The 120,746-nt window shown below is 40.1% G+C and overlaps 6 protein-coding genes and 1 long non-coding RNA gene across 11 annotated transcripts in view; 6 read left to right on the top strand and 1 right to left on the bottom strand.

Moving 5' to 3' along the window:
* The first annotated feature begins 6,860 nt into the window (after positions 1–6,860).
* Positions 6,861–21,420, top strand: tcerg1b (transcription elongation regulator 1b (CA150)). Its single transcript, XM_072661804.1, has 20 exons — positions 6,861–6,946; positions 10,151–10,379; positions 10,558–10,710; positions 11,075–11,342; positions 12,188–12,442; positions 12,696–12,896; positions 13,040–13,146; positions 13,238–13,326; positions 13,495–13,655; positions 13,964–14,042; positions 14,879–15,014; positions 17,097–17,186; positions 17,302–17,420; positions 17,780–17,930; positions 18,444–18,608; positions 18,812–18,994; positions 19,195–19,374; positions 19,586–19,669; positions 19,754–19,854; positions 20,710–21,420. The coding sequence occupies exons 1-20, from the start codon at positions 6,900–6,902 to the stop codon at positions 20,909–20,911; spliced, it is 3,000 nt and encodes a 999-aa protein (XP_072517905.1). The 5' UTR covers positions 6,861–6,899; the 3' UTR covers positions 20,912–21,420.
* A 66-nt stretch (positions 21,421–21,486) lies between these two features.
* Positions 21,487–87,531, bottom strand: ppp2r2bb (protein phosphatase 2, regulatory subunit B, beta b). 4 transcript variants are annotated; one of them, XR_011977817.1, is made up of 10 exons: positions 87,149–87,531; positions 36,448–36,545; positions 34,694–34,859; positions 32,737–32,849; positions 27,389–27,566; positions 26,057–26,221; positions 25,511–25,680; positions 23,052–23,143; positions 21,919–22,530; positions 21,487–21,834 (listed from the first exon to the last, which is right to left on the bottom strand). XR_011977817.1 is itself a non-coding variant. In XM_072661805.1 (9 exons), the coding sequence occupies exons 1-9, from the start codon at positions 87,225–87,227 to the stop codon at positions 22,251–22,253; spliced, it is 1,341 nt and encodes a 446-aa protein (XP_072517906.1). In that variant the 5' UTR covers positions 87,228–87,531; the 3' UTR covers positions 21,487–22,250. The 4 variants fall into 4 exon arrangements, 3 of the variants coding, with proteins under 3 accessions (XP_072517906.1, XP_072517907.1, XP_072517908.1); XM_072661805.1 differs by having other exon boundaries at positions 21,487–22,530; XM_072661806.1 differs by lacking the exon at positions 87,149–87,531 and adding an exon at positions 56,315–56,810 and having other exon boundaries at positions 21,487–22,530.
* On the top strand, positions 23,561–25,174 carry LOC140539167 (digestive cysteine proteinase 2-like). Its single transcript, XM_072661808.1, has 7 exons — positions 23,561–23,683; positions 23,773–23,898; positions 23,987–24,124; positions 24,256–24,477; positions 24,601–24,769; positions 24,876–24,981; positions 25,078–25,174. The coding sequence occupies exons 1-7, from the start codon at positions 23,561–23,563 to the stop codon at positions 25,172–25,174; spliced, it is 981 nt and encodes a 326-aa protein (XP_072517909.1).
* A 170-nt stretch (positions 87,532–87,701) lies between the features above and the next one.
* On the top strand, positions 87,702–91,784 carry LOC140539689 (uncharacterized). Its single transcript, XR_011977842.1, has 3 exons — positions 87,702–87,944; positions 88,094–88,232; positions 91,335–91,784. It is a non-coding gene; the product is annotated as an uncharacterized lncRNA (long non-coding RNA).
* Positions 91,785–94,915: 3,131 nt separating this feature from the next.
* Positions 94,916–106,140, top strand: LOC140539921 (prenylcysteine oxidase 1-like). Its single transcript, XM_072662776.1, has 6 exons — positions 94,916–98,990; positions 99,540–99,746; positions 101,439–101,613; positions 102,889–103,100; positions 103,405–103,545; positions 104,801–106,140. The coding sequence occupies exons 1-6, from the start codon at positions 98,885–98,887 to the stop codon at positions 105,460–105,462; spliced, it is 1,503 nt and encodes a 500-aa protein (XP_072518877.1). The 5' UTR covers positions 94,916–98,884; the 3' UTR covers positions 105,463–106,140.
* A 293-nt stretch (positions 106,141–106,433) lies between these two features.
* Positions 106,434–109,784, top strand: LOC140539922 (V-type proton ATPase subunit e 1-like). Its single transcript, XM_072662777.1, has 3 exons — positions 106,434–106,918; positions 107,143–107,190; positions 108,965–109,784. Exons 1-3 carry the CDS (start codon positions 106,815–106,817, stop codon positions 109,056–109,058), a joined length of 246 nt encoding a protein of 81 aa, XP_072518878.1. The 5' UTR covers positions 106,434–106,814; the 3' UTR covers positions 109,059–109,784.
* Positions 109,785–110,195: 411 nt separating this feature from the next.
* The window catches only part of crebrf (creb3 regulatory factor), a 21,161-nt gene continuing 10,610 nt past the window's right edge, over positions 110,196–120,746 (top strand). The window contains exons 1-5 of one of the 2 annotated variants that reach the window (XM_072661507.1): positions 110,196–110,332; positions 115,845–116,045; positions 116,252–116,377; positions 116,484–117,708; positions 118,166–118,360. In XM_072661507.1, the coding sequence (XP_072517608.1) occupies positions 116,037–116,045; positions 116,252–116,377; positions 116,484–117,708; positions 118,166–118,360 (1,555 nt within the window). In that variant the 5' untranslated portion in view covers positions 110,196–110,332; positions 115,845–116,036. Of the gene's footprint in view, positions 110,333–115,532; positions 115,653–115,844; positions 116,046–116,251; positions 116,378–116,483; positions 117,709–118,165; positions 118,361–120,746 lie in introns of those variants that run through there. The other variant, XM_072661508.1, reaches the window with a different exon arrangement.

Raw genomic sequence — 120,746 nt, 5'->3', positions numbered from 1 at the left:
ATTCCCAGAAGTGTAGAGGCTGTCACTGTGGCAAAGTGGGGCAAACTTACTATTAATATTCTACTGTTTAGACAAACAACTTTATATATACACAAACAGATCCCCAAAACAGCTAGGTAGGGAGGTATTCATGACTGGCTTAGATCATCTTTTAAGTCAGCATTGAAATGTTATGGAACAATTCCTGCAGTTTACCAGTCTTATAGCGCTCCCTGGTGGACACACAGAGCATTCTATTTAATTAGTCTGTCATCCTACATTTGAATGAGGGGGTACAGTCCTGGGGCACTTGAAAGCATGATGTTCAGGCCAAGACTTTTGAAGCTTTAAGCAGAAGGACATCTTTAATCACTATTTCCAAGCATTTTGAGATCACTATTAATGGCCAAGCTAACTCAGATCTTTTCAAAGCCAGATTTAACAACAAATTATACCACATAAAAAAATAACATGAAGGTCAAACACCTGACAATAGACTAAAAGTGTAGGCCACAAACCTTCAGTGAATTGAAGTGGCTGAATTAAAACTAAAAAGTTACCCATTAAGTGTTACACTTTTATTGTATTGAATGTATTCAAATATTTGTTGATAGATTAAAAAAGTAACCATGTTCCTAAATATAGTTTGTACTAGAGAAGTAGCAAATGGCATCAAAAAAAAAAAAGAAAAAAAGAAAAAATGTTAAGGTTACAGTGACTGAGACGTGTATCTGCACACAATGCACAATTATGTTTTTGGCAGGTCTCGTATTTCCTGGAGTATCAAAATTCACTAAAAATGTTTAAGCATCCCTGGGCTGGAAATTAAATGCAACCTACTGCCATTGTGTGCTCTTAACTCTGGAGAATGCCAGATGGATATAGTCGGGATTGCTACATCACCTCACAGTACAGTGAGTGATGAGAGAAATTTTAAAATGTGTGACAAACGTTTTCTCAGAATTTTTAATGGAACTAATTGCAAGACTTTGTACATGGGTTGAGCCCCTTCTGATTTGTATTAGAACCTGTGCTCTGGTGTGTCTGCGCAACACAGTCCAAAGGGTCCCAACTGTGTACTTTAACTTACTTAAACTTTCACATGGAAATTGTTACCTTTCAGAACTTTCTAGGCGATTTGCTATTTGCCTGTATTAAAGAGAGCAAGTGAACACTAAACAACTTTGTATTAGTTGTAGTACAAATGGAGACAAGAATAAGTCTAGGAGCCAGTGGAAAGGAATAATGGCTTCTAGCAGTGAAATATGTAGTTACTTCAAATGTAATGTAATACAATACTAAAATATATTTACCTCGTTATTTACTTCAGTAAAGAATTGCTATTTACATACTGAGTAAATAATATGTTAGTAGTGTTACTCTAGCATTTAGATTATTTATTTAGTATACATTACTAAAAAACATTACATGCCATTTTGAAAATAAATTACAGTATGTGTGACAGAGCTCCAGGTTTTCAAACAGAACCAACATTACAACATTAAAAAAAAAAAACAACCAAACAAAAAAACACTGAAAAATGATTTTACTGTGAATAGATATGCGAGTAAGGTGCCCAAACCTGAGCGGGCTTTGACCAGCAGATGTCGAGGGCAAATGTCAATGTAATTCTATTTGCAGTGTTTCCAGTTAATGAGGGGATGAATCAAATAGCTTATATCTATATGGTGCACTATGTAAAATATTAAATTATGCATTGCATGAAATTACGTAGAAACATGTATTTTTCACCCAAATACAGGATTAATTGTTCATCCAGTGATTATGCATATAATTAGGCTTGCTATTATGCATATAATGCCACATTTGGGTGCAGGACTAACGTCAGTGAACTGCTTAGGGAGAAGGGAGCCTGGTGAAATCCAGCTGCGCTCTTCCTCGGGATGCAGAAACCGCTCGCGCATCCTGAGCATTCCGACGGTTAATCGTCAGTAAGAACTGCGTGGTTTGAAATCACTCACGGTTTTGGTCGCAACAATGGACCGACATCCTAAACAGAGGGCTCGGCTCAGTTTAAGAACAGCCGAACGAAGTAAATCCCAGTACCGTGGACCAAAAGGTGGGACGAAAGATAGTTTGGTTATATTGGATCGGCCTGTGAGGTGTCGCGTTGCTAAAGCCCACAGTGAGCAACGGACGTTGGCGAGCAAACTGGACAGCCCCTCAGGAAAGCCTAAGAGAACAAAATTAGCAAAAAACACCGAAACCAGCAAAGATGACAAATTGGTGAACGAGTCTTTACCTGAAAACGATGACCTTCAGACAGTAGACCATATTACCAGAACCGTTTCTTCGCTTCCAGTGCCGTTTTTCAAAGAAGAGGATGGTTCGTCGCTAAAAATCACCCGTGTGTTCACGTTGAAAGAGCCAGAGGAGACTGGTCTTCAGGGTCAGAATACTGCTGGCCTCTCCAAATCAGCCCAAACGCCACATGTCCAGAGGCCGGTTACTGTCAAGGGTGATAACCCTGTTGAACACGGTAAAGTGCCACTTCCACCGCCTACAGCTCAACCACTTAGTGCTAGCGAGGCTTCGGTCAGAGTAACTACCCAAGGACTGGACTTCACTCAGACTCCACTAGGAGGTGGTAAGGAAGGCTGGGGTCATGGTAGGCCTGGTTGTAGACTTCACTTTCTTGCCATTTGATCCATTAGTGCAGCTAGTTTGTGTAGTCCATCTACATGTTGTGTGTGTCATCTTTAGACCTAATCTGTTCAAAATGTCTTGTTTCTATTCAATTTGTTTCCCAAGGTGATTTGTACATAAAGCAGTGTAAGGACAAGAATGGGTACATTAAGAGACCCATGAATGCATTTATGGTATGGGCAAGGATCCACCGCTCTGTCTTGTCCAAAGCCAACCCGAATGCCAGTAACGCAGACATCAGTATCCGGCTTGGACAGGAGTGGAGCAAGCTAACTGAAGAACAGAAGATGCCCTACTATGAGGAGGCCCAGCGACTCAAAGTCAGACATGCACAGGAGTTTCCTGGTAAGCAGGGCTTGGGTTTTTTAAAGAGTTTGGTATGTATATATATATATATATTGCCAAGCACCAGTTCCACCCTTTTTTCTTCTTTTTTTTCCTATTCCTATTTCCTATTCTTTTTTTAAAAATCTTTCTTTCCTTTTAATGTAGACTGGGTCTATCAGCCACGGGCTGGGAATAAGGCATGCAGTACCTCAGCATTGGCAACTCAAGTCATAACCATGCAGGCCTCATCACCTTCATGCCCAGAGCAGCCTCAGAGGTTTGCCCCTAGTCACGCCCCTGCGTCATCCACCAGCAGCTTGAGCTCAGCATTGCAGACCAATCTAATGCTCCCTGGTACAGGCCTCTGTCATTTTCCTACACACTCTATGTACATTTATACATATATTTTAAAATGTGCAGACAGTAGATACATTTAGAGACAGAGCTTCAACTGTAGCACAATCAAAAAACAATCACAAGCCTCACACAACTTTTTGTTTCATCCACAGATTCATACTGGCACTATGTTTTTATCTTTTGACATTTTTAGCTGATACTGCCGTTGTTCTAAGCTTAGTTAAAATGAACAGTGCATTTGGAGACAATATTTGAAAGAAATGGCATAGAAGTAAAAGACAAAACCATAGGGACAACCACAGCTCTTGAGATTGGTTCTGGTGCTGCTATAATATTGGTTATTACATGGAAGTGATCGTTTTGAAGAAAGTTTTCCAAGAGGATTTTAACCACTACATGGATGCATGGATGTATAATGTAAAACTGCTTCTTACTAGCCTAACATTATTTTGAGAGTGTTTCACAAAGGACTTTGAATTGAGATGTGCAGGCTTATGCAAGACAGGAGTAACAACCCAGCAAAGGAAAGTTTCCATTACAAACAGTAGTTGCTACAGGGATATAGAATATATTACGATCGGGCGCACTGTGTCTAAAAAATACATTCCTAGACATAACAGTGTAATTTTAGACACATGGAACTTGAGATTTAATATACACATGTTTACAGAAGAAAGTTTGTGTTACATGGCGAGGTTTCTATTAACCTACAGTTATCTTTATTATTAGGCAGTGACAGATTTCTTAGCACTTATTATATGATTCTTTCTTCTTTTTTTTAGGACAAAATCCACCAGTCTCCATGGGGACTGAAATTACAGCACCTAATATGTCCTGGACAAACAGTGCAGGTCAGATATTCCTCTGTTTTCACACAGTAAGCACTTGGTCGTAACAAGTCCACATCTGACAGCGATATTATGTGAAGTGCTGGGTTTTTGATCACAGGATTGTTCGACAGCCACAATTGGCCTCTTAACAAGATCTAAATCCTTTATTGTCTGAGGGCCATAGCATCTCTGACCTCAGCTTTCCAAGCCAGGGAATGCAAAAAGAACAATTTTGGTGTATTGTACAAGTGTAATGATAATACAGGTATCTCACAGCTCATTTATGTGACAATGTGGTCTCAAATAAATAAGAGTTTGGTACATGACATTCAAATACCATGAATCTCAAACACTGTTGTGTTTCAAAAACCCCAAGACCATCCACTCAAACACACTATACTGAGCTGGAATCTCCATTTTTGCTCTTTTCACTTTTTTTTTTTACATAATTTGAATTTGCCAGTATTGTGCCATAGTGTATCAATATTATGACAAAATAATACTTTCACTATAAAATAGAAGTGTTATCACTATAAAACATAAATATTTCCACTCCAGAATCTTCCAGGACTTCTTCTGAAACCAAGCCTTTGTGGACTTTGAGGTATGCTTGGGATGATTATCCTGTTGGAAGGTCCATTGATGCAGTTCATGATTTTACAGCTGATCACTTTGGTTATTCAGAATTAGATTCTGCATTTTTTTTTATATAAAAAATGAACTGAAATTAACTTTAAAGCAGCATTGTGCAAAAATCTGTATTTCTTTCTCCTGGCTCCCCCTACACTTGGTGGCCACCCCTGAAGGACACATTTCTGGCCAGGATGAGATACACAGAACAATCCTTAAAAGTGAAAGAAGCATGTGGACTGAGGCCCAGAGAAATATTAGAGAATTTTATGCAGCGCTACACAGTTCTAGCAAGTGTTTAGTGGTACATGTGAACATAGTTTATGACAAGTAATTCAATGATCAGCTGCTAATTGTTACTATGCTCATTAACAGAGCAGTCTTCTGATGTCTTCTTTTAATGTTTTAGGTGATTTGTTGACCATAACCACACATGGAATGCGTAGCCTACAGCCAAGCCATAGTGCAGCCATGGACATGCCAAGAGACCTACCAACCAGTGACCTGTCGTTCAGTTCTATGGGCCTCCCTGGCATTGCTCACCTGTACCCACCAGCACTACTGCATCCCAGAAGCACCTACTACACCTTTAGTACATCTTACCCTTCCCCCACACCCATGTTCATGCCGGGGCCACAGTTCCTTCCAGCAGGGTAAATAAAATTCATTCATTTGTTTGTAGGTGTCCTGTGCTGGTGTAACAAGCCCTTTTTATTTTCCTTACAGGGGCTTTCTTTATTCAGGCTGCACTAGCCACATGTCTGACGCTATGGGCCCCTCTGGTAAGATTTTCCAGACGCATGAGGCCTTATTTTCTGCCTTGGACCAGGACTATATGCTCCGTACAGAATCTGCGGGACAAAGTCACAGCCGAGGTCCCTGCACCAGCTTTGAGTTTCTGGATTCTTTTCCAACCTTGCACAAACGTGCTTCGGAAAACATGTACATAACCATGAACAATCCTGCTTTGGAAAATTACCTTGAAGTGCAGAGTAACACAATTTCAGAGGTTGAAGAGGGTGGTGAAATTCAAATGCTGAGAGTGCTTTAGTGTATCTTTTTCCATGCCTATGTTCAGTCCACATGCTTCCAGCCACAGAAGTTCTTGTTGGTGTGTCTGTTTAAATAAAAATGTGAAAGTTGACAAAGACACACAACTAAAATTGTTGCAGATTAAATGAGACACTAAATGGTCATCACATGGCAATTTGCCTAGCTTTCCTTGAAGCTTTAGACTAGACCAATACTATAGCTGCTGTACTATTTTACATATACATGCAGTTGTGACATTCCGGATTCCAGTCTGTTAGATACTCCATTAGAATTCACTAAGGCCTCCATTAAAAACTATGTCAGAGACATTTAAAGGTGCACGTATTTGTCACTGTACACTGTACAGCGAAATGTGTCCTCCGCATTTAACCCATCTGTGTTAGGGGCAGTGAGTACACACACACACACAGAGCGGTGGGCAGCCAACTCCAGCGCCAGGGGAGCAGAGGAGGTAAAGGGCCTTTGTCAAGGGCCCAACAGTGGCAGCTTGCTGAGCCTGGGACTCGAACCCACAACCCTGTTATCGATATCCCGGCCGATATCATTTGCACAGTTACAATTTAAAATGGCATTGGTATGTAGAGTTCTGGATTGTGATCTCAAGATAGCCACAATTGGCTTTTTAGCAAGGTCCAAATCCTTTATTCTCCAAGGGGTGCCATAGCATCTCTGAATTCAACTTTACAAGCCGGGGGAATGCAGAGAGTGCATTAGTGTACTGTATAAGTGTAATGATAATACAGGTATATCACAGTCCGGTAATGTGACAATTTGGTCTGTTTTTCACTGAAAGAACAAGTACCCTTTTTACATGTGGAAGAAGTATCTGAATACTAGCCTTGCCTTTACTTGATATCGAATCGACAACTAGTGGGATCGCCCGTCCCCAGTGCAGTTAATTTTCTAAGGGCTATGAGAAAACATTAGATTGGCGGGTCACTGGTCCAATGAGCTGCCTTAGAGCTCACAGACGTTCGGTTTAGCCAATCACGGGAGAGAAAAGTGTCAACGCGGGTCTGCGGACGGAAACTCGGCTAGATTTTTACTTTTGGAGTAATGGCGGAGCACATAGATGGAGAAAGCACTGCGTCTAGCGACAACAGGTGAGGCCACCTATTAGCCGAATGTTCACTTAAGTTAAATCAGTAAACTGTGCGGCCAGTACTGTTCATAAGGGGCATCCAGTCGTGACTACCCCCCTCCGTCTTCCTATCTGTGTAACGCCGCGACAGAAAGGCTAGCTGTTGTTGCTAGCGACCAAGCTAACGTTAGCCAAACAAAGCATCTATGTATCGTCATTCACCCAGTTTTAATCTGTTGACACGCAGAACCTGTTTTATTTAAGTGCACTTTAGGTAGCTTGAAAATAGTGTGGTTACTAAATAGATATAGCTCGCTCTGTGAATAAAAGTAATATGTTGTGGCGGGCCAACTCGTAGTGTGAATTCGTCATGCATTGTCTTTTGCGTAGGCTAATTGTGGCACAGTTTACATGGCTAATAAAAGTAGCTAGCTAGCTAACACTTGTGACTTTATGTAGAGGACTCTACGTGGTTTCACTGGCCAATAAATGTTATACGGTTGTGGTTTTAACGTAGGTTCGCATAGTTTGGTTAAGTTTGCTGGTTAGCTAGCGCTAGCTAACTATGCATGCATCGGTCTTGGCGTGGTGTTTAGCAAAATGGAGTAACGCTAGCTAGCTGTAAGTAGCTAACTTGTGTGTTTTGCCGGGACGTTCAGTGTCCTAAACTAAAATTGGTACTTGGTACTACCGGTTAGCTGCAAAATGTCTCCTAAAGTTGATCTCAGCAAAGGCCAAACAAGAACTCCGTAGAAATCCAGGCTTAAATACTCAGACGCAGGCGCTGAGTAGAAAAGCCGGCACTACGACCCAGACATGTTAACAAACCCGTTTTTTTTGCGTTATGAAGCCACTGGTACAAAGTAGTACATTGAATGTTATTATTGAGAAGGAGCTCCATTGAACACATTAAGTGACTGTTTCAGTAATTCATTATCCATATTACTGATGCTCTGTACAAAAGTGCTTCATTACCCAGTTAACAGTTTCTGCTAATATGTAAAAAAAAAAAAAAAAAAAAAAAAAAAAGAAAAGCTTTTAGTTGATGGTTGGTTAAAACCATCCAACGAATCATTTAATGAAACAGGAGAATGCATTTCATCCAAGTACTATAATTAAAAATGAGTAGTTGGATAGTGATGCTCGAGTGACTGAGGCTGAAGTGCAAATGTCAAATATTAATGTTATTTCGGTAGTGTTTACAGATGTCGGATGAAGCAGGTTAGAAAGGCTATCTAGAGTTTGGAGGTACAGTTGTGGTTTACATACTCATCATGGACATGAATGGTCATGGCTTTGAGTGATTTATTTGAACTGTTCTGTTTTTGGGTGTACAACATGCGTTTTTATAAGAAAAAAATTAGCATGTGGTTAAACATTAGACATACATACATCACATCTATGATTAAATAAATGTCCCTGAGCAAGTTTTACCTTGACCAGATGCTTTTGCAACAAGCGTCTGGCAGAATCCTGGTTGGATATTTGGTAAGTGGTCTTTGCGGAATTGGTAGAATAATAGTTAAATTAAGAAGTTATTTTTTTGTTTGTTTCCTGGCCTGTACCTGACATTAAGCACAGTTCAATAGGGTTGAGGTCAAGACTTTTGGAAAGGTTCCTACAAAAGCTTAACAGTAACCTGCTTTATTCTTTCCACAACCACATTTGATGTGTGTTGTGGGGGTCATGTATATGTTTCATTTGTAACAAAACTCCAGCCACAGAGCGTGACTCTACTACCACCATGCTTAACAATCGGTACTGTTTTGAGGTTTCTCTCGGTCCATGGTGACGTAAAAACTGCATGACTGTAGACAGTAACAGTGGTGTCCCAGCAGCTTACATTTCATGGCAGACATGTGCCTTGGTGGTTCTTAGGTTAATCCTGCCCACCCAATCCAATTTTCTCTCGGCTGACGATGATTCTGTTGAGTCTTCTGTCCTTCTCCTAATGGCCTGTACTTATATACAGTGGTTTAAAGTTATGATCTCTGAATCTGCAGTGGTTTAGAAATGCCCATGGGATGCTCCTGACTTGTGTAAATGTACAACTATCATTCTCAGAGCTCCTTGGACTTTTCCATTGTACTGTGTGTTGCTCCATCAAATGAGTTATGTCAAATAAACAGTTTTTATGTGGGCACAGAGAAGCTACCAACTTTAGTCAATCATGTCACAGGACGGTAAATGTTAAGATAAGTGGATCCTTATTCCGATATTTTACGATCTTCTTCCCAACACTTTAGTGTTTAATTTTTGTTGTTTAAAACCTCTGAGGTCATTCTGGTGCTAGCTTCTCACCAACAAGCTCCAGTTTTAAAGACAACCTATAGCCCAGGGGTGCCCAAATTCCTGGTCGGGCCTATATATAAATGTGTATATATATATGTGTGTGTGTGTGTATGTATGTATGTGTGTGTGTGCGTGCAAATATACAAATAAAAAAAAGTATGTGGAATATGTTAAATACTATGTCATGATATTTAAAGAGTTTTTCATGATTCACAGTATCACAATACATGCAATCACAGACTAAAAAGATCAGTAGCGACATTATCTTGTGAACTGCTATTTATATGCAGATACTCTCCCGCACTGAATAGTGATTTTTTTTTCAACATCTGCTGCACTTCATCTAATTAAACCAGTCTAATTACACTGTTTGTAATGCTACCTGCAGCTGAACAGTGTTAATTAGGAACTAACAATGTTCTCTATATGCTTAGAAGCATATTGTTATCATGATGATTAAAATTTATCACGATACAATAACATATTGTCATTGTATTTAGTCACAAAACTGTTACCAGAGCTGGGCAATATCTTGTTTACTTTGATACAAAATACATTTGAATAAATTATAAAATTTTCTCATCTTTGGTGACTTTAGAACATCAGACAAGGATCAAACATCCTTATGAACCAGATTTTGGCCTAAACAGGGGCTTGTGCTTGGTATCACTAAGAAAAAGATAAATTAACCATTGCACCATTGCTATTTAGTTGATTCAGTGTATTATCAACTTTTATTCCAGTTCCTGGTTATTTTAATTTTGTATTTGGATGAGTAAATGTACTTTATCATGGTACTGACTTTCCATATTGTTTTAATATAGGTTTGAGAATATTAACTACATTTAAAATAAGTTTAATAATTAATATTATAGTAAATATTAGGCTTGTGCCTCTGAATTAGATGTCATTGACTGTATTATTCTTACTTTAGAATGGCGCTGCAACAAGCCTTACGTTTCCGAAGCCCTGCTCCACCACCCGGCACAGTGATGCGAGGTCCTCCACCACTCCTACGACCCCCGCCACCTCCTTTTGGCATGATGAGGGGGCCTCCTCCACCCCCCAGACCTCCTTTTGGAAGACCTCCTTTTGATCCTAGTATGCCACCTATCCCACCACCTGGTTCCATGCCCCCACCAATTGGACCTCCACATTTGCAGGTATGCTCTGAACAGTTCAGAAAATAAGTTCCTACAAATAAAACTATTTCAAAATTGCAGAAACTGCCTCAACACTCAGTAATGTGTGCAAGGTAGCCCCTAAAATATCCCACCCTATGACCCTGTTGGTAATTTTGAGGATTATTAATCACTCATGTTTTGTCTTTTCAATATTTAGAGGCCCCCCTTCATGCCACCTCCCATGGGCAACATGCCTCCCCCTCCTGGCATGATCTTTCCTCCTGGAATGCCACCAGTGCCAGCAACAGGAGCCCCTGGAAGCCTGGCTACTGAAGAGATATGGGTGGAGAACACCACCCAAGAGGGCAAGGTACTGAACTTCTCTTAGAAACACACTGCCTAGTATGTTAATGTGATGCATGCAGTTCATGTTAAGTTGTGGTATTGTAAAGTATGATTTACTGTGAGATCAAATCCTAAAGATGAGTTATTAGCATGCTTGGTCAAGATAAGGTAGGAAAAAAAAGTCTTATGGAAAATTATTTAGCAGCTTATTGTGTTCTTACAATTAAATGAGAAATTTAACCTTTCATTGAAGAGGAAAAACAGGCCTACTAACATGCTTACTTTACTATGTAACTGGAAGCAAATGCTAGATTTACTACCTACTACAGTCTAACCTAGAAGTAAGCTATTGTGAAGTTACTCACACCTTAGCTTAATCCTTTTACTAGGTCTACTACTACAACGCCAGAACCCGTGAATCAGCCTGGACCAAACCAGAAGGAGTGAAAATCATCCAGCAATCAGAGCTCAACCCTATGATGACTTCCCAGGCAGGCGCAACAGCAGCCTCCACCAGCAGCACGGCCTCTTCTGTCGTCAGTACTTCAGCCACAGTGACACCTGCCCCAGCCCAGCCTGCCTCCCCCACACGCACCCTTAGTGCCAGCCCTGAACCCAGCACTAGTCCAGCCCCTGCTGTTTCCCAGCCTATGGCTTGTGAGTAAAGAGTCTTGATAGAATCATCTGAACAGTGGTATGAGAACTAGTTCAGCTCTCTCAAAGCTTGTTCAACAAAATCGGAGATCCAACTAAAATCAAGCTAAAGTTTTAGCTTCACAAACATTAACAAATGCCTGCTGACTCATCATTACATTGTTTTTTGTACTTGTGAGAATAGTTATGATTAAAAGAACAAGCCGTAGGTTAGTTATAAAAATCCAGTTTACACCCAGTCACTTCATTTGACTAGTATCTGGATTGAATCCTGATAAGATTTTAGCCACAACATTTACATTTGGTTGTCAAATGCATCTCTGGTTAGTCCAATTGCTGTGTGTGATGGAATTTGCAAATTCCGTTGTTGCACTGCAATTATAACCGGTGTGTTGTGGAAGGAGTTTTAGTGGTCAAATGTGTCTTGAGAAGGATGCATTTACACTGCTATAACGTGGCTCAAAATGCATCTCAGACCACCTCCTGAACTGGTTTGAGCGATCTGTTTTGTATCTGTTTTAAATGCGTCTTGGGTGCTTGGCCCTATCCTATTACTCGACAGATTAAGTGACCAGGCATAAACCGGTTCAAAATGCACTCTTCACTGCCTAGTCTATAAGCCCCTAAGACTTGCAATACAGACAGTCAGAAAAATGATCACATGTATACATTGTCTTAAACTCTCAGTAACAAATCAGTTTGTTACAATTCTAAGAGCAAAAGTTTGCACAAATAAATTATTTTTAAATAGGTGGACCTATTTATAAAAAAAGAGGTAAAGATAGAAGGAAATGTCAAAATTGAACTGAACTTTTGTTAACTGATGTACTCTACCCCTTTATCTTTAGCTCCTGCATTAGCTGAAATGCCCCCAGTGGCATCCACTCCTGCAAGTGCTGGTGTGACTCCAGTTGCCGTGGTCAGTGTTCCAACAGTCACAGCCACAGTTACCGCTGTGCAGACAGTGCCATTACTTCCCCAGAGCCTCCCGCCAGGCTTGCCTCATGCTGTGGCCCAGCCACCTACTGCAATCCCAGCCTTCTCCCCAGTCATGGTGCCCCCATTTAGAGTGCCTTTACCTGGCATGCACATCCCTCTACCAGGTACATACAACATAATATATTTTAATGACAATGAAATCATGTGGTGATGATCAAATAATTAAATGCCTCTACACAATTTGTCACACTTCACTGTGTGGTGCTGTATAAAGTTTAATGATCAGTAGATGGCAGCAGTTTCCTGGTGTTGTGCCTATTGTAACTAATATCCTACCAGCTTTTGTTTTATGTCATACCTCCTCACATAGCATAGACAATTTTGGTTTGTGATGTAACACAGAAAATTGGATTTTAGGTATGTTACCAGGCATGGCCCCTCCTTTAGTACCCATGATGCACCCACAGCTGGCCATCACAGCAGCACCTGCCGCTCTTGCAGGAGCGATCCCACTCCCAGAATGGTCTGAGTACAAAACTGTGGATGGCAAGACCTACTACTACAACAGCCGCACTCAGGAATCCACCTGGGACAGACCTGTTGAGCTAAAGGAGAAAGGTACACCAGAGAAATACATTGTACACCATTGTAACAACACAGATTGTTAAAGTGAGACAGAAGTATAGCTGGCAACAGTAACTAGATGAGCTCATGTTATATGTATTTGGAATTTAAAACTCGAATACCTTTTAAACATACAGATAAGGATGGGGACAAGGCAAGAGATGCCCATTCTGCTAATGATTGTGACGCTATGGAAATTGGTGACATGGAACTCAAAGCTGAAACAACCATTCTGGCCAAAGAGGTAAATGCAGACAGTGTTTTTAGAATAGTTGGTCATTTTGCCACATTAAATAATGGTTCAATTGTCCATGGATTCTTATTCCCTTTTTTAGGCACCAAAGGAGGAGGAAATGACAGAAGAAGAAAAAGCAGCCCAAAAGGCTAAACCAGTGGCCACCAATCCTATTCCTGGAACCCCCTGGTGATTTTTTTATTATTATTATTATTATTTTTTATTATTATTATTTTGTATAATAGCGTTCCTCAAAATCCCATTGGATCTATTAAAGTTTTACTGATTATGTGTAGATAAAATAATTTACTTTTTGAAAAATCTGATAAGAAAAATGTTTCAAAATGTATTTTGTAGGTGTGTGGTGTGGACTGGGGATGACCGTGTGTTCTTCTACAATCCCACAACGCGGCAGTCCATGTGGGATCGTCCAGATGAGTTGGTGGGTCGGGCTGATGTGGATAAATACATCCAGGAACCTCCACACAAACGGGGTTTAGATGACCCCAAGAAAATGGGTACACTTTTTTACATACAACGTCTTTTTCATTTATTAGTTGTTAAAGCAAAATTGTGTGTGATTTTTACATTAAAAGGACAACTTGAGTCATGTTGATGGAACACTGACTTGCAAAAAGAAGAATAATGTCCATCATTGACATTAGGGGCCAATTCTCACATAATGCTGCTTCAAAGTGTAACATAATAAAAAATCTGTTATTAAATTATGTAGAGCTCATTTATTGCAGAGATGAATGGTGCACAGTGTGATCTTGCAGAGGTGTTTGGCAAGTAAACTAAAAAAAAAAGTAAACTTTTCTTTCAGCCATGGGCATCAGCAAAGAGGAGCTTGAAGTAGCCACCGAAGAAGCTCAAGATGATGAACCTTCGAGGAAGAAGAGGAAGTAAGTATCTTTCTGTTTGCCAGTGACTACAGCTCACTCCTCATAGCACATAGCTTTTGCCATATGTTAAAAAGACTAAGAGCATGAACAAAAACCATTAAAATGTTATGTTCATGAAAAGAGGAATTCTATAACATGAAAAGAATACCCATAATAATCTGAAGTGTTGATTGGAGGTTTTTTTTTTATATAGAGTTCTTAAATCTGCGGCATATAGATATTTTTTGGAATGCCCAGATTGCTGATCTGTCTTAGCTGTGGTGATCTTTAGTGAGTGGTGACTCCATATTGTTCAGGTTTACCAAGTCAAATCAGTCACTGTTTTCCATCAGTGCCCTTCAAGCCTGCTTCTCCCTGACCCCAAACAGTGGTCGTGTTGCACTGGGGACTATATTTCAGGGAACGCTTCTAAGCTCTGGCGATGCCAACATGGGCCTCCAAGGTAACACACCTTGTTTGACCTCTCTCTAGCCTGCATTAGGAAAACCCCAGTGAAACTGTCAAGGCAACCTCGTTTGAGCCCTCATTTTTACTTTTTGGAATTCCGTAGTAAGGATAAGAAGGACAAAGATTAGGCTTAACTTTTGTGCAGTTCAAGACAATGCTGTCTTTGCAAGTTCTACAATAGGAGTAGCTTGTTGGTGCACATTATCAGCCAATAATAAAGTCTTTCTGTTTTCCTGTAATATAGTATTCTCTAAAACAAAAAGACATAGAATAACTTGCAAGAACCAACTTCCTTCTCCACAATTATCATAAACAATGGCCAGACTTTCCCCCCCTCTGTTAAGAAAACCCCTTGACTACGTCTTACACTGCTATTTCTCCCTTCACAGAAAGGAGGAGGTGAAGGAAGCTGATGCCGAAAAAGAGGCGGCCGTGGAGGCCGAGCTGAAGGCGGCTAGAGATCGGGCAGTGGTACCCCTGGAGGCCCGCCTCAATCAGTTCAAGGACATGCTGCTGGAGAGAGGGGTAAAACACTTCAATCCAACGCAATACTCTAACCAGCTCTGTAATGTTAGACACATAAATCTGAATGGAAGCCCACCAAGGTACAATCTTCAGTTTGTTCTTCTTACTGTCCTCACTCCTTGTGTATCTCTTGTTGGTGCTTTCTGTTCATTCTGTTTCTGTTTTCTCCTGACTGTTTGCTTCTTATTTGATAAGCTTCTTTAGACTTATCTTATTACTTCTAATGCTATAGTTCTGCCATCATTTGTACCTAAAGTAAACACTTAGTAGTAACATTTTAAAATTAAAAGCCAGAGTTTCTCTCTCTCTCTCTCTCTCTCTCTGTATCTCTCTCTCTCTCTCTCTCTCTGTATCTCTCTCTCTCTCTCTCTCTGTATCTCTCTCTCTCTCTCTGTATCTCTCTCTCTGTATCTCTCTCTCTCTATCTCTCTCTCTCTGTATCCCTAACCCTGAATATCATAGCTTATAGAATATTAGTGGTTTGGAAAAAAGTATGTTTTCTTTACAAATTGCTTCATTGAGTTAAGTTGGATATAAATATTCCCTTATTGATCTGATGTTATTGTGCATCCCTAAGACTTAACAGTTTAAAATATTTGTGTTCTGCTTTGATTAGTTTTCTTTTCAACTAGTTCTGTTTTTAAGTATGGTTACTGAAATTCTCTGAAATTGATATTCTGTTGCAGTCTTTCAGTTGTTTTCAAACTCTGAAGCACTGAAATGTTTTTTTTTAGTTTCATCACTGAAATGTTAGTTTGTACCTAAAATTTGTTCACCTTGTTTTAGCCATGCTACAATATGCTTTTGATAGTATGTTAATGTGTATGACATTGAACATTCCACATGATAAAATACATTAAGGGGACATTCCAGCTTAGAACTTATGTTAGTTATTGAATTAGTGTGTTTAGGCTGTTCTCTGCCATAGCCAGTAGGGGGCACTGGTTACTTGAGGGTGTTCTGATGATCAACCTAGGGATCAACCTCCTAGAGTGTAAAATGGGCTGTAAAAGCCAATGCAGTCTTGAACAGAGGATCTGGACAAATTGTGTTGTGGTGTTTGGGGCTGTAATGCCCAGTGTACCCCAGAACATCATGAATTGTCCTGTCTTCCAGCTTTAAAGTAGTTTTGCTGCTGTAAGCAGTATTGAACAGAGTGAGGGGAACGTGAAAGCACAGCACCAATTACCATACAGTAATTAAAGTTATCACAGGAAAAAAAAGTTTTTATCAAACAGTTCAAATGTGTGGCTTTTTATTGCTATTGGCTATTGCTATTAGCAGTAGTAATAGTCTTAATAGAAGTGAATGACCAATATAATATCAAAATGTGAAACGTGATTTAGGTATAAATAATAACACATGCTCATCTTCAGCTTCTCTAGCATACAGATTTGCTAACATCAACAGCAGTGACGCAAGCAGCATCTATTTTAGCTAATGGAATATTGAGAGGTACAAACTAAGTATTTTAATATTTACCCATGAGGCCATTTGGAACATTCTGTTTTTCCCTGTGCCTTAGTTAAATAATGCAAATTTTCCACGTAGCAGGAAGCTTACTGTTGTGATGTAAAGCTGATTTGTGCTGTAGGCTGACAGGCTACAACAGAGCTGGCTTTTGAAATGGCTTGACTGCCTCCATCCTTTCCAGAGCATGTGTAGTATTTCAAATAGTGTTCCCTCAACAAAGCATCAACAGGCAGTGATCAGAACTAAAACAATTTTCCTTTAGAGACTTTACAACATATAAAAGTGGTTAAATTCCCACTTTGGCCGGAGTGTCCCTTTTTATATGACAACTTTTAAAAAAGAAAAAAAAAATATTGCTTCTGAGTTACTGCTTTTGTTTTGTTTTGTTCTTAATTAATATGACTGTTAACTAGCAAGTTAATGTGCTGTTAAGAAAGATTTTTTTTTTTCTTTTGGTCAAAATAATTGAAAAACAATTCATGCAGCTTTGAGTCAGAAAAGAGGCATAATTTACACACTTGGTTACCTGAAGTCTATTTTGCAATTATTAAGCTTTTTTGTAGGTAAAGTGATGCATTGTTAACCTGTGATCACACCCTCTACACACAGGTTTCAGCCTTTTCCACATGGGAAAAAGAGTTGCACAAGATTGTATTTGATCCACGATATTTACTGCTCAACCCCAAAGAGAGGAAGCAGGTAACCGACTGTAATGTTTACTAACTGCATTAATTGCAGACTGGTTGAAATGGGACAGTCTATCAAAGGATCTGCATTTTGATCATCTAAACTTTGTTACTGTCTGTCCCTGCAGGTGTTTGATCAATATGTGAAAACTCGTGCTGAAGAAGAGAGGAAAGAGAAGAAGAACAAACTCATGCAGGCTAAAGATGACTTTAGGAAGATGATGGAGGATGCCAAGCTTAACCTTAGGTTTGTCGCTGGTGTTGGCTTGTGTTTTTATTGACTTATGTTGCTGTGTTGAAACCGAGAATACAAACCCCATTATTGGAAAGGTTGAGACATTTTGTAAAATGTGACAAAAACAAGAATTGTACTTAATTTTTTTCACCTTTTATTACATGGTAAGGGAAAACAAATTACTTAATGTTTCAGCTGAGCAGCTCAACACAACACAGTTGGAACAGGACAGAAGTATATAGGAATATATAAAAAAGGTTTTGTACCACGACTAGCGAGTGGTACAAAACACCCCACATTGTCTTGCCAGTGTTATCATAGACAGATCACTTAAACCTGAAATGATTAAAGGCTGTCATCTTCTTCCCCAGGACCACATTTAGTGAGTTTGCCTCTAAACATGCAAAGGACCCTCGTTTCAAGGCCATTGAGAAGATGAAGGACAGAGAGGCTATGTTCACAGAGTTCATGACTGCACTTAGGAAGAAAGACAAAGAAGATTCCAAAACCAAAGGAGAAAAGGTAAATGCTGACTACGCTTACAAGAAGAGAGGATTGAAATGGAGGTGCTCAGACTAGACATTCAGATCGTGTTCACATTACCAGGCTTTGGCATAAATGTCAACATTGAGAACAATGTCAACATTGAGAATGCTTCTTTTGGCCTGTACGCATGTGCAAGGCCAGAGTCCTTATGGGATGGTTTATTCTCTTTGTGATCTTTGCAACGCCATCGCCCAGTTATTTCCTGTCACAAAAGATCAGTCTCCTCTATCTATGAATGAGGACAGACCAAAATATATTTGAAGTCACTGAGGTCTACTTATGGCTACAATTGTCATTTCTGTTGTCCAATTAAAAGCAGAACACTTGCTGTTATTTTACATGTTCAAGCATCATCAGTGTGCTGATGTGAAATGCAATCTCACTTTGCTTTAGTTGATTTCTATCACTTATGTTACTTTTGTACCCTTCACTGTAAATACTAGAATTATGTATCATATCTGACCATACTCTCCATATGACTGTGTGTAGGTGAAGCAGGATTTCTTTGACTTGCTGTCTGACCACCATGTGGACATACAGCAGCGCTGGAGCAAAGTGAAAGACAAGTTGGAAACAGATCAGCGCTACAAAGCTGTAGAGAGTTCTGCTGCTAGAGAGGAGCTCTACAGACAGTATGTGGAAAAACAGGCCAAAGTAAGAGTCCTGGGTGGATTGAAAAGCTTTCTAAAAAGCCTTTGGATGTAGTTTTGTCTTCACCTACATTGGGTTGATGTTCTTTAGCCATGATGCATGATGTTGATGTTCTTTAACTATCGGAGAATACAATTGTGTTCTTGGGCTCATGTCTCTCAGTACATGTATTGTAAAACAGTTTGTCTCTACCTCCACTTTGGTAGAATATAGATGCTGAGAAGGAGAAGGAGCTGGAGAGGCAGGCACGTATTGAAGCCAGTCTGCGGGAAAGAGAGCGTGAGGTACAGAGAGCTCGATCTGAGCAGACAAAGGAGATTGACCGAGAGAGAGAGCAGCATAAGCGTGAGGAGGCCATCCAGCATTTTAAGGCGCTCATGTCTGATATGGTCAGTGGATTTCTGAGCATGCATACATGGGATTGATTTGAGATTGTTGAAAAGATTGGTGTTCATGAGTTGACAGTGGTGTTTAAAAACCTTTTTCAGCTAATGACTATAGCCTGATGTTTCCGCATCAGTGTGGCCCTGTATTTATGCATTTTGTTAGAATGTGTTTATTGTGACTTTTTGTGTGCATACTAAAATAGGTGAGGTCAACTGATGCCTCCTGGTCAGATGCAAGGCGCAATTTGCGAAAAGATCACCGCTGGGAGTCTGCTTCTTTGTTGGAGCGGCATGAGAAAGAAAAATTGTTTGAGGAACATGTAGAGGCTCTTACTAAAAGGAAAAAAGAGCAGTTCAGGCAGTTGCTGGATGAGACCACCGTGGTGAGACACTGCTATTTTTTTGCCTTCTTTTTTGAAAATATTTAGTAAATATTGGACAATAAATATTCTGTTTTTCAATTGATTTGAATTTAAATTTAATTAAACCTTGATGTTTTAATCTTAAGATGGTGCTCAAGACTGGAAAATGGAAGGCCATGATCTCCTCAATAAATTGTCCTTAATTTAGAAACCTAAATTTGTTCTCTTGCAGATCACACTGACCACCACATGGAAAGAGGTGAAGAAGATTATTAAAGATGACCCTCGCTGCATCAAATTTTCCAGCAGCGATAGAGTAAGTGAGCAAGTTTTGTTTATTAATACGTAGTTTGAGTGATTTGTTCTTATTACAGCGGCATGTAAATCTTTATTTTAATAGAAAAGACAGAGGGAATTCGAGGACTACATAAAGGACAAATACATCACTGCCAAAGCTGACTTTAGAACTCTGCTAAAAGAGACCAAGTTCATCACATACAGGTAAGGGAATTTACTGTTAGGCTGTGCGTAATCCATGTTTATTAGGCTTGGGCGGTATAAGGTATACCAATATTTCAAAATGAGGATGGTCTTGCAACATTACGACGCCTCAGATTTATGTTCTGTGTTTATCATCATCAACAAATCAGCTCACTCCCTGTGTGCATTTAAGAAAACCACAGGGTGGGGGTGTTGTGGGAGCTCAGTGATTAGTGATGTCACACTGTGAAAACAAGCCCACTGTAGTTGCGCATTTAGCAAAGCTAAGTTTGAGTGAAAGACAAGCAAACTTGGATGAACCAGTGAACTAAATGTTCCTGAAAACAAAGTGGAAAACACTCCTAAGACCATTCACTCCACTTGAGATTTATCCTCCAAGTGTGTGTGATTTGAGCCTGAATTTGCTGGAACGGTTTAATATTTAATGAATGATTTAAAACTGTGCAGTGTTCTGTCACCCAGCAAGCAAACTGAATGTTGTATTTGGGTTTTTTTTTTACGGACTGTAAAATGTGAGACCACCCACAAATGTCAAATACTGCTGTATTATTTTGAGATGGTATAACTGTATTTAAAAAAGTGGATACTGCCCACCACAATCAAAGCACCACATTATTGTTTGTCTTAACTAGTGTGCTCAGTGCTTGACCATTTAAGAATATCTTCATGTAATCATTCCTTTAGGAAACCCAGATTTTGTATTTGTTTTGTGGCTTGTCCTTCAAATACATCCATTATAATACTGTGACCAATACCAATGTAATTCCAGGCTCTTATTAAACATCCATATAAAAATCCCTTCCTAATGTCAATATTGCACATTTTAAGATGTCTCCCATGTATTTTCTGACACAGATCCCGAAAGCTGATCCAGGAGTCAGACCAGCACTTTAAGGACATTGAAAAGATATTACAGAACGACAAACGCTATCTGGTTCTTGAATGTGTCCCTGAGGAACGACGAAAACTCACCATGTTTTACATTGAGGATCTGGATCGCAGAGGACCCCCACCACCCCCAACAGCATCAGAGCCTACCCGACGCTCTACAAAGTGAGCTGCTCCCAGACCCACTGTGGACTGTGCATGAGTTTGCCCTGCTCTCAGCAGAGTATAGTGTTAATATTGACATTTGGATACCCGGAACATCTGTGTATTTATTAAATTCTTGTAAGACTACTACTGCCTGCTAATCAAGTTCATTGGCTGGAGTAAGGCAATATGTCTATGTAGTCTATCTCCTTTGGCTGTGAGATGGGGTCAAATGAGTTTAGGTGAATGCATCTGTATATACGTCATGACTGGTACTGCATTGTGTTTATGACCCAAAATATATATTGTTTTTTGTTGTTTTTTTTTTCCCCTTTCCCTCTTCCCCCTGCTACTTTCTGACGGCAGAAACAGTATGATGCAGGCCAGTGCAGCAACCTTTTGAGTACTCTTACCACTCAGCAGCACACAGCGTGGATGTTTAATGTTTCTTGAAGTGGTTTGCCTCTGAAGTGTTGCTGTTTTCTGTATACATTTGACTGGAAATAAATGCAACCTCAGGCTTTGCTGTTTTTAGTTGCCTTGTAAATGTTCTTATTTTTGTTTTCAAGCACAAAAGAATCTGAGACACTAGAAAAGAAAAATTGTTCCTCTTGATTTTTATTACACTTTTTAGAATTTCCTTAGAAAATTAGAACCAAAAAAAAAAGCATTACATTGCTACATTATCCCCCCCCCCACCCCATCCAGCTTAAACCAATTTCACATTGCACCATCCAAACACCAACCTAGTCAGGTTGTAGAGGTTGAAAAGATGCATGCACCTTCATGTAGTAAAATTGAGAATAAATTAAATAAATAAAAAAATTAGAGGTGAAGACAAGGGAACAGCTGATGGATACCTCAAGGCCACAGCAGTCTGGTAACATCAATGCATTCCATCATCAGCATCCTTCGTCCAACCACCATCAACTGGTTAGAGGACTTGGGCTGTAAATAAACAATTTTTGTTCATATATATTTAAAAAAACAAAAAATAAAGAAAAGAAAATACCCCCACCCACCCTTCTCTACCTTGCAGCAAAATGAGTCTCCAAGCTCCACTCTATTGCTGTGCATACTGAACAAACACTACAGCAAGGGAGACCATTGGAAAAGAAAGAGTAAAAACCAAAAGGAGCAGGCGGCAGCCATCTTTGCATCTTCAGGGTTTGTGGCAACCTGAAATTTGCAGTACATGGGGATTTTAGTGCAGTGGTTACAGTCTGCAGTGCGAGGACCAAAAGTTCAACCAGATGTTGCTTGAAGCCACTGACAGCGAGTCCAATCTTTTCAAATCTGCCAATTCCATGGAGGATTTAGCACCTGTCTCTCTCTGTGATGACGAAGGAGTTTAGAGCTACATGCTAGTTGACTTTGTCCTGGAATATGTAGAGGTTGTTTGTGGCGGCCACAGCGATGATGTTCTCGGAAGGGTGCCAGGCCGTGTGAAGAATCTTCTTACTGAAGTCTAAGCTGTCCACGCTGATCTCATCTTTACGCCGCTTGCCGCCCACACACACCTTCCGTGGCTTGAGAATGGCACGAGGTTTGCTGTTTTCTCGTGAGGCTTCCAGCGTAACATCACGTTTAGTGTTGCGATCGAACATGCGGAAGAAGTTATTGTAGGAGCCTGTCATGAGGACACTGGAATAAAAAGATTTGGAGGGATTCAGTACGAAGTCTGCTCTCAATGCTTAGCTCAGTCAGTGAATGATGCACTTGATTATAACGATACAACACTGAAAATGTGCTCTGTAGGCTTTAACTCTAAGATTAAGAATACTCATGACACTAGTTTGCATGTACCTCTGAATACTGCAAAATACAATAATACTGAATTATTGATTCTAACTGGTATGTGATCTTTCTGTTTCCATGCCTACCACTATTGAGACTGAGTAATGTCTGTGAATGTAATTCCTACTTCAAAATCCATCTCTCAATACTTCCCAACCCTTCTTATGGCTCATGTTTCCCATGATATCTTATGTATACTATAAACATATACAGAGGTTCGCTTTGCTTCGTCTCTTTAAACCATGTAAGCCTTATTCATTTATATGTCTCCTGTCTATTTATTTGTTCAATATGGCATCTCTGTACATTTTCTGCCCTGGTGCATTCTGAGAAAAGTGCTGTATAAACGTTAACAAAGATGACAATACCTGTCTGTTCCATTCCAGACACATTCAAACTTGTCAAAGATACAGTCATTCTCGTAGAGGGAGCACAGCTTACTTCTCAGGTAGTCGTGGACCTGTCAGACACAAAGAAGACCTTTTATTGTATTGTTGTACGTTATTTTGCATGACAATATGGACTATAAAAGTGTGCAGTTGCTTTTGTCTTAAAAACACCCAAGATTTGTAAGTTTAATATTACACAATAGCTAAATACTCCTCTACTAAAACCTAACGTGGTGAGATTCTAAGAAGGGTGTCTTCCCCAGGGTGTCTTGCTTCCTTACCCTGATAGAACCATGCAGGTCACCTGACACCTCCCAATCAGACTGAAAACACCAAACACCTGTCATCAGTAACTAACGGCAGTTGAAAAGGCAATGCATTGGAAGTTGTGTTCATGTTAGGGAGGGCCTTTCTCAATTAATTCAGCCCCTTGGCAGTAGTGCTAAGTCTTAGTACCCTGAGGTTGAGCAACCGGTTTTGATCACGTTATGAAGTCCCTCTTGGTTTTGCTTCTTCACTTTCATTGTCTCAGCTTAGTGCTATGTTCTCTTCAGTGGGCTACTCTGAGAAGATGGCAGGAGTGGAAGCAGCAATTCAATCAGGACTTTGGGGTGTGACTTGTAATTATTTGGGTTTTTTTTTGTGATTCTCTGAAGTTTGTGGTGTGTCACAAATGAGGAAACTCTTATTTTCCTTGCAGCCATCTGCAGATAGTAGGAGAAGAGCCATTTGGACACGAAACTTGCAATTAATTGCAGATCATAACAAGAACTACCTTTTAGGATACAATAAGTTTACAATGGCCATAAATAAATTTGGAGCTACGGTTCGTAGTGGCTTATTCCTCCCTTATGTCTTATTTTGCACTTGTATTTTGGGTTTCTTGCAGCTGTGACATTGTTTCTTCCTCATAGGCTGACTATGAATACTTTGGTATGTTGGGTGCAAGGGTGAGCGATAGTCCCATGACTTCTCAAGAACCTGTACACTTTACTCCTCCAAGCAGCCTGGACTATAGAACACAGGGCTTTGTCACTCCTGTCAAGGATCAGGTAAAGTTGAGCGTCCTGTTAATCATATATAACTTTAAGCTTTAGAAAAGTGGTTTATTTCTTTTTCATTTATTTATTTACTTATTTAAATGCATATCTAACTGACCCTAACATTTTATTTCTTTTCTAAGGGAACTTGTGGTTCAAGTTGGGCCTTCAGTGTCACTGGTGCCATCGAAGCACAAGTGGCTAAAACCACAGGTGTGCTGGTGTCCTTAAGTGAACAGGACCTTTTAGACTGCTCAAAGGTCAATGTAACTTATGGTTGTGACGGTGCCTGGATGAGCAATGCGTATGACTATGTGCAGACGCATGGGTTAAATGGAGACGCTAACTATCCATATGAGGCAAGGGTGAGTTAATAGTTTCTACTGATTTAATGGGGAGGTGTAGTCACTTCAGAAACTAATCAACCTGCAGTTTTCTCTGTATAGAGGAAATGTCCTAATAATGCAGCGTTTCTGACTTCTTCCAAGGATGACCAGCCCTGTATGCATGACCCAGACAAGAATGTAATCATGATTCGTGGCCATAAAACTCTACCACCTGGCGATGAGGACATGCTAAAGACTTCTTTGGCATTCTTTGGCCCGATCACTGTGGCTGTGGATGCCAGTAACTGGAGCTTTATGTTCTACAATATGGGTAATTATGTTACATGAACATCCTGGCTGCACTTTACATTCACCAACAATGCTCATAGACCAACACTTTTTTTTTTTTTTAATTTTTTTTTTTTTTTATTGCTTAGGAATATATGACGAACCCCTGTGTGATGCTGCTCAAGCAAACCATGCTGTGCTGCTTGTGGGTTATGGCTCAGAGAATGGTGTTGACTACTGGATTGTAAAAAACAGGTTGGTATCATGTACCAGTGTCAATGAGTTTTTTTTGTTTTGTTTGTTTGTTTGTTTTTGTTTTTTTATTAATAAAATATTCTTTCTTTTTCTTAGCTGGGGCCTTGGATGGGGAGAGGAAGGGTACATGAGAGTGCTGAGAGGAAATAACTTGTGTGGAATTGCGAGTTATGCCTTGTACCCTGTAATGTAAACATGGCTCTTTAGGCAATCGTTGATTTAATAAATGGAGTTCACTGTTACTTGATTTCTGATGCTGTTCTGAAGAAAATGTTCAACAAATGTACTACGTGTGCACTCAGCAGCCCAACTCCATTTTTGGACACTGAGTCAAACCTGATGTTTAGAAATGCCAAGACTAGTCTTTATGGCCTATAAAATTTGAATGGGTTTTGACTATTTAACAGGCTGTCTCCTGTAAACATGCAGACCTTTTTTATTTATGCAATCAGATCTTGGTTTGTTCCTGCTGCCTGTGATGCTTTTAATTTGAGGACCATAAAGAAAGTGTTATTGTAGTAAACAGTACCTGATAAGTCTCCAGAGGTTTGTTCTCCATGTTAAGGTCCCACACCTTGACGGTGAGGTAGTCGCGGGTCATCAAGTAACGGCCACTGTGGCTGAATTTCACATCTGAGATAGAAGAGATGATCTCAGAGAAGAAGGAGCGGTTACTGGGATCTTCTGGTTCCTCAAAGACTGGAAATAAAAACAAAGCACAGTGTTTACTTAACAATACAAGCATGAAGCATTGTCTGACCTGCTAGTTTTGTTTTATGAAATAGAAGTAACAAGGCTATTTTTAAAAGGGGGAGTATAAAATACAGATAGTTGCATGAAAATGGAAGTAAAAAAGCAGAAAAATAATTACTCCAGTAAAGTATAGATAACCAAAATTTCTACTTAAGTAAGGTAAAGTATTTGTACTGTATTACTTGGCACCTCTTTAGCTCAGTCAATATATTCAGAGCAGATGGGAAAGGTTTATCATTTGAGTCCTTGTCTTTTTAAAGTAATTTGCAAAAATAAAAGCTTGTATAGTCTTCAACGTCTGCCAAATGTTGAAAGAACTTACATTTGGAGTGGTTGTCACAGAGCGCAGCTGCTCGCATGTCACATAGCCGAATTGAGCCCTTGCTACTGCTGTAGACAAACGTGTTGCACTGGTTGGGGTGAAACTCCGCTGCAGTGATCACTTCAGTCAGCTCTTCCATGTTAGCTGGTTTAATATCTACAATGTCTGAAAGGTTAGGGTGAAGGAACCAACATATAACGTACATGTGTGCTAAAGACCTTGTAGTTGATTCAATTCAAGGTCAAAAAATCATTCTGCAGCTGCTGAAATTGATTACTAATAAATACTGAAGTCATGATTTAAAGTCATTAATCCTCTTCATTGTCTAGATTCTTGTAGTTGTGGTCAATTGCTTTTTTCAGGGATTATGCCTTTTTTCTTTTCCAGCCTGAATTTAGAAAAATGCTCTTGAGGCACAACTTACAAATTGTGTACAATGAACCGTGTCTTCCATTACAGTAGTGCAAAATGTTGCCAATTTTGCAGTTAAAGAAGCAGCTGAGGGTGTTCTGGCTTTCAAGTAACACTACATGTGACTGAAATTATTGTTATTTACAGGCATACTCTGGTGATAAGAAGTGACTAAACTGCAAATGTACTGTCCATTTGTTCGATATATGGGATTAGCTGTTCTGGCAGCTGTGGTACCTACAGCACTGCTCCTATGTTGGGTTGGGCGAATCAGCTACAAAATTGTGTTAAATCTCCAGTCTCTGCAACCTGTTTAGATCAAACATTGTTTATCTTAGCATAAAGATAGATATCTTAGCATATTTAGCAGTGACAGGTTATTCAACATGCTGTGACATGGCATCAAAAGATTATTGCCTGTTTCCTACATGATATTGTTAAGGACGCCAGAATAAATCTCAGGGTGGTGTTTTTTGCCACTCAGCATCCAACCCCAACAGCCAGCCATTGAACTGTCCAAGGCAGGTCATCTGTTTTATCTTCAACTCTAGGCTGCCGATCAATAGTGATCAATGGTGTCTGACCTCTGCCGAACTCTGGAAAGGATCCAGATTAGTGGTGGATGCTTAATAAAGGGCCACTCTAAACACCAGCATGGGGTAGCTTCCATAGCTAGGCACTGACTCTAATATGACTACATTGACATTTTCAGGTTGAGACTGGTGACTTTAAGTAGTTTCTGATATAATTCCCTAGATCACTTCCCTGACATGAAAAGAATGCTGTCATGATGTCATGCCTCATAAATACTAATAGAAACTCATTTACTGTTGCACTAAAACAAAGAAAATGAAGTGTAATTAAGCCCAACCCTTAATATGCTTTATTTGTAGTTTTTAAAAAACCCAGGCAGAAGGATACTGAAGCTTCTGTTGGTAATCTCAAGGTTCCACAGATTGATCCTCAGGTCGTCTGTGGACATGTATGTCTCATAGTCACTGTTGACTGAGATGGAGTTGATGTGATAGGTGTGTGCATTGGAGAACACTCTACGAGGTGTAGCCTCCACCATCAGGTCCATGGGCCTCAACACCGGTACCTTACAGAGTTAAGAGATGAGGAATAAGAAGGGGGAAGAAAGAACATAAATAGCCATTATTTTTTATTAATTGCAGATAAACAGAGAAGTTCATGTTTATCTGTTCCAGAGAGTCCTACTCAATTTGCAATACTTCTCCACATGGACTAGACAATGTATAAGTGGTGTCCACCAAACATTTGGACATGGTAATTATGCCTGGCATTGATTAATAATAAAACATGGTAATAAAAAAATTCCATTATGCTTTACTAACAGTCAATGCGCTATGGGCATACACTATATGGATAAAAGTATTGGGATACCTGCTCATTCACTGTCAAAATAAACAGCATTAACAAAAGGGGGTTATTTTGCATTTTTTGGACTAAATGGAGTTAGGTAATAACTGAAAGTTTGGGAAAAGGACCATGCCCAAACTCCTCCCCTCCATTTCTACACACTATAAAACCGCTCCTCTCCCTTCTCGTTCTCGTGATGAAAACTTGCACCCCATGCTCCTCCTCATCATCCAATCATACTCAACCTCTACCTGGCAAGGGGGTGGGGGGTGTCTGGCTTCGGGTCCCATCAGCCCGAAGCCCCCAGAACTCCAGCCCAAATTGCTCGAGTTCTCCTCCTTGCCGCAGCTAGCGTGGTCCGCATTCGCAAACTGTCTCTAAAAACACGGAGCACCATCATTCCAGAGACCAGTCCTACTGCTCCACAGCTTAATGCTGGGGGGCTTTATATCACCCCTAGCCTAGGCCTGTCATTTGGCAAGGTGCCAATAAGTTCATGTTTATCTGCTCCAGAGAGTCCTATTCGATTTGCAATACTTCTCTATGGACTAGATGATGTATAAGAGGTGTCCACCAAACATTTGGACATGTAGTGTATCTCGTAGCTTGGCCTGGCATTGATTAATAATAAAACATGATAAAAAGAAAATACAGTGAGAGTTTTTTTCTTGACGCAGTCTTTGTCACAGTTACTCTCTCTACTCCTCCAAAGTGCAAATGACAGACTGTCAAAGACTCCAGACCGGAGTACTATGTGGTCTGACCATGCATCACTGCCTAATGAGAGCTCCTACACTGGAGGACAGTAATAGGAATCATAGTTCTTTTGTGGGAAAGCCAGCCCTTTAATGATGACTAATCTGAGGCTAGCAGCTCGTACATGTGCCACGCTGCAGGAGTGCCGTGCTGCAGCCAGGCATCCCCATAGCAGGGTTGGGCTGTGTCTGTACACCCCTCCACCCATCACTCTATGGGGAAAGTCCCTCTTTAATGATTGCCCTGGCACTGTGAATACGTCGCACCCTTTGAAGTGTCTGGGGGTGGAACGTTGCTGTGAGATGGGAGTCGGGTGGAGGGATGCTGCTGAGACAGGTCATTATCACTGCACACATGGGGACCTTTTTAGGGGGGTTGGGTGGAGAGAACTGAGAATCTCTCCAGTTTATGTGAAATTAATATGCCATGTGTTTATCATGCTTTGTGAAATATGTTCTACTTAAAAGACAGAAAATATGTAATCATGCCCCCCAAGGTTAGGCCTTAATGAGCTGATAATGGAAATAAAATGTAACGTGATCAATCAAAACAGAAGCTGCATCAAGTAAACAAGATATACAACATATCATACATCACAGTAATATGTTATTCTCAACGGGAATTTGTTGATTATTACACATTATAATGTGTTAATAATCTAGTAATGTGTTTCCAAGCCTGGCTTCAGCACACAAATTGAGGTGATGACCAATCTAGCATTTTAGCTTTTGGCGCCCACAGATCCCACCGTAATCTATAGTTTTTCAGCAAACAGCCCACATTTGTCTACAGTTCTACTGATAGTGAATATCCTAGTAAACTTTTGCTTTGTGCAGTGGTGTCCAGCACTCAGGACACAGGACCAGATGTAGCATGTAGTCCCTCACAAAGAATCCCCTGTGATATGTGATAAATGCTCTTGTTCCTAAAACACACACACACTTCACATTTGGGGTTTTCTGCACCTCCAGCTATAATGCATGTACTCTCCAGTAAGCTGCAGCGTTAGTTAAAGGATAGGTGATGGACGAGAGGACCTCTGCCCTAAACACTCTACAGCCGTTGTCTGTAGAAATGATGTTGGCTGTAGAAATGATGTTGGCTGTAATATACTGACATTAAGAGAGAGGAATGAGAGGAAGAGAGAAAAGGGCTGTGGCTGTTAGGGGCAACAATGGCAAAGGTGCAACGTTGTGTTCTACTGTGGTGTACTGGCACTAAACACAAAACACTTTATTTAAACAGCATGTGGCAAATAAATTCACCAGTTAGGTATTGAATCAGAGTTATAAATAGAGAGAGAAGCCTTAAATGTTTTCTTTCCTGTGGTTAACCACATTTCCTGTCATTAACACTCACAGACACTACCAGCATTTCAACATTTGGCAAGATACTCATTTCTGAGAGCTACTAAACACCGTTTTGCCAAATGCAAAATACTTGTGCACTCCCTCTTTTAGGACAATGTTTTCCCTACTTACTCAGCCTCAAATAAAACCTCTTCTGTAATATGTATCAGAATATCCTTGATTTGACAGATTTGGTCAGAAAATCCAGAGTTCATCCTTTAAGCCATAGCAAAAAATGTATAATCCATGCAGCAGCATCCTTCCTTGATTTAGAGTTTACAATGTTCAGTGAGTTCAAAGACTTGTTTATCAGTGTTTAAAATCTTGGCAGTGCTATGTTTTTGTTGGCCCTTAAAATCCTTGCTTTGTGCATAATTGCATAGAATCACAAAAGCTTTAAAAGAGTCATCTGTTTCAAATGTCAAGCAAAATGAAAAAAATCTGTGTTTAGCAGTGGACATCACTAAACGTAAGTTCAGACAACCTTTAATATATGTCTGTAGGAAAGGTGGAGTTATTGGCTGCTATTGCTTTGTGTTAGAAGGCTGAAACAGATGACAATAAGTAGAACTGAAAGAGGACTGAGGAATGGGGAGGAGGATATGGGGTGATAAAATCTCATCACAGGACATAGAAATTCAGATTTGCTCCTTCCAAGCTACGTATACACCTCCCAAACTACTTGCATTTGTCCTTAGGGGTGCATGGTCAATTTGTGCCCCAAATAAAAAATCTATTTGTATTTTGTCAGAACTGTGTTCAAGGTAATGAAATTGAAATGGCCCTTTAAACAGCACATATCTTATATTTATATAATTTCAGCTAATAGAGAGTACTGGGTATGTGTTTAATGTTTTCATTTAGCCCACAAAGTATAGGCTTTGGGTTAAAAGAAAGAATAAAAAATCATTAAAAATCTGTGCATCCCCTAGTAATAAATATATTTTTAAGATATATGTGAACATCATCAGTACTTTACCTAACACTGACCAACATGTTTTTTTAGAATTCAAGTACTGTGGGTTATATTGCCCACACCTTTAACTATGTCAAAAATGACCAAACAAGCCTCACTACTCCGCATAACTCATTCTTCACCCCATTACCCACAAACTAGATTTGTCACTGTCTTTTACTATGGATCTCTTCAAGAGAACAGGCTACGATGTGGTCATGGACCCGTCAGGTTCACAGTGACAGTGAGACAGACGAGAAGCAGAACAGTGGTGTATTGTTTCCCTCACCGTCTGCCAGATTTTCTCAGAGCGGCAGCCGCTGAAGTACAGGCTGCCCACGGCGGCTCGTTCAGTTGTGATTATGTCTCAGAATTGTGACGCTCACCAAAATGAAATTCCAATCGATTCCCAAAGCTGGGCGTTACGTAAAGGTCAATCAGAGCGCAGCGTGCAAAATGAGGCAGAGGAGAGATTGGCACGATTGTTACGAGCCTCCAGAGGTCGAAATATTGATACGTTTTCTGAGCCGTGCTCTTCTAGCGTAGATCAATATGTTATTCACTAAGAGAAATCTAACCAATTTTAGAACTGAGGGATCAGCCACAAAAGTGAAGATTAGAGAAAAGTAGGAGATGGGACAGTTAAAAAAAGGCACAGGGTTAATGGCTGAAATACACTATATGGACAAAAGTATTGGGACACCTGCTCATTCATTGTTTCTTTTGAAATCAAAGGTATTTAAAAAGAGTTTATCCTGCTTTTGTTGGGGTAACTGCCTGTACTGTCCAGGGAAGGCATTCTACTAGATTTTGGAGGAGCACTGCTGTAAGGATTTGATTGCATGCAGCAACAAGAGCATTTGTTCCAACTCATCCCAAAAGCGCTAGAACGAACACCATCTTTCCAGAGAACACAGTTCCACTGCTCCACAGCTCTATGCTGGGGGGGCTTTATATGCCTCTTATACATATTTGACATTAATCATGTTGCCAATATGTTCATGTGTATCTGTGAGTGTCCTACTCAATTGACAATACTTCTCTAGAGGGATTAGACAAGCTTTGTGTGTGCTTTTGCACACCTGTGTCAGTAATAGGTGCAACACAATACAGCTAAATGCATTCATTAGAATGTGTGTCTACAAACTTTTGGACATATAGTATATCTCTTTAACATGTTTTGTATTTTAATCTTTAGTCACATTTACGTATAATCAATAAAATCAATGTTAGGCAGGTATTAATTAGCCTTAACCCAGCATTACCAGTAACTGCCAACCACATTAACATATGACATTTATCAGCTGCCCTCAGAAGAAACATCAGGTCACTTCTGGACATATTCCATATTCCCAGTGTGGATCTATGTATTTAATAGCAAAGGGGGGTTAGGTTTTGGCATTCAAACCCGATCCTGCTTTGACCCACCTCCTCTGGGTCCTCACTGACAGATGGACTGGCTCTGCCCTAGTCTTCAATGAACCCGAAACATCAGTGAGGGTCTTCAGCTTTTTGCCTAAAGCCCCTCTGAAACACGACCAGCTCCTCTCACCCCAACAACCTCAAACCCTCAGCCCTAGCAGCTGCGCTTGGCAAGCTATGAAACCACTCTGTTTTCGTAATCCTCCCTATCACTCTGGGAGGGTCCAAGAACCAGCCTTGCCATTTTGTGAACGTGGACTTTGCTTGCCAAGAAACAACAGAGATCAACCCTAATCTTTCACAAATTACAGCCAAAGAATTAAGCCTTGACGATCAGCCACTCTGTATGCTTGGCAGTGTGCTGCCAGCACATAGGAAAATATCCTATGATGATCATGATAGCTTACCCTCAGAGCCGTGATTGTGGTGGGGTCTCGAATTCTGCCATCCTCATCCTTTAGGTTGTAACCTTCTGGCCGCTTGTCTCTCTCGCTGATTTTCCACAGCTTCACGGTTTTATCTGCAAAATGTAGGATTTTTAAAAATTTTTGCTATTCGAATATTTTCATTTTTACATGAACAGGATATGAATATTCTGTATTTCCTAAAAAAAAAGATGTGTGCATCTAGCGTAGGACAGAACTGTTCAGCTGACCTAGTTGCTTATCTTTATGTAACACACTCCCAGTTAATACACATAATGATAACTTAAAGCTATCATTTGAATTTCACATTATACATGTCATCTCTTTATACTAAATATTTCTATATGGTCTATAGCTTCACTTATGTCGCTGTTTTACTCCATATGAAACGCAATAGGAGTTGCTTGTGGGGTTCTAAATGGATTTAATTACAAACTACACATGCCTTATTCAAGTACCCAAATACACAAACTATAATACTAATCTTTAAAAATGTTCATATTTTGAAAAAGTTCTTGTTCATGACAATTCAAAAAGATAAATGGTCATACATTTTTTTAATTACATGTACAGTGACATATTTCAAGTCACAAATGTTTTTGTGTGTAGTTTTTACAATTCTGACAATTCTAACAATTGTCTCTGAAGATTCAACCCCTTTTCTGAAGAAGTCTGTGCATGGTGGCTCCTGATGCACTGACATCAGCCTTTTCTTGATAATCTTTTCTAGGCTGTTATCCCTTCTGCTTGTGCACCTTTTTCTGCCATATTTTCCCCTTCCAGACAACTTTTTATGAATATGCTTTGTTACAGTTCTCTGCAAACAGCCAGCCTTTTCAGCAATTACCTATTTTTTACTTTATTTTCATGAGGCATACGCCATACTGATCAAAAGTAAAATAAAAAAGACTTGAAATATATCACTTGACATGTAATGGACAAACAAAATATAAATATACTGTTTGTCTTTTTGGATTTAATTATTAAAAAACACTGTCCACAATAGTCTAATTTTTGGAATAATTTGTATACATTCAAAAACCTCACCAATACGTTGCAAATTGTACAGAGAATTATAGGAAGGACAGTGCATGTCCATAGCCTCAAGTGGAAGGGTCAAACGGACACATGTAAGAAACCAACCAATTGGGCTGACAGAACAGTGAACAATCTGCTGATTCATTGAAGGTGGGCTAGCAAAAAGAGTGAACAAAGCTGGCATGACAGGAATAGATAGAAGATACAGCAACTAAGATCAATATCTCTCAATTAACCTGATTAAACCCTCCTGTTGCATGCTTGCCTTACTACAGTGATATGGCAAAATATAGGACACCACTCTCCAGCTGGCCTTCTGGCACCTTTTCCAAGACTAATTAATCGTCAAAGAAAGTGAACGCCGACTGCAGCTTAGCAGAGGTCAGCAAACTGATGAATATTAGAGTTGGTAGCACAAGGATAGCAACATTTAATTCCCTGGTGCCACTTCACTTCTGCACTGAATGACTCAGCATTTTTCTTAGGCTCAGCTCAGCAACAGCTGCTCAAATAGGCTATGTGATGGATGCTGGGTGGTTGCAGCCGCAATAGTGTGCAATTTTTAGGACTTGGCACACCGTTGGGACTTAGGAGTTCAATTGTTATTTCTCACCTCCCCTTTTAACTATAAACTGAACAATCTCTGTTTCTTAATTGAATCCAGAGGTATTATGCGCGGCGCAATGCTGCATTTTTGCTGCTCCAGCACATCTTACTCAAAAAGGGGTTAATTAGCTGCTGAGTCGAATTACACATGTTATAAAAAGCCAAACAAATATGTGCACATCATTAAGGTCATTATCTACATCTAATAGTACAGATTCTGTTGGAATTTTATAATGGGAAGGTTTGATCAAAGGTAAATCCAGAATGAACTGATAATAAAACTGATTTGGCTTGCCATTGGTGGAGAGGAGGAAGTAGGCGGCATTCTGTTGAGGCAGCCAGCGTATCTTGTTGATCTTCTCCTCAATTTCCAGGCTTTTCAGGTAGTCGAATTCAGGCTCATGGCTCTGAAATGTGCTGTAAACATTGTACTCCCCCCGCCGGTGTGGCTGGTTCTTACTCTGTAAACAGAACAAGGATTTTTTAAGCACACTAATAAAATCGAAATATACAGCTGGCATAGAACGTCTGCTGTTAATACAATAATGTCTCATTCAGTTCATAATGTCTAAGCAAAACAATGACAAGCAGTTATAAGATGTCACTTTTTAAATACTAAAATACTATAACTGTACCTGAGTTTCTCTACGCTTTTAGGCTATAGGCAGACTGACTAATGGAAATATGGTTCATCATCTTTTTGTGGACCTCTGGCACTTATACTGCAAATGGCACATCATTGTTTCAGACATGAGAAAAGGGGCATGATCTTAAGCCAAAAAAGTGGTCCACAATGGTGCAATATCTCAAAGCCGATCAAACTGTGGAAACCCTATGGGTCAGCTTTCTTCTAAGGAAGCATCTGGATTAACTGGCAGAACCTAGGTGAGCTGAAACAAGGCAGACAGCTTAATGAGAACAGACTTAACCTTGTTGGAGAATGGGGGTTAGAAAAAGAGTGTGTGTGGTGGGGTAAGCTGGAGATGCCTCTCTGCTGTGAGAGATTAGCAGATATTATGAAAGAGCTTTAAAGACTAAAAAATAAATAGCAGAATAGGAACAAAATATTTTACTGCACTAAACCTTGAGGCAGGGTTTAGCTTTGAGGACAACACCAGACACAAAATTTTAGACTTTACATTTATAAATATTGTATTAAAGTTTATAAAATAAGAGTTTTTTATATTATTTTCTTTTTTATTCAGTAGTTCACAAGCCTTCTGTCAGCCATTCATCATTCTATTTCTGCATCTACCCACTGATTTCGATTTTTGACATTTTTGTAACTCCTTAAATTCCCAAGATAAAATCTTTAGGATTGGTTTAAATATTCAGCTGCTGACCAAAAGCATATAACTGCATTTCATACCCATCAGAAGAGAAAGCCCAAACCCAGAGTATGTCAGTCAGACACAGATGTCATAAAGGCAAGGTTAGTATAGTTTAGTGTGAAGACATAAACATCAAAATGAACATACTTCAACTAAAGAAGCAGACACCAGCTTTTTAATGCTAAATGTCAAAACCTAAGTCAGCCATTTTTTTATTTTATTACAAAATGCTAAGATAGACAAGAGTGGATTGCATTAGTTCATCTGAATGCGTTCCACTAGGTGTAAATCTGAAAATGAATAGAAAACCTCTAAGCTAAGTGCCCTGTTAACATGCTATTATTATTTAGATGGAAGAATTTTGAAATATTTATGTGTAGTAATGGACATTCTGAGAAATGGTAGTAAAGTTTATATGACTGATATTGTTATTAATGCAAAATGTTTTGTTTCAGGCTACATAAAAAAGGAATCAAGCAAATGCATTCTAATATAGCTGAGTATACACATTCTTATACACTTTAACACTTACTGCTTTTTCATAATTCTTGTTATGAAAGAACATGAAGAACAAAGAGCTAAAGAAAATAGTATATAGTATATATTATATATATAATAGTAAATACTATATGTCTAGCAAGAATGAATAGTATCATGGTGACAATGACTTTAAAGGGCGTCAGCTTGGATTGTGTATGGGATGTCTATAAACACTTACCTCCTGCTCTCTCTGGAACACCACCACTCGACCTCCTTTGTCCCCTGTGGCCAGGAGCTCTCCGGTGGAGTTGAACTCGACCGTAGATATGATGTCAGCTGGGGGAAGAGCATAAAAGATGATCCATTAGTGCTGGGAATATAGCTTCAGCCCAGTCTGCAGTCACAAAACTGCAAAAGACAACAAGGGGGAATATCTCTCAGCCTGTCAGGCGTGTAGCCCAGTATAGTCTGAGCTGCCTGCATTTTAAACAGTTGTTAGCTGCATATAGTGACAGCATGTCTGAGGAGGAACTTATGCCACCTGATTATCCAGCCTCAGTCTACGACTTCAACGGGGTCGCCAATGGCAGCCCTCTCATGTTATACATGATGAAAGGTCCCTCCTAGACAATGTTGAGACTGACCTGTTCTATACTCAACCCCCTCCCTAAAACTCTTCTCTGCTGCTTCACTGTTTGCCACCACTTTATTGATATGCAAATCCTTTCTTCAAATATCACCTGCTAACATAATTCCAAGACGATGCTAAGGCAAATGGCATGTGGATAGGCACAAGGCAGACATGTACTACAGAAAGCGCAGGCCAAACCTAGATGGTACTTTTGGGGTATTTTATTTAATAAAAAGTATTTATTGTATATCAAAGTGGTTTTCTATCCCTGTTTATTTTGGTGCACACTAGAAAATGTAGAGAAGTAGAAAGAAAGAACCGACAAACAAAAGTCTCTAATGGCCTTAAGCACAAGTGGTCTGTTATGCAGCTGTGCGTGTAAAGTGCTTTGTATTCAGGACAACTGCATCTACTGTACATTGTACACTTTGATTAGAAACAGTTTAATTGCAAAAGAGAAACTAAAACAGATATCAAGGACAAAGTTGGAGACCACAAGACAAACAGGAGCAGGATATATTAGGATAGATAAATAAGCTTGATATATACAAAATATGCAATATGTGTCAAACATTGATACAGAATTCAGTATAATTCATTTTTGTTTCACAGATGGACACACCAGGCTGTTGCAAACTACAGTTTTCCCTGTTTGCCTCCTCCCGACTGGCCCTTTTATCTTCTGTCGCCTCACCTGTATTTAGTAACAGCTTGCTCTAAATAACGAACAAGAATACCACTGTGAGCGACCCACGTCCTAGCCCACAAATGGCTTTAGCTGTTTCAAAGAATACTGCTGCTGGACGTATTCCACTGTGGGAAGTTGCTGTGTCTAATCCCTTGCCCACCAGAGAGGAAAAGTAGGCCAGAGTGGGATGGTTAATTAAGGAAGCCCCTCAAACGTCTGAGAACCCCAAAACACAATGGCTCGGGAAGCTTTCCTGTAGCCGTCTGTGGTCCTGTATGTTCAAATGTCACCAAACGCCTCTGTCTGCATGTAGGTTGACGTTTTCTCCCAATTACTGAATGCTTTATTATGCAAACAGATAACCGGTACAACAGTCGGTTCCTGCTGGTTGTTTGAACAGACATGCTAGTTCCTTGAAGATAATCGCTAGATCCCATGCTTAATGAAGTTGATTTGAAAAAAAGATTTGCATTGTGAATGTTCCAAACAAAAAAGAAAACATCAACCTCCTCAAGGTACCCGTAAGCAAAGCAGGAGTGTTTCTGGTTCACATTACCATGGCAAAAAGATAGCTGGCAAGCACACAATGCTACACAGTCACACTCACTATTACAAGAGCATCGAAAGGGATCTGTGGAAGGTATATGGACACATAGTTGTTCACCCTGGTTCTTACTCCTTGAAGTGTATGTGATGCAATTGATTCCTACCTTTGACACATCTTCCTTGGTCCTCTTCAAGGAGATGCATCTGTTTCTCTGGCTCTGGAATGCACTGTTGCTATGCAATCCTTTCGAGAAAGAAAGGGCACTGGCTTTACTGCGCTTAACTGCAATTCTCTCTCTCTCCTTCCCTCCCTCTCTCTGTCCTATCTTGCTATCGCAGGTAGCTATATTTGTAATAGTATTGGATCACCTCACATTTGATCATCTCCTCACATTCTCACAGCGTGGCAAGCGCTTCCAAAAGCGGTCCGCCGGCCATCATTTGCATGAATCCGAGGCAAACAAACACGACGAGGCTTCTAAATAATCCCTTTGTTCCTTCAGGAGCTCGTCATAAGCAGAGTGAGTGAGGAGTGAGTGTGGAGGGGGGTGTGAAGAGAAAAAGAGAGAGAGAATTGGAGAGAGAGAAAGCGCTGGATTGTTGTTTTTCACCCTGACATATTTCTATGGGCTTTTATATGCTCTGTGTGGAGAATTTAGGTGCAAGGTTTCCATGACAACCCTTTCCGGACAACAGAAAAAAACAAGCTCTATGATTCTTGCGCAGACTTTGTTTTTGAGGTTTGAACTGGCAGCAAACCAAGACTATTTGGAGCATTCACATCCAACTCAGTTGGCACATAATTCTATTACAGGAGTATTTTCACTACTGGTGCGGACAACTGAGCCAACATCCAGCACTGTCCTCCACAACTAGTGGCAGAAGTGCTTTTGCTTCTGCAGCACATAGGTTTTGACAGAAAGCTAAGACCATGGCTCTGGGTGGCCTTTGTATTTGTCCACAGACCTTTCTTAGGCACTCTCGTTAATTGTGCTAGATCCAACAGGCTTGGTCAAAGGGCTGAGCTGTACTGTACCTCATCTTACCACTAGCATAGTGCAGTGGTTACTGGGTCTTGGCAACAGGGAGATGTAATCAAATATCTGTGATGACAGCAACCCAATGCTGGCCCTGGACAACAATAACTAGCTTTGTTCAGAAAGAGAAATTATACAGAGTTAGGATGGCCTAATTTAATTTCATACATCTTACCATATAATCTTAAATAATTAGGACTGTCACACTCAAATAGATTTAATTGTTTTAGATTTTAAAAAGTTCAGATTTTGATTACAATATTAAGTCTAGTCCCACAATGCTTGATGGTAAACGATAGTATGGCAAAATACTATTACAGATACCAAGGGCTGGTTTGCCAGATTGATTAAGCCTAGTCTTAATCTTACTGCCTAAATCAGTTATTATTACTGTAGATTTAGATGTTATTAAATGAAATAATTCAAATAAAAGCAGCCACTAGCCATAAAAACTGGTTGATTTAATCCAACCTCTAATATGGATTTTTCATTGTCTGCTGTGACTTTATATTAAATCCATATTGCAGCATGAACAAATAAAATAGTATGCTAATTATTTTTACTTCTAGCTGCTATAGTGAATAGTGATAGAAATGATTTTTTAGCTGAAACTTTTGTAGTGGTGCTACGCTAACAGTGGTACAGCTTCGAGAATGCTAGTCCACAGTGACAAAGGGGGAGCTATTGTGTGCTGGGTTAAAGCATGTTCTTTCAGACTGTCAAAGAACATTTGTGTTAAGAGCTCTTGATGCTGCAGTACAGATACTCACTGTCTCCTTATGGACAACCTGATGTGCCTACTTTCAATCTCTCTCTCTATCTTTGTTCCAAACACACAAACACTCATACCCAGCAGTGATGAGCTATTTCACTAATTTTTGCTCACTGCTCACGCTCACTCGTGCTCTCATGAAAGGCATTACACATCACACCCTGTAAAAGAGTCTTCTCCAGTGCTGGAGCAGAACAGAGGACTTTGTTTGACCCACTTTGCCACAGATGTGTTCTCTCAGTGGATCTTCCACAGAATGCCACATACCTCATATACACACACACATGCATCCACATTGACCAGGATTACTTCATTCAATGCACTGGTTTAATGGTGTGTCAAACAACCACATCACGACATATACAGCATCATAGGGTGTAGTACATAGTGGGGGTGGTCCGGGGGCAGAAATAATTACATCTAAATCATATTCCAATTCCTCACGGAAGCTGAATGCCAAATGAGTTCTCAGAGACTCGAAACATGCTGACCTAATTAGGCCCCAGGAGAATCCAATTTTCTCACTTCTTTTCCGAGCATTTTTCATCGTTATCATCAGCAGGGAGCACGATAGGGGGAAATATAAAAAAAACAGGACACAATTAAACATTTAAGGGGATATGGAGACGCTTTAGGGGTTGATGGGAGGCTACCTTGTTATCATGAGGGGAAAAAATAATTTGAAGCCATTTTATGGACTGTGTCTGGGTTCGCGTTGAATGTATCCCACTTTGATAGCGACAGCGCTTCTTTGTAGCCTCTATAAATTGGTGAAGGGGTTAATGGAGTGAGGCTACGGTCTGGCCTGAAAATGAGGCTTATAGACTCAGCAGAGCAAGTGTTATTAGGAAGTGCGGTTTCCATGTCATTATTAACACATTAAACATGTGAGGAACTGGAAGGGAAAAGCTAATTAACAGAGCCAGTCTGATGAGTGAAGTGAGGCTTTGTCCTGTGATCATGCCCAGTCTGGCACACACGTTCACACATATACCCACCAACAACACTTGACTGCGTAGGATCATTGTGCAAACAAAGAGGCTCATCCCTGGTCATGCCCCAGTGACTCCTTTTCTTCCTTTTCTATTTTGATGAAAATACTGCATTGAAGATTTATGCATAAAATGTAAAATGTGGACACTTTTAATTGGGGATGCACTGATATGAAATGTAGAAATTGAAACTATATCTACCTGGACTACCATTACAAATAATATATTTAATTAATTAGAGTATTAAAAATGCAATGAAATGAAATAAGCAGCTCACTGTGCATGTCTGGAGTTAAATAAATACATATTTAAACCTTTTTGTATCATTGCGCTATTTCTACAACACATACTATACATATAAGTCTACAGTCTTAATTGAGAAAGTCTTGTAGGAAGACATTGTATAGAAACACTGAAACCTGAAGGCCACTAATGTTTCATATTATCCTATTTTAATTCATTGGTTCTAAGCAGCATTTTCTCCAGTTTTGCTTGAGTTAGTCTAAATATTTTCTAATCAGGCATTTGAACTAGAGCCAGGTGGATAGTGACAATTACTGATATCATTGCTAGTTTTAAGGAGTATAATATCCGCCAATACAATTGCTTTATTAACTTATGTGTCCAATGCTGTCATACATAACAGTGGTCATTATAATATAATACAAGTTTCAAAGTTTCAAAGCAAAATCTATGCTTTACTGACAGATCTGACGCCCAAACAGATCAATCTAAATGCTAAAAACTGGTATATATATATATATATATATATATATATATATATATATATATATATATATATATATATATTAGATAAATTAAATATTGGTTGGACCATCGGATTGAATGGCTGTACCCAGAATCAGAGTGCATTCATTCATTCATGTCATGCTTTCTGTGGCTTATTACCATGCAGTCATATCTGTCTTTCAGAACATGCTTTTGTTTGTATACATTTCTTATAAGCTCCTCTAAAATCTAATTCTTTTCCTTCTCTCTTATCCTTCTGTCATTTGTTACCATGCAAGATTTCCATTTCGCTTTCTAAAGGCACCACAGACCTGCCAGGCTTTGACCAACCCATTCTTGCTTTTGACAGTTGAATGGACAGCCTGGCAGACCTTGAGTGGGAACGAGACAATAAATCACAAAGCCAGCAGAGCTCACAAATACTGCAAGGTTAGAGGTCACCATGAAGCATGAGAGCAGACTATCCCTGATAACAGAAATCCATCTCAACGGGCTGTGGAAAAAAGAAGCAAGTTCATCATAGGGCCCAAGCACTGCTTGCTCTCGTATTATTACATGTGTGCAAGAGAGATTGTTGATCCAGTGTGCTCCGCTAGCCATCTTCAACTCACTGATTGCAGAGGAGATTGGATCTCTCTGTGTCTTCTGTACACACAGAATCAGCAAAAGATGAAAGGCTAAAATTAGAATGGAACGGATGCAGATACCGCTGGATCCCAGGATGGCTTGAAATTGAGGCTGCAAAGGGCAACAGGGGCAGGGGTAAAAAAAAGGGAGACACTATTTCATTATTAAAATGAAAGGTGATATGATTTCACTTCTGCTCATATAAAAGGAACCAGGAATATGTCAGGAAATTATCAAATAAAACAATCAAAAGAAGCAAGTCAAAATGGATTTTTTTTTCAACATAAATCCCCTACTTTCATTGCATCTTGCAACATCCAAGGAAATTGAAAAAAAGCCAAATCACAACTCGACTGACCACAAGAGAAGACATAGGAGGTGACATTTTTTATAACACAATATTGGGAACAATGCATCAAATATAAATATATCTTCTGTATTAAATCTGTAATACCAAAGTAACAGAACAGCTTTTAGCAACATTTTTTCCTCAATGCTGTTTAAATACTCATTTCTTTACTTTCAATTTTACTGTTGAAATAAAATTAGTGATCTAAATTATTTTTAGAAAAAAAGCTTGATTATAAACAGTGCACACAAAAAGCTCAAATTCCACATGCTGGTCTATTTTACTATGGACACTATGGACAATACCAGTCCTTATAGGCAAGTTTGTTCACTTGTATAGCCATCTTTGAAATGCCACCAGGCAGTTGGCGTTTGGCTCAATGATGCACAAAAAACGTGATTCTTTCACGTTTTGACTACTGAGAACTATCTCACATGGGAGACACATAACCAGCATAACCAGCATAACCAGCAAGCTGATTGGCTTATTTTGCCCAAAATAATGTTTGTTGACTGCTAAAAGAAATCATATTTAGAATATCTCTGACAATACTGACAGCACACATGTTTTATATGTACTGGCAAAAAAAGGGGTACCCTTAGGATAGGGATCTCCCCAACCAAACTTACACACATCATGAAACAACAAGGAACAAGTTAAACTACCTCTTCGGCACCTTTAAACAAGATGCCTACCATGCATGAGTATGTAAAACATGAACATGTGGTTACTAAGCTAACCATGAGCAAAATGCCACCCAAAAACCTAAAAAACATTTTGGACTCACAACTGGTTAAAAATGAAACAACTCCTGAAACACCCTGCGCTAAAACCTACTAAAAAAATTTAAATAAAACAAAAAACAAACACAGAAACTAAAAAATGTCTCTGAATGTGTTGCAGGCACTGTTGTGTACATATTAAGACCAGGTAACACCCCAAATCACAGGGAGAGAGAGTATGAGAGTATGAGTATTCAGGATGACATTAAACTAGTGTTTCCTGCATTTCTAAACACCTGCATGAGTACAAGATTACTGTGCAAGGTTGCTGATTTATGTGCGTCAAACAGATTTACTCTAGGATAATCTCACCAGTCACATCCTGTTCTTGCTTGGCAGATTCACAAATACACAGTGAACCATGTCACTGTCTGTTTCATAACACAAACAAAACTCACTTTTCTGTTAGAATTTAACCTTTCACAGAACTTTGTACCAACAAACATATATTGTAAATATATTGTGGAAATGAGGAAATAGCTCTTTTCTGTGATAGGAATTTAGAATGGCACAGTGTTTTAGATTAAAATGCCACCGTAAGCGCATCTTAAGTTTAAAAACTCTGTTATGCATTTTTTCTAGTAGAACTTCTCATTGCAGATATCAGTCATGGCTTTTTAATGACTAGTTTTTTACTATTGACAGCATTAGATCTACAGATCTAAAAAATACATGTCCTTAATGTAATTTTGATTAGTCATACCACACCAATGATTTAGATGGAATCTCACTTTCTCTTATCTATAATTACATTTTTACTAATAAAAACATAAATTAAAATTCCTAATTATTTTTTACAAGCAGAAATTGTCATTTCTGATATCTACACTGTAATTATGGCTAGTAAAGAACATTATATTTACTAGTCAAAACCAAATATCTACATTTCAGAGATCTGTACACATCATGACTGCATGTTGCAACTACTAAATTAGAGATATCTTAAATTAGCATTTGCACTAGACAGAATGTATGAAAGGTTATGTGGACCTGAAGAAAACATTTCCTAAAATATCTCAAATATGATGCATATATTTTTTGTGTTCTGACATGCAGCTTTATTTAAAGGTTTAGGCATCAATGGTCAATTTACATGTTTTTGATTGTCCTCTACAATTCCAAAGCAGAATTAGGGTACTGTTTATTTGTCTAATATAACAACAACAACAAAAACAAACAACAAAAATAAATGTAAAAATTGTAGTAAGAATCATAAGACATGAATCATAAGAATCATGGATATGATTGAATATATGAAAAATATACTTTGACACTGGAAAGGTAATTAGAATGCTGCAGCACATTAGAGCTAGCTAATGTCATGCACTGTTTTGCCACTGGCAGACACCATATGTGGCTCTGCTTCTAAACCAAACCTGCTCGACAGTCACTGATAGGTTCAAGCTAATACCATCCACTGATGGTCAATGCTAAAGCATGGGGTCTTTAATGCCATGGAGGTTTCCTGTCACTACCTCCTGTTCTGGGCCATGTTGACCTGCAGCACTAAGTGGCTTAGACAGCCTTGCTAATCTCACATTCGGTGACCGACAACCACAACCACCCATAATTCCCTCCCGCGGTTATAAATAACCAATCCCTTTTAGCCCGCAGCCATGTTTCACCCCACCACAGGCACAATTTCAAACAAATCTATTGTCTGGTCTGAAACGGTATTCAATTGGCAAGGCTAGATAGCATATCAGCACAGGACAGTCAATACATGTGCTAATTTTTTTTTCACTCAAGCAGTTGGGGCTAATATGCCAGAATACATTTTTGTCTCTTCTTTGGTCGCATTAAGTCTAGGAATACACATGGTGGAAACATCATGGAAAGTGTGACCAAAATAAACATTACATTGTTAATGGATAATTTAACAGTTTCACTTAAACAAAAAATAAACACATGCCCCTGGTTAAGCAGAATATCACAGAGTTTTGGATATGGATCTCAGCTCCTCGGGCAAAGGTCAATCTTACAATCTGATTTTCCACATCTCTGTAACAGAGCACCATGCAAGACATTAAAAGCTAGAAAGGGTCTATTTCCATCTGTTCTGGGGCTGTGACTGTCGTGAACCTTACACAGACTCTAGAACGGCAGACTGTGTTTTTCTTGGCATAGTTTAATAATGAGAGTACATGGAACATGGACATCCCGTGAACCCAGAGAAAAGAAAACCCAGCATAACCAAAACAGGCTGTAAAACAGATAAATTCCAAAACTTGATTCATTAATTTATGCCCCCAACATGTACAGCCCACCCCAGCCCACTCGTAAAAGCCTAGTCACAGCAGGAGAAATGGTAAAACGTGTCGACAGCTGCTGTTAAAACCGAAACACCAAGAAGCAGCACATAACCTCCAGACTCTGCTAGTTCCCAGGAAAGAGGTTGCTTCACAAACTATACTGTTGCTGTAACGTAAACCAGTCGCAAAATGCAGAGCTCATCATTTTTTGTCTGCCTCAACCAAAGTCACATATTTAGCCTACTAGGTATACATAAAAGAACAAAGTGAAATGCCCAAATGCATTTCAAGGCACCTTTAAAACATTTTCAGCACCAAAACAGTTTCATACTTCAATATTTCTAATATTTGCTAATCTAAACGCTTTACATGGGAAGTATTAAGAAAGTCCAGTATGACCAGAAACATAATACTAAATCTTGTGAAATCTAAATGAAATGTGGATAAGTGCTTTGTTTGAACATAGCCATGAATGCCAATGCAGACAATAAAACACAGCAGGATATTCAAATGAATCAGACTGTGTTTTTCCAAAAACCCTGACACTAACTGCTCCCTCTTTCAGTGTGCTGAGTGCATCATGCAGAGGAGGATTTTCTTTGGGAATAATGAACGTGCCTCCTGGGGCTGAAGCTGAAAATATTTCTTTTCATGAATAAATCTGATGGAGTGGCCGGGGGGTGTTTGGCTTGGCAGCAGCACTTATCGAGGCCTAGTCAATAACAACCAGGCCCGGCTTCCCCATCTAATGATCCAGAGAGATTACATGTCTGCAGTGAGGAAGCTACAGCAGCAGACAGTTTGGTCAGAGTTCTTCGTCCGCCCACTGTCTCTCTGTCAGAGAGGCCGCATGCCTAAAGCAAACATTGCATGCTTTGAGCTCCCAAAAACAGTGAAATGAGTCGAGTTGATATGCTGGGATTGTATTAAATTGTAAGGTTTCATGCATTTGGCTTTTAATGTTCAGGCAGTCTTGAATAAAAATGTAGTGAAATGTACATCTTTGGTGACCTCCACTTCTTCTTTAGAGTAAAAATGAACTGATCAAAGAAAAATGATAATGAGGCGGCATAAAGAAGAGAGTTCACATAATGATAAATCTTTAATTGATCTCCAGATCCTATTTGAATTTTTTGCTGGGATAATGGTTGTCATCTCCCCCCTCAAGTCAGAGCAGAGATTTTAAACTGAAAGATGTAATTGGCTTCACCGCCACAAACAGAAACATAAGACCTCCTGCTGAGTGCTACGTTTTTCTGTTTTGAGAGTCCCCTATTCAAGGGTACACACATTTTCAGGCTCTTTTCCACATTCGTAGCAAATCTGCCGTCTCAGCTGTATCTGCCCGACAAGCTTGATTGCTTGTACGTTTACAAACTTGCACTGCATTGCAGCTTTCCCAACTGCAATCTGACCCACACAAAACTGCCATATCAGAATTGTGCCATCAGGTTAAATACACAGATCCTGACTGCTATTCCCTGGTCTCCCATATTTCAGTCAGGCTTCTTTCCTGCAGGCAGATTCTCTGTGGCACTGGCACTAGCCCTCCATTGTTCCCTGCCAGAGGCTTGTCAGAAGCTGTAGTCTGGTGGGTATGGGGTAGGGGGGGCTGGATGCTGACTGGGGGGATTGCAGTGAATATAAAGGTTTTTTTTTGCTGAGCTCAGGGACTGTAGCCGCACTCCACGTTCCACTGCAGCGGTGGAGATAGCCCCACACAGAGCTGCTCAACATAAATAACCCTCTGCATTGACAGCAAGAGAGGAGCCGGATCGATCCAGGTTTACACCAGTGCAGCACAACCAGACGCACATAAAGTTCGCTTATAGACGGCTTACGCTAAGCAGATAAAAGCGATGGATACTATGTTACTGGAAAAGGGCTTATCTTAATTGTGTTTTTCAGTGATCGACACTGATTGATTGCCTGCTGTTTGTAAACACTGCTAATGGTTTATATTATGTGGACCAAATGGGGTGAGGGTGGCATGACCGCACCTTTTGATTTTTGATTAATAACTGCAATACTGTTTTTCCACAATACAAGGCACAATACACTTTGTTTCTGTGAACAATTAAGCTGACAGAAGCACAAGTGCAAATGTTACAACTTACCCCATTAGAGTTGTTGTAACAGTCTGAGACTCAAAGGATACAAACAATTGATTCTATGCAATTCTATGTTAAGTCACATTCAATGAAAGTGGAAGCTAAGACCAGAAAGATGGAATATATTATGATATTTGTAGTATGTCTTTGTGCTGCACAAAAAAGGACTAATTAGGAATACATATCTGATTCCTGTGAAAAGTCCTAAATGACACTGCTGTCATTGTTTAGGTTCACCTAGGAGAACCTAAACAATATCATGGTAAACTTTTTAAAAATACAATGACAACCACTAAGTTACCACATAGCAACAGCCTAGCAACAGCCTAGAAGAACAAAGCACATAACCTGCACAACCATTCTTTTTCTTTATGTTCTTCAGGAAATGCACTTTTCTTGTGGCTATATGGAAATTTATCCATATCATACAACCCCAATGTAAAGTAATGACTGGTGCTACAAAAACAATTAGTTATGTTATTTTTGTTTTACTATTTCATGCTGTAAAGCATTCTAAGCTGCCTTTTATGTACGACTATGTGCAACTAATTTATTAATATTAGTAACATTAATTTCTAACACATTATCTTCTCATTTAATGAGCAGGTTCTACACAATATACATTCTATAGTCAGATATGGATATGCCTGCATATTAGTGCTTGCACTGTATAATATTCAATACCAGTTATATTTAATAATTTGAAATTAAACATAGAACAGAAAGACAGAAAGAGAGAGAGAGAGGAGAGAGAACAAATACAACATCTGCCCCACATTAATGAGGCTTGATGTAAACTCTCCAGGATTTGCTCATAACCAAGCAAGAGTCCTTTCTACCACCACTCTGTGTACTGGCACTATTCAACTCAATTATCCCAACATCTGTGACTGCTAGTGCCCCTAATGTGTCTTTATTGCATCCATACGCTGGTATGGTAAGGAGGGAGCTGGGCTGGTGTGCATGCATGAGAAAAAAAAAAACACAGGTGCTTCCCAGACTCTGCCGTGACAGATTCCTCTGATTCACACTCCAAGGCTATACCAGCTGATGCCAGCATGCTGCTGCTCACCACCAGGCCCACACTGTGGAACCTGCCTGTTTAAGCACACCAGCTATCATAGTGCCATCTACTGCGCTAGAATGGGTTGAAGCCCGTTGACTATTGCAATCTGGACTCTCATGGCAGCTGCCAAATGCTTTATGGGTTTTGAGTGTGTATGTGTGTAGTGGGGCTGAGACCAGAGGGGATCTATTTAGCCTAGTTCTTGCTTGTTTAAATTTTGCAGTCTCAAGTATGGAGGGTTGCAGAGGGTGCATTAGCAACAGAAATTGAATAAGGTATCACAGTCTGCATGGGGAGAGAGCACTACACTTGGCCAGCAAAGCAAAATTGTTGCATAAACTGACTTTGCAAAACTAAGTAAGTAATTGTTATTGCCTATATCAATGATTATGCCCATTACCCAAATAGCCCAAGTGTACTGGGCTTTGATTTAGTGGATAGTACCAGGTTTTAGGAAGGTAGTAAAATCATAGAAGCTTTTAACTAATCCTTTGGGGAATATATAGATAATAATGGATTGTGTAAAATGTTCATTAAACAAATCTCATTTGCATTAATGGGTCAGAATCTGCTCCTTGAACATCACTCTCATCAAGCCATAAAAAGCTCTTGTATAAATGAGCTCATAATGACAACTTGAAGAGCCAATAGATTTCAAGTTAAGAGCTCCATTTCAAGGCACAAGGCTCCTAGAATGGAGTGCAGTCTTTTAGAGTAGTTCTAGGGATACTAAAATGCCTTGATACTACAACATCGTCAGTGATACATCATATCCAGGCCAGTAAAATTGCCACAACATAAGAAGTTGACTGTACATGCTTGATCTTTGAAGCAAACAAGTAAGCCCAAGGCTGAAGAAGCTTTATCACACAAGCAGGGCAAACCCCAGCTCTGCAGGCAATCCCAGTGGGTTTGGGTTAAGAGTTAGACTGTATGTGCCTTTGCAGCTGATGAGCTGGATCAAGAGGGGGAATTTACTGCCTATATATAACCACAGTAATCGTGGCCCATATCTGCACAGTGGTATGGCTTTCCTTGCAAGGAAACCATCTTGAATAGTCAATTGTGTTACCTTCTGTTCTACAGGCTGTTGCTGTAGAGTGAATTGTTGTTCTCAAATGTACCCATGTACTGTATGGGAAGTTACTGAGAAAGCATACCAGACGTAGAACCACAGTTTCCCCTTACATTAAAATGGTTGCCACTTTGATAACATGCAGTTAGATGAAGAAGTAATTATAAATGTCAGTAACAATAATGCAATGATTCCTACCTGTTTGTCATAGTGTTTTGTCATAGTGTTTTCAGAAGAAAGAGCTCTTGCACAGAAGACAAGAACCATGGTGCTAGTAATGCAGCATGGATTGAGCTAAAGGAAAAATTGTGTGTTATATACAGTGCACATACATACTGTGGACATAAAGAGAAGCATTAGGACGCTAAGAGCCGGTTATACAGTGCCGTAGGGAGTCAGAAAGGGGAGCCAGAAAGAGGCATCAGCAATCCGAATTTAATGAGCCTGCACAAGAAGGCCACAATCTGCTCACAGGACACAGCTTCTCCACGGACATTCCCCTCCCTTCCTCTTTCTAGCCTCCAGCAGAGCAGTGCTACTGTAACACTAACTTAGGGTCAAGAGGTCTGAAGGGTGAGTCTCTCATTTGTGCCAGTGAGGTAATAAATAGTAAGGACTCTGAAAGCTCACGCTTGACGGTGAGTGTTTCTGCATCAGTTCTTCAAGGTAGGATGGCCATTTCAAGAGGGTCCACTGAGAGAGGCTGAGAGATGTGCTTAGCTACAGCTATGTGTTGATGAGTCAGTGTACCACTATTAGAGGATTACCACTGAGGCATTCCATTTAAATCCAATCATGGCTGTATCATCATGACTGTATCATGGAATACTCAGAAGTGTCAGAATAATCATTCTGACACTCAGAATACTCAGAATACTCATACATGGAGTACTCAGAAGTGTCAAACTAAATTGACACAATTGAACAATTGCATAACATCCCATTTAAAGATTTTAGAAATATTATTTAAAATATGCATTGTCAATATCCTGCAATCCTGCTGATCATTTTAGATCACTCAAGAGAGCACATTTTAAATGAGTAATCAAATGTAATCAAGTAATCATGATGTTCCCTTTGGATCGTCTTCTTCTAATGACCATCTTCTGATCCTGAACCTGTTTTTATTCAGATAAAGGTTATTATCTTATTGGGAAAATGAAATGAAATAATAGAAAATAAACAATACATTAAATTAAAACTAGTCAGCCTCATTAGACCCACTTTAGGCATGAAGGTAGCAACAGTAACAGAGCACAACTTGGCATCTATAATCAACTGCTGTGGTAATGAACAATGTAAGTCACTCACTTTTAGCAGTCCTCTCCACAAAGGGCCACTGTTAGTACTGAAACTGCTTTCGGCGCTTCACAACAGTGACACTGTGTGTTTTTGCTAATTTGCCTGGTCATGCTGGGCATTGGTAATTCTCCTAATGTCAATAAGACAATTTCACCTTTTCCTGAGATCAGTGAAACAGCAACCTTATGCTGCACACATGCTAAACAATGAACACTTGCACTTTGCAGTGTCCCACTCCTGTCTTCCAATTGTGCCTTACATTGATTGCTGCTAACTGTACTATGTAACTTAGGTAAAGTGGGCAGGCAAATCCTCGTGAGAGGGTTTTATTTGTGTTATTTCAGTAATATTACTCTACCACCTCAGTCTGCATGACTATCTCACTTTTATTGACTGTAGCACTTAGCTCATTCAGAGATGCAAAAAAGCATATTCTTAAGTGGTTAATTAAAGCACAAATTCCACTTCCTGGCTGTGGGGGATCCCAGGAGCAATAAGTATCAATTCTCATGTAAAACTGCTTAAACTCATGGTGGATTGGAAAAGGACGGTGAGTCATGATTGTTGGGCAGTTATAAAATCAAAATAAAATGAGAATGCATTGTTTGCTCTGTTGTTTTAAATTTTAATAAAAACAAACGGTTCTGAATCTCATCTTAAAATTTGTTCACCGATGTCTGCAAATGAGCTATGATGGCAACAGACTTTGAGATTCCTTAGAAAAGTCTTCCACCTAATGACAAGAGCTTGATGCAGATGCCAGAATGGACAGCAGCTGGAGCCAATGAGATTATGGGATGAGCTCAATTAGACTAACAGTCATCATGCCACTGGACAGACGGAACTTAGAAACAGTGTCACGGATGATGCTACTTGGTGAAAAGGGCACTAGCACAAAGACATACATGCCCAAACATCCACACACCTTGACACACCCGCCAGACCTTGTTAGCGTAATAATTATGCAGATGCATGCTCGCTCCCTTTTTGTAAACACAGACAAACTCTGCTGGGATTTAACCCATGCAGAGACAGACAAAGGGATGCCCACCAAAGCATATGTCTGAGGCTAAAAGTAAACATGTACAGTGTGAACACAGCACGAAGACATAAATATTCACTCCTTAATTATAAAGAGCTGATGCCAATCAAAGTCCAACATAAACACGTCTGCATACGCTAGCTTAATCCTCAGTGATCCAACACATGGCGTACCCCCTCCCTTCCTCAGTCTTTTATTCGTAGTAAGCTGCTTTCGCTGCTTTTAAGAGTGATGCCTCTTTCCAGACGAAAGTGTTTTGGAGTGTTTCTCTTTGAGACATGTTCCTGCTTGAGAAGAAAAGCTGAATGTTTTTAGGTCAGCCAGATCCCTGGCTAATAACATATTTCGGTTTACTTTATTTATCTCTTGGTAGCTTCCTCTGCCTGTTCTTAAAGCTTCTTTCTCTTCCTTTTGAACTTCTGCACTGTCCCAGGAGAGCCAGCCTTATTTTAGGGTTTCTGCAGAAGGCAGGGATGGGGGGAGCATCTCCCAAGATAGCCCAATCTGAATACTGTACTCACTCGACCTCAGCCTTCAATGCAGACGTGCTGGTTGTTGTGTTGTTTCTTCACTTCAGAAAGATGTTGGAAGTTACACTCTAAAGCTCTGGAGGAGGAATTCATATGTATATATGAATATAGTTCCCTTATGCGTAATTCGGGAGGTGATTATAACAGTTCGGTACACTCTTGAGTCTACAAACCAATCTTTGCAGGGTGTAAACAAGGACCTATCAGTCAAAATGTGGTGTCAAATGCATGTGCCATCTTCTAATATTTCAGTTGTGAGATATTTCAGAGTAATAATGTCCTAATAATAGTAAAGGTTTCTCTTGTACATGTATGTTTCTTACTGCACATTTCACAGTATTCCTCTTAAACATTTCTGAAAACAGCAGCTGCCCTTTGTGTAAAAACAAATGGTCCACAAGTACTTTCCTAAAAGGACATTAAAGTTGGTCATTTTTTCCTTCTACTCTCAAGCAACCATTTCATACATATGAGATTCTGTTGTGACAGCAGCTTATATATAAACTAACTTTGGCCTCAGTGCATTTTGAGTTTCTCTTAAATATTTAAGTTTTTTCCTTTTCTTAACAGCACTCCTGTCCTCCTCTGTTTTGCAAGAATCTGTGAACCCGTTCCACTTGCCAACGAATGTCCAGGAAGAGTCTGGAGAGGAACGGATGAGCCTGCTAAGACGCTCAGATCAGCTTAGAGAGGGAGCCTTCAAGTCCGTGACCCTGCCTCTTCCATTTGCACAGGACTAATCTGTACTTTTACACTCTAAACAATAAACTTTGCACACACACACAGCCTTTTTGTGGGCTTGATGTGGAGCTGTGAAGTTTTTCCATTTTGAAAAGGTATAGGACAACACCACTATTTGTTAATGCAATCATGAGAAGAGGCTTTGTATTTTTTATGTCTTTGATCTTCTGCAATACAGAAATCTCAACCTCTAAGTCAAATATTATTTAACAGTTACAAATTGTTTTGGTGCTGAAACTCGTGTTTACTCGTGAAAAAGTGTATTATCGACTAAGCTACTATGCTACTGTTTAAACATCATTTCCCTTGATTTGCATGCAGGCTTTCGCAGCGCTGAGATCACAAAGGTTTTCGATAGCAAGCCTTTGTCAACTTTTCTACAGATGCTTAGATTTCATCTGTGCCTTTGTGTCGCGGTTTTCATTTCATGGTGTAAATTTGGATCGTTGCTCTCTCCCTTTCACAAAGATGCTGACAGTGACTATTGGACCAGAGCGCACCAATGGAAAACACCAGCACATTAAAACTGCTTTAAAAATGCATAAGTCATCATTTATTCATCTCACTGTTAAAACCGCAGTGGCATCAGTGCGTTAATGGTTAAGTATTCGAGATGAAGCTTCTCACAGCTGTGACCACTTGTGAATTTGCTGTTGGGTTTTGTAGCTTATGTAACTCCAACATGAAAAAAAAAAATAGAGAATAAAATGTTCATGTTTATGTCCACTGTGTGGCTATCTAACCCCTAAAAATTTCAAATGAAGAAATCTTCAGCAAAATCAAAGACAACCAAGCAAGTAGTCAACATACCTACTAATGAGCTAATGAGCTAGCACCTTCTCTTCCACATCCCCCCCCCCTCTCTTGTCTATCAAGTATTAATAACACAGTGTCAGTATGAAAGCTTCTGTTCCCAACGAGCAATCACTAAAATTATAACATGAGTCTAATTTATCTCTCTTCTTTGCACAAGAATAAATCTGCCCGCTCTGCAGTGGTGGGTAGCTTCAGTGGTGATGGATGAGGGAGAAAAGCACCTGCATAATTCAGAGTGTGGTCTGCAGGGAGAAGTGAACTGGGCTTTGGGGGAGGATAGGAGCCAGGAAGACAACGTGGCTTATGGTGGGATTTTAATCCCCAGGTGGGATGGGCCTCGCTCTCTAGGTCACTGGGTGAAGCAGGATCGTTCAATCGACAAGGCCCATTTTTAACCTTGGGTAAAGGGTGTGGCTGGATGCAGTGTAATCCTGACATTCCCCTCAACAGTTTAGTCCCCTAGAGAGCTGACTACGTGAGTGTTTAGGATGTTCTGGACCGGGGAATGGGGGTTGGGCATGTGCTTTTGTGAGAACAGCACTTGAGCAGACTAGTAAGGATCTAGCATCATTGTGTACTAGTTCGCTGGTCAGATGTAATAGTTAAGTTGTTCAAGTAATACTTCTGCTCCATTGCTGAGGTGATTCTTAGAGGTTTTCAACAGATCTACAAACCTAATGTATACTGAGGTGACCAGTACACAAGGACAATATCTAGGGTTACAAAAAGACATCAAATTCATTAAATGAATGTAAACAGATTTAGATTGGATCAATGTGCTTTACACTGATGTTTAATAATGTCATTACTGCACTCTAGAAGATCAGACTGTACTGTACTGTATCTGAATGCACTGGGATCAGCAGACATGTACATGCAAATGTCAGATCAGTCTACACCCCCCATATCTGTGCATCCTTAAAAAACACCTCCTATTGCAATAAAAAAAATGCATACACATAACTAAAACTATGCTTCAGCCCATTTTAACTTGTGAGCTCAAACTCATTCTGTAATTTTACATTTACATCCATTTTAGAGCCTCTCAATTAGTTTATGAGAATCACAATGATATTATTCCATGAACATAACAGTATTAAATTGTACAGAAAGTGTGTCAAAAAAAATCTGCAAGTGGCTGGATGTGAGCAAGGCGAATTTTTGGATTTTTGGAGAGGGCTGGCGTGACCCATTAGGAGCTGGAGTGCGCTGGATTTCAGCAGCTGGAATCCCTTCACATCTGTCTGTCTGCCTCCCTGCCTTTAATCTCTCATTTATTGCTCCTCTCTCTCTTTCTCCCTCTCTCTCTCTTTAGGCTAGGCTCCACTCCTCTAGGCCCTTTACATAAGGGGCTTTACGACACTCATCAGTGTCTCTTGGCACTGATATCCAATATTACCTGTTCTGTTTATATAGTCCAGGGCTGACGCATTCTAATCTCTAGGCTGAACAATAAATGATAATATTATAAGTAATTTATGCAGTATTTTTTAAAAGAACTCAACTACTGACGTCTGTGCAAAACTGCCAGACCTGGCACACACACACACACACTGGCACACACATTTCCAGACGCTGCAATATGCTGGTTTCAGACTCTAAAGTTAGATGGATGGCTCATAAACCCAGCCTATGACAAGCACAGGCACAGAGTTACATGTATAACAATCCCAGACTGTACACATAGGCTATATATACTCCTGTAGGCTTTACCAGAGATACTAGTGTGACATGGGTGATGAAATAAGCACAGCAACATCTAAAGCTTCTTACTGTGTTAGGCTGCTTCTATTTTTGGCCAACTGTGCTACAAGGAGGTACAATGGACATGTTTTGGAGAAAAGGCTTACACTCAAACGACGAGTCATTACGACTCTTTCACGCAAATCTACCACACTGTCAAGCATCTTTACATAGCTGAAAACCGGTATATGGGAAAAGCAGCCCACAGCAAGACCCCCAGAGCGCTGAAATGACCATGCTCGCTAAGAAATACCTTCAGTTGCATAGTTGTGGTCGCGGAGGAAGCTGTTGTTAATCTTGCGGGTGTCTATGTCCTCGTCCATTGAGAATGCGTTTTTACGTTGGGGAGCGAAAAGTGGAGGAACCGGGATCCATGATCCGCCGCCGGCCGTTCAGAGGCGCGCGGACATCGTCCTCCAGAAAGCAGCGAAGGCACGCGACACGGAGGAGGGAGAAACGAGCAACCCAGTCCGCGAGAACCAAGTCCGTGCAGTCAGAGCAGTGGCGGCTTCACCGGGTCCGCAGGGTCCACAGCCTGGGTGTGTCAGTAAGACACGGAGCCCAGACAGAACCAGGTTTAATGGCTGGGCGACAGGCGAGGACAGACGCAGAAAGGGCAAAGCATGGCGGGAAGACAGCTGTCACGGAGGGTCTTTCGAGTTTAGAGACTTCAAAACGGTGAGCGGCGAGTTTCGCTTCAGAAGCTGCGGCTCGGTTTTCTGGCCGTCGTCCTGCCTGTGATGGAGTGACGCAGCCTGCAGCGCTCGGGTTCACTGCGATACAAGTCCCGCCCCCTCCCTCAGACTTAGTGGGATACGGCCACGCCCTCATTCTAATTCCATGCGACACCGGCCCCGCCCCTCCCGCGTTCTTTGTGCGATTCGGTCCCGCCCCTCGTACCAATTTACTGAGCGAGAGGAACCTCCCCCTCCCATAAAATTACTGCTTTAGAGACGTCACCCCCTCCCCACAAACTCACGGAGCTAGAATCACGCTACCTTCCAAAGGCACACTGCCATAAAGGCTCCACCCCTTTCTGTCTTACTGATACAAAGGCCCCACCCCTTACTTCCCTACTCACTGTCATAGAAGCTCGGCCCATTCTCTAGAGCAGAGGTCTTCAAACAGTGTCACCACCATAGAGGTTCCACCCCTCCTACAGTGTTATTCAATGGAGGCCACGCCCACCACTAGAGGCTCTGCGATAGAAGCTCAACCCTCGTGCAGACCCCGCCCACACAATTCTGCGTCAGAGTGCGGGGGACTGCAATGGTAGAGTTCTGTAGAGGTCTGTTCAATGCTGAGACAGAAAGAGTGTGTGTGCGGCAACAGAGATTGGTCAATTTAATGTTGTGGGTATATGTGTGTGTGTGTGTGTGACTGTAGGCAACAACACAGCTCAGTCCATTTAATGGCATGGGTGTATCGGTTACACACAAAGACAAACAAGTATATCTGTAGGCAACAAGAGGCCCCTTTGACTGTGTGTAACTCTCTCTCTCTCTCACATACACACACACACAGAAAGAGAGTCTACAAAAGAATGACTCATTCAGTACTTCGTGTTTGATGATGCTCATCTGTATGCTCCTTTCTCAACGGAGCAGTGTTTATATTTGTGTGAGCATCTTTCCTCAGTATACCCACAGGCAAGTCCACACAAACACACACATACACACACACACACACACACACTCCCATTCATGTTCCCAAATATGACACTTGGCTGTAAGCACTGCTAATGCAACCCCCTCTTGTCTCTACATGTTGAAAGGTTCTTGCATTGCACAGGTCATTTAACACAACACTGCTCACACACTGCACACAGAATAAATCAAACCCATTATCTCTGCTCCACCATAATGCAAGCCGCTGGAGCATGGAGCACAGTTCCTGCTTTACCTTTGTCCAGCACCAGCTTCCCCCCATCTCCAAATCCTATTGCCATTGCTCTGTGAAGAATGAAATCCTCTGTAGCTCAAATCCCTTTAATTAGGAGATAGTCCGCCCCGTCAAACCTCCCCAAATAATCTTGATACCAATTCCGATGGAATTACCAAAGCTTCTTTAGGCACACTCAGTGGAGGTCTTAACCTGGTAATACGTGTTTAATAGGATGGGAAGGGTTGAGAAAAAAGGGCTCCAGCTCACTTTTCACGTTAACTGCTTGTCTTTCATTTTTCATTTTTTGGGGATGGAGTAGTGCACTAAAATATATAATGATACATCATTATAATGATACATCAATATACAATGATACATCATTTCATGATACATGCTGCACAACAGAAAAATCATTCATTCATTTTTCAGTTTGATAAGTTGATCTGTGAATTTTGACAATAACTGGACAGATGTCAATTTTTTAGCTTGGAAGTACAGCTGGGCAATTTGACAATATTTTATCGTATCGTGATAAATGATGTTATTGTGATAATATGCTTTTCTGAGTTACTGTTAGTGCTTAATAAGCACTGATCAGCTGCAGGTTTCAATACTAACAGTGTAATTAGACTGGTTTAATTAGATGAAGTGCAGCAGATGTTCTGTACTCAGTACAGGAGAGGAATCTGAATAATAGTTTATAGGGATCTCATCACTACTGATGTTTTTAGTATGTGATTACATGTATCGTGATAAATATCGTGTATCGCAAAACAAGTCTTTAAATATCATGATATTGTATTTTTACCAAATCGTGCAGCCCTACTTGGAAGTAACTCAAAAGTCAGAGAATTGACACCTGTATTAATCACACGCATATAAAATAGTAAACATGTTAAAAACATTTATATAAAAACAGCTGTGATTCACCCAGAACATCATATAAAAGATTTATATGAACAAAATGTAGATATTTCAAGATTTCATTTTTACATATAATGGGACAGGTGCTTCAGGGACCAACAGTGCACTAACACCTCCACACATATACACTCACACTTAAATACCTTTTGCTCTCTATCACATTCACATCTCTCTCTAACACACACACACACAAAGATCTGCAGGCCAGTGCCCCTGAGAGCAAGCATTTTCGGGATAATGGGAGCAAGCAGAGAGAACTCTGAGGAGGTCCGGGCTGAGATCAATAGCGTGCCTGCTTTAATTAACACTCCTCCATACCGGACACACAGCCAGACCAGCAGCAGGACTGCCAGGTTTGGGCAGTGTGTTGGGGGTGGGTGTGCATCTATGTGTGTGTGTCTGCGAGAGAGAGAGCATAAAAGAGAAGAAATAAGGCGAGATGCCTCCATTGACCGCTATAAAACACATGCTCTAATCTTGGGCTGGGATAGCTCGGGTGTACAGTTGCGTTCAGAGATTTGCATATACTAATCATGAACATAAATGTCATGGCAATACTGGGCTTTTTCTGGGGCAGAACGATCATGCAACATACCGTTTAATAGAAAAAATGGGAGTTACTAAAATCAATACAGGGCCATAATTAAACAACCAATTAAATATACACATTAGATTAGTGGTGCTGAAATTCCCAAATATTTTAACTTGCAGTGGTTAAGGCCACTTTTAAGTTCCTGTTAGTGATAATGATGGACTACAACTGGTAGCTTCTCTGTGCCAACATTAAAAGGGTTTGTTGGACAGCACTCATTAACTAGCACACAATACAATGGAAAAAAGTCAGATTTCAAACGACTGCAGATTCCAAGATCATCACTTCAAACAACTGCATTAAGTATAAGCTGTTACCTTCAGCTGAGAGGAAACTTATTCGGATGGTCATAAACAACCCAAGGACCATCAAGGCACATGGCCTGACAATCTGGAAGCTGCTGGAAGACCTGTTTTGCTGTTTACAGGAAACCCCTTCAAGCTGGACTAAAGTTTTCAGTTGGCTACATGGACAAAAATGTTATCTGGAAAAAGGAGTTTATGGTAAGAGACAAAGATTAAGTTGTGTAGCCACAATCACCAGATGCATGTTTGGAGGAGTAAAGTTGAAGCATTTAAGCCCAAGAAAACTACCAACAGTGGTACTAGTGTCATGCTGTGGGGCTGGTTGCTGCCAGTGGAACTGGTACCTTGCGCAAAGTAGATGAAATAATGAAGGAGAACTATCTCAGAATTCTTTAAGTATAACCTCAAACTATCAGCTAGACACTTAAAACATGGACAAAATCGGGTGTTCCAACATGACAGTGACAAGCTTTTGGAATGGCTTTCCCAAAGTCCTGACCATAACCCTATCAAAAGCCTATGCCAAAAAAACAATAAACTTAATCAAATATCCAACCAGAATTCTGCCAGAAGCTTGTTGTTAACAAAAACATCTGGTCAAGGTGAAACTTGCTTAAGGACATTTAACCAACTATTAGGTGTGCTGTGTATATATAACTGTGACCTTCTGTCAATTTCAGATTTTTTGCAATGAAAGATGTATGTTGTACACTTAATCGTCCCTAGAAAAAGAAGAGAAGTCACTGAAAGCCCAATACTGTCATGACATTTATGTTGAAAATGGGTGTATGTAAACTTTCAACCACAACTGTATATAAAGAGTGTTCATGGACATCAGGTGGGCGAAGGACAGAGGAGCACAGCAGGTGCTCAGACAGGGTCAAGCCCTCACGCAGCAGGAGCTTGTGAGCTTTGGCAGGATGTCAACGTGCTGAGGGTCTCCATGCTGCATAGCAAGTCTGCTTTGAGTGTCTAATGTTTTGGTTATACATATATTATACACATAATATACTGCAAAATGGTAAGTTTATTGGTGAAAGGAAAATAAGTACTTTTCGCTCAGTGTGTTAATGCAATATCTGACTATTTCTATTGCTTAATTCATAATATTAATAATACAAATGAAAAAAACATGTTTTGATGACAGGGATAGTAATACATTTGTCTTACATCAAAATAAATCTAAATAATCCTCCAAAGGAATTGGAGAAAAGCTTAACATTGTTGACACTGCAATGAATTTAGACTCATTTAGCCAAAGGTAAACATGGCGCAAAAACTCATGCTCCTAAAGGAACGACACAGATACTGCAAAAAGTACTTTACATTCATAAATGATATACACAGAATAGGCTTTAAGAGATAATGTGCTGTTGCACTTGCATTTTATTAAAGACATAGCCATCAGTGTTAGCCAACAGTACAGTATAACCTGCCAATACATAAATATATATATACACCAAATACACAGGTGTTGTGTTGCATTTTGGGAATGTTAAACTGTATACATACAACACAATATTCATTTATCTATTGCAGTGAGTCACCAAGTCTTGGTGCAGATGCATTTGCTGTAGATTGTAGTTTTAGTGCTACCGTTCTGCTCTGACATTCCAAGTTATGACCATTGTAAACAGTATTTAACAGATTATTTTAACATTTTACACAGTTATTTATTGTACTGTACAATCATTGTACAGTACAATAAATAACTGTGTAAAATGTTAAAATAATCTGTTAAATACTGTTTACAATGGTCATAACTTGGAATGTCAGAGCAGAACGGTAGCACTAAAACTACAATATTTTAGGACCTAAATGGCTTGCAAATATAATTATAATATTTGCAAACAGGAGGTAAAAACTCAAGCCAAACTATTACGGAATTCTTGGAGATGACTTGAGTGTCGTCTTCAGTGCAATTTTTAATCCCATTATTAAATTGCCTAATTCCAAGAACTGTGTACAAGAGAAGTCTCAATGTATGTTAGTCACCTAAAGGGTGTTATGGTCAAGAAGCAATAAGTAGTATCCATTGTTAGTTGGTTCCAGTTTCCACATGCAATGCAACTCTGCTATTACATGATAGCTACTTGCTTCCTCAATGAAATGCTGCCTGCTGCTGCCCACACTACAGTGTATGATTGCTGAGTGTACTTGTAAGAGTGTATATGACCTAAATGATGCGTTAATATTGCCCTGAAATTACAGAAAAAGAAGAGCCAAGCGACTCAACCCAGAGCAATGGCTAAATGTGATATCACCAGGAATCAAACCTGCATTCTCTATGGAAAGCACTACTTAGCAGTGTGCTGTAGATTTCCTGAGCAGGTATTAGGACTAGCTTATATACACAATGACTGTCCTTGGGACACCGTCTCATGACCTCATCACGGAGTGTGAGCATCACACCCTTTGCCTCACAGATCAATGGATTCAAGTGTTGTAAATATCAGGCACAAACAGACTTGATCTGAAAAACAGTAGATAACATGCAGGGTGCACAGGTACATCATAGACCTTTTTTATTAAATTATCAAATAACATTAGTTTAATTGAATGCAATACAATTATTTTAAAATCAACTAGAGTAGGGTCTACTGCTCTATGTAAAAATTAATTACATGATATTCCTAAAAACACCTAAAGACAATTCCTAAAGACAACCACAAAAGAGAAGTATACAGGGAAAAATTCCATCAACCAGTAACATCATCTTTATAACTCCTTTATTAAAATACAGTGAAAAAATTATTTTAATTTGTGCATTCTTGCATCCATAATATTAAATTATGTTCAAGGCATTTACAAGAAAAAGATGGCTCAAAGGGTGCCACTATTCCCCTGACATAGACAAAGACACCAAATATGTATATCTCTATCCATCAATAATACATCTAGCTTACACATACACACACTAATTTGTGCTGTGACGCTGTGCCACACACACACACAAACACACACACACACACACACACACACACACACACACACACACACTTCTCTCCATGCTTCACAAAGTCTTATTAGGAAGTGAGCCAACTCATCTATTTTGGAGAAGGGAGGAAGGAAGGGGGGTTAGAAAAGAAGCGAAGAGCGCCATCCATACAAAAACACAGGATGCAGACTAGAGGCATACACAAAGGTCTAAATGAACATAATGAATGTGCAGTCATACTAGACAAAAATAAATTGGATAAATGAGGAAAGTGAAACACTGCAGAAAGGGTAAAAAGAAAGAGTAAGCACAACACCCAAGGATGTGGATAACTGATGATATGAATGAGGACTGTCATGAATATGTGTGTTCATATAAAAAATTATAATAATAATAATAAAAACTTTTGAGTCACTGCAAGGTAGACTTTGGATCACTGTATTTAGAATAAATAATATCTATACTGTTGTTTAACAAATAGACAAGTAGATATAAATAGCAGAAAATAAAAGCTAGGATTTCTATTTTCTCACATTCATGTTTTAATCTGAAATTCAAATGTCAGTATGAAAGAAAACAAGAATAAATGGCATTGCAGTTCTAATACTTTCACTTTCATTTAACAATGTTGACCATATCTCAAAATGAGGACAACGGTATTTCAAAATTATGATGCATCTTCTGTGTCTATCTAGTTCACAGCCAAATAAGCTTTTGTTCCATGTGCATTTCTAAGAGTGATGTGAGAGCTCACTGACTGGTGATGTCATGCTCTGAAAACAGGTGGGAAAAAACCAAGCCCTCCATAGTTAACAACTGACTGAGTTTGAGAATCATGTAAACCTGGATATCAAATATGCCTCCCAAGAACCTTTCCCTTGACTGCTTTATCCTCTAAACATGTTATTTGCGCCTCAGTTAGCTGGAATATGGCCTGTGCTGTGGTGTTTAGCATGTTGGCTAACTTATCTAAATATGGCTAGACCAATAGATAAATCTAGCTGACTAGCTGAAGTCCAGACACAACAGAACCTGTTGAGGTGGTAGAGAAGCCATGTAAATGTAGAACCACTTGCGCTACCCCCGCCCTAATTTTAACCTTGGTAATACTGTATACTGCAAAATACTTTGAGGTAGTATGACGATATAAAAAACACCCAACCCTATTTCAGAATACTATATGTGTGTGTCTGTGTAAAAAAGAAATAAAGAGAGAGAGAGAGAGAGAGAGAGAGAACACTAACAAGATAAATACATGGCCTTAAGGCAGTGGATTAAAAGCAGCCTGGTCTGGGATAATCTAATAGACCTTTTAAAGTCTTGATGACTACTGCAGTTTTCCTTCACATGCCAGCATAGCACTGAAAATCAGAAGCTCTGAAATATCCAAATAATAATAAGATTCACACAGGAAGGCCACAGGAAGACAGATGCTGATTTACTAGTAACATTTTGAAATACTATCATGAGGAGACTGCAGATTTGAAGGCAGTAAAACTAAACTTAAATTACTGCACATGCATATTTATTAACAACTTACATGTAGTGAATTTGGCTTTATGCTAACATCAAACTGTTGTAATTCTAAAGCTAATTCTGCATTTTATATATGACAACCGTAAGACAACCTGCTTCAGTCTGCTAAGAAACATGACCTTTCATGACCAAGACAAAAAGCAACATGGACGGTTGAACACAAAAAAGTTCAATGTTCTGCAATGGTCAAGCCAAAGTAATCATGTCAGTCCAATCAATCTCTCACACTATCTGAAAATCTGACCAACCTGCATAACATCTGTCCTTAAAATTAGTACCTAACAGTGAGCAAAACTAGCAGAAACCTCCCCAACAGACATAAAGGTACCAAGTATTCACCTGAGAGGGGTGAATATTTCTATTTTTTATAGATCTGCTCACAAATAATGAATGTTAAATTATGTATTTTAACTTTTTTATTTATTTAAATTCATAACATCTATACAAGGCACAGACTTTTTGATTTAAGTTATATAACTAATGTAATAAAAAATAATGGCATTATAATATATAATGTTCCTTTAAGCAATATGCAGTTAGCAGTGCTGAAATGGGAAAATGGTGAGATGGGAGTTAAAAACACAGCATTACCGGTTTCAGCACCACGGACAGTGCAACTTGCTAAATAACAGCTGGATTTAACTCAGATGTGTTCATTTTCATGATTTTGACTGAATATCTATGAATTGCAAAAAAGAAACTGTTACGTAATGTAAGGAGGTAGGATCTCCGGGCTATTGATGACAGTGTTGTGGGTTCGATACCCAGGCTCGGCAAGCTGCCACTGTTGGGCCCCTGAGCAAGGTCCTTCACCTTCTCTGCTCCCCAGGCGCCGCAGCAATGGCTGCCCACCGCTTCGGGCATGTGTGCTCACTGTCACTGTGTGTGTTCACTGCACGGATGGGTTAAAGGAGTGAATATGGTTGTCTCATCAGTCGTAAACATTTTATTAAAGTAAAACATACAGTTCTTTAGTGACTACTGACAATGTCTCCAATATGCTCACAAAGCATATTGCGATGTAATTTAGCACAATAATGAAAAAATATAAAATATTGGGCATGAAGTATGCATATGAGTTACATAGCCTTCAAATTTCTAGCTGAAGGTGATTTGAGGCACACACATAATCTTTACCTCTTCCCAAACCGAACTGCATAACTGCATAATTACTGGCTCTCAGGAGGTTCAGAGAAAGAATCTCTTCGAAACAAAAGTATGTAAATTGCATATGGATAAATCTATCCAAAATACTATTTGGATATGAGCTGCATAAAATTGTAATTATGTTTATATATTCACGCAGGAAGTGGATTTTGAGAACAGGGCTCAGTGTTATGAATGAGTAACTTCATGGCCCACTACTACTAGGCCTATATCCAACCAACATTACCATATGGTCTGTCTCCCTGTAGACCCACTGCTCTAAAATGGTGACCCGTTGTTTCACCTAATATGACTGACCTGGGGAGTGAGGGGGGGGCGGCAAAGTGTTTACTGACAGGACATTGAGGGGGGCTGTCGGGGGATCAGGCATACGGCTCGTAGCAGGAGCTTCCGGATCCTGACTGGTCCTGCTGAGTGTGAGCCACCGTTGCTGTGGTGACGGTGACACATATCTTGCTGTGTTCCAAAAACAGCTGCTGTGTTCAGCATCTTCAAAATGTATCATAGTAAGCAGAATACATTGAAGCCAGTGATTCAGTTGAATGTGTACAAATGTGAATTTGTATAGCTATGGTTAGCTTATGAAAACTAAATGCACTCCTCAATTCCAGAGATTAGTCTATTGAACACTGAACCTACTGAATTAATTTTCTTTGTACTTATTAAACACTTCAAAGCCTTCAGAGTAGGTCTGCACTGCATTGCTTGTTAACCATGTTACTACAACACTGTCTTTCCCAATACTGTTTTTTTGTCATCAGTGTTCAGTTTGATCTGAACCAAACAAGCAAAATTTGGTCCAAACAAAAGGGGTGGTCTTTGTCAGGATCCACTGAACCTTCAACTGGACTTACAGGAAGTTGAAGCAGGCAAGAAAGTGGTAATTTCATGCATTTTATCCGGGAAAGGCTATCTGCCAAATTGACAACATGCCGACGTCAGACACACATCTACACTTCAACACCTTCTACAAACCAATCAGTGTGAAGTATAGGAAGATTCAGCCGGTGTAGGTGATGACACCGGGACATAGGTGTATCATGCAAGTTATTTAGTGTACATGCAAAAAAGCAGTGTGAAACCAAAACTAACTGGATCAAATGTATACAATTTAACAAAAAAGCGACCCTTGGTTCCCACTTTCAGGTGTAAAAACAGCCTTAACATACTGCAATGCATACCAAAACTGCAACTTGATGAAGCAAATTAGTAATATGCCATTTTGTACATACCATGAAGTCCTATTTCAACTGTGATCCAATCCTGATAAACCCACCTATGAGTGGGATACACCCCATAGGCCATTCTCTACACACTGAGGGTCTCTGTTTCAGATGATAGCATTGTTGTAGTGAGATAATGATGTATCTCATTCAGTTTTGTGAATGGGGCTTTCTCTAGTTGTTATCATCCTTTGTGCAGCTTTGCGAACAACAATAGTCACAGACACTTAGAGATACAAAAGAGGGGACCCCTTCATAGTTCACACACAAACAGACAGCCATACACACACATTCACACACACATAGTAGCAGATCTGGCAATCCTCAGCTATGTTCAGGTCCAATAACATGGCAAAGCGGAGCATAGGCAGTGAAGCGGAAATAAGACCACCTTGCTTCACCCACAGCTGTCTGTCAGTTCAATGCGGCGCTGGCTTAAGCTCAGCAGCCAGCTCTAATTTTACAACTCTTACCATGCAGTGCCCCCTGCTGGTTACCTTGAGACATTAAACCATCCACCCATGTCATCAAAACAGTGTGAGCAGCACACAAAGCATAACATGAAACAGGACTCTTGATACACAAAGGGCTCATTAAATTTATCTGGCTAATACAATGGCTACCATTTGCTTTGGAGGTCAGACTGGTGAAGACAAGGTGAGTATATATGTTCAAATGGAGGCTGAGTGTGATGCATGTGTTTACTAAGTTCAGTACATTACTAAAACAATTTTTTACTTAGTAGTAGCTTAGTGGTTACTAAATATTTACTTAGAGGTTACTGTCATGGAAATCGCTCAGATACAACATGACCTGACAAAAAAAACGACGAGCATCACTTCAACTGCTTCAAAGTAGTCATTTGTGTCCTGGCGGCCTCCCTCACTAGTCTTCTTCTTGCATGGTCACTCAGTTTGTTAGGGTGGCCTGCTATAGGCAGGTTTACACATGTGCCATATGTGACATATTTTGGCATATTCTATTTCTTAATAATGGATTTAACTGAAATACATTTTTTGTATCCATCCACTGACTACTCTTTAATAACCTTTCCTCTAAGTTGCGTGGAGTGTTCTTTTGTCTTCATTGTGTATTTGTTGCCAGGAATACTATGGACCTGAATGACTGGACCTTCCAGACACTACAATCACTTATACTACAATCCCTTAAGACATATTCACTGTACTCAGGGTATCTCCATTTCACTAACTGTGAAACTACTAGCACAAACTGTCTGAACCTCTTAAATTAGGTCAGTCACTTCAAAGGGGGAGAATTTTTATGCTTATGTGTCACTTATTTTACATTATATATTTTTATTTATTTGACATTGCTTTAACATTAAAAAGTTTTTTTGTAAATTCTTGTCAAAAAAGCCAAATCATATTAACCATGATTCCATTTATAAAAAAAAACAATAAATGAGGACAATGAAGTGAATCATTTCTATAGGCACTGTAACATAAACAACTGGGACATAACCTGGACTAAAATTGCATTTCAGTGGAGAATTTCCATTAAGAATGATGTGTCCATGACTGGCTTAATCCTTCTCTGGGAAACCAAGCCTAAATGCTGTTTGCTATTTTACTCTCAGCATGAATCACAACACTGTTTTTACACTTTCAGGTCCAAACATTAAGCTTAAGGAAGACAGAAACTAAACTGAAGCTGCTGTTGTGTTGGTTGACCAGAAACTGTTAATAAATTGCTTTTAAAAATGAACAATGCCTATAGTTATTTACCTTTATTCTCTTTGTTCTTTTCTATACTGGATATTTTGTATGTAAAATGTCAATTGGAGAGTGTCAACATATTCTGAGTCATCATAGTAATGCGATTAGAACTTAAATACAATTAGGATTGTTAAATACAAATTCATACTTCTGCATAATTGATGCAACCCAGTCCACTGTGGTATTTCTTTAATGCATAGATGTAAAAGCTGGATGATAGTGGTGTGTATTTTATGTATTATCCATGCAGTGTTTATGGCCTCACTAAATCTGAGAGGCACATTTTATGTTCTGTGGGCATTGGCTACATTTACTGTTTTATGGCAATAATACTGCAAGCACAAAGAATAGACAAGCAGTTTCTATGCCAAACATGGGCCATTTATCCAAAATAGCATAATTTCAGATTCCTAGACATCACAAAGAATTGAAAGATATATATTCAAAACCAAACACTGGCAGGGCATATTTATTTTCCTCTAACATTAAGGAGCTGCTCTTGATCTGCAAGCTCAAATAGCCTAAAAAAGACATTCACATTTAATGTGCTCCACACACTATTAACATATCTGGCAACTGCACACTGGAAGCTATCGTGCTATGCTTCAAACTGCTCAAATGTGCCTTTGAGTGCTACCTACTGCCGTGCAGTTAACTGTATATGTGGCCTGATCTAGGTGCTGCGTTGCTGCTTAATTAAAAGTGATTTAAAAGGAACAACGGTTCTTGAATCAGTAGGTAATAGACTTTTCTACAACAGTGTCATTGGGCATTATCGTAAGGAGCACTGGTGTCCAGTTGTCTGCTAAGTTTCCAGGGGACATAGAGATAAATATTAATCATGAGAAACTGCAGCCATGAGCAGCAAATCAATACTTTGACCCTGGTATTGGTGTTTTCTGCACACATGATACTGCTGAGCTGATACCACAGACAGAATATATGGTTACACCATTAAAGAAGGAGCTCTGTTTTCATTTGGCATCACAATTTTGGTTGTGTCTAGGGAGCACAGCAGTGATAGCCATACAACTCTGTTATTCTCAACTTATTGTAGTAAAATGTGTGATGTCTTGTTAATAAATCGACGTGCAAAAATGGGCAAAATGCCTCACAAATGTTTAATAGCAAGTCTGAGGGGGCACAATGATGCCCAATGTGGTTTGTACAGTGACATAATATTAGGTGGTTCTAAATATCTTAAACTACTATCTAGAGTACTCTGCAATTTCTGAAAGCTTGCTAGAACTTATGAAAAGCCTATTTGTAACAGAACAGCTCACTTTGGCACCAGCATCTTTCATGGGGCTGCGTTAATAGTCCACGAAGTGGCAAGCACCCCATCTTCTTCTACAAAAGACCGGATTCACTGAGAGCCTGCACAAAACTATCTATTCAGTGTCTCCCAGTAGGTTCCCAAACAGGCTGCAGATGTACACGCACCCCAAATCCAAACATCCCTATCCAACTTCTCCTGACCCAAATATTCACTCCTTCTGTAATCTTGCTTTTTCATCCAGAGTTAGCTCTGGCCTGTCGATGTTAAACATGGCCCTTACATAAAGGATTCACGGTGCAGCCAGCGGGTATTGAACATGCAGCTGAGTGTTCTGGAAATGGGCCGGAATTGATGAGATGGCACAGCAGAGACAGGAGAAGCAGGTCAGCCGTGGGTGCTGCGATCACCGCTTGGCTGATGTGCTAATATGACTCAGGCACATCTAAACCCTCTGAGCCACAATGTGTGGGCAGATGGAATTACTTAATTGTTGATTTGATGGAAGATCACAGTGTTCCATCAGTTGTCCATCAGTAATTCTGAGCAATATTAAAACTTGCAAAGCTCAAGGCACACGTGATCACAGTAGACAAGAAAGAAGCATGTAGACTGAGGCGGTACAGTAATATTACAGGATTTAACACAAATATGACCTGAGTTACACAGTGTACACAGTTTCTAAGAACGTTTTCCTGCCCACTTCACCAGAGTTACATACTGCTCTTTCTGTTGTGCTCCCCCAGATCAGTGGAGCATTAAAATGATTTGTGTCTTTTCTCACAGAAAACAAGCATGGCTAAAAAAAACAAGCATTGCTAAATATATTCAGAATTAACTAGCTTGTTTTTAGTTTACTAATAGCTCACAGATTATGGTTATGCTAATTTGTATGCATTCAATCCCATTGCCACGGGTGTATGAAATCAAGCACCGAGCCATGCAGTCAGCCTGTACAAACAACACTAACTAAATTCCAGCGTGGTTCTGTAACAGAAGGCTACCGTTAAAACAAGTCAGTTCATAAAATTTCTTCCCTCCTAGATATCCCATGATCAACTGTGAAGCGGAAGTTTAAGGAACCACAGCAGCTACTCAGCCACTAAGTGGTAGAGCACTTAACATTACAGAGTGGGGTCAGTGCATGGAAGTTGGAGCAGAGTTTCAAATCTGCTCTTACAGCTGCAGCTGAGAGACCAACTCCATATTAATGTCTATTGATTTAGCATGGATTGTCATAAAGGTTTCTGTTGGTGTAATGTGTAGGTGTGTCAATACATTTATAAAGTGTATGATTAGCTTGTTTTTTTTTTTTACTTCCAGAGCATTATCATATGATTATATGGTATAGATAGTCATGGTTTTGAATAAGGATATAGTAAGTAGTAAGCCTGTATTAGTAACATATCTTGTTCTTTTGAATGATTGTATTAGAAACCTTGTTCTGAATTATAACACTTAAACAGGGTAAGCCACTCTAATCATCAGCCTGACATAAGTAGTTGGATCCAGGCCCCAAGAGGCTGTCTAGACTGTCTTAGCTTTTCTTGTCCCAAGAAACCTCACAGTTTAAGTAACAGATCCTTAGCCATACAAACAGAGCCTCATTCTGCCAGCACTGTTGCTCTGGCACACCTGGATGCAATCCAGGTCCACAGGATGTTTTGAAGGATACAGGTAGGAAAGTAAGTCCCCAGTGAGCTTTAAATCAGAGGACAGGCAACTCTGAGATAAACAAGAAGTAGTGATCTCAACACCATCTGTCTATCTAATCAGGTTCTGCAGCTATACCAATAAATCATTCAACAAACTCATAAACAAAATGTACTGTCAAACTTACTGTTAACAACCTGTTAATGTCAATACTTTCCCAGTTTAATCATTTAAATCTGCAGTTCCAAGTTAAACTATGTAGTAAGGCAGTAGGACGGCATTTAAATAAAGACGTTTATTAAAAGAAGTTGTTTCCAGCTAAATTCATGTCATATATTTTTTTCTTATGACTAATGCACACTGAACCTAAGTAAGAGAACACAAAAAATACTGTTGATGTTGCACTGGAACGCACCTTCAGCAGACTACAAAAGCTGTCTTAAAGGAAGAGCAGACCCATTGACTGTATATGTGACATACTAGTGCCTACTCTGCCTAGTTCAGCACACACAGTCACAGTCTTGGGGAAGAGTGATGACTGTATCCAAGCATATTAATGGAAAGTTGTATGGAAGGGGAAAATGTGCTAGGAAAAGGTGCACAATGAAAAGGGACCACAGTCTTGACCACAACAGGGCCACCATATTCATTTGGAAATCAAGGTCTGGCTTGGGGTGCTACGTCATCTGCTGGTGTCCAAAGTCCAAAGTCTACCAGGAGATTTTAGGCTCTGCAGGCTTCCATCTGCTGACAAGCTTTATGGAGATGCCAAATTCCTTTCCCAGCAGGACCTAGCACCTGCCCACAGTGCCAAAACTACTAGCAAGTGGTTTGATGACCATGATATTACTGTGCTTAAATGGCCAGCCAACTCACAGGACATGAACCCCATAGAGAAAGATGAAGAAACACCTGACTAACACAGATGAGCTGAAGGCCACTATCAAAGCAACCTGGGTTGCAATAGCATCTCAGCAATGCCACAAGCTGACAAATAAATTGTGGTAAAGGAGCCCCAACCAAGTATTGAGTGTACAAACGAACATAGTTGTCAGAAGTTGTACTTTTCTGCTTGATCTTATGAAACATTTTAAGACTGATTTTTTATGACGAATAAGCCATACTAAACATAAGTATTACATTGTGAACAAACAGGAACTTCCTCTCAATATTAACTTTTTTGAGATGCACTAGTATTTGATATAGCTATGTTCACTTCAGAATCACACAGTATTTCTTTTTGCATTTTATATGATCCTTGCAGTGCCATAATAAAATAATGAAAATCAAATCCAATCAAGTGCAATTAAAAACACAAAATAATGTGATTTAGTTGTTTTAGTCAACGGTGAGCCTTATCTCCTAATCATTTTATGTTGTATTGTGACTGTACTCCCTTTAAAACTCTTTACAGAAAACACAGTATTATAGTGGGCTGGGCCAGTTTGCCCTACATGCTCACAGACGCCTGACCCATGAGACTCCAGTCCAGCCATGCGAGACTAATCCCCCATCCTTAATCCTAACAGAGAAAGAAAGAATGAAAAGAGGAAAGAAGAAACAACACAGTAGAGACTACCGTGCAAGGTGGAACTTTTCAGTGACCACAGATTAGCTTTTGATCACAGTAATAAAAGTCAACACATATGACAGCAAGAAAGGCTACAGGTATCAATCTCATGATACTGATATTAGACTTACCCTGGTAAGTTAGGTTAGTTAGGTAGTACTCTTGTATTAGAGATTAAAAAAAATATTGACTACTTATCAGCAACATATCGGCAAAATAAATATATATATATATATATATATATATATATATATATATATATATATATATATATATATATATGTCTGTAATTCAGCCGATCTTAAGAGCCAATCCGATCATATTTGCAAGTTACAGATTACAGCTCCTCGGTCACAGGACACTGCAGTTCCCTGTTCAACCTCTAAATGGACTAAATTGAAATTTTACCGCATCTGACTCAAACTCAAATTGTTTTAGTAGAATGTGTAAAATTAACGTGTCTCGTGGGGAAGACATCACTAACCGGATACGCACAGAGAGTACATCACTCATCCCAGTACAGTGAGTATTACAAAACAGTAAACAGTGCAGAGTTTTTAGAGCTAGATTAGCAGAACTTTTTGGTTGTGTTTCCTCTTTGAGCTCCATTCACAGTCTCAGCTCGGGCTCGAAGTGCTGTATGATGATGCTTTCCCAGACCGAGTGGATCATGACAGTCAGATTCCCAGTGTTAGATTCTCTTCTGCCGGTGAATGGATGTAGATTAAAGTGTCAATCAAAGATTGCAACGTTCACATAAATCTAATGATTTAAATGTGCCATGGCTCCATAATATGGCTATTATATTGGTTATATTATAGATTTTTTTTTTTTTTTTTTTTTTTATATAGAGAGATTATACTGTGAATTTGCGATTATCCATATGGCCACAATACATTTTATTTTCGGACACTGCGTGGACACAGAAATCCCATGTTGGTACATATCTAATAATAACCCAGTGTATGACAGTAAGAGTGCTGATTTCTCATTTCTAAATGATTTGTTTCCCTTTGCTTTTTATTTTTTAGTTTGCAAAAGTTACCTGGTCACTGGTTTTCTGAGCTGGGGAGCAATGAAGTTTGAGCAATATACATAATTAATGCTGTTTCAGGTTTGCACACTGTGTATATACAGCACGTATAACAGCATGGGCAGCCTCCTTCATTACGTGTGACCATAACTCACTGTTTAACAGGCTTGTATAACTAGCAATAGAATCAAGACATTGGAAAGGTTTGCAGGGAAAGCTTTAAGAGTGAGAGAAACACACACACACACACACACACACACACGAATAAAGAAGCAATTAAACCAACTTGAAAAGCACCATAGAGTTATTATGTGTCCTTAGAGTTCCTAGTCTCAAGTTTTAATCAAAACTGTGTGCTAATCCATTGACCCCCTGAGTGGGTCAAGGGGACAATGCACAGAATGAGTTTTCAAGAGAAAGTCAATTTGATATCCCTGCAGAAGATGCTGGACTAAAAGCACTTTCCCAGAACCTGTCTCTATCCATATTTTATTTTCATATTCAAACAATCTGTTACAACAAAGAAGGGAGGAAAAAACAAACAAACAAAAAAAATACATGTGCACAATAATACAGTTTTAATATTACAGTACAGATATTTTTAGTAAGATGCTTGTACCCTATACACATTTTCACACCTTTAGTATGTTTTCCCTGGTCCAAATCAGTCATAGAGTGAACTTGGAGCGTTTTGTCTTGGTTTGGTTTGTTTGCAGGGAAAAGCACACAAAAATGCATCACAACAAACTACATGGGAATGTTGTCTCCACTTATTGGTCAGACCTATTTGAGATGGGTGCAAGATTGTAAATAGACTAGTGCAGATTTCTGTGAAATTAACATGGAGCAACAGCAGAGATGGCATATGATCATCTGCAATATACCAGGTTAACACTGGCTATGGGATCTGTTTAGCTTAAAGTTGTTGAGTACACCTGACAGTTGGGTTGGATCGAGGTCAGATCAGATGTTTTCACCATAAACAAGCCGCTTCAGACTTTGTTTGGAACTGGACCGAGACCACCTCTTCTCAAGGGTCAGGTGGTTGTTTTGGTCTGCACCAGAGTTTGATTACTGTATTCACACCTGCCCAAATTTCACAAAGGGTGAAAACACCCAAAGAGACACACACATCTCATTATACACAGGAGATATATATATATATATATATATACACACACACACACACGGACAAAATTGTTGGTACCCCTCGGTTGTATTGTCTGTCTGCACTTGTACTGTGTTGCACTTGTGTTCTGTATGCACTGTGTCTATGTTGCACCATGGTCCTGGAGGAACGTTATTTCGTTTCACTGTGTACTCTGTATATAGTTGAAATTACAATAAAAACCCACTTGACACTTGTCACTTATGAAAGAAAAACCCACAATGGCCACAGAAATAACTTGAATCTGACAAAAGTAATAATAAACAAAATTTCTATGACAATGAACGAATTAAAATCCGATATTGATTTTGAACCATTTTTCAACAGAATTATTTTTAATTAATTATTCATTTAATTATTTTTAATAAGTTAAAGTCATGAAACATGCCTGGACAAAACTGATGGTACTCCTGAAAATAATGTGATCAAAGGTACATGTTAAAACAAGGTGTGTCCACTAATTAGCATCACGTGTGTCTACAATCCTGTAATTAGTCAGTGGGCCTATATATAGGGCTACAGGTAGTCACTGGGCTGTTTGGTGACATTGTTTCAAATTTGAGACAACTGGAGCAGTTTGCTCAGGAGGAGTGGGCCAAAACATCTACTGAGAGGTGCAGAAGTCTCTCTGACAGTTACAGGAATCGTTTGATTGCATTATGATTGCAAAAAATTAAGTTAAGGGTACCATAATTTCTGTCCAGACCTGTTTCATGAGTTTATTTTTTTAAATAATTCTGTTGAAGCATGGTTGAAAAGCAATGTCTGCCTCCCGTCAACAATACCTGTCTGCCTGATCTCATCTGGTATTGATTAAGCATGGAAGTAATCATTTCCAATCAGACAACAATCTTTCTAGCACAACTTTGGGATATCTTACAAAATCAGATCATTATACATTGTAAAGAAACCATGAAGCGTTTGGGATGAAAAGCTAAATACTTCAACATGGTTTCCTCTGACAGACACAAAACCAGTCCTGTGGTTCTTCTACCAATCATACATAGAGAACCCTTAAATTGGTTTATAAAGTAGCTACACTGGATAGCAAGCTTCAGAACAATCTTTCTAACATCAGATGTCAACTACTATGATTTGTAGGCACACAGATAAACCACACACAGCTTCTGTATTTGTGGTCCCTTGTACTATCTACTCCTGTTTTTCTCTTCTGCTGTACTGGCCCTTTGTCCTCTGCTCTCCCACATAGAAATAAATAGGCCCTCCATGCATGGCTGGTGGGTGTGGGGGGGTGCTCTGCTCTCAGCTGCTGCTGGACCCACGGGGCATCTCAGACCAGACTGCTGGGCCAATTACATAATACATCAAGCCCACAGTGGGAGTTGAGACTTAAATAAGGCCTGGGGTGCAGGCCCGAGGTGCAGGATGGCCTTTGGTAAACAGTCATTAGCCTAGCTAAGCGTGAAACTTGGACAGTCAGCCCTGGACTAGCCTTATCGCGTGACAGGCTGGAAAAGCAGTTAACTAGAAGTGAGTGCAAATACAAATTTTCTTTGCCCAATTTTTGATAGTGCTGGGTTTAGAAATGATCAGCATCGATGACAGATATTAAGACTTTCAAAACCAATATTTGATATTGTATTTTTTATCGACTTCAGAACAGCAAAATGTTTAGGTGTCTCTCACTAATGTATCTGTATTTTGTTCATTTTACTGTATTGGACTAATATAAACTAATATTACATCCCCTGTGCATGTAATCTCAAATTATACATGTCATAAATGACTACATATCACCACTGAGAGGGCTGTAAAGAGAAGAAAAACATTTCTGCCCACTTGCTTGCTATTTGCCCTGACTTGGCTACTAAAGCTGTAGACCAAGACCACAAGTTATACTCTCTTAAACTCCTAGATGACTGTGGGATCATCTGAATTCAATGTCAATCCAAGTAGAGCAATGCTTTCAATACAGAGTCTGTGTGTATAAAAATAGGTTCTTAAGCTTATAGGTTGACGTTGTTCCACCCTTTTTCTTTGCAGGCAGGCTGGCTGCAGGCTTTCCTTTAAATTTGGCAAACTCTTGGCTGCACAAAACATACACTCTGTCAACATTCTGTGAGCTGTTTAGCTCTTCCATTTGGTTTCAGGGGTTTGCATTGAGGTATGTCTCTCTTGTCTCTAAACACAGGTAATGAAAAAACAAGCATATAAGTAGTTTGGCTGTACAGTCAACCACTCCCCACTGCCACAACATATCAAGTAACGCTTTAGACTTCATACTTTTCAAGTGACCTATATTTCTATGTCTATACAGTAAATTTTCCATCTGTACAGTAACGTGGGAGGGGGCTGTAAAAGTGACGGAACTGTTGTGCTGTAGTTCAGGTGGCTTCTGCTTTGAGCTGGAAGGCAAGACTCTTAAATAACTCTGAAGTGATTAAGGAACTGTTACGAAGTCAATGGACTGCATTTAGATGTATACAGAGTATGCCTGTTAAAAAGTCTTATGTACAATGAGCTAGAGGCATGTTCCTCCACCTAAAATTCTTCTTACAATTAGCAGTATATTGTCTCAATCACACTTTTCTAAGCAATTTCAAAGACCTGTGCTTTAGAACAGTAATTGCACATTAAACAGTGGCTGGCTTTTATAGTGGTTGTGGTAGTCGTATTTGCTTCTTCACACTTAAAGAATCAACTCGATCAGTCAGCCTTATGAATGTGGAAAAATACACTTTTCTCCTGCAGTAACCGTAACGCTGGCGGAAGACTTCAGAACTGCGTCTGACAAAAACCTTGCCATACAGCATCAGTTACACTTTTTATACACCACAAATATGCATTTGTGCATTAAGCGACATTCACACTTTGAATCAGCTGGTCTTTGATGTCCATATGCTAATGTGTGCTTGTTTCCATATGTCCATGTGCTGATAATGCTGGTTTTCTGAGCCCCCCAGGTCCGGCTGGTGTGAAGTTGATAGACCCCATTGTTTCAAGATAAAGAAGTCACCATTTGTCTGCTCCCATTTGTCTGAAAATAATCTATACATACAATACAGAAATTTCTGAAAAATTCCCCCGCATGGTCATTTTCATTCTCTAGGTGTTTGTCTTGTGTACGGTTGCCTGGGTCGCTTACCCTCTGAAACAGTTCCTGGGGACAGCAACTCCCGCAAGCAAAGAAAATGAGAGCTTCCTGTTAATCACTAGGATGCCTGTTATCTGCAGCTGCCAAATGAAATACTGTTACAGCAGTGAGTCATAATCCAGCAAACTCTCTCTCTCTCTTTCTCTCTCTCTTCCACCTCTCTGTTTGTTGAGACTACATCTTGGAGCAACAGGGAAGACAAAAATAAACATACATATCTTTCACTTATGAATCATATTTTTTAAGTCTTTGCCCCCAGCCCCCATGAATACTTGCATCACATCTCTGGCTGAGTACAAAGCACAAGTGACTGTGCCCCTGTCTTCAATTCCATCAAAGCCGCAACAGACTCAAACAGCTTTATAAAATAATAAAGGGTAGGCTCTCGTAGTGGGATCCTAAATGTGTCTGCTCCATCATCTGAGGGGAATGCCATTCTTTATTAAACAGCTTAGCTAGCCCATTCCTGCTGGAGCCTAAGGCTGTGCTTGTCATAGACATTCATTAATGACTTTTTCCAGGCCTGGTAATTGTAGTTTATATTGTTCTCATCAGGTCACTAAGCATTATGAAGCACACACTGAAGTGCTGGTGACTGACATTAGACATAAGGCCTAGACTTCTAGTTAGATATAACACTATCATTATCACATTACAGAATTAATTTTGTGTGTGTCTTTGCATATTGTCACTGTCACACTATAGCCTAATACTGTTAAACTGATACGGAAGGGATCAGCCCCCCACGGTTTAGCACAGGACCCTGAAGTTCCTTGTTTAAAAGCCAGATGGAGATGCCGTCGCACACGACTGCAAAAACCCTTTAATGGATTTTTCTGCGCATTCCAATAGTAAATAGTAAATGGTAAACAGTACTGCCAATTAATTACTGTAACTCCCCCTAGCACAAGCAATCCTTTCGCCACCAGGTAAGGACCTAACATGCTATTCTGATACATGGAAAGCCAGCCATCCCCTCTTTTCTGCCAGTGTGTTCTGCCAGCCAACACCGTTTAAGAGTGATGAGGACAGAGAGTGCCATCTACCAACCCGGAGAAAACACGGCCAACTGTGCTTTCTCTGACTCCGGCTGCTGGTGGCAAAGCGGCAAGACTTTTAAGACCACTAATCTGACACGCACTTGAGAGTCCATCACTCAGCCAAGTACAGTGAGTATCAGAACAAAGCAAAGCAACACAAAAAGTGATCTGTCTATTTATATGACAATGGCAATACATCAAGCATGGCCACACATTTGAAGTGACATCACTCTGGTGTGTCAGTGCAGAGTGGAAAATTATATTTTTCATTCATAATTTTCTGTTACAGCCCCACCATTTATTATGAAATCATCACAAAATGTAAAGGACAACAGTCAGATTATCGAATTATGCCAAAAAGTGCAAAATGCACATAAAACATAAAATATAAATGGCTTTCTATTAGATCATGGGCGGGCAACGGGGGCCTGACTCCTGCACAGTTTGCTGAATCAGGTGACCACCTGCATGTTTCATTACAGAGAGCATAATTAGTCTGTAATTAAGGACAAAGTTGTTCAAATCTGGCACTATTAGCATATTTTGTATGTGTATCAAAATCTTGTGTTACATGCTGTGTATTGCGAAAATGTATTTAGGTATTTTGACATAATATTCTGTCCATATCACCAACCCCAATGTGTACCCCACAGTTCAATGCCACTGATGACATTTTAAAAAGTTAGGAAGAAAGGAATAACATTAAAACAATTTAATGCCCATGTTGCCCAAGACCAAAACGTCCAAGTGTAGACTTTGTGCCATGCCCCTACCTACTTCAATTAGAACCTATTTTATTGTGTCATTCATGTTGTTTAATGGCATAATATTGTCAATCTGTGATATTTTTGACACCCCTACTTTGTATGTTATAGTTTTAGTGAGCCATTCAGTAAATATTTTACTCTGTTATCTGAGGAACTTGTAGGTCATCTGCTGAGCTGGCTGTTAAAAAAATCTGCACTCTTATGTACGTCATGTTTAGTGTAGTGTTTGTGTTTTTATATACATGCAATTTGTGATTGTATATATACATGCATTTGTGCATGCATATATTGTGCATTGTCCATGTAATATATTCCTATATGCTATCCTAGATTTAGCCTACAAAGATGCAAAAATGACAGAAATGTCTGTGTGTTTGTTCACTTACACACTCTGAATCTCACCAACAGACATATGCAGAACAAGTTATTTCATTAATTTGTTAATTTCCCAGACACAAAGAAGTCTAATGAATCAATAGGGATTTCCAACCATGGTCCATTATGTTCTTGCTGTAGATCAACAATGGCACGGCCCTAGTTGATTTACATAACTCCATATAAGTTTCTTAATATCAGAGCCAATTAGGGTTATGTATTGGTGGGCTCAGCTGAAGGGGGTGAGTTTCCCTGCTTGGGCAGGCAGAACTCCCAGAGGGCCGTGGTCCACAGATGCCAGCCCTGGCTATTTTCTACAACTACTCCCCTGAGACCTTACGTATACAACCAATCTATTTCAGTCTAGGGCAAACATTCTTTAATCTACAACTGCATCCCTCAGACAAGACAAGGACACACAAAGGACATGGTCTGAATCAAACTATGGGAACCATTCTTAAAATATTAAAATGGAATGGTGACAGAGTTAGTAATTCTGTGCTTTCTAGGCAAAAATCAGGCTTTGTCGAGCAATTATGTTTATAACTGTATACTCAATTAGATGTACTTTCATTAAACTCAGCATACAAGCAGTGGTAATTTTAGCAGTGAATATAAAAAAAGGCACTAAGATCCTTCCATGCAAACCAAGCACCTGAGTATGATGCTATAGTGGAGGTGCTGGATATCAGCAGCAGCCCTGAGAACATGAAATCATTGCACCAAATGGTTGTTTACCAGGCCTCCTGCATCTATTCGCAATAATGTATCACGTTTCATTTAAAAAAAAATCAATATCAGTGAACTCCATGGTTTCATCAGTTGTTTGAGAACCAGTGGACAAAATCCAATCAAATCACTACTGACCTTCGTCTAATTAAAGCCCAGAGCCACGTGAATACAATGTAATCTAAGTTCATCCATTGATCAGCTGACAACATGCAACGTGACCAGGCTATTTTTGTATCATCGAACGAGGCAGTGTAGTGTCTTAGCTTGGTTTCATGAACTGTATAGTAAGGGTCTTGTATAAGCAACTCGCAAAGAGAGGTTTCTTAGGAACTGTGACTTAATGACACAAGAGCTAAGGGATTTGACTGACAACAAGTGTGCGTGTCGTAAGCCATTTCCAGGAGCACTGCCATGTCTGCATAAGTTTCCCAGACGAGACTTTTTTGCCTCGGCACAGCGAGCCGTGGAGAGGCTGTCAAACAACAGCTCAGCCGGAGAGGTTCTCTGATCAACGCACATTCACATGACGCAGGCCCAGAATTCCCACACACACAAGAAGAGCATCTGTGTTTTATTGGCTGTAATGCTCCAGAACGCTCTGCGAAAATAACTTGTGCACTCGAGGCAACGGAAGATGCATGAAAAAAAAAGAAATGAAATGAGATTGCAGGGTAGAAGAACAGGAGAAATGGAGCAATTTTTTGCTGTATTTGGATGACTTGGAATTTAGATTTATTTAGAAAAAATAAGAGACTAGTTTTAGGTCTGGTTAAAGGCAGTGTTTTTGTTTGCAAAACTAACTCCATTTATCAGGATACTCCGGACTTTAAGCCACCGCTCATGCAAACAGCCTTAACCAATAAGAGGCAGTATTGACTGTTTGCACCTGTCTCATCAAGCTTTGAGTATTTACGCCTGTCTGTACTGCACTCCTGTGCAAAGTATTGTTGTATTGCCTTGTGTTTTCTTCTGTGCTTTTTGCCCGACTACCTCTTTTTGGATTTGCCCTTTTGTCTGACTGCCTTTTGCCGACCTATTTGATTGTATTCTTTTTTTTTCCCTCTGCCTTGCTCATGATGTTGCGATTCTGACCTCGCATTGTTCTGCTGTTTTGGCTTCATCCTGTATAAAAATCCCTGCTCACCTTTTATGTGTAAGCATCTGATCTGTAACCTCAACGTTACAATAAATATATCAAATAAGAATAAACCATTAAAATAGGAATGTAATTACTTAAATGACAGATCAAATAGGAACAAAATAAATAAATAATACAAAAGTCAGCAAGTCCCAACATATCCACTTTGTGAGACTTTTCATCTCTTTTGTTCCTTTATCTCTTTGCATCGCTCTCTTTTACCTTTGGCTGTTCAATCCATTCTTAGCACCAAGCTCCCTTTGTTGCTGACACAGTTCAAGAGCATCCGGAGGAAAAACACAACCTGCCCTATCCTTTTTCATTAACCCAATCTCCCTCACCTCACCGCACTCCTTTACCATTAAACACTATAAGCTAACGAACACATGACCTTCGGGAGCAGTCACGAAAGAGTTAAGCCACGCACACCAGTCTTCTTTGTTTTGTTTGTTCAGTTCCCGAAATGATGCCAGGACTTCAGTGACCACAAATGCATGCCCACATCATTAGACCAGACAGATATTGTGTATGTTGTAAAGACTTCTAACAGGAAGAATCAGAGAAAACAATTTAAACAGGGTTATAAATGGCTTTATGCATCTCTGATAAGCATCTGCAGCCACAACACCTGTTTAGTACAATCTAATATTAGGACAATACAACCATGTTATAAACTTGTACATTTAGGCTACATTATCTTTTGTCTCTTGAACTCTATGGCACATCCGTATCTTTTTTATTACCTCAACCTTGTCTTCGTTTCTGTGTTTCCCACTGCACCCATGGGGTTCTATGATGGACAGCCTGCTTCTTTTATCATGCTGCCCTATACAAGCTTATCCACCTGAACCCATCAAAAAGCAAGCCCTATCTCCTCCCCTGCCCTTCTCTCTCTCTCTCTCTCTCTCCCTTCCCATACAATCCCTCTGGCATCGAGATCAATGTCTGACACCAGTGTGATTGCATTGCTTTCATATCTCTATTATTCTCTTGCAGCCACTCCCGTTCTCGGGGAAAGCCACGCCACCCTGATCTCCCCAGGCTCGACGGTTCATAAAGGCAAACTCCCAGACTCCAAACTGGCGTCAAAACAAAAGTAAAGCAGGGAGGGCGACCCAAGCATTTTAAGAGTTGATCGATCATTCTTGGGCAGCAGACAGAGGTGGAGAGAGCAACAGCACCACAGGAACCCAGTAAAACAAGTATCCGAAACAGGCAGCTCTGAGAAACAACCACCAAATTGTTTATTGTTCTGGTGGGACCATGAAATAAAAGGGCTTGGCTATTCTGCTGTTTGCGAGAAAAAAGAAAAAAATAAGAAGCACATAAAAAAGCACATAATCAGAGGATGAGGAAGTGTGCAAGATGAAGACACTTGGCTGGGAGTGTTCCATTGTATTACATGTTTAATACATGGGCCATGTGAGGTTTAGAGGTGGGATATTGGAGCCGGCTGGCTGGCAAAAGCCTTTTCTTGGCAAAGACTCAGATATTATTGATGTGAGGATCTAGAGGGGTATCTGTGTCCATTACTATCCTTAGCACTCAACCAGTGCAGACTGGAAAAGAGGAAGGGGTAGCTAGGTTTCCAACCTATTTCATATGATGTAACCCATCTATATTTCAAGTGCTAGTACTTGAATCAGTAACTACTTTGAATTACTCTGTAACTACTAGACATGAAATTAATGTGCATGTTCTGTAAAGATTGTTTCCAAATTAAAGCCATCTTTATATCAACATCTAATTAAAATGTTCTTGACAAAAACATATTCTAGATATTTCAAACAGAGAATCCTTCCCCTTCACAATCAATACAGAAAATCCTATGTATACACAAATAGCAGTATATACACACCAGCTACTGGCTGCTACTTCTCTAGCTTACTCAAACAAACAGACACTGTCAGGCTCCTCCTTTAGCTTCATGGCAAATCAAGTCATGACAGTGTGCTGCATTAAAATCAGAGTGTACAATTAATATTGTCAGAAAATAACAATCTGAAGCTGAAGCTATCTGTCATGTTAACACTTTACTCCAGTCGTGTGTGAGTCCTAGTGGAATAGGTGCAAATATTCACCCTTTTACAGAGAAGAGTTATTGCAACATGACACCATGTTTAACCCTATCCCTAGAAATCCTAGGCTTATCTCAGTACATTAGTACAGTGGCCACCAATCTTGCGTCTGGAGATCCAGAACCAGTCTTAATTAAAGCCTGATCTATCTAATTACTACTTTTTGCAGTACTTGATAAGCTGAATGGGGAGTTTCAGATTTGGAGAGAAGATCTCCAATGCTTTACATGTGGACTCTAATATGAACAGGAATATTATACTAACTGGCTTGCTGCGAATTAGACTATTCTCAGAGTGCTTCAAAGAGCAGTTTGTTTTAGGATTGTGTCCTTCTGCACACATACACTGTGCATTTAGCAAACAAGGTGACTGCACAGCTGAACCCATAAACCCTTAAGTGCACAACAATAAAACCCACCAATCATGCTTACAGAGGGACACCATGGCATTCCATTCTGAGTAAAGTGGTCCTGTCAACTAACCCTTTACTATAATAACATTAACTTACTCCCCAATACACTAGGGGGAGCCCAGCAAATTCTTTTGCTACTGACATCTGCCCTGTTTTTCTGTTCAACATCTAAGCTTAGACATACACAGGTCACCTCAGTAGACAAGGACAGGTCACAGACTCAGAGTCACAGCTGATGCTTCAGCCAGGCTTAATTACTTTTCAGATGTAAATGTAGATTTATTACTGCAAATTACATCTATTACAATTTCATTGAAAGATGTCAATTTATGTTTCTGTAAAAATGCAGGCTGGCTGTGGAAACTGCCTTATATGTGAGCTTATGTAATCAGAGCATGTCAACATTGGACTGAATACACCACAATGACTTTACAGGTGCATCCAAGCTGAGAGACAGAGAGGCAGGAAAAGCAAGAAAATGCGTGAGGGAACATGTCAATCAGATCTTGCTGTAAATCCTTGTCAAGCTGTCAAGTCTTCGCTACTGTCAGTTCATTGCATACAGATGTCTCCAGTGGACACTTAACACAACAGCTTTTCAAAACTACACCTTGCTCCTTTTTGGTCTCTGTAAGTTACGTAACCATAAACCCACTGTATACAGAAGTCCAGTACTCCATATTTTACCCTGTACATATCTGGCTCACTGCACAAAGCATTTCATCGCTGTCAAAAATATATAATTTATGAAGAACAATCCAATTGAAATGGACCAATATGACTTGGAACAAAAGCTATTTACCATAACTTACACTGAAAGTTAAAAAGTTCCATACATACATATACAGTACTTCATGTTGGCCAAGGTCTTTGCTTTTTCTATATGGTCAGAAGCACCTAATCTAGGCCTGTACATTAAACCGTGCCCTAGGTGTCCCTGAAATGTATTGCACAGTCCTTGCCCTGTCTTTAAACCCAGTCCGACATCCTCTCTGACTTGAAATAACACCCAGGGATACCTGCATTAAAGCAGGCAGTAGTTTATTTTCCACAGCAAGAGATGGCCTGATACCAGCTCTTCTTTTCCAATACCAAGTTTCAGACAATAACAATCTGATATTTCATCATTACAAACTGCATAAAAAGCTGGACTGAAATCGTAATGGAAGTATTTCATTTAAAGTCACCACAGAATGGAAGACTGTATTTACCTTGGCAAGAGTTACCTGACATAGAGTGAACCACTGTTGTGCCCGCTTACGCAAAATATGTGCCAATTTTGAGACCCTAAATCCCCAAAATGTACACAAACCAGAGACGTTCTTTCCCACAATGTTTATCACACACACTGGTGAGTATGCATATCACCACCATACGAGCTATCTGAAAAAAGAGACAGCAGGTCGCTACACAAACCAAGGCCTTGTGACTGCCAGAAAAGCTAACCCTAGCTAACTTTCTAGACAAGGCCAGATAGCTAGCAGGACTAACCACACGGACAGCAATATCATCCAGCTGGCATAAAGAAATTTGAAAAAAAAAATTAGGGGTTATTGTTACGTTGCTCAAATCAAAGTATGCTTACGAAAAGTATGTTCACGTTATAGCTGCGCTGATAATGCACAATCCATAGCAGTGCCTCACTGTAAACCAGCCAATCAGAGCATGATCCCAGGGTACAAGCATAATCAGCTTCTTTCGTTATAGGGCAAAGTCATTGGCTGGTAATTGGGCATGTAAAACCACATCTGGGCATTGTTCGTTAAACACCTTCTATGCAGACTTCAGAGAACTACTCTATGGCACCTTATACACAATCATGCTCAGACTGCTCACTGTACTATCCAACTATCCAGGAGGACACGCACGCTACCACAGTGTCACAGTGTGAGTGTGTGCTGTTCAGGGTTAGACTGAGCCAGATTCACTCTTACCCCTCCGATGTGCGATTTACCATTGAAATACCGATATGCCACAACAGAAATAGCTGGGTGTGAGTGGAAGTCAGAGAGGCTGTGGACTGTGAATTATGTTAAAAGTCCATTAGAGGTGGAACATCCTACTCAGACCCAGCAAACAGCTTCTACACATGTGTTTTCAGAGAAGTCCCCGGCTCAGAGAGCAGGACTCCTCACCCCGCTCAATACCAGAAGATGGGACATTAATAATGTAGGGAGGAGACGAAAAACACACTCTTACATCTTGTGTGGCCCCGACATGATGCTGGAGTTTCAGATGTCGGTGTAACGGCATTAGGTGCCGGTAAAGACGTGCTTTGGGTGGTCTTTCAGAGAAACCTTGTTGCGCGACTCACTGTCACCCCAAAGTGAGGTGCTTTTGTGTCAACAAACACTTCTCCCACAGAAACACACCTATAGCTAGCTACGCACATACCCGTGGAGCAGCCAGGTCGTTCAGGGCTTACCTTCCGTGTGACAACTCGAGGAGAGGATGGTACTCGGAGGTCTGAAGATGTAAGGCAGGTACCGGGAGAAGCATTTCATCTTTCTTCACCGTCTGCGCATCACTCTGGGGTCCGCGGTGGCGCTCTCTCCGGACCGAGCCGTGTGAGAGGAGAAGTGAGCGGCAGCGGCGGCGGCGGCGGCGGCGGCGGTGGCGGCGGCGGGGTCTGGTGTCCGTTAGAAGGGCGGCATCCCCGCTTAGCCTCGGCTCACGCCAGTAACACGGACCCTCCGCTCGGGGCTTTCTCGACCGAGGGATGCAGGCAACGGTCGCGTCACGTCGGTGTGCTTCACCATGCTTTCTGCCCTCCGCTCCAGCAGCAGGACGAAGCTGTGGTCGTGTTGCAGAAGTCTGGTGGGAGGGGCTTAAGGTCGATGGGGGGGGGGGAGGGGGGGAAGCGCGAGGGGGGGTGGGGGGCGGTAAACAGTGATGGAAAATTTGATTCAGTTTGCGGAACCGATTCTTTTGATGACGTTCCGTTCAGTGATAGGGAGATCGATTCAGTCCACCGAACCGATTCTTTTCAAGTCGTTACTTTAAATGGGACGGACATTCGACCCAGTTTACTGAACCGATTCTTCCCAAGCGTCCAAATATGTGAAGTCAAGTCCAATTTGTTCTCATCTCCATATACAACAAGTTTAGATTCAGCGAGTCAGTCTGATTTCGGCAACATTAGCTACTTCTAGGCTGCTGATAAATGGAGTCAGACTCGGAATGAGGTACAGAAAGAGGAGCCGCAACCGAGTAAAGAGCATGTAAGCGAAATCAAATAGGTTCTTGATGTTACAGTGTGATGTTTTTGTCACCACACACAGTGTATTTGTATTATGTTAAATTGTTAAAGGTTGCTGTTTGAATGTTATTACTGCTTGTTACAGCTGTTTCCTTCCAACCTTATTTTCAGACCTGCATCTAGAACGTAAACATTGCGAAGCGCTTGACTCATTTGGACGAGTTCAAAAGAACCGATTCGTTAAGGAGTCAGACGCCGCTGTTGGGAAGCGCAAAAGGCGGCCGCGGGTACGAGGAGGACCGTTTTCGAGGTAACTCTTCGCACCTGCTAGTCGAATATAAGCTCTGCTCTTGTTTGTGTGAGAAGTGTGGCGACATTGTCAGCACTGTACATACATCTCAAACACACCGGCCTTATTGACTCATTCAAATGACACAAAGCTGATATGTAGGTTATGAGGGCACTGAGACCTCTACAATCTGAATAATTTAAATGAAATGTCGCTTAGGCCTACGCAAACCAAGGCCTGCGGGTAACTGGGGCGCAGTATTTTAACACATTTGGATTTTTTTAATAATGAACCTCGATTTTTGTTCAGTGGCTCACACTGGTTACAATCACTTTTTAGACTGGTTTTTATTTAGGAGCATGTGTGGCAGGCTACAGCTCATAAGGACATGTCTTGCTAAGCTAGCAGCTTGTGCAGTTTTTAAGTAATTGCACAGTGATACATTTACGTTGTTTTGGCTCTATACCTCAGCGCATTAGAAATAAAACAAATCTGCAGATTTCAAGTACAGCCTGTAATTTGAGAATATGTCAACATTGGGTGCGCTGTAAGTATTACAAGCTTTTTTTAAACAGTCCTCTCAGTTTTGTTTTCAGAAAGCCTCTCAGAGTAGGAGTGCTGATCTTGGATCTGTCACTGTCAGTAACATCATCATAAATCATAAGAGAGGAATCTGATCAGCAACCCTGCTTCGACAAGCTTTATAAACACAGGCCCATATGTGCTTGGACACTTCACTGGACAGTTGTTTTTGATCCAGCTGTGTATGCTATTTTCTCTCTAGTGATGGGGCCCAGATCTGATCTCATATCAGATTTGTAGCAATGTGCTGATAACTGCTGAATATTATCCAGATTGTTCAACTTCAGAGTGATGGAAAGAGTGTGGAAATAAAAGTGAACGTCAATACGCTACATGAAACATGGTGACATGTGAGGCTGCCAGCGAAACTGACTCAGCAGAACCTGTTTTAGTGTTGAGTCTGCCAACGAGGCCTGGCACAGTCATGAACTTGGCTATTTAGCTGGCTTTTTACCTACCTGTCTTCATTAGTAGCTAGTACTAGACTGATGTAGTACTAAATGATGTAGTGCACTATTGTGCGTACACACTCAAAAGTCTATAGTTGAACATATGTGGAGATAAGAGTAAAAACATAAGCACTGCACTGTACTATGTACTGTGCAGTTTACATAGTCATATTGGTGCAACATTAGTGGAAATTACGTAGCATACAAATTACTATGGAAAATTACCTTGTGCTGCCCTCTATGTTACAGCACCGACTTGTAAGTTAGATCTTTGTATGATGTCCCAATAAATGCATTTACTGCTTTCTATTACTTGTTTGCTTTGAGCCAATGCACACAGCTCAAATAATTGTGATTAGGCAATTATCTAATAATTGTGACTGGCCTTACTGCCAACAGTAATAGCAGGATGAATTATGAAGTGTACAGAAGCACTGCTTAGGGGCAACCAAATTCTTTAGCACTGCATTTATTTTTTTAATTAAAGACTGGAAGCATTCAAGTTCACCAAAACCATTTTTGATGTTGATTGTAAAAAGGACTATTTGTATTTAAACAAAAAAATGTCAGCCTGGTTTGGCTACAACAACCCTCTAATGAAATCTGCAATACATAATGAAAAAAAACAGCACTTTGAATTTACACAATTAAAATGTGACACGTGTTAAAAGGTCTGAATTTGCATTTGGTACACAGCAAATTTGCCAGTGTTAAATAACTCTGTCAGTCTTAACACTAACAGTGTTAATTTAAACACAGTTATAAGAGACAGCAGAAACTTAAGAAGTGGCCAAAATAAGCAATTTGGTATATTCCTACATTCAGCAACACCAGAAAGTATGTAAAACCCAATAAGATCACATTAGGTGTTGTTGAAAAGTATTTGAAAAGCCTACTGGGACACAGTTCTCTGGGCAGATGCAACCAAGATTAACTTGAGTACAGAGAAGGAAAGGAAAGAAAATGTCTGTCACCTGTCACTGTTATGGCACAGGCATGCATGGGTGCCAATGCAACCGGGTCACTGCTGATAGAAGTAATGGGATAATTTAAAAGGTGCATAGAGCTACACTTCCTATTGAAATTTAGACCAATGCTGCAAAACATGCAGGATGGCACTTCACAGTACAGATGGATATAACCCAAAACAAACTTCGAAAGCAATCCAAGATATTCTTAAGGTAAATAAATGCAGTGTTCTTAAACTGACCAACTGAGCATGCGTTTCACTTACTGAAGACAAAACTGAGGGCAGAAAGATTTACAACGAAATGAGGCTGCAGCAGATTCCTGGCAAAGCAACTCAAATGAGGAAACTCAGCATTTGGTGATGTGCATGGGTTCCAGAATTCAGGCCCTCATTGATTGCAAAAGGTTATTTTTAAAATACTCCTTATATTTGTAATGGTGCTAGTTTTTGCACGTTGCACACATTGATAAACATGCTTTCCAGTTTCCAGTCTTTCATTCTCATTCAAAACAACTCAACCTCTCTGTCTCACAGACCTCATTCTGGATGAGGTCATTTCTGAGGGGGAGCAACTCACGCTTGTCCTATTTCCACTTTATGACAGAATATAAAGTGGGAGATCTAGCCTGGAGGGAGCGCAGCAGTCAAGCACAAAATACGATTCGCAGCTCTACTACAGATTAACAGTCAATTTGCACTTGGACAAATGTAGATAAACAGGAGGCTTTGCAGGATAGGCTGCAGCTGCTACTGGATCCTCATGTCTGTTTCCTTTTTGCCGTACCATAATAAGTCCCTTATGTAATTACGTTTTTTTGATGGCAACAGTAGAATCAATAGCAGGTGCCCGGGGTGGGATGGGGGGTGTGGGGCCATCTGTGCCTCTGTGGTGTGGATCAGCATAATGGCCTGACATCCTCCATTCTATGCCACCATAATGTAATGAGCTGAACACACACACCGAAATTGGTGGGGGTGTGTGGTGAGAAACATTCAAAGAATGCAAGAATCATACATTGGTCACACATTTGCATTAGTGTGTTTTAAAAGCACAGCATATTATTAACAGTGATGTAATTAGCTAAATGATTCACTGGTTCATGTGTTTGTTTTTATGCCCAGGTCATGGTTTTCCCATCTGGAGGTGGAGTGCAGACGTTGTGTTTACAAGCGTATCTGGAGCCCACTCCATTACTCAGCTGTTTTACATATTCGTATTAATTTATTCACATTATAGCCTATTGGAAACTTGCATACATGTTTTAACCCCATATGTTCTGCAACTTCCGTTATGCCCAAAGTATTACTAAGGTGTAACTACATGTAAAGCAATGCAAATTGGTTGTTCCTGAGTTATATCAGTGGGGGGGGGGGAACAGGAGCCACCGGTGGTTACCATATGTGCCTAAAAAGTACACATGTACACATGTGGCTACCACCCCACTACTACCTCACAAGGCTTTTTTCTTGTCTGATAAAGCAATGATTTATTCAGTGAAATTTTCTAGTTCTCTTAATTTTCTAACAAGCATTAGAAAATGTTAGCTGTAATTAGATTTATTAGAATTACATTTTGGCGTAATTTGAATTTCACATTTCTGTACATTGTGTCAAATTTTCATGTCGAATGTACCAATAAAAATGGTCCAAAATGATCATAATATATTTAAGAATAATTTCTTATATTGTTCTTATATTTTATATTAGATATATTTTATATCTTCTTATATTTTATTATATACTCATTCACATCAGTTTATCAACAAGTGTACTATATATACTATACTATATATATATATATATATATATATATATATATATACTAATTCATTTAAACACAGCCAACAGCTTTGTTGATTTACTGTAAAATAAAAAAATACTATACAAAAAACTGTAAAAGGATTGGGTCTAGTACTAAAAACAATAACCTATTGATCTACAGTAGTTTTATTGAAGTATATTAAATATTTTGAAAGAACCACTGATTCTGAATAATAAAACTAGTTCCAAAGGGTAAATATGTTTTGATTGTAGCAGGCTGATACTTAGGAATCAATGCTGATGTTTGACATAATATATTTTGTACTTAGTTTGAAATAGTCTGGTTTAGTTTGGTTAGTCTGATTGTCTTTGCATAAATTTATCGGACTCTAGTCTGCTTGTATACAAATACTGTTAATCTTGCACAAACATTTCAAAATTACTTATAAACAACACAACAAAAAATCATGCTTGAATTACCTGGTAACGGACTGTCTTCATATTGCTTTATTTGTTTTGTTAAATTAAAAACAAATAATTTTATTTACATAACAAACTTCTTTTTTTTTTAATAATCATGATTTCCTTTTAATTTACATTTCTTTCCTGAACTAAATTGTGTTAAATAATATTTACTCAGAATAGAAACATGGTTCTAAATAGTCAATTTGTTTACTTTAATTCATTCGTTTTCATACATTCGTTTCATACGTCCAACTCAACTTACTCAGCTTATTTGAACAAACTGCACTAACACACTATGATGTATGATAAGATGGTGCTAATCAGTTCACATTTACACAATTTACAAACTTTTTCTTTATTTGAAACATTTACACTAGAGGAAGTTTTACAAGATTTGTCTCTTTGGCTCTAGTGCTCCACTTAGAAATACTGTGTATGCTAAAAATGTATGAAACATGAATACAAGCAAATATCCTGGCTGAAGTTTTGTGTTGCACTAAAAAGTACAAACCGCAAAAAAGCACTGTACTAATTGTGTTCTCTTCCTTACCACAGATTTATAAAAACTAAGAAATACTAATTCACAAACTAAAGTCTTACAGTACAGCAACATAAAACAATATTCATATGATTCTCTAATAACATCAGAACACTTACATACCGTATTTACTCCATGATAAATGAATAATTCATACTTATTTGTTCCTTATATAGAGACAAAACAAAATTACAAATATCACATAATCAACTCAATCAATACTTGCAGTTTAGTGATTAGCTGCATGACCCTAACGGTTTCCTGGCAGACATTTTCTGTTAGAGTGATGGGCAGAAATGGCAGCGGTCTGGAGCATCCAAGCTTAAGAACTGAACTCCGTGGGCTGAATGTGAATATTACACCCTTGGAATTCAGTTCTCAAAGCCAGGACCTCAGTCCGTGGCGGTTAAAGATGTGCAGCACAGGGAGGTACTTCTGCCCTGAAGAAAAAAGGTTTTAAAAAGGTTTATAAAAATGATATTTGTTAAAGCATCTCTACATAAAAAAAATGACAAGTTAAAAAACTTGTATATTTATATTAATAAGGTGCGTGATGTAATTACCAGTATTTGCCTAGTGAATTACACCATGTGTTTGGGAATTTCTTTTTATTTCCTTGTTCCTCATTTAAAACTGCATATAAATTAACCTTACACTTCCTGCATGTATAAACGTTCTACTCGCAGCAATACGTAACAGCTCTGTCTGAAAAAAGACCCACTCAACTCGCTCACGGCACAAAAGCATACACTCAACATATGTATGTGACAGATGTTTTATTAGATCCTAAAAATCGCTGCTTAAAAATAGTAATAAAACAGATATTCTATTATCTATCAGTGTCAAAAAATCAGTTTATACTATTCCACTGCCTAGACCCGCAACTTTTTTTAAATATGATTGAGGAAAGAGTGTAAAAAAGCTCAAACATTCTTCAAGTTACCCAAACTGTAAGACAATATTCTAACCAACAAAACAATACAAAACAAATGGAACAAACATAAAATTGCATTGTAAATAAAGGAGAGAAGATTAATGAGAAAACACTTCTAACATATTGTATATTGTGGGACCTTCAGTCTTCTTCACCAGAACCCACAAGGTGTTTGAATCAAGGATAGTTATGGATAGTCATTCATCTCTTTTCGGCTCTCCAACGATGAGAAAAGTTGTAGCAGCAACAAGCCTATTTTGTTTGTTTCATACATGTTATACATTAATGTAAGAACCCACTTTACCAGATCCTGAAAAACAGCAGGTAACATACGGTAATTATCAATTACTTTTACCCCGCCTAAGTTAGAAAAGCTGAAAAAATGGCCTAAATATGTTTCATAAGGAAAAGGCTCAAAACAAAGCATCCACTTATGCTTTTAGGATCTATAAAGACATATTTTAAAAAGAAAAGAAAAGAATGAAAAGAAAAAATGACAGAAATATGCTCTTAAAAATCAGGACAGGAAGACTAATGACAAAACCCGTGTTCTGTGCAGTCTTAGAGCCGTAGTTTCCTTTTGCACCAACATGTGCAAAGTCAGTAAAGACGCCAGTCCTCTCCCCTGGAGGCTACAAAGTGTATCATCAAAGATACTTTACACACAAAAAAACGTCATTTATCTCTTTCTGACTCTCCCCGGTTATGCTTACCTTCCATTTCCATCGTGAAGGGTGAGTCATTCCGTGAGGATGCTGAATCATAAATGAGAGACACGGCCGTGATAAGCCGTCTTGCCGCCTACTGCTCTCCGCAGCACCGTGGCCCCTCTCACATAGCCTAGCCTATATAGCAGGGCCCTTCTCTCATTTGCATAGGCCCTTTTTCCACCGTGCGCACACACACACATGCACACACACATAAACCATAAACGGGAAAGTCCCAGCGATCCTCTCGCGATAGTGAAAATTGCTCAACGAGCCCCAAGAAGAGCAGCAGACTTACGTCAGACAACAACATGGTTTTGAAATCGGTGGTGTTTGGAAGGAGCCTGAGCGAAACGCAGCCCTCCAATAACAACTTTTTTTTTATTCCATCTTTATGAGATTGCTCGGCGAGAAGGCGACGCGGTATCAACCGACTCTGTTGAGAAAACCCCAACCGCTAGAAGAGGAGGAAATGTTGGTTAAGTATTCGCTTCACCATTTCCGCTCTGTAAACTCCGTGGGCTGCGACGGGGAAATCCTAGACGTGCTCGCTTCACCGCTTTGCTCCTTCTCCAACCGTCACTACAGCTGTTTTTAACTTTTGCACTCGCCTGTGTGACGAGAAATTTCGAGCTTTTTTGTTGTTTTGCTCAACTCAACAGTTGAGAGACTAAAAATGCAACTATTTCGAGTGAAGCTGAGTAGAATGGCCCATTGAATTTGGCCCTGCTGCTGTAATCATTTGACTGACTGTGAATTGAGGTCACACTGTCAGTCTGTGTGCTTATACAGCAGTGGATCTCGCCTGCAAGCCTGTGTGTGTGTGTGTGTTTGTGTGTTTTTCAGTGACACCTGTGTACACAAGACACGGCATGGAGATAAACACCTTAATTAGATTTTTCAAGTTACCCCCCCCCCCCCCCATATATACCCCCCCCCCCAATCCTATACTCTGTTCAGTTTTTAAAATGCCAGAGCTAAAAGCTGGCCCTCTTTATTTGAACAGCTTAAAGGGAACCCTGATTGAGAGATGTTGGGACATGTAAACCTCATGTTTCAACACGGTGTACTATCAAATCAGTAGTATTAGCCACTCAAAATAATGTCTTGATCATTCAAAATAAACAAAACCCCTGTGTCGTTTGTCCCCATTTTTTTTTGGGTCATCACATGGCCGCGCTGCTTCTCTCGCGTCCACTGAGTGAGAAACAGTGAGCAACGATACCTACAGTGTCACAGTAGTGACCCACAGTCAGACAGTTAGCCTATTTCTTATGTGTTTTTTTAATAAACAAAACATTTCCATTCCATTTATACATCATAATTGAACAGTATTGGACATGAGCACTATTTTAAGAGATGCAGATCTTAGCAGTCAGGGTTCACTTTAATAAAACATACAACATTAACTTTACACATCTTGGAACACACTCTCATGTAACCACTGAGTGTTGTACTTCACACCGTTACAACCATCAAGTGTTTTACACACTGATGTTCTTGCACCTGCATACAGACAGTACACACTCACACAAACACACCTCTCAGTAAGTGCCCTCATATGTTCTCTATATCTATCTCTCTCTTTCTGTATCTAACAATCCCCCCCCTCCCCCTACTGATCTCACATGACAGAGGAAGTGAGTCAGATTCTCACGTCAGGCTCCAGATGACCTGAGCTCACAGGCCCTTGATGACAGGAACACAATATATAAATAAATGTTGACCTTTGAGAGCATACAGATGTGCGAACAAGAAAATATTACAAAAGATGACTTGCGATTTAACGGGCACGCCCAGGCTCGAACGCACAAACCGTGTAAACAAGCATCATGTGAGTAAAGGTTTACACACTGTACAGCTGAGGCTGCGCAATGTGTTTTTGTTCATTGTTGGTGAACAAAACAGATAGAAGGGGATGTACAATAATTTGACTGTTTTTTCCTTCAGCAGTGCTTATACAGCATGATTAACTACACTTACTCACTAGCACCACTTGCTGGACAAAATATCAGGTGGACGGCTCATAAAGAAGACATTTTCCACCTGTGTTATCCTTGTTGTAAGGACAGACAAGCTACAGTATTTTCTAGCAGATGTGCTACACTGGCCATTCAAATAATTGCTTTGGTTGTTGTTAATAAAATAATCCATATTAACCCACACATTCTTCCCTGTTTATCGACACGTCTTTTTGTCTTTTGTTCAAGGCGACTTGAAAACACAAAGGTATGTTGCTTTTAAAATATTTTGTGAAGACAAATTCAACAGGTTTGCATGCAGGTTTGCATTCCCCCCTGCGTAATTAAATAGTTAGGATGTAAAAACAAGCTCAATGCTTCTAAAAGTTACATTACAGAAAGTTCTGACATACTGCCTGATTTCTTACTGAACTCTACTGCTGGTGGAGGGGTACATGCAGGGTTTACCACTATTTTACTATCACACAGTTCATAGAAATATGGTTCTTTGGTAAACTTAATGGTTATGTATAAAACCATGACAACTCAGAGAACCACGTAAGTGCTTACATAGTTTTTTGCCTCTGGCCAAAACCTCTGCTATTGACCTTATTCCCAAAATAAATAAGTTAGCACAAATTAAATTACTTTCTTTAATATTTCAGATAAGATTACTTTTCTAGGCATTATTAAACAAGCTAATTTAACTCTAACGCCAAAGTAAAGGTTAACTGAGAGCTCAAATCTTTCTTATACATTTGGCATGTTTTGCTACTGAGCACCCTCTACAGTTACAGTGCTATTGCTTTGAGGCCCCTTGGACATGGACAGCTGTACATGTGCATTTGTTGATGTACTGAAGGATACAGAACCGACAAACACAACATCAGAGGTGAAGGAGTCATGTCGACAGACGAGGTAGAGCAATATTATTGGATTTCACACAAATTATTGTGTGTGTGTGTGTGTGTGTGTGTTTTAAGAGTGTGATCCATGCGTCTCATTATCACCAATGTGAAGAAATTAGTTATTTTGTCTACACCAACCATTTACACATACACACACACACCACCCCCAAATAAAAACTGTTTAATCTGAATAATCTAAACATTTATACTATGAATTCCCATTTTGTATATTAATAGTACATGTTTTAAGGAATGGATCTACAAAGTTAGATCACATTGGCCACGTTACGCTAAAACTGCAAAGAACTTCAGACACCATACAGACAGAGTGTCTGTTAATGCAACCAACTGCACAACACAAAATGTCCAAACTGAACATAAATGATCAATAATAGTATGATTAACATGTTTTGCCTGCCAGCTTCAAAGTCCTTATCGAGCCAAATCCTTTTACTTGGCGGACATTTTTTGCAATGCTGTCAGGCAGTTATTTCCACTCAAACGAGACCAGGCTTCTATCGCTATGAATGGGGAGATACCAAAATACTCGAAACGTACTGCTTCAAATTTTAAAATCTTAAAATCTTATTTAAAAAAAAATAGTTAATAGTGTTTTGTGTGTTCTCAAGAATACACAAAAACCGTGATTTTCGGCTTGTTCTGTCTAATGCGCGTGCGCAGATCTCCACATAAGGCGAGTGGGGGGGATTCCTGGTCCTGCAGGTGGTGTCTTCCAGCCAAGGCTGTCAATCACTTTATTCCCAAGAGTAACCCCGCCCTCTTACGATATAGCAGAATAAGGAAACAGGAAAAAAACTAACTGTTGGAATAAGACGCTGTAGATGGAAAGGCAGTTTAGAGGAGAAAAATGAGGCAGAAGAAATGGGCTGTTTTGTCATTGAAACATATGGGGATGGACGGAGGTACACATCATACTGCAACCAGCCTGCAGAGGCGCTAGACGTTAGGCTAGGCGCTAGGTTGCTTCACGTTGGAGAGACGTTGCGCTGTCTATGTATTTCAACAGTCATTGACCAAAGAGGCCGATGCAACATCTTCATTGGTCGACCCATAGCTTCCTTTAATTGCCTATTGGTTGGCAGTGGAGAAAGGATCCCTGTTCTTCAACCAGATTGGTCGAGAGCACTTGCACGGTCAGGCGGTCCTGTTGCCGGATGGTGCTGATCGTTGCGGAAAAGAGCGTGCGCAGCATTTGTTTTTAACGTAGCAAAAAGAAAAATCAGAAGTCCTCCTGGACCCCCGATGGTCGATAAGCAGGATATGTTCAGCAGCTTCTGTATGGCCGTGTGCATCGACTCAGTGGAGGCGTATCGTCCATGAAGTAACGGCGACACTTCTTTGATGGAGTCCGCTTTAGCTGCCTGAAGAACTGCCACAATGCCGCTGTATATCGGGTTGGGCCTTCTTAGTTTAGTATTTTTTGGGGGAACACGAGGAGATTCAGGATTTGCACCGCTGGACGGCGCACCGCCCTCGAAGATAGGTAACGTTAGCCAATGCTGCTATCTGACGCTGTTTATTATGAGGAGTAATTCTCAAAGCAGGGTTTCTCAACAAAGCTGAAGCTGAGGGTTTACCACGCTCCATCATCTGCAGTTAGACGTGCTTTACTGTGAGACAGTTACGTCATGGTTCTTCAGTCCGGTCCTGGGAGGGCAGTACAAGCACGATGCTCAGATGTGGACCTGCATCAGATATGCTTGTGCAGGGAACTCCAGGACTGGAATTGAAATGCCATGTTTTACCTTATCCGGTTAAACAAATCCTCCTTTACAAAATAACCAGCAGTTCTTCCCTTACATATTTAACTGTTGTGTGGATTATATTGTGTTCATGATTAGCCTTATAGTCTGTAAATACATTTTAGGGAGCTATTAATGTAGCTAAGTCTTACTGTGCAGTTAGATGTCAACGAGTCATCTCACAGGCTTGCTGAGGGGATTTATACTTAATATGTATTTATTTTTTTCATTATTTATTTACTAATTAATTAATACTAATTCTGTCGTGTTTAATGTATGTTGGTCTTTAGCCATTGTAGGCGCTGGAATCGGGGGAACGGCGACTGCGCACTTCCTGCGGCAGCACTTTGGGCCGGAAGTGCGGATAGATGTGTTTGAGAGGCGCGCGGTGGGTGGGCGGCTGGCAACGGTCACTGTCAACCAGCAGGACTACGAGTCTGGAGGGTCCATCATCCACTCCCTCAACCTTCACATGCAGGACTTTGTCAAGCAACTGGGTCTGTAGTTACCCACTTATTTCTTACATTAAAATGTTTCAAAAATTTTGTAATTCGGAACAGGTTGGTGTGAAATGGTGCATTATAGGCAAAAGGTTCCAAAAAAACCCCACATTTTTATAGTAGTGATCGAATCCAAGGGTCATTTTATTTACAGTGACATGGCGTCCCCAATTTCCAGAACCTCTGTTACTGTGAATAGCTAAACAAGTAAAGGATGACCTAAATATTTCCAAAAAGCATAAATATTACTTTTGTTTTTCAAATTTACAGTTTCAAAATAAGAAGAAAAGACAAGTTTGGGCATGTTGGTCAGTACTTAGTAACTGTAGACATTTTCACCATTTATTCTAGCAAATGGCTTGTTCTGGGAGATGTTTAGGCTATTGAGGTCTATGCACAGATTTGCTGCTCTTTGCTGTTTTTATCCTGCTGTAGAAGCCATCCTCTTTTCATCTTCAGCTTTTTGTCGATGTTCTGAAGTTTGCTTCCAGATTTGTTTTTGTTAGTATTTAATTAAACAATTATTCCCTCTATCAGTAAAATTTGCCACTGACTGCAGAAAGCATGATTAATCCACCCATGTGCCTTTAGGTGTTTCCAAAATGCATTAGACTTCTTTGGATGTTCCTTTGAATTGAATTGAAAAATTCAGAAGGTAAATATTATGAGGAGGATGCAGGAAAGGTTTTGTTCAGTTGACTCTTAAATGAAGGTCATATTTGTGCAGGTGATGCTGCACAGTAGAACAGTACACCATCACTCCAGAGTCTGCGGTCGAATCTTGATACCTGTGCCCCTATACTTAATCTGGCGTAATATTAGATAGATTCACACAAGATTGATATAAGCTGGGGTTATTTAAATGGCTTAGACTATTGGTAAGGTAAAAGGCGGCAGAATCATTAACGACTCGGAAGTGTACAGTCCGTAAAAATGACTGACAAGGCGCATTCAGGTGTGACTAAAATCACTGAGAGACTCTGGTAGTAATGTCACCTCCCTATGTAAAACTAATCCCGTCCAAATAGGGCTTAAGAAAGCTATTCCATTAGAACGGAACTGACAGATAGGCTTATGATGGATTCTGGAGGAATACGCCACAGCAGGTAGTTGCAGACCAGTCAAGAGTGCCCACCCAAACCCCTGTCCACCATCATGGGCACCCAAGCATCTGGACTGGACCATGGTCAGAAGTGTGTAGACAGCTACTCGTCGGGTATTAATAGGGAGTTTGCCCCTACTTTGCTCTCCTCCTCTTTAAGGAAGGCTTTACACTGGATTTTGTAGCTCTGCTGTGTGCATTTAATTGTGTCCAGCCACTTAATGAGATAAATGAGATAAATGACTGATATTTAATTCTGGATCAAAAACACTAATCCAGCTCATCCCATTAATCATTCTATTAATCCACAGCCCAATGCGTTAGTGGCCTTATAGATGATGCCTGGCATTGGAAGGAGTGTCTGCATATGTTGCACATGTTACATGATTTCCGGACTGGTCTAAGCTGGTTACGTTGGTCAGTACTGCATCTGGATTGTTATTGTGGCCAACCCATCAGATGTAAATGAACTTTGTCTAAGCCATCAGGACAAATAGGCCCAACAGTGTGGTAGAGGACAGATAGTATTAAGCATTATATTTTTCCCCTCACCTCACCAGTGTGTTTCTTGCACTACTTAACTACAGGGCTGAAATATCGTAAGAGCGTGGCTGGGAAGACAGCAGTGTTTAACGGCAAGGAGTTTATTTTGGAGGAGACCGACTGGTACCTGCTGGACCTGTTCCGCCTGTGGTGGCGTTATGGCATTAGCTTCATCCGTCTGCAGATGTGGGTGGAGGAAATCATGGAGAAGTTCATGAGGTAAGGAGAGTTTGGAAAAGAACTTAACTGAAGGTCATTTAATCTCTAATCAAATGCATTTTTATAGTGCTTTTCACAACTGGCATTGTCACAAAGCAGCTATACAGAATCAGTAATCAGTAAGAGGACATAAATACCATAGAACCCCAGTGGCAAGAGTTGGAGAAAGACCTTGGGAGCAACCAAGACTCACAAGGGGGACTTATCCTCCACTTTATGAACTATTGATAAAAGTCACAATACCACCACATAAGCCTGTTCTACTGCTCAGGTGTGCAACATAATCATACTATAATATAATATAACTAATACAATCATAGTAGAGATGGTAAGAGTAATGAGAGTAATGGTGGTTAAAGATAGATTGGATTTATGTGGAGAGAATGTTGGGCAGTATCAGTGTATCTGACGACTCCGGCAGGTCTGACTATAACTATAGCGTAATTAAAAGGAGAGAGCCAGGAGGTGACACAAACACGGGAGCACCCTGAAACGCTAGCGTCCATCTGCTCCACCGTCCACAAACCTGAGTGATCGCATGCAAGCGGCAGGACGACAGCTCCAGCATCTCAGTATATTCCCTGTGTCCATGAACCCCTGAATCTGCAACCTTTGTATAAACATTAGTTACCAAAAGCTAAACTAAACAGATGTTTTTTTTTTGCCTAGATTTGAAGATTTAGACTGTTTCCCAGGCCCAAACATTTTTGTTAGGTTATTCCAGAGTTGGGTGGGCTTGTATGTTAATAGAAGAATTGTATAGCCAATACAGAGTTTAACTGGAAGCCAATGCAGTACTGATAGAACTGGACTGATGTGGTCAAATGTTGTAGTTTTAGTAAGGACAATAGTGTGTTGCAATGATCTAGCCTTTAGGACATGTGTGTACTTTTTTTTTTTTTTAAATCATGCATGGATAAAGTGTTTCTTACCTTGACAATGTTCTGAAGATGTAGAAAAGCTATTTTAGTATTATTAGGTATATGCTAGTTAAATGGTAGATCTGAATCAATTGTAATGCCAAGATTTATAGCTGCTGAACCAGGAATAACTCCAGTTGTCAGTAGAAATTGTGCTGTTCCTGGCTGGACATATGGCTTTTGACTAGGACTAAACATTTACAGAATGGACATTACTATACTAATATATAAATATAAACTTGAACCAACCTGTGTGTGTGTGTGTGTGTGTGTGTGTGTGTGTGTGTGTGTGTGTGTGTTTGTGTGTGTGTGTGTGTGTGTGTGTGTGCACGCACGCGCGCATGTGTCTGCCTAGAATATATAAATACCAGGCCCACGGATATGCCTTTAGTTCAGTGGAGGAGCTGCTGCACTCTCTTGGAGGTTCAGGATTTCTCAACATGACCCATCGCTCTTTGTCCGAGTCTTTATTGGAACTGGGTGTATCCCAGCGCTTCATTGATGAAGTCATAGCTCCAATTATGCGGGTCAACTATGGCCAGAACATCAGTATTCCAGCATTTGTTGGTAGGCCTTATAATATTTAATATTTGCATTTAATTTAACTCATTTTAAGAGACTTTTATTGTTGAATATAAACTTAAGGTGCAACAAAGGGTTCTTTGAGGGATGCCATAGAAGGACCACTTTTGGTTCCATAAAGAACCTTGTTAATAAATAGGATGTGTGAAGAACATGTTAAATGTCTAAAGAACCATTTTCTTTATGTTGTAAGTTTATGATAACACTCAAAGAACCAGTTGTAGCAGCTTTATTTTAAGGAGTTTCCACACATCTGCCTTATATGTTTGTTTCGGTTGGTATTTGACAGGAGCGGTGTCCCTGGCTGGTGCTCAGTCCAATCTGTGGGCCGTCGAAGGAGGAAACAAGTTGGTATGCTCTGGACTTCTAAAACTAGCAAAGGCCAACCTCATCCAGGCACAAGTTAATACCATTTCCCTCCACTTAACAGGTATTTGATGTAATTATCTCTGCATGCCACATTGTTCTATAAACGGTGTATATAAATCACGTTAATAGTGAAGTACGTGGTTTCAGTTACATTGAAAGTGTTAAGATATGTAAAATGAATGCTCCTTCCAAAATTAAATAATCTAACCATGTAACTTTACATCTGTTGTAAATATGCCTTGTCCCCTCCTTTGATAGTGTCACAGTAGTTTCTAGAGTGAGGGTTTCTGGTTTAAAGGCTTTTTTTAAACCTTTGATTAGCTATCGTGAACTTGGGTAGAAACATTTAAAAACTACAAGCACAACTTATCACATGTACTCGAAGGCAGGCTGTTTTTTTAATGTATTTTCATATTTCCATGCTGGCCAGCTAATGCAGAAGGAAGCCAAATGGCTAACCATATCACATAGCACATCTGTATTTATTTGCCTTCACATCAGTCTGTATTCATGGAGTCCAGATTTTTTTTATCACCATGGAGGGGACATTGAGGCTGAAGGATGAAGGATACAATACTGTACATTACAAATTAAATGCTAGTTTTAGGCCAGAACACATCTTTAAAGGTATTTTTATGATCTCACTGGTGTTGTCAACTTGAAGAGATGCTGTCACTTGCATCAGTAGTTGCAGGATGTTGCCGCATGTATCTCCCATGATGAGGCACAAGCCAAAAAGACATTTACGTTAGGGATGCACTAATATGGGTGATTCTGGGTAATATCCAATATGTTTCACGTTCATATCTTGTGGCACTGGTACAAAAATGTTAATAATGTATGGAAATTGGGACGAAATCCACATAGCATTACAGAGAAATGTAAGTTTGTAGAGGGTTACAAATGGAGTAACGTTTTGCTCTCCCAGAGTATAATAAATATGTCCACAAATTGGTTTGAATAATACAAATATGTTAATACGCATACAATTTTGCATCCCTAATTTACAGTAATGCTAATTATTCGGCTTTGGCTTTGCTATATTTTATTGTTAATATGCAGTATTTCTGAACTTCATAGAAAAACCTGTGCATTTACTGCAGCGATGATCATATTGCTCCATCTCAAAATTCTCAATTTCCCAGCAATTTTAAATCCAATGTGAGGTCGATGTCTCAACCTCTATTTCATGTCACTATATTGTCCAGTACCATTGTCTATTAATGTAACTATTAGGTGATGATGTAACCAGCTAATTTCACATATACTTTAAATTATGCATGTTATCAGTATCATATTTTGTTCATTCTTTCTAGGTGAATCCCACCAGTATGAGCTTGGTTACACTACTCAGACTGACGAAGCATCAGAAATCTATGACATAGTAGTGGTAGCTACTCCTCTGCAGCAAAATGTCAATGCTGGTGTTTCCTTCAAAGGCTTTGAATCTCAGCTACCAGAGATGGCGGGATTCTACCACCAGACTGTGGCTTCCATTGTCCATGGCTACCTGAACTGCAGCTATTTTGGCTTTGCAGATCCCAAGCTGTTCCCATTTGCCAGCGTGCTGACCACAGACACTCCTGGGCTTTTCTTCAACAGTGCCGCCAGCGCTTGCCCTGTTAACATTACTACTGGCTTCCGCCGCAAGCAGCCCCAGGAAGCTGGAGTCTATAAGGTCTTCTCCCCTAAACCTCTGGAAAAGAACGAGCTGAAAACTCTGTTCAAGTCATACTACTCTGTGCAGGTGACGGACTGGCAGGCATATCCTCACTACGGAAGTACGCAGGATCTTCCCCCAGTGATAATGCATGACAGCCTTTACTACCTCAATGGGATTGAATGGGCTGGAAGCGCCATGGAGATGAGCTCTGTAGCAGCCAAGAATATTGCACTGCTGGCCTACCACCGCTGGAACAGGCAGCTGGAGATGATCGACCAGAAGGACCTCATGCACAAGATCAAAACAGAACTGTGATTATTTTTTTGGTTTGGCATTATGAGAGAGTGAGGAATTCTGACAAATGAGTCTTGAACTGGAACTGAACTAATATAGTGTTTTGTTATTGTTTTGTTTTTAGTCATTAAAAGAAAAAAAAACAAAAACAGAAGCCATGTCTGTGGACAGTTGAACATTTGGCCACAATATATTTAACAGGATTGTCAGTACAAAAATGTGACATGACTGACTTCAGTGGTAAATTATTCATGATGTTTAATTATGCTTTATAAATCAACATAACATTGTTTCCTTCGGGGCCTTTGCCTTGCAGAACACGGCACAAGATTTGTCTGTTATAAAATTCCAGTCAGTCTGTGGCTGATGCCAATTTTAAGAAAAGAATGTTTAACAAGAATTTCTTAGTGAAACTTTGGCAGACCTACGATGTCCCGAAACAATTACTACCAATTTTTGAATAATCCTTCATTTCTTCGTGTTTGCTTGAGCGACTGCTATTGAATAAAGGCTGCTTGGTTCTGTTAAAGATTATGTAGTACTTCGTAGGTACTGACAGATGTTAAAACCAATTGACACATTTCTCACACACCGTTTTCATGTCTGTTCAACGTGTGATATGGCAAAAAATGCGATATGTATCAGGATTCCAACTAAAAAGGGACAAGTGCCACATTAAAAAAAAAAATCTGATTAAAATCTTCTTTTCTTTTTTCGTTTAACATTTCACACACTGAACAACACAAAATCCAGGCAATCGGGACTACTAATGCTTTCTTATTAATGAAACATGCAGCTATTCTGGAATCACTGACTACATCCATGATGTGCTCAGAAAAGTACTGTATTGTATACAGTAATGTTTTCCGATGATAAAATACTCACACTGTCTACCTATAGTCTGTTCCTAATTTTTTTGTGATTTTAGGCCTTGTGCAGTCTTACTTGCTTGATGTGGGTTATATACTACACAATAACCACAGTGTGTATGAGAATGTTAGAAATGTATTTCTTCTCAGGCGTTTTTTTTTTTTTTTTTACATGAACTGACTTTTGGTGTCAGAGTAAAGTTAGGCATTCATATTAGTGAGTAATCTAAGAAACAATGACAAATAGTTATACAGAAAATATTATTTCATTTGAATTACTAGGTAACTGTACATACTTACGTTACACGTTTGATTCATTTTAAGATATTACAAAAGTATAACGTTGATTTTTTTTTCTCCAGGAAAAAAGTTTTGAATTGTACATGACGTCACCGAGCCATGTGATTTCACTTCCTGCTGTTTTGTATTGCGGGATCTTTCCTCCCGTCATCTGTAACCCATTTGAGCCTTTTTTAAAGCTTTTGAAAACATAGACAGTCGAAAATGGCCGAACACAACTTTGCCATATCAATGGCTGTAGTAACGCTGTTCTGGCTGTTTGTTGGAGCAGTTGTCCCGTTGTTCATTCCTAAAGGACCAAACCGAGGGTAGGGGCTAGCTAGTGCTAGCTTTACATCGTTCACGAAAACAAGCTAGCTGGCTGACTGTCGTCGAGCTCAGTCCGTTTATGTCTTGTAAAAGGTTTTTCTTTAAAAAAGCAAAGAAGCTATTTTCACTATTCACTGTTATGTTAGTACTCACGGATGTAACGTGTGTTAGCGAGCATCGCCAAACTCATTTTAACTTTGTACTCCTGTTTTTTCTCCTCTAGTGTTATCGTCACCATGCTAGTGTTAACAGCGATTAGCTGCTACCTGTTGTAAGTAATTTTCTCAATTTTCCTCTGGCTGTACTGTACATATACTATATTTACTATTTAATTGCACTGCTTCGACACACTACGTGGCTAGGATTGTAGCATGCAGGCAAATGGTTGTCCCATTTTTCTTTTTAAAAACGTGAATTGCAAAATTGTGTTCTCTTAATGCCGGTCAGTGATTGTAACCACAAACAGCTGTGTTTAGCGACACAACCACATGTACGAGTTTATTTTGTGATGTGATTTAGAGCCGTCTGAATTTTGCCTGTCGTACCCGAGATGAACGAAAGAGGGCGCTACGTGCAGATGTGGATCTTTCTGACCCATTTGTTTGGTGTCTCTGCCAAAGCCTGTGGAGAAGGAGAAAAGCCTTTTGTGTTGAAAGTGCTGTGAGAAAGTACTGTGGTTCTCAAGAGGATAAAGTTGGGGACCTTTGCCTCCAGATACAGCAGTTTTCAGATGAGTGCATTGTAAGCTAAAGACCCAAATCTCCTCCTGTAACCCTGGGGATGGCACTGAAAGCTACTTTTGTAAATATAGGCCTAGCTATGGCGTGTCCAGCTCTTTCACACGCAGTTAAGTTTGGGGTCTGTAATGAAATTGGGCCTGTATCATAGCCATTTTCATCACTTTCTAAAAGCATGTGTTTTTGTATGCCATACTCAGTCCCCATGTTCACTTAATAAAGTAATGCCATGATGTGCCGCCTTACTAATCTGTTTTAGCTTAGTTTTGTTTGAGATAACTACACAGACAGTCTTCATCATGCAGGCAGATCTTTCATGGGCGAATCCAGGAAACCGCAGAAACAAACAGTGCAGCCTCCATCCCTTCTGACTGTTTGTGGAATCTGTTTACATAGCAACCCATTCATAACTATTGAGTTTGCTTTGAAGCCCATATCTGCATGTGACTTTACCATTGCGTTCCTATCACCAGATAAAGTCACACAATCTAAAGCAAGGCCTTCCTTTAGGGTTTACCTTGTCTTGGAACAGAAGCTTTTGTCTGTAAAGAGGTTCCGTGCTGAGCTAGGTTTAAGCAGTGTCTGACTATCTGTCGTCTTGTATGCAAGAGGGCAGTGAATGATGCACGTTAATCTGTCTAGAACATAGTTTACAAAGTAGGGTTTATAAATAGAAGCAGGCTAAATGGGGTGTCGCACTTGATGTTTGACAAATGGCCTTCTTACTTCAATCTCCCTCTATCGTGCCCGTGTCAGTCCTTAAACACAGCATTATTAAAAAATAAATTTAAAAAAACGCTCGTCCGAAAAACCCATTTGCCTCTTGATCGTCAGACAGAGTCTGACCATCAGGAGGCAAATGAGTTTTTCCGACGAGCGTTTTTTTTTTTGTTTGTTTGTTTAAATAATGCTGTGTTTAAGGACTGACACGGGCACGATAGAGGGAGATTGAAGTTAGGACGTGCATCATTGGAAAACATTATCTGAATACTATTTGAAGAGTGGTTTCCTACCTGCTATTTCTGCCGTAATTAGTTGATGAGGATGAGCAAGTGTTCCTTTTGTTTTCACTTTCTGTTCAACTGAAACCCTCGGAAGGCAAGCATTATTTGTGCAGTCATGGCTAATACTGAACACATTGTGTGGCTGGCCTCTTTCATCTGCGTGTTTGTGTGAAATGGGTAACCATGACAAAAGTGGATCATTCACTTCTCTGGAATCCCAAAGAATGCAGTGTTTGGCAGAAAAGTGAGTAAGAGCCTTAGAGCTTATTGTGCCTTTGACATCATTGTTCTTGTTTCTTTGCAGCTGGTTGATAGCCATCCTAGCTCAGCTGAACCCCCTGTTTGGACCGGCGCTGAGCAATGACACTATCTGGTACCTTCGTTACCACTGGCCTTAGATGGTGGACTAATCCTGAGTGCAAAGATCCTGGACCAAACTGCCTTACAGAATACAAGAGTGTTATTTAGGATATCGAATTCACAAGCTTATTGAAATGGCAACGGCAGATAAAACAAGCATTCTCTTTCTTTTTTTAAAGCCTGTGGCCTTTGTTTCCAGATCATTTCAGGTTGAATAATTACATTCCACAAGTGCCATAGGAGTGCTGGGTAGAGTGTCATGCCGTAAGCCTCCATCTTGGTAGATCACACAGTAATTGTGAGCGCTCGAGCAGGACAAAGCCTCATTCAGGCCACTTTTAAGTTTTAAGTTTTGTTTCCTTCTTGGGAGTAATAGATGCTATTATTTAGCGGAGGACTTGGCGTGCGGCCCAGGGCCACGGGCAGATCCAAGCGCTCGGTGCATTGCGGTGTACCCAGGGCCTTGCACACGGCCCTGAACTGGCGACGAGGGCCCTGCCCACTGGTGGAATCCTGTGCTTGTTCCTCTTTCAACACCTCGGGCCTTTCTTGAGCAGGCATTCAAAATGGGATGGCATGGAGAGACTGTTTGAAAGGCAATTTTGTACCTACTGTTGAGGCTTGAATAATGCCACTGTTAAACTCTTAACACTGTCAGCATGAGCAATATACTGTATGAATGACTACCAACCTGTTCTACTTTTACTGTATGTGTGTGAATGACATTTTACTGTCCAAGTAAAAAGAATCTGATTTTGATGTGACCTGCCTTGTTTGTTTGTTTTTTAACAGTACTAGGAATGTGATTTATATCCACTAAACACATAACATGATTTCACTTTTTAAAAATTGAAAGTGGCTAAGTTAACTAAGTAACATGCAGTAACATGATAAGATTGATTGTTGCAATGCCTGAATTTGTCTGATCTACTCATTAAAATCCTTACTATAGTGATGCTCGAATCACACGAGCCTTGACCCAGACTGCATCCCAGTCATCGTAGCCCTTGTTAGCTGTTTCATTATTATTTATACTCTGGTTGAGAACGTATGAATGCTTTTGTTTTTAATTGTATAAATGAAGATGTCTTGTTTTGGGTCAGCTGTGAAAGCTCGCTACGATTGGCCGAGGCAAAAACCACGTGAGGAGAGAGTCACGCGCTTTCCAGGAACCCCGTCAGGAAGAAGATAAACAAAACAAACCAGAGAGGAGGACGGCGTGGATTTTGCGAGAAATGGCTTTTAAGTTCACATAAAGACGAGTGAAAACGGATACAGGCGCCTTTTGGGTGATTGTAGGAGTAAGCTAGAGGTGAGTCAGCGGTCCAGCTGCATATGAACCGCGGACAGCGTCGAGTTGCTCGTTTAAAATGTATAAAAACGGTCTCTCCTCCGGTTAGCTCGCAGGCTAAAGTTGTGGTACCAAGCTAGCTGCTGCCGAGAGAGAGACAGGGAGAGAGAGAAAAAAGGGGAGGGACGGAGGCCATAGTTATCTAGCAGCACAGCACAGCAAAGCAAGTTTTAGTTCCTCATGAAACGCTGAACTGTTTTCTACAGTGTTATTGTAAAATGTAGCGTGCTTATATGTGTCAAAAAGTCTTTTTGGAAGTATCTAACTTCAGCGCTAGCGGCTGACACTCGGTGAGTAGCGCTGAGTGTAGCGTTAGCTGGCTATCCATCAGTCCCACTTAACAACTGAATTGTTCTGGAAGGTATTTGCTGCGCCGTCAAGATTAGCCTTCATTTTCTTGACAAAGATCAACAGTAGTGCTTAGGTTAGATGATTTTTCACCTAATCGTTTATCGACGTAGATACGCTCTGGTAAAGTTGTAAAATCCCCATATGGGTGGCATAAATGTGCCCTAGATGGTTATTCTCCAGTTGTCCTTTTAAAGCACGATCTGAATTCATCAGCAAAAAGGTCAACAGCTGCATTCGAGACAGTAAACCAGCTCGATTCACGTCGATTCATGGGTCTGCTGATGAAATTATGGGACATATATCACCTAGCTGCATTGTTGTTGTTGTTGTTGTTTGCTACATGATCATTAAGATCGCAGAGAAATTAACCTCAAATTTAATCCTTCAGCGAACAGCGGGTTGCTTGGAGATACATCTTATTCCATACTATCATATCGGGGAAAATAGCTACATGTAACGTTATAACATTCATGAATTGAGGGTCACCTAAAGCAGACTAGCCAGGGTACACGCCCCCCTTCAGCACAATGCCAACACCGACACTCGAAAGTTACGCCAAGCTTCTACCCGTTTTGTTTTGTTTTTACGTTGGCATTTTTTGTTTGGCCCATATTGTGCTGTTTATGTGCACGTTGGAGGTCTATTTGCATTTTATCTGCTTTTTTTGTGTTATCGCTGTTCAGTTAGCCAGCTGTCATTCCCACGTTGCGCAAAGCGGTGCCTAATCATTTTGTATCGTCTAAATAACTGGCAGCTCTGTTCTTTATATGAGAGTTTTACACAGAGTACAATTGCATGCATTTTCGTTATTTACGTAACGTAGGGAGGCCTTCAATATTGTTTGTTGCTCGTTGTCTCAACCAAGCATGAGTGGGGATGGATATATAGGCGAGATTCTGCGTGAGTGACATCCAGTCCGCTCACTCACGTCTCCGCGGAGGCAGGCCAAAGCCTTGCGTTCGACCAATGAGAGGACGTAAAAGCGTGGGCGTTGGCGCAGTGCACCAGGGTTTGGTTGCCATTTGTTTTCGAAAGGGGCCATGTTGAGTTCAGCGTTGTGGAGTGTTAGTAGGTCAGAGTCAAACGTGAAGCTCCCCCTCGATTAAAAGTAGCTGTCAATGTTAATGTGATAACCCTCTCGTTGTAGTAAACCACTCGTGAGTGTTTGTTTACGACGGTCACAGATCTAGTGATAATTGAGAGCTTAGGGTTTTGTTGGACACTACATGGCTATTGGCCATGTAAACATTGAATGGATGGTTTCATGCTGGAAGAAGCGCATACAGTTCTGTGTAAAAAAATAATTAGCTCATGTGGCTCCTGGTTTGAAATACAACCTAGATGTGACTGTGGCTAGGGAGTGAATTTTATAATGGTAGAGACTATTTATATGGCCTTTACTGATCACATGGATTATTACAAGCCACAGCCCTGATCTGCTCCACATTGCAGCTCGTATTTACAAAATCATCTCTGAGTAGTACTGCTGACCTGTAGTCAGATTCCTTCCATGTTTATGGTGCTGTCAGGCACAGACCAGACTGACTTTAGATCAGCACTCTGAGGTGCTTCAGTGGAATCTAAAATCAGAAGGTCACCATGAAGCCCTCTGGGAGTCTTCTTCTGCAAAGTGCAGCATCATTTGTACTGTCTGCTATTGTGTCTTAAATTGACACTGTCAATAACTTGCAAATAGCCTGAATTAGAGAAACAACGAGCAAAAATGTTTAGGTTTTTATATCAGCAACAAACAAATCGTATCTCACATAAAATCTTCAGAACGTGCAGATTCTGAGACTGTTCCAACTACCCAGTTCACACTCCTTGCAACAAGCTGGATACATGTTTCCATGCTGTTATGTAATGACTCACAGGTTGTGATTGAATGACTTGGCCATCCATTATGAGAAAGTAAGTCAAATGCTCAAAAGAGATTATTTGTTTAGCGTGTCTGGGGAGCTGACCGCTGGGGATAATGCTTTAGGCAAGTTGCTTTAGAAATGGACAACCAGGAATTAAATGAACCGTCGTGTTTAGTGTTTGCCTGCTAGACAAACAGGAGGATGCAAATCCATTACTGTTGTGCTTCTGCACATTTTAGAACGACCATAGTTTCACTCCTTTGGCCCCTGTTTTTAAACTTAAGTGCAGGGCCGTTTCTGTCATTGCAGGGAGGTAGCCGCTGTGCTGCTTCAGCAAGCAGGGACCTCTGACATTTGCAGAGTAGCCTCTGTGTTTGAAGCCCTGACTGCAAATTGCGAGGCTGGCTGTAATTAGTCCAAAGCTTACTTTGCAGTGCTTCGACTCTAGCAGACAGGAGTGCACAGAACTAATAAGATGAACCCTACCTGTTCAGCGCAGCTAGAGTGAAACACAAAATAGAATGACTGAACTCCTGTCTTTTTTGATACTTCCTGTATTAGCCACAGTGTATCTGTAGCTTCAGTGCGAAGGCCACCAATTTGATCACAGCACGCCCACGCCTAAGATTCTTCAGCTAATGCATAACAAAGTAGTGGCCTCCAAGCACTCACTGCAGAGAAATGTCTGTATGGCAGAATGGAGGGTTGTTTGACTTTGAGCTTGTTGTTTCTGCACATATATTGGAGTTTGAGACAGAGCAGCAGGACTGTTTGTGAGCAGCAGTGTTACTGTGCAGAATTTTAAAACACTAAATATGGTTGATGGAGTACACCTGTGCACATTCAGTCTGTCAGTATTAAGAAAAAAACATTGTTTTTTCGTCATCATGGATTTGCTGGGTGGTGGGGGCAGATTTTTGCAGTTTAAAGTGCAGCGCGTGCTGCATCCTCTGTATTTCTTTTAAGGTTGTCACTGTTGATTATATGAGTAGCCATGTATTTTACTGATTGTTTTGACAGTTGATCAACTTTCTTGATTTAATCAGGCAACAAACTATAAGGAGCCTTTCAAGGAAAAACACAGCTGAAAAAGATAAAACCAAGACTATGGCAAAACACGTAGAAATACGTCTGTCCTTCATGCCTGTTTCTTACTGTAAGACATTATTAGGGTATCCTTCAGGTATCAGCAAATTCAATTCAGTGCTCAGTGTTCAATCGTGTTCAATGCCAAATTTTGGAATTTGGAGAAATACTGACTGGTGATTTTTGCTAGGTAATTCATTTATTTTGTCATTCATTTATATTGTTATACCGCAGTTTTCACTGAATAAATCGTTAATTCATAGGTCACGGTTTTAACATTCAAAGTTGCATTTTCTTTACTTTGTGTTTTGCAGTTTTTAAGTGAATCCTTCTGTGAGGTCTAACTGAATATTAGTGGTCATTTTGCTTAATATGCATATAGTTTGTAACAACAAGCATGTTTATTTGTGAGATCCTGCTGGTGGGATCGGCCGTAGCATCCAGAGATCGCAGGTTCAATCCTTGGCTTTGCCGCAGCCAAATGTGACTGGGCATCCAAGAGCAGTTTCTCTTGGTGGGTAAATTCATGTCGTTTACCATTGCACATCCAAAGCTTTTTTTTTTTTGTGATTCCTTTTTTTTTTTTTTTAGAACCTTTATCAATAGAGGTAGTACTGTGTTGCCTGCAGAATTTTCACCTTCAGACCAGCTTCTTTCTTTGTTTTCAGTGGTTTTTCCACTGAGGCCATTCTTTTACAACACAGTCATTTCAAAAGCTGGTTTCAGGTTGCTCATCACAGATGATTATTTGTTCCACAATCAGTTGAGGCACTTTAATTCTAACCAGGACTTTACTAGAACACATCATTCTATCGTACTTTATCAAGTATAATTTTTATTGCATCAGTCTTGTCAATACTGTGTGCTTTAATATTTATTAGGCATAATATGAGGAATATGATCTTCCCGCTAAGCAAAGATCACATCTGTCAGGTAGAACCATTCATTCTGCAACTGTGCAGACATGAGTCACCACAACAGGTGGATTTATTAATAGCAGGTGTTGGCATTTATTAATCACACTATTGGCATTCATTAATTGCATTATTTATCGCAATTAATGTGTAATAATTTATTAATTGCATAAGGAGAACCTTTTGTATTTCCCTTTGCAGTTGTGACATTTAACACTCCTGGTCATCACAATGGAGCTAGCACACTAAACTGCTCCTCTGTGTTCATCCTGACAGCCGGGAATGTACCGAAAGCCCTGATGGAAGCTATGCAGCCATTGTTATGGAAAGTTTTGCATGCAAATATTCCTGGTTTGTCAGCTGTGAGAGAGAGAGACAGAGAGAAAAAAAGCAAGCCCTGTTGAAGGGCTATGTAGAGTGCTAAGGGGAAGTAGTGTTTTTTTTTTGTTTGTTTGTTTGTTTGTTGTTGTTTTTTTTTTTTTCTTCTTTTTTTTTCTTCTTTCCTCTCGTTCTGTGGGCTTCAAACCTTGCTGTGTGCGAGAGCTGAGGGTTGATAAGACTTGTTCTCTGCACAGGGAGGAAATGATGTCATTCAGCATAAGAGGAGCAGGGTTGTTTTGCTCAGTGTCTCAGCTGGCCACGCTACCCAGCATATTTTTTGCCGATTTGTTATGCAAACGGTGTCCAGTGGTTTGGGTTCCTTTGCTTGTCGCTGTCTGTAGGCAGAGGGGAAAGGGTGCCGCTGAGGTTGTTTTAAAAATAGCCCCAGCGCTCGCCACTCTCGCTCTCTCGCCTCCCACCAAACTGATACACTGGCTTCAGCTCTGCTGTCTCTTCCTCCATGGATCTGAATCGCCTTTTACGGACGGCCTCCGTAACTTTTTTCGACCATGGCTAGACCGCTCTGCAGGGCCTCGCGAAATACAATTCTTTCCTCTGCTGTCGTTTGTGTTGACCTGCACCATGGAATAGAGGTCTATTAGTTGTTGCTGCTAGCGCCTGCTCTAATTTCTGTAAACAGCCGTTGGTGACAGCCGCTTTTTGATTGTCTGCACTGAATCGCAGTTTGTAAGTGACATTTTGGTTATGGAAGCTTCATTTAAAGAACCATGCTGGCTGAGCCACTGCCATAAACATGAAGAAGCAGAAGCATGTTGGTCTGATGTTCATGCAGATAATGTGTTATTGTAAAGTTTTTAACCAGCTTATCCCTAACCCCCCCCATCTGTTAATTTCTTCCTCCATCCCCTGTGTCTTCAGAGAACAGTGAACAGAGGAGGACAACCCGGCCATACTTGAATGTGCGGCTAAGGCCTCCAGATTATAGAAAGGCTCTTTTGTTTTATTGGTCAAATCGATTTCCTGCCAGAGATTGACAAAAGAACAAGGCAACTGGGGCAGGAGAGGTGGCAGAAAAGTTTCCGCCAAGGAACTGGAGATCTGTGCTCGGCAATGCCTCAGGTAAGACCTTTTCTCTCTAGTGTAATGGCCCAAACACATTTTAAATTTTTTCTTGTGAGAGATGCTCTAGAGTATTGTTGTTCTATATGTCCAAATTACCTCCATGATTTTTAATACCCTTAAGCGGTGTTACTAAAGACAACCCCATTACTTTTTAGACACTTTTCCTGATAACTCTGTGGTTTCTGTTTCGATTTATCATGCAGCCCAGCATCAGTGGAATGGATCCTCCCTTTGGGGATGCCTTTCAAAACTACACTTTTGCTGACCAGGCACTGACCAGCACAGATCTGTTGGCCAACAGCTCTGATCCAGACTTTATGTATGAACTGGTGAGTAGCATTGGTTTGCATAGTTTACAGGAGGGACCACGTTTATTATATAGTTATTTCCTATAGTCTTTGCATAGTTGAGTTGATTATGGTATCATTTTTGCAGGACAGAGATATGACCTGTCGCCAGAGCCCTAGAGGAGACATATTTGCAGTCAGTGACTGCAAAGAGTTTGACAGCATGGAACACCTGCCTGAGCTGGCTGACAATGACCCTGCTTACAGTTCCAACTTTGAACAGTGGGATACATATTGGGAGGACCTGACCAAGTACACACGCCTCACCAGCTGTGACATCTGGGGCACCAAGGAGGTTGACTTTTTGGGCCTGGATGACTTCTCCAGCCCTTATCAAGACGAGGAGGTCATAGGCCGTACACCCACCTTGGCCCAGCTGAACAGTGAGGATTCTCAACCTGTGTGCGACACTCTTTACCATCCAGACTTGTTGGTAAGTCAAAAGCAGCCTGTGTTTCCCCCTCCACTGACGGGCAAGAAAATGGGCAGGACCTCCACCTCTGCCACATGCAGCTCTTCCATCCGCAACCCATTGGCAGATTTTGCTGAAGGTTCTCAAAAGGCCACCTGGCCAGTGCCCTCAAGCACTGAGACTGTGGCAAAGGCCCAGATGCAAGGGCCGAGCAAGATTGCGTTTCCACAGCCAGACAACACTGATTATGTGCGCAAGGCCAAGGTTCGCATCAGCATACCACGCAAGCCCTTGCTGGAGAGTTGTGCTCAGCAAGTTGGTGCGTCCACCAGTTCTCCGCTTGTCCGAGAGCATGAGTCCGCTGCTTCGTTGGTCAGTAATGCCCAAGCAGCCACCATTGGCACTCCATCCAATGTAACCCCCCTGGTTTGCGAGACGAGAGTGGAAATTCCGAAACGAGAAGCATCCACTGTTCCGGAGGTGGGGCCATCGAGAGCAATGCCACAAAAACTCCATTTCCCTGTGGCTGGTGGCAGTGAGACCTTGCTCACTGTTAGCGCCCTTGGAGCTGATGCTGCTTCTGCCGCCGCTGCTGCTGCTGCCGCCGCTGAGAAGAAAAAGGAGGAGGAGCACAACTACTCACTGTTCCTAACCAGGGCCAGACTTGCCGGCAAAGCCCTCACTGACATGGAGGAAAATGAGGAGGAGGAGGAGGAAGAGGGAGAGGAGGAAGAAGAGGAAGAGGAAGAGGCAGAAGGGGTGGATCTGGATGATGAAGACCATGATGAAGGCTTTGGCAGCGAGCATGAGCTCTCTGAGAATGAGGAGGAAGAGGAGGAAGAGGATGAGGACTATGAAGGGGACAAAGATGATGACATCAGTGATGCATTCTCAGAGCCAGGTACAAACCCATGTGTTTTTGTAAAAAAGTATCTGCTTGTAAGTGTACTGCAGTGATAACAACGTTGGCTGTGCTCATTAGGGTTTTCATTATAGGTACCATTATCCAGATGAGGCTCATGAGATTAATTACTTGCAAATGTGTTTGTAGTTTGTATGTGTACTTGGGTCCTAAATGCTGTTTGCTAAGCCTTCTAGGCAGTGTGCTTGTGGGTTCAGAATCAGGTCATGTTTGTCCTGTTGGATGTCAGTTTGACCCAGTGTGAGCTCTTATTGATGGGACACTGTAATAACTATGTCTGGGACTAAATCAGTCAGACTTTATCGTTTGATATTAGAATTTCTTTTCTTTTTCTCTTTTAACTAACCTTTGTTCATTTTATTAGCTCTGCTTTTAGTGCTGCCAGAATTTACAATTTCTTTCAATATCTACATGGGCTCTCCTCTCTTTCGAACAGGGTGTGACGCTGACATGGTAGAGGATGTTAAAGGTCTGACAGCAGGAATTTCCAGGAAAAGAGGCAAGCGCAGATACTTTTGGGAATACAGCGAGCAACTTACCCCTTCCAAGCAAGAGCGCATGCTGAAGCCTTCAGAATGGGACAGAGACACACTCCCCAGTAACATGTATCAAAAGAATGGCTTACATCATGGTAAGTTTCAACACATTGTTAATTATATTCCTTCTGTCATAAACAGTTGACACCTTTTGGTTTCATCATCTGGTTTTGTTGCTGTGTGTATGTAGCTAATGGATGACCGCATACTCTTAAATTCTTTGTTGGTCTTCTTTGTCTAAGTATTCATTTAATCCTTTTTTAAATTTCATTTTTTCCAAACAAAAATGATGAAATTTTTATACCAATATATTACATTTGTGTAATAAGAGGGTCTTTTCATGTTAGCATTTATTCAGAAGCAAGCTCGTAACCCCCTGAACCATCATTTGGCGAATAATGGTGTATGGCAGGGGTAATGACAATATTCACACTGAACTGGACAAAAGCTCTAAATCAACAAGTAAAATTCAAAAATAAAACAGAATACTTTTGAAACATATGCATTTTAAACATCTTTATAGCATCTTCTAGTGGAACTTATAAAAATCACCATGGTCTCAGGAACATATAAGACTGTACCATTCTTGATAAAAAGCTTGGTTTTGGCGCTCAACTTTTCTGTTTTATAGCTGCAATGTGAATTAACTCACTCACTTTCTTCTCTGATCACTGTTTCTTGTCTCTTACCTGTACGTCACTTATAGCGCTTATTGTGATGCATAAATCTGATTGGCTGAGTAATGCCACGTGTGATATGTACAACACTTATGATTGATCTGTGAGTTTCCTGGGCTGCTAAACCTGTACCCTAAAGAGAATAGTGTATTGGTTGTAAGTCCAGATTCTAGATAGTGGACCACCTATTAGTGACCATTAGCTATAAGGAGTATGGTTTGGTGGTTAGTATTGGCACTAAATGTAAAGTCTCAGAAAACTAGAGGAAAACAACTTTAATGCATCATTCTTCTAATGCACACTCCTGTTTGTCTACAACTTTTGATAACGTTGCCCTTCAAGGAATCAACATTAGACCAAGAAAAATAGATCCCGTTTTATTAGACATGATGTAATCAGCTCAGCATTACAATATGTGCCAGATACTATACTGCTGCCAGTCACTACATTTTCAAAAGTAATTGTAAGCATAATAGCTGAAACTGTGTAAATGCATTATGCCTCAACATAGTGCCATTAACATTCTTGTTCAAATTGCAAAAGATGTAGCAATCATAAGGCATTAGACAACAAAATATAGCCTAAAAGAACAATAGAATATGGAAAAGCTCAGACATTGATGACAGGCAGATAGCCTTTTTTTCTATAGATTTTCTGCACGCTTAGTTGGGAAAGCATTGTCTTTAAAAAAGTGCTTGCCACCCGGGACAACATGGCAGGGGTCAAGCATGCTAAGAAGCTTTCTATGGCCAGACATTTTAGCCATGCTGAGTGGTAGCATATACCTAACAGTGCAGTGTGCTACTATGTAGATTTCATCCTTGTAAAATGTGGCTGTTTTGCCATACAGTGTTGTTGCCCTCAATCATGGATTGCCTGTGGGTTAATCCTTATGAGGTAGCAGATGTAAGTTGTGACTGATAACATGTTGCATACTCTAAAGTGGGATAAAATAAGTTTTTTTGTATTCCAGGAATGTCTTTCCTGACCAGGTTACACACAGTGGTGTTATTATTAGTTAGAAGGCAGCCGTTTTGCCCAGGCCTATATTCAATGAAGTTTGTTTCTAGATTATGAAACTTTCTTCAACTCCCTCATTCCTGTTCTTGCTGATTGGTAACCTAATAGGGTTCGGTTTCCCAAAAGCATCTTCATGTTAGGATCGTCTTAACTAGAGAGAGTTCAGTGTGATGCTCATACTGACATTTAAGAATCATTACTAAGCTAAGATGCTTTTTAGGAAACCCAGCCTCGAATGTTGTGATACATCAATTATTTTTTGTAAATGTCCTCCTAAAAAGATATTATACAGGATAACATTTATAGGGATGCTGTGGTATTACTGGAGTGCTGATCAACACATGGTTTCACTTTCTTTGTTTGTAATTAGAAATAAAGCAGTGCATACAGAAGTCAATGTGAGGACGCATGCATGCGTGTGAGCGTCTGCGGCTGTAAAACGAACAGCAAAAAAAACGCGTGCCACAGACCACATACAGCACGGTAACATCTGTTCAGCATTTAACAGTATTCAGAATGAGACCGCACCAAAGAGACGTACCCAAAAAACAGCTAAGCACTAATCACAGCAGCTACTAATAACTACTAATAACTAATAACTCACTTCTACTAAGAAGTAAACTCCATCTGTAAAAGTGAAATTTGGGAATTGCTGGTGTACTTTCACAGGCTTTTCATTTAAATCACATAGTTTCACAACACAGCTTGTAAACAAACAGGTAAAAGAAAGACAGAGAAAGAAGAGGCACTTAAAGGTTTAAAAAAAGGTAAAGGTCCAAATATT

The sequence above is a fragment of the Salminus brasiliensis genome, chromosome 18 (genome assembly GCF_030463535.1).
Source record: "Salminus brasiliensis chromosome 18, fSalBra1.hap2, whole genome shotgun sequence".
NCBI lineage: Eukaryota > Metazoa > Chordata > Actinopteri > Characiformes > Bryconidae > Salminus > Salminus brasiliensis.
The sequence above is the reverse complement of the archived record's forward strand: the minus strand, read 5'-3'. Positions and strand labels throughout refer to the sequence as shown.

Coding starts and splice junctions, on each gene's coding strand:
- LOC140539922 (XM_072662777.1), top strand. CDS start 106,815: ATGGCCGAACACAACTTTGCCATATCAATGGCTGTAGTAACGCTGTTC. Junction 106,919..107,142: donor CCTAAAGGACCAAACCGAGG/GTAGGGGCTAGC, acceptor TTTCTCCTCTAG/TGTTATCGTCACCATGCTAG. Junction 107,191..108,964: donor GCGATTAGCTGCTACCTGTT/GTAAGTAATTTT, acceptor GTTTCTTTGCAG/CTGGTTGATAGCCATCCTAG.
- LOC140539167 (XM_072661808.1), top strand. CDS start 23,561: ATGAAGTCCCTCTTGGTTTTGCTTCTTCACTTTCATTGTCTCAGCTTA. Junction 24,125..24,255: donor TCACTCCTGTCAAGGATCAG/GTAAAGTTGAGC, acceptor TTCTTTTCTAAG/GGAACTTGTGGTTCAAGTTG. Junction 24,982..25,077: donor TACTGGATTGTAAAAAACAG/GTTGGTATCATG, acceptor TCTTTTTCTTAG/CTGGGGCCTTGGATGGGGAG.
- LOC140539921 (XM_072662776.1), top strand. CDS start 98,885: ATGCCGCTGTATATCGGGTTGGGCCTTCTTAGTTTAGTATTTTTTGGG. Junction 99,747..101,438: donor GGACTTTGTCAAGCAACTGG/GTCTGTAGTTAC, acceptor ACTTAACTACAG/GGCTGAAATATCGTAAGAGC. Junction 103,546..104,800: donor CATTTCCCTCCACTTAACAG/GTATTTGATGTA, acceptor CATTCTTTCTAG/GTGAATCCCACCAGTATGAG.
- tcerg1b (XM_072661804.1), top strand. CDS start 6,900: ATGGCGGAGCACATAGATGGAGAAAGCACTGCGTCTAGCGACAACAG. Junction 13,656..13,963: donor AGATGACCCCAAGAAAATGG/GTACACTTTTTT, acceptor CTTTTCTTTCAG/CCATGGGCATCAGCAAAGAG. Junction 19,375..19,585: donor TGCTGGATGAGACCACCGTG/GTGAGACACTGC, acceptor GTTCTCTTGCAG/ATCACACTGACCACCACATG.
- ppp2r2bb (XM_072661805.1), bottom strand. CDS start 87,227: ATGAAATGCTTCTCCCGGTACCTGCCTTACATCTTCAGACCTCCGAGT. Junction 27,567..32,736: donor CCACAATCACGGCTCTGAGG/GTAAGCTATCAT, acceptor TAACTCTGTAAG/GTACCGGTGTTGAGGCCCAT. Junction 25,681..26,056: donor CTGTGACAACCACTCCAAAT/GTAAGTTCTTTC, acceptor TTTTATTTCCAG/TCTTTGAGGAACCAGAAGAT.